This window comes from Pongo pygmaeus, chromosome 2 (genome assembly GCF_028885625.2).
Source record: "Pongo pygmaeus isolate AG05252 chromosome 2, NHGRI_mPonPyg2-v2.0_pri, whole genome shotgun sequence".
Taxonomy (NCBI): domain Eukaryota; kingdom Metazoa; phylum Chordata; class Mammalia; order Primates; family Hominidae; genus Pongo; species Pongo pygmaeus.
Genome location: NC_085930.1, coordinates 194,285,933 through 194,406,159, shown reverse-complemented (window position 1 = coordinate 194,406,159; position 120,227 = coordinate 194,285,933). Strand labels below are relative to the sequence as shown.

The window sequence follows — 120,227 nt, the reverse complement described above, 5'->3', positions numbered from 1 at the left end:
CATTCTCCTGCCTCAGCCTCCTGAGTAGCTGGGACTACAGGTGCCCACCACCACGCCCGGCTAATTTTTTGTATTTTTCAGTGGAGACGGGGTTTCACCATGTTAGCCAGGATGATCTCAATCTCCTGACGTGGTGATCCACCCGCCTGGGCCTCCCAAAGTGCTGGGATTACAGGCGTGAGCCACCGCACTGGGCCTAGATTGAGATTTTGAAACTAGAGGGTCTATGAATAGATTTTATGAGTCAATAACCCCTGAAATGTTATGATAAAGTTTGTGTATATGTATCTGAGTGCATTTCTTGGAAAAGATACCATATTTCACATCATATTCTAAAAAGTATCATGACCCGACAGGGCGCAGTGGCTCACGCCTGTAATCCCAGCTCTTTGGGAGGCCAAGGTGGGTGGATCATGAGGTCAGGAGATTGAGACCATTCTGGCTAAAACGGTGAAACCCCATCTCTACTAAAAATACACAAAATTAACCCGGTGTGGTAGCACGTGCCTGTAGTCCCAGCTACTTGGGAGGCTGAGGCAGGAGAATCACTTGAACCTGGGAGGCAGAGGTTGCAGTGAGCCGAGATCATGCCACTGTACTCCAGCCTGGGCAACAGAGTGAGACTCTGTCTCAAAAAAAATAAATAAATAAAATGTATCATGACCCAGTAAAGGTTAAGGACCAATAGAAAATGGGAAGAGCAGCCTGGCACAGTGGCTCATGCCTGTAATCCCAGCACTTTGGGAGGCCAAGGTGGGCAGATCACTTGGGGTCAGGAGTTTGAGACCATCCTGGCCAACATGGTGAAACCCCGTCTCTACTAAAAATACAAAAATTAGCTGGGCGTGGGGCGCATGCCTGTAGTCCCAGCTACTCGGGAGGCTGAGGCAGGAGAATCCCTTAAACCCAGGAGGCGGAGGTTGCAGTGAGCCAAGATCGTGCCACTACATTCCAGCCTGGGTGACAGAGAAAGACTCCATCTCAAGAAAAAAAAAAAAGAAAGAAAACAGGAAGGAGAAAATATGAGTTCATTCCTTCTTATTTTACATCAAATGAAGCCAAACTAATTCGAATTTGCTGGGTCCTACATATAATAGCAGTTAATATGATGAAATTTTCAGGATATCCTCTCCTGTCCTAAAATATACTTGCTTAAAAGGCTGATTTTGTTAATAATTTTAAAAGTTTAAAAAAACTCTGGATTTCGTTTTTAAAAATATGCTCTAATGATAATTGACTCTGATGGGAATTATATATTGGAAACACCCTTGAAGCTGTAAGACTCCCAGCTTGAAAGATGCTCTTAATGATACTACTTAAATCAGTAAAGCCACCATGCAGCTGCAGTTGCTCTCTATTTATTTACTTCCAGCAGGAACAGGTGTGCATGAGAGCGATAAAGTGAGGAATCCTAAATTCCCCTGATTAATGATGTTACAGAATTCTTTATGCAAATCACACTCTACTGCACTGTAGGAACCTAGAATTTCAAGGTCTTAGATTTGTCTTTAAAACAGATACCTAGAAATCAGAAATATTGCAGCCTCACTAGATTATCTGAACCCTTTTGGTAGCCATTGATAAGATTAAATCAAGTTCTCTGGACTATGTTTAAAAGCAGCTTTCTGCAAGAACAGAATAGTTCTTGACTATTCTTGGGACTGTCAGTACCATCTGCTTATCTTACCAGCTTATACGTATTTTGAGATTAACAGACAAGTTACACTGCTTCCAGGCAGGACAGCAGCATTGCACAACTCCAGCGGACACCATTCATTCTGTGTACCAAGGGGTTGTCATCCACATAGAAAAGATATGAATGACATCCCCAGGAATTGTATAATGCCTAGTTTTGTTTCCAGGACACTGTGTGGCAGTTTTAAGCCAAAAACTCTTCTGGTTATTGCTGTTATCTTTCTAAATAATAGTTGACAAAAGTGGCTGAGAAAACCTCTATTTAGACTGGATCATGAATGGGACCAAATCTGGGACAAAATGGGACAAAATGATTGCATTTTGTTTGTTCTTTTTAATATTTTTTTCCTAGCACCCTGAGAAAGAGGAATATGAGAGAGATGAACAGAACTTTAAACTCTTGTCCAAAGAATACCAGGGCATTTAATTTATTTTTTATTTTTTATAGAGACTGTGTTGCCCAGGCTAATCTCAGATTTCTGGGCTCAAGTGATCCTCCTGTCTCAGCCTCCCAAAGTGCTCGGATTACAGGAATGAGGCACTGCACCCGGTCTCCCTGCACGTTTCAATTGAAATATTTATTTGTTCTTTTTCACCCAAACTTAAAGTAGCCTGGCAGAATGAGTGCCTGAAAGCATCTCATAAGATGACATGAGCAGAGCTAATGCAGTCACTCGTGTGCACATTGTCACTGTACTTAGGGCTATTCCACATTCTCTAAGATGACACATAAACAGTTGCTAATTCTAGCCATAGTGTGATATCCCTAGGATGAGCTTAGGGCAAAACCTTCTCCAACCAGATCCTAAATGCACATGGATTTCCAAAGCTGGCCGAGGCCTAGAGTGTTGTTGATTTGTAAATTGACCGTTGGCTGTCCCCTAAAGTTTCTTTTCTTAGGTAGGGATAAACGTCCTAATTGTTAGCTAAGCATATAGTTGCCCAGAATACACAATGTATTTGTCGGCTTCTCTTATATGAAATTGTGGATATGTGACTAAGTTCTAGATGATGAGATGTCAGAGGGAGTGTCACATGGCAGCTTCTGGGAACTGGCCTTCACAGTAAGATGATGTGCACCCTTTGCCCATTTCATTTTTGTCTCTTCCTCCATCTTCCTGCCTGGAACACAGATGTGATGGCTGGAGTTGCAGCCACTAGACTAGACTATGAAGACAGAGGCCAGGCCCTGGAATGAAGAGAAAGAATGCAGAGCAGTAAAGAGCCTGGGTCCATAAGGAGCTCATGGAGCAGCATTGCCACCCTACCTCCGGCAGTCATTTATGTGAGAGAGCAATCAACTCGTATCGTGGAGAATTTCGTGTTATTTTTAAGCCTTTACACATAACTGACCCTAAAATCTGAATGAATGCAAGTGGGATCCAAGAATTAGTACGGTTTGGGGTTCTTTGTTTTTTTGTTTGTTTGTTTGTTTTTTCTCAGTGCTATAGGCAATTCTGATACTCAAGGAGTTTTATTTATTTATTTATTTATTTATTTTGGGACAGAGTTTCACTCTGGTCACCCAGGCTGGAGTATAATGGCGTGATCTCGGTTCACTGCAACCTTTGCCTCCTGGGTTCAAGCAATTCTCCTGCCTCAGCCTCCCAAGCAGCTGGGATTACAGGCATGTGCCACCACACCCAGCTAATTTTTCTGTTTTTAGTAGAGATGGGGTTTCACCATGTTGGCCAGGCTGGTCTCAAACTCCTGACCTCAGGTGATCCACCTGCCTCAGCCTCCCAAAGTGCTGGGATTGCAGGCATGAGCCACCAGGCTCGGCCACGCAGGTACTTTTAAGAATCTAGTCTCATTAGACAAAAATTTTTTTTTAAATGTTTTTTCCAGTCTGATGTGTTTTTCAACTTGATGTTGAATTACTCAGAAATTTTTATATATTTCACATATAATTGTGGGCAGATGGAGATGCCCACTAAGAACCTGAGAATAGGGCTTTAAATAAACATTTAGTAGGAAATAGTCTCACAGGCCTACTTGAACCTCAGCTTGACTATTACTTAATTAGAAATAAAAAACATTCATAAAGAAAATATATTAACAGAAGGAGAAGTGATCAACAATAGCATAAGGGAAAAGAAGAAAAATTGGAAAAGCAGCATCTCTCAGCACTGACTAAAAGTACTAAATCTGCGGTGCATAAACTTTCTGCTCACTAGATCAGAGATCTCCAAAATGGGGTTCCTCTACCCAAAAGAGTATGAAAAATGATCCACAGAGGTGCAGGCAGAAAATACTAGAACTACCATTGCTACTTATTTTTGCCTACAAAATAAGAACTTAATCTTGATTAATATTTTGTGTGCTGATGTACACTGTTGCCCTCAACAAGCTACATCTCAGACAGCTATGAGGTGTCCTGAGCAAAGCAGGCAACATCCAAAATGCAGAGGCTGACAGAGGTATCCTCCCACTTTCATTTGCTTTCAGCGTATTGAGAAATATTGTAGATTCTATGTAATGGGATAAGTGGATAGTCAGACTAAATTATTTAATTTCACTAAACTAACCCTCACAAAAAATTCCTTGAAGGGAAGCCCTCTTTAAAAATTTACTTATGAATGGATAAAGAAAATGGGGTACACGTACACAATGGAGTATTGTTCAGCCGTAAAAAAGAATAAACCCTGTTATTTGTAGCAACATGGATGGCACTGGAAGATGTTATGCTGAGTGAAATAAGCCAGGAACAGAAAGCTAAATACCACATGTTCTCACTCATATGGGGAAGCTAAAAAAAGCAGCAGATCTCATAGAAGTGAGAAAAGTAGAACAGAGGATACTAGAGGCTGGGAAGGGTAAGGGGAAAGGAGGGATAGGGAGAGATCTGTTAAAGGATACAAAATTACACCTAGATTGGAGGAATAAGTTCTAGTGTTCTATACCGCTGTAGGATTATATAGTTCACAATAATACGTTATACAGTTTCCAATAGCTGGAAGGAGAATATTGAATGTTCTAGACTCAGAGAAATGCTAAATGTTTGAACTGATGGATATGCTAATTAGCCTGATCTGAACAGTATACAGTGTATGTATCAAAACATTGCCATAAGCCCCATGAATATGTATAGCTATTATTTGTTAATTAAAAAATAAAATTATATAAAAAAAGGATTCCTTCAAAGAAAGCACAATTGAAGATAAAACAAAGCAAGCAAAGATGAGCAACGAGAAAATGGCAGAGCTGGTAGTTCTGGTGTCAGCTTTTAGTCAGCTGCATTACAGGTAGAATGAGTTAGTCAAACCTCGCAAGAAGTTGGCCAAAAAAAAATGGAAATTATCAAGAAGATTATTAGAAATTTTGATCTATGGCCGGGTGTGGTGGCTCATGCCTGTAATCCCAGCACTTTGGGAGGCTGAAGCAGGTGGATCACCCGAGATCAGGAGTTCAAGACCAGCCTGACCAACATGGTGAAACCCCGTCTCAACTAAAAATACAAAAATTAACTGGCGTGGTGGCACATGCCTGTAATCCCAGCTACTCGGGAGGCTGAGGAAGGAGAATCACTTGAACCCAGGAGGCAGAAGTTACAGTGAGCTGAGATCGTGCCACTGCACTCCAGCCTGGGCAACAAGAGCAAAACTCCGTCTCAAAAATAATAAATAAATTTTTTAAAAAAGAAATGTTTATGTACCTGCCATAAATAGTGAAGTTTGCCCTAAAAGTATACTGTCTGATATTAGCTAATAATAATATGAAACATCACATATTAGTAAGATGTTTTAATATATTATTTAATCAATATCTAATCATTTATAAATTTCTTTTTTGTGTTGTATAATGTACACGTATATCAATATAATAGGAAAAGTATATGATTTGTAGGTCAATAAGCATTCTGCATATTAGATATATATACTAAAATTTTCTGTGATGTGCTACCCAGATCCTCTTTCAGGAATGAAAGATTAATTATCCCAGCTTCCAGAAGTGTTGCCAGAAGATGGCCTTCTTTAGGGACTGCCTTGCTCAAGGTCACACCTTCTTCCAAAGGTAATTTTCTCCGTGTAGGAGTCCCCTTACCCCAGCCCTGCAGGGCTGACATAGTCTAGAGCTCCTGGTGGGTCACGTTGATTGGAATGAGGTCTTCCTTCATCCTGCAATGCTCCTCAACTTCTTCCTCTGCTCATTCCTGCTTCTCTCTCCTCTCTTTCAATGGTGTTAATTCTGAGATCACTCCCTAAACATTTTGGGGTTTTTTGTTTATTTGTTTATTTATTTATAATTTCAACTTTGATTTTAGATCAGGGGTACACATGCAGGTTTGTTACATGGGAATATTGTGTGATGCCAAGGTTTGGGTTATAACTGATAATTTTGCACATGAATCTCAATCTCAGAGTCTGCTTCCCAGGAAACCTAACCTAAAGCAGTGAAGGTGCATGATTAAAAATGCTTGGCAGGCCGGACGCGGTGGCTCATGCCTGTAATCCCAGCACTTTGGGAGGCTGAGGCGGGTGGATCAACCGAGGTCAGGAGTTTGAGACCAGCCTGGCAAACATGGCAAAACCCTGTCTCTACTAAAAATACAAAACATTAGCTAGGCATGGTGGTGTGCACCTGTAATGCCAACTACTCGGGAGGCTGAGGCAGGAGAATTGCTTGAACCAGAGAGGCGGAGGTTGCCGTGAAACAAGACCGAGCTGCTGCCCTCTAGCCTGGGCCGCTGAATGAGACTCCATCTCAAAAAAAAATTTTTTAAAATGCTTAGCAATCGTCACTTACAAGCCATCAACTCTTCAGTATTTGTTTAATAGACTTCTTTTGATCTCACACGCCATCAGTTTTTATAAATATTCTATGTGTGCTAGAATTTTCATTCTCTATCTCATGAATATGGAATTCTACTATTAGATCAAGCTTGTTAATTATGTTACTCTAGTTTTCTATACAGCCTTGCCTATGTTTTATCTGTAATCTTACCTCCTTCTGATGAGCCGTGTCAATTACCCATGCCAGGGTGGTTACAAAGAGCCAGAAGTGACTGGGGGGCAGTCATAGCTTAAGGGATTCTTACTGTATCTCTGGTGGAAGTATTTCCCCTCTAGGAACCAGGACTTCTAGATACACAGTGTTAGTTGCTCATATGGGAAATAAAATTCCCCAAGGGGGCCACTTCTACTTCCACTATTTGGTGTCTATAACCCTGTGTTCTATCTATTGGGAACATAGTACCATATGTGATTATTGATTTAGAGTATGAACTGTATCCTGGAGAATGATACCCCATTTCACAGGGCATCATTTCAAAACTGGCACCTCAACAGTACCTGCAAAGATATATCCCATTGCTCTAATAGGAAGGCTAGCGGCTTCTATGTAGTACAATATGTGATTGGACTAGAGGATCCTATAGTCGTCCATCCACTTCTATACCTCTTCTGTTCTTTTGTTCCAAAGTATGTCCTTTTCCCTGATGCAATATTATGTGAGGTCTCGTACCACTGATTCAGATTCTAAGTCCTTGGAGAATGGTGCTGAAACCCTGTAGTCAGAAAAGAAAAACCCATATCTGGAATATACGTCAATTCCAGTCAAGATGGATCACTGATCCTCCCAGAGTAGAAGAGTTCTGATGTAGTCGACTTACCACCAAGTGGTTGATTGGTATCCTTGAGTACCAGCCCCCGGGGTGCAGCATTTACTAGTCTCTGGCTAGTAAATTGTACATTCAGCAACTAGATCAGCCTTGGTGAGTGGGAGCCCCTTCTGTTGGGTTCATGCATGGCCTCCATCCCTACAACCATGCCTACTCTGTTCATGGGTCAGTCATGCTAGTGCTAAGGTGGGCAGTGATCGTGACTAGCTGATGTCAGCTAGCCTGGCTGCTCTGTCTACTTGGTTGCTTAATTCAGCTTCTGTGGTAGGTGTTCTCTGGAGGTCATTAATGTGTGATACACTGCTTTTCATATTTCACACCCACTCCCACCGGTCATCCATCTCTAAGTTCCCTAGTTCTCACTGTCCCCTGACTTCCAATATTCCTCCTTCTAGGACTTGACCAACCATCCAAGCTGTTTACCATTGCCCACATATCCTCACCTCAAGCTACTTCTCTGAGACTTTGGATCTCTTCCTCAACCACCTGCCATAGCAGTTTCAATGGTTAACCTAGCAGTGTATTAACAACGTCTCCTAGAGTGCCTAGGCGTTGAATCTTGTGTCTTGAAGAGTATTTCCATGTGGATAAACTCTACCTACCAAAGTTTATGTTCTGCCACTCACTTGATCTAGCACCCTCAGGTCTAGTCCCACACATGCTCTCCTGGCTTCTGCTGATAGGTGCTGGCTACGTCCTACAGCACCTTAAGGGTATGATCCCTTTTCTCCCCTAGTGATCTCAACACCTCCCTGGATGGGTTATTTCGTGACTTAACTCTAATTAATTGTTCTAGGGGCATTTTCTGAGCTGGGCATGTGTTGTCTTATAGGACAGAAACTTCTTATCTTCAAGCAAGTGAGGAGCACTAGTGTTTAGCAGGGAAAGGCAGGTCACTTCCGCAGGCCCAGAGCATTTAGGGGAATCTCAGAATTTGAGATTTTCAGATTCATTGACCTGATGTCCCCATCCCAAGTCACAGGGTCCCACTTCTTCCTAATCAAAGCCCTAACCTTATCATAGCGGACTTTCCATGAAAATTCGGCCTTTTGCAGAACTCCACTTTCCTTATAATTAAGTCCCAGGCCTGATAGTCTGCTTTTTCTCCCCTGTGACTACAGGAGATGAGCTTCTTCATATGCTGCCAGGGAAGTCCTGTGATGTTCACAGTTCATCTTACATTGGTAATTAATCACCTTCACATCTTTTATTATATTTCTCCAGTGCAGCAATAGCCTCCAGCAACCACCATCTGACTCCATATAATCACAATTTCCAATAAGCCTCTCAAATGCCTGAGATATTGCTTTCATTACTTCCTACCGATACCCCATCACAACTTCTGCATGGGTAAAAGTTTTAACTTTTGCAGCCACAGCACGCCAGGTGGTATCAGTACTCCACTTACTACGAGGGATGATGTCCTCATTGCCAGGTGGCTCGTTGATGATCCAGTTCCAAAATTCCATTTTAGCGGTTTGCCTCCTAGGACCTCTTCTATTAAAATTGCCATAGAATGGGAAGGAGACCGAAGCAGAGATTTCCATGCAGGTCTACTGGTGGATGCTCTTGGCAACAACAGCTGTAAGGGAGTGAAGGAAACAGGATTGAGCAGAAGGAGGGGTTGATACAGATGTAACAGGGGCTTCAGTGGACCCATGGAGAGGTCAGGGGCTTGGATAATCCTTCAGAGATCCTAAATTAAGGCAAGGGGGATGGACCTTTGTACCCCAACCTTGACTTGCTTTTGGCTGTGGGTTGCCCCTAGGGAGGAAGGCATAGCCTTGGACATACCATCAGCCAAGATCAGTATCCTGGGATCAGTTCAGGTCCTTACGGCCAGTACTTGCAGCAGCTGGGGGAATCTGGTCGGCGCAGCACAGTATCAAACACAGAGCTCTGCCTTGTAGACCTTCATTATTGCTCTAATCACTCTCATTATACTTTTAGCTCCTGTTTTTGTAATTTGCTCAAGAAACTTGCAACTCCCAGCATCCCTCCTCACCTGGACACTCATCCCTGTGTGGCCGTGGACTCTTTTCATCGTATGGCATCTAATCTGATGTCTGATCTTCCTCAACTCTCCAAATCCTTCTCCTGAGTCCTCTCAAACTCAACATTTGCATCAGCATGTCCTCTAGTCTCAAATGTGTATTGAACACTTCTGTATCTCCTTGGGGTCTTCAAGAGGGTCTCTAATAAATGACCGCATCAGCCAGCTTTTGAATACATTGAAAAATAAAACAAAAAGTAACTATGGAGGCCAAAATAGCACCTTTGTTAGAGATAGAGGACAGGCAGGAGGATGTGGTTTGATGTAGATTAACCCCATGGACTTGATAACACTGCCCTGGAGAATTAGACGGCTCGCCCTGCATTGTCACCGCAGCAGGGGGCCACACGTATGTTCTCACATTTTCTGAAACCCTCAGTTATGTGGTTTTAAATGATTCCTTATGGCATGTGAGTTGAGGCCCTAACAAGTGAGGTATAATCAGGAAAAAGAGGGAGATAGAACTCCCAAGAACAGTTAATCGATAATTGAATGTAACGAGTGTCAAGTGCCAAATGAATGATGTAGAATGTTAATACTGGAATTCAGAGAAGAATGTAGTCACTAAAAAATCTATGCTCCTTAACCTTAAGGAGGCCATGCTACCACATTTCTTTAGACCATTCATTCCCCCATTCTTCTAGATGATTCTTTCATACCTCCTATTCTTCCAGATTCTGTCACCTCCTTCTCCATCCTCCTTCTCAGCTGATGTCCTTGCTTCTTTCACTGAGAAAATAGAAGCAATCAGGAGAGTTTCCTCAAGTGCCCACCAACACATCTACCCACCTCCCTGCATCTGTGCTCACATATTCTGCCTTCCCTCTTGTTTCTGTAAATAAACTATCTGCCCATCTATTAAAAATCAGCTCCTCCACTATATTCTAGATACCATCTCCCTTCACCTACTCAAATACCTTGTCCCAGCAATTCTCTCCCCTTTCTTCTGCTTCATCAACTTCCCTCTCTCTACAGCTTCTTTCTAATCAGTACGTAAAGTTGTGCTTTCTTCCATCTTAAATAAAATCTTGTTTAAAAATCCTTTTTCTATTAAAAAAAATTTGATCCCATTTCCCCTTCCAGCTACCAGCTTGCTTCTTCTTCACAGCAAAACTTCTCTACTGATTTTTCTCATTGTTTCCTATCATTTCTTCTCATTCTTCCTTAAACCTACTCCAGTCAGGTTTTGATCCCCACCACTCTACCAATACTGCCTTTGTCAAGTCCACCAGTGACACTTTTTTTTTTTTTTAGACTGAGTCTCGCTCTGTCACCCAGGCTGGAGTGCAGTGGCACAATCTTGGCTCACTGCAACCTCCACCTCCTGGGTTCAAGCAGTTCTCTGCCTCAGCCTCCCAAGTAGCTGGGATTACAGGAACTCACCACCATGCCCAGCTAATTTTTAGTAGAGACAGGGTTTTACCATCTTGGCCAGGCTTATCTTGAGCTCCTAACCTCGTGATCCACCCGCCTCGGCCTCCCAAAGTGCTGGGATTACAGGGGTGAGCCACCACGCCCGGCCAACCAGTGACACTTTTATTGCTGAATCCAGTGATCAATTCCTGGTTTTCATCTCACTTAACTCATCGATCATTCCCTCTTCCTTACAAAGCTTGCTTTTCCTGATTCCAGGACTTCACCAGCCTCTTTATTTCTTCCACCTCATTGGTCTCCTGCTCAGTTTCCATTACTGGTTGTCTATTTCCCCCACCTCTAAATGGTGGAGAGCCCAGGGCCCAGGCCTTGAATCTCTTCTTTTCATGCTCCATACCTGCTGCCTCAGTGATCTCATTTAGTTTTATGGTTTTCAATATCAACCGTACACAGAGAACTCCTGAATTCGTACCTTCAGCCTAGACCTCTCCCTTGTTTGTCTGTCTATTTGACATTCATGTTAGGGTGTCTAGTGGATGTCCAAGACTTAACATGTTCAAATTGAGCTCCTGATATTCTCCATCCCCCTTCCAGTCCTCCCCCAAAACAGACTTCTGTAAATCTGCCCCATTCTCTGTAAATGATAGCTCCATTCTGCCATTTGCTCAGGACATACACCTTAGTGTCATCCTCAGCTCTTCTCTTTATCTCACTCTCCGCATCTAATCCATCAGTAAATCTTGGTGGCTCTACCAGCAAATATATTCAGAATACAACTATTTATCACTGCCTCCTCTGCTATCACTGGGTCCAACCTATTATTGCCTCTCCTCTGAGGCAATGGTGTCTTAACTGGACTCCCTGCTTCAGCCCTTGTTTTACTATGACCATATCAACACAACAGCCAGAATAGCTCTTGTATTCAAAATACTCCGTGGTTTTCTATCTTATTTAGAGTAAAAACCAGCCTTTACAATGCTACAAGACCCTACATGATCTAACCCCATTACTTTCCTGACCTCACCTTCTCAATGTTTGGCTCATTCTCTGTCCCAGCCAACGTGGCTTCCTTGGTATTTTCTGAACATGCCAAGCAAACTCCCACCCCAGGGCCTTTGCACCTCCTATTCTATGTGAAACTCACTTCCCTCAGCTGTTGCACAGATTTCTGCCTCACTTCTTTCCTTCTGCTTTGAAGTCACCTTCTTAGAAGGGCTTTCTCTGATGATTCCATATCAACAGCAACCATTCCCTTCCCCAATATTCCCTGTCTCCTTGATCTTGCATTTTCTTCATAGCACAGTTACTGTCTGACGACAGTTTCTATGCTTCCCCCTCTAAAATATCAACTCCTCACAGGCAGTCATTTTTGGTGTTTTGTTTGTTGTTGTGTCTGGAACCTAGACCGGTGCCTGGACATCGGAGATGCTCAATATATTTGTTGAAGAAATAAAAATCTTAGTTTATATCTTGTCTTAGACTAGCCATTTTAAAAGATCACACCTTGTGTTCTGCGTGCTGGAGATTAGCCCAGGCTATGTTAGAACACTGAAGGAAGACCGTAGAAAAACTGCTCATCCATCATCTGTCTCAAAACTACCTGGCACAGCTTAACATAAGAAAGGTAAAAGCCAAATTTCCATCGGTAACCTTTCGCCTTGTCTATCCACCCCTAATTATAGAACAAATGATCCAAAAAAAGTTTGCTTTTTTGTGACTTACATAAAAAAAAAATCTCATAGTCCCAGCTACTCAGGAGGCTGAGGCAGGAGAATTGCGTGAACCCAGGAGGTGGAGGTTGCCATGAGCCAAGATCATGCCTCTGCACTCCAGCCTGGACTCTGTCTCAAAAAAAAAAAAAAAAATTAAAAGAATTAAAAATCAAATTACATTTCATTGTACAATTTACAAATCCACTTTTTCGAGACAATAACATTACATAACAAAGAATATAAAACTCAAGAATATTTGTTATTAGAATGTATGAGTATTTGAAATATGAACTGTTACAGAAAACGTCTTGGCAATACCACTAAATTGTCAGTTACCCAACTGGTCCTCAGAAATGTCTCATAATGTAGACTCTACGTTGGAAAATAAAACAAACTTAATGAAGCGCAATTGATAATCACTTCCAAGAACTGAAAGTATGGAGTGTGGGTTTTGTCTTGGTGTTTTGTTTTGTGTTTTTGCTGCACTGCCCACCAGATGGTGCTGTTGAGAAGTTTTCTTAAAAATTCTGAGTTCGGGGTCAACTATTAACTAAGTAATAGAATATAATTTCTATGTTCAATAGCGGTTCTCTGATATTGTTTTTATTACCTTAGACAAAATGTTCTGTAGGCTCCTGGAACTTGTGCATGGGTGGGATGTGGGTCAGTTTCATAAATAATAGGCAATGTGAGTAGGTGGAAATTGGAGATAGAATTTCAGCTGTTGCAGGATTTGAAATTAGTAGATTTTCAGTGATCATTATGTACTTGGCTTCCCAAAGTTAAAATATTATGTAAGATGTACATAATTTTTTGTAGCTCTTGTTCAACCTACAAGAGTGAGCATAATAATACCACTTCAATTTTAAAAATCCAATTGCTTATTCTTACACGGTTCCTGAAAAGCTAGCTTTATTAATTCTTTAAAATATGGGCAAGAATTTTAAAAATAATAATTTAACGGTTGGATTTCTGGCTCTTTCTACACAGATATTTTGCCTATTAGTAAATTCAGGGATTTTTTGAGTGTTTGCTATATACCGTATATCACCATAATAATAGTATGAGCCATTCATACAGTATAGCAGTTAGTCTACCTGGCCATTTCCTAAGAGCCACTAACATTAATGAGAAAATCAGTGAATATAGGTAGTCAGATTTTACCTGATTTGCTACTGTTTTGGAGCTTTCATGGAAATTTGAGAGTCAATGACCTCTTTTATCCTCTGTGCAAATGGAACCTTGCCGTGAAATAGCCATTACACCTGCTTTTTCAGATTAAATTCCAGCTTCTTTACCTTTTACATGTTGACTCTATTTTCCATCTTTTAATCATTATTGTTACCAGAATTGGGACGAGAAAAGGAAGGCACCATTTACATCATCATTTGCCTAATCATGTACATTTATTTACATAAGTTATAAATCTATCTGAGAGAATGAGAAGCAGACCCGGGGGAGCGAAGAGCCTGGGTTGGGGGTTGGGACTTCCCAAAGGTCCTTCAGGGAGAGGGAATCTGAGATGTTAGCTTTCAGGGAGTCAGAAGAGCGTGGACAGCAGACATCTGGGCTTGAGGGCGCTGGGGCCCGCCTGTGGGGAAACACAGGCCACGAGATTGTCTCTGGGGAGAGCAAGAGAAGAAAGCGAAGCAGGCGGCCTAAGCAACACTCAATGTACTGCTTTCTCCTTTTCTCTCCAGCTGATGTTCCCACTTCCCAGGGCCTCCGCGGGGACGTGGGGATGCAGGGGATCAGCAGCTGTTCTGCTGGGCTGCTGGCAGGGGAGTGGCTCTAGCACAGACACCCCTTTCTTCTTCCTCGGAGGGAGCAGGAAGTTGCTGAGGGAAGCCTTGTTTCTGAGCCTCTCCATCCCCCAGTTATCAGAGGGAAGGCTCTGTGTAGCAGTCTGTCTCCTGTTCCTGGGCAGGGCTGGGCCAGAGGACAATACCGAGATAAATAACCCCAGCATACTAGGGCCCTCTTTTACCGCTTGTGGAGTTAGGCAACCTGGCAGTGCTAGCCAGATTCCAAGGCTAGAGGCTGGCTTAAGCGGAAGGGGCAATTTGGGGAGTGGTCTCGCTCTGATGCCCCAGAGTCATTTGTTTTTCTCCCTCTAGTTAGTAGAATAGATAGAGCCATAATTACCAAATGTGTAAAACCACACCATTTTTGGGTTAAAGAGAGAGAGACGAGAGAAAGAGGCAGACACAAAATGCATCTTTAATATACCTTAAAATATGTATATATGCATAATAATAATTGTCTTTTTTTCTTTGTTTTTTTTTTTCTAAAATCAGAACATGCAGCACACTGTCTCTGTCCACTCATCAAGTTTGTCATCTGTGGATCACTGTCTTTATCATTAAAAAAATGTATACCACCCCTAATATTGCAGAGCGCCATTCTAAATATTCTGCTTGTATTAACTCATTTAATTCTCACAATACCCCTATGCAGTAGGCATTCCAGTATTATTATCACCATTTTACAGACGAGGAAACTGAAGCACAGAAAGATTACTTTCCCAAGGACACACAGAGATAAACCCAAGTTTTTTGTTTGTTTGTTTTTTGTTTTGTTTTGAGACGGAGTCTTGCTCTGTTACCAGGCTGGAGTGCAGTGGCGCAATCTCGGCTCACTGCAACCTCCGCCTCCTGGGTTAAAGCGATTCTCCTGCCTCAGCCTCCTGAGTAGCTGGGACTATAGGTGTGCGCCACCATGCCCAGCTAATTTTTGTATTTTTAGAGATGGGGGTTTCACCATGTTGGCCAGGGTGGTCTCAATCTCTTGACCTCGTGATCTGCCTGCCTCGGCCTCCCAAAGTGCTGGGATTACAGGCATGCACCACTGTACCCAGTTGTTTATTTGTTTTTTTTTTTTTCTGTAAGTTCTGGGATACATGTACAGAACATGCAGGTTTGTTACATAGGTATACATGGGCCATGGTGGTTTGCTGCACCTATCAACCCATCTCTAGGTGATAAACTCAAGATTTTAACCTGGGCAATCTGGCTCTAGAGTCTATGCTCCTAACTATTATGCTATGCAATTTGTACTTATTTATAAATCACACACATATGCTACTATAATAACATTAATATATACCTCATGAAACACAAACATACACGGACATTTTAAAAGGCAATGTTAAAAATAAATATAAATATAATTAATTTCTGATATTTTATTCCTTGACTCCAATAGATTGTCTTGTAATCCCCCATTTTAGAGACCACTGTTTGAGAGTTTGGAGCCCTGTGGAAAGAGCCTGACAACGGCAGGCTCAGGGAACATGAGCTGAACCACTTCACCATTAATACAGTGAGCTTCTGATACTTTCCAGCACCATGCTTCCTTTTTAACACAAACAAGTTTTGCAGATGCTCGTATAAGAGTTGTACCTTTAGGCCGGGTGCGGTGACTCACGCCTGAAATCCCAGCACTTTGGGAGGCCGAGGCGGGCAGATCACCTGAGGTCAGGAGTTTGTGAGCAGCCTGGCCAACATGGTGAAACCCCGTCTCTACTAAAAATACAAGAATTAGCTCGGGATGGTGGTGTGCACCTGTAATCCCAGCTACTTGGGAGGCTGAGGCAGGAGAATCACTTGAACCCGGGTAGTGGAGGTTACAGTGAGCCAAGATCGTGCCATTGCACTCCACCCTGGGCAGCAAGAGCAAGATTCCGTCTCAAAAAAAAAAAAAAAAAAAAAAAGGGTTGTACCTTTTGTATCTGTTGATTGAGAAAAGACACTATAATTGAAGCTATTGAGTAACACGTGCTTTTAAATGACTTGATTAATTACAGCAGCACTACATAATGTAAAAAGTGGCCCACACATATGCAAGTCACATTAATTTTTCAGTCTACATAGAATACTCAGTATATATATGGATTTGCTTGCTTCTTCTGGGCCCCCAGCATGCATAACCTTTGTAGATGCTGGAATTTGTTAGTGTGGTGGAAAGATTTTGAGTTCACAAGCCAGTCAGAAATGAGTTTGAATTCTAGTCTCACATATGCGACCTGAAATAAACAACGAATTTTTTCCCTACCTGAGTTTCCTTGTTTGTAAAAGGAGGATAATACATCCTTGCTTGTTGTAAGCACAGCTATATATAAAAAGTCTCGGATACATATTGACACAACAAATGGTAGCCATTATTCTCAGAAGCAGATTTACTCTGAAGCTAGCAAAGCTTACAGCACTTGGCAGGTGCTCTTTCCAAGACTTCAGGAAGGCCCTGGCAATTTTGTGATTTGTAATCTCGTACTCTTTTCCTTAAAGAGAGCCCCTAAAATTATATACCTTTCAGGTTCTCATTCGATCTGCCGAATTACTGCTGTGCTATCCTTCCACTTAAAGGGAATATCTGAGAAATGAGGTACTATAATGACAGGTAAAGTGCCCCGCCCTTCTGATTAGAGCCAATGATGGGAGTACATGTGAATTGCTGAGGCAGGTTCAGAGCCAGTTCCCAGAAAAAGGGTTTAAACAGCTACCCTCCAAGGAGAAGTGAAAGTGATCACACTAAGTATTCAGCCTCATGGGGGTGGGGGTGTGGAGAGAGGGGCACTGAGAAGGAGCTGGGATGCTTCCTGACTCCCCTAGGCTCTGCGTAGCAACCACGTCAGTAGGGGTGCGCTTCCCATCCGCCCTAGTCAGCCTCAGAATTAAAATCTCTTAGTTGGGTTCTGAATAATGTCCTAAATTGGTGGTTCTCAACTCTGGCTGCACAGAAGAACAATCTGGAGAGTTCTGAAAAAATACAACCCCGTAGATTCTGACTGACTTGGCCCTGGGAACTGGTATTTTTATGCACTCCCCAGGAAGTGTCAATGTACAGTCAGGTTGGAGAACCACTGCCCAAACTAGTACGTGCAGTTTCAGTAGGACAGACAGTGGAGTCAAAGCTAGCCCCCAGCAGTGGGAGAGACAGCAGCAAATGGCACAAATCTTTCTTAGGACTCCTGTGGGGCAGGCACTGTGCTTGGAACAAAGATGCCTAAGAGCTCTGACTGTCGCTGGCACACAAGGAATTTACAGTCTAATCAAGGTGTACCGGCTGCCATGATTCTTACAAGAGGGACTCTGAGCTCAGCTAGGATGTGTCAAGGAAGGCTTCCTGGAGTGACTTGAGTCATACAGGATAAAGTAATTATCCAGATGAAGAAAGGAAAAGTGGGGTTTACGGATATGAATTATGATGTTGCATTGGGTGTATTGACTGGGCTGGGGCTGTGGGAATGACATGAAATTCCAGAATCGTAGAACGAAAAAACAGTGAGGCAATGGACATTCATCAGCTAAGGTAAAGGAGTAAAGAGACGCTGGACCACTGGGCAAGCTAACGGGGCAGCTGGACTGAATGGAAATGTGCCAGAGGAGCAGCCCTGGGAGCAGAGGGTGATGGCACACTTCTTGGGTGACCAGTGAGAACCACAAGTCCATCCAGCCCACATGAAGCGCCTCTGCATCCCAAGCTGGAGAAGGAGGGGTCGGTCACAGGGCTCTGGACAGACCTAGCCAAAGAGGATGATAGAATGGGAAGGGGGACCACTTTCACTGGCATTGATTGCCTTTGGGGTCACATGAAAGGTCCATGAACTTTCCTTCTCAGGCACAGCTCTGGAAGGGCTGTTTGACAAATAGTGAGATTTCAGGCCATCCTGAAACTTAGCCCATCTCCACTGGCCTGGCACCGCTCTTTCCAAAACTGCTTCATTTAGGAGCTCAACAATTTGTGTTTACTCTCAATCATATGTTTTGTTTATAAGTTTTTTCTTCTTTTTTTTAACGTTTTGAACATCCATCTTGTCTATGATACTGCATGCTTCCATAATCAGAAATTTGTTTCCCTTCTTCCTCTGGGAACATGTTTTCCTGTTTGTGTTTCTAGAGCATTTAACCAGTTGGTTCTAGTTTATATTTAACACTCTGACTCATGATAATAACTGTTTACTGTGTTCCTGGCATTATGCTAAGTGCTTTATATACAATATCTGAGTTATTCTGCAAAATTACCCTCAAGATACGTATTATGGGTCCCATTTTACCACTAAGGAAAGGGAGACAGAAATTTTAAGGAACTTGCCAAAGACTATTTGATTCCAAAATACTGTTCTTAATTGCGCGCTCTCTCTCTCTCTCTCTATCTATATATATACACACATACACATATTTGTATAAATATATATGTAAATGCTTCTTTATACCAATAGCATTTTGTCATGATTCTTTTCCATACTGTACTCCTTCTGTTTTGTCATATATTAAGCTCTTAGCATTTGAATTAATGTGTTAAATCTCTATTTATTTCAGATTCAGTAACTTATTCTATTTTTAATTTAATGCTCCATTGCTTTTATAATGATCACTTTGTAACATATATTAAAATTTAGTACAGCCAAAAATATACAATAGCATGAATCAATAATCATTACATCCTCTAAAATATTCTTTGGCATTCTTCTTGTTATTATCCAGCTGAATTGCCCTCTTATTTTGTTAGATACTTGAAGTTGCCCTGCTGAGGCTTTAATTGGTAAATCTAAATGTTAACCTAGGAAATACTATTTTATTTACTTTGCTAATCAGATATGGAACTTGATTTATTAACAACGTCGTCTGTAATTTCTCTGAAAAAGCCTTACTGTAAGTTAAATCAACCCCATGTGTTTAATCTGTTTTGGTTGTACTAGCAATAATAAAATTTATTTTTTGTATTTCCTTATTAGATATCAGTTTAATATTGGCATATATACATAAAACAGTATACGTACATACAATATATAATAGATACACACACATACACACATGTACGTGCATACAAATGTTTTAGAGGTATTAGGGTTAGTCCTGCAACTGAACTCATTACTTTCAATAATTTTCAGTTGATTTCCTTAGATTTCTAGGTTTGTAGTCATGTCATCTGCAAAACAGATTATTCCTTCTCTGGGAGTAAAGGATATATTGTCATATAACCAAAATGGGCTTAAACAAGGCAGACCAGGCAAGCTGCCTTTTTGGTGCATTACTGAAGTAAATCCCACAGGACAAAAAACAAGCCCGAAATTACTAACACCTGATTTTTTAGAATTTCATCAAGAAGAGACTGAGAATTACAGCAAATACCTTATTAAAATCTCTTTGGATGGTCAGGTGCGGTGGCTCACACCTGTAATCCTAGCACTTTGGGAGGCCGAGGCGGGTGGATCACTTGAGGTCAGGAGTTTGAGACCACCCTGGCCAACATGGCGAAACCCCATCTCTACTAAAAATACGAAATTAGCCAGGCGTAGTGGTGAGTGCCTGTAATCCCAGCTACTCAGAAGCCTGAGGCAGGAGAATCACTTGCACTCCAGAGGCAGAGGTTGCAGTGAGCCAAGATCACGCCACTGTACTCCAGCCTGGGCAACAGAGCAAGACTCCATCTCAAACAAAAAAAATCTCTTTGGATAATTATTACATGTATACATATATTTGTTTTTCCTGTCAATGTGATATGTTATGTTATCCTTTCTTCTGTGTACCAGTTTTGTGTCTTTAGAATAAAGTATAATGTACTCCAAATAAACCTTGCTGTAAGTTAAATCAACTTGTGTTTAATAATTTTTCTCTTTTTCTACCAAGTTGAAATCTTAATATTAATGTTCATAAATAAGATTTGATTTCAGTTTCCTATTCAGATTTTGAAATGAATCATTTTCTCTTCACAAAACGAGCTGGGTAACATACCACACATGAGCACTCACATACATTTAAAGTTTGTGTAACAGGAACTTTTTTTGTTCTTTGAAAGTTTACAAAATTTTTGTAAACCCATAAGGACCAGGCATCTTTTGGGGTGTAATTTCTTGTATTTCTTTTCTGGTTATTTCATCTGTCACAGTGCTTTTTATTTTTATCAGCAAGTACACATTTGGGTATCAAAATTTACTTATATATACATATATAGAAATAATATTCTTTTAAATGCCAAGTCTACTTTGTGTTATTCACATCTTATTAACATGTATTCTTTCTTCTTGTTTTGACGGAGACAATAGTCTTTTGTAGAAAAATTACTTTTTACTGTTTCAATATACTAGTCTGGTCTTGTTCCTCATTTTATTTACGTATAATCTTGTTTTATTTTTCCTACTTTAGACTAACCACTTTTATCCCACTAAATATTTTAAGTGGAATTTTAGTTCATCATGTTTACCATTTTTTAAAATTAATAATAGTATTGGCCAGGCACGGTGGCTCACGCCTGTAATCCCAGCACTTTGGGAGGCCAAGGCAGGCAGATCACGAGGTCAGGAGATCAAGACCATCCTGGCCAACATGGTGAAATCCCGTCTCTACTAAGAATACAAAAATTAGCTGGGTGTGGTGGCAGATGTCTGTAATCCCAGTTACTCGGGGGCGCTGAGGCAGGAGAATCGCTTGAACCAGGGAGCTGGAGGCTGCAGAGAGCTGAGATCTCACCACTGCATTCCAGCCTGGCGACAGAGCAAGACTCCGTCTCAAAAACATAATAATAATAAAATAAATAATTTTTTAAAAAAGTATTTAGGATGATCTTTTAACACAATAAGTATACAATAATGCAATCGTTAAAGGCATGGGTGCCAGGGTCAGGCTGCTTGGGTTCAAATCCCAACTTCAGGCCTTAATAGCCATGCTGCCTTGGACAAGTTCCTTAACCTCTCTGTGCCTCCAGCATCCTCATGTGTGAAGTAGGGGTAGTTACCAGGATCTGCCTCATACATTATTTTTATAAAAATTATGTGAGATAAAGTGAGCTTTTAACATAGTAATTGGCACATAGTAGGCTGTTAACAAATGTTAGTGTATTAGTTGTCATTGGTATTATTATTAATTAGAAAATATGAATTATCTGTAGGAGGACTCAGAAGAAAGGGGCATTTCTAGTGAGCAGCAGGATGAAAGAGAAGGCTTGGCTTTGGTGGTTGGTCTCTGAGTGAGGGGCGCAAAAGGGTCTGTGATCCCCGAGCTGATACTGTGGGTTTACACCTGCAAAAGCATGGAAACTGCTTACAAAGACCAGCTCTTGGTCAACTATATAACAAGCGGTGTTCCAGGTAATTGTAGCTTCTGCTGTTTCTGCTGTTCTCTTCACCTCTACCTTGTCCCTTACTAGCCTCTCAACTCCATCGCCAGTCACCCTTTCCCCCCATTTCAAACCCAAATGAATTTCCACTAAGGTAATACACGATTCATAAGAAAGCACTTCTATTTTATTTGAATTTAGCATTTGATGCAGTTTTAAGACAAATTTAACTTTCATGCAAATTTTTGTGGCATAGTAAAATGAAATGTTAGATTGTAGTTTTGTTTTATTTTGTTTTGGAAGATGGTTGATTGGGTAGGGGTCTTTCTAGAGTATCCACATATGTATCTTCTTACCCATCAACCTAGTCCTATCTCAATATCAAAACCAGAAAGTTTGCAGGCCAGGCATGGTGGCTCATACCTGTAATCCCAGCACTTTGGGAGGCCGAGGCAGGAGGACTGCTTGAGTCTGGGAGTTTGAAACTAGCCTGGGCAACATAGTGAGACCCTGTCTCCACAAAAGAATTAGAAAATTAACTGGGTGTGGTAGCTCTCGCCTGTGGTCCCAGCTGCTCGGGGAGGCTGAGGTGGGAGGATCGCTTGAGTCCAGGAGGTTGAGGCTACAGTGAGCTGTGATCGTGTCACTGCACTCAGCCTCGGCAACAGAGTGAGACCCTGTCTCCCCCAAAAAACAAAACAGAAAAAAACCAGTTCGAATTTTTGCCATGGGTCAAGGAAGGTAAGGAAGTTCAAAAGAGTGGAGTGGAAAGGAGTCTCTAAATGAATAACTGTACAAAAAAGGTAGGAGTGGTATGAGAAAATAAAATTTTAGACACTCTTCCTGGCCATGCGTACCTCAGGTCCCAGTCCTTACTACCTCCTTAGTGAGGAAGAAGTTTCTGGGTCGGGTGCGGTGGCTCACCCCGTAATCCCAGCACTTTGGGAGGCCGAGGAGGGCGGATCATGAGGTCAGGAGTTCAAGACCAGCCTGGCCAACATGGTGAAACCCCATCTCTACTAAAAATACAAAAAATTAGCTGTTCATGGTGACAGCTACCTGTAATGTCAGCTACTCGGGAGGCTGAGGCAGGAGAATTGCTTGAACCTGGGAGGCGAAGGTTGCAGTGAGCTGAGATTGCACCATTTCACTCCAGGGTGGGGACAGCAAGACTCTGTCTTGAGGAAAAATAAATAAATAAATAAATAAATAAGAAGTTTCTAATCCGAATGGTTAGAGCCCAACACATCGACTGGGCTACGTGGCAGATGGTATTTTCCAAAAACATCTCCTCTCTCACGCTGTTCTTATGATGTGATGCTAACACGTCTCTGTTGTGAGGTGGGGTCTCCCTCCAAACCTAGGCTGACTTTAGTAACTGCCTCAACGAATCCAATGTAGTCATGCTGCCTGACTTTTTTTTTTTTCAAGAGGGAGTTTCACTCTTGTTGCCCAGGCTGGAGTGCAATGGCGAGATCTCGGCTCACTGCAACTTCTGCCTCCCGAGTTCAAGCGAGTCTGCCTCCTGAGTAGCTGGGATTACAGGCATGCGCCGCCACATCTGGCTAATTTTTTGTATTTTTAGTAGAGACAGGGTTTCTCCATGTTCATCAGGCTGGTCTCGAGCTCCTGATCTCAGGTGATCCGCCCGCCTCGGCCTCCCAAAGTGCTGGGATTAGAGGCATGAGCAACCGCGCCCAGCCTGTCATGCTGCCTGACTTTTGATGCTCGGTCCTAAAAGTCAATATGACTTCCACTTGGCTGTCTCTCAGGACCCTTTCTGTATTCTGAGGAAGCCACACAGAGGGCCCATGTGTTAGTGTGCTAAGCAACAGTGAAACACCAGACGTGGGAGTGACTGCTTCCTCAGGCAGGTCCAGTTCCCAGCCTCTGAGTCTTCCAGCTGAGACTCCAGACATGGTGGGGCAGAGAAAAGCCATCTTTGCTCTGCCTTATGTGAATTCCTAACCCACAGAAACTGCAAGAGATAATAAATGATTATTGTTGTAAGCCATTGAGTTTTAGAGTGATTTGTTATGCAGTGCTAGGGAAATAACACATTTACCAAAAGATGCATTTACTAAAGGGTGTGAACCTATATGCTTCCCTTTTATGGATTTGGTTTTTGTTTTTGAGACAGGATCTTGCTCTGTCACCCAGGCTGAGTGCAGCAGCGTTTTGCGATCACAGCTCGCTGCAGCCTTGACCTCCTGGGCTGAAGTGATCCTCCCACCTCAGCCTCCTGAGTAGCTGGGGCCACCAGCATGCACCTCCACATCTGGCTGTTTAAAAATTTTTTTTTGTAGAGATGGGGTCTCACTATGTTGCCCAGGCTGGTCTCAAACTCTTGGACTCAAGCAATACTCCAGCCTCAGCCTCCCAAAGTGCTGGGGTTACAGCCATGACCTACTGCGCTTGGCCCTATATGCTTCTTTCTTGTGCTTCCTATATCATTTCTAGGTGGATCAGGCCTAGCTCATTTCTTTTCTCTTCTACTTTCCCCCTAACACGCATTTACGTGAGCAAATAAGCCAAGGCCTGCTATGCAATCCTGGCCACACAGTTCCCCTGTTTCTTAGACCTCCTCCTCTTTGCATATGGTCACAGAGCAGGAAGATCCTGAGAGGTAGGAGGCCCCTACCTCTCTCACCAGCGAGCTCTACATTGGGGTATGGGTGCTCGGACCTTCTTAATAAAGAAGTACCTGTTTCTTCCAGGTGTGGTGGCTCACGCCTGTAATCCCAGCATTTTGGGAGGCCAAGGTGGGCAGATCACCTGAAGTGAGGAGTTCGAGACCAGGCTGGCCAACATGGTGAGACCCCCGTCTCTACTAAAAATACAAAAAAAAAAAAAAAAGTTAGCTGGGCGTGGTGGCGCATGCCTGTAATCCCAGCTACTTGGGAGGTTAAGGCAGGAGAATCACTTGAACCCGGGAGGCAGAGGTTGCATTGAGCCAAGATTGTGCCACTTCACTCCAGCCTGGGTGACAGAGTGAGACTCCGTCCCCACCAAAAAAAAAAAAAAAAAGTACCTGTTTCACAGTCTACGATCATTTATTATGCTTAGCTTCCTGGGAGTCTAATGGGAAGGGGAGAGGGGTGTGGCAAGCAGGGCTAGGGTGTTGCTGGGTCCTTGCCTATAATAGCACAGGCTCAAAATATCACCCTAATGACCAACAATGGGCAGGGAGTGAAAAGGAGTCATCAAGATTTAAAATGTGTAGAAGCATCAGCCAATTTCTCTTCATACCACTAAGGGAGAAAGCAGAGCAGTGTGGCTTTGGAATCACTAAATATGGACTCTTTCATTCTCCACCAGGAATAGATTGTGGGACAAGTGGTTTTATGACCTTGAGCAGGTAAGCTTATCACCTTTCTGTAATTCCACTTTCCTGAATAATAAAAGGGACATTTTACTTAACCAGTCGTGTTACTCTACGAATCCACAAATCTCCCTGTCAGTTTCACAGCTATTTACACCTTGAGCTTCAGGAAGGAACATACGCATTTGGATACCCACGGGAGATGTGAGGAGGGTGGGGAGTCCCCAGCCCTGTGCCTCCTGGAAATCATAACAGCTGTCACTGGGGCTCAGCTCTCTCCCTCCAGGAAGCGGAGATGAAACTCTCCCTGACAGCAGCTCCCTGGGGAAAGCCAGCTGCAAGGGAGGGAGAAGAAGCCTTGGTTCCACCCTCATTTCACCCCAGGTGAACTAGCTTTGTTCTGAACTAGGGTAACAATAGTGCACCCAAATCCTACACAGGTATACACCCAGGCTGAGTAGGTGTGAGTAGCAGAGAAAGAGAGTAAGCCTTATCCTTGTGCTTTGAAGCCAGGGCAGGAAAGGGGTTCATTTTCCAGATAGCTGTGTAAAGAACCTAGTACCACTGACATCATTGACATTATGGTTGAAGCTAATTACTTTGATGGTCCTTTGTACCTGAATATCAGGAAAAGGGAGAGGGACTTTTGGAGGAAGCTTCTGGTTTTGTACTGGTTACATGTCATCTTCCTGCAACAATTTCAAACTGACATTTAAAATAAGGCCGGATGCGGTGGCTCACACCTCTAGTCCCAGCACTTTGGGAGGTCGAGGTGGGCGGATCACCTGAGGTCAGGAGTTCAAGACCAGCCTGGCCAATATGGTGAAACCCCATCTCTACTAAAATTACAAAAAAATTAGCCAGGCATGGTGACTCTTGCCTGTAATCCCAGCTACTCAGGAGGCTGAGGCAGGAGAATCGCTTGAACCTGGGAAGCTGAAGTCAAGATTGTGCCACTGCACTTCAGCCTGGGCAACAGAGCAAGACTCCATCACAATATAAATAATTAAATAAATAAATGTATCATATTTCTTTTCTTTTTTTCTTTTTCTTTTTTTGAGATGGAGTTTCACTCTTGTTGCCTAGGCTGGAGTGCAATGACGCGATCTCAGCTTACTGCAACCTCTGCCTCCCAGGTTCAAACTATTCTCCTGCCTCAGCCTCCTGAGTAGCTGGGATTACAGGTATGTGCCTCAGTTTCCCGAGTAGCTGGGATTACAGGCATGCACTACCACGCCTGGCTAATTTTGTATTTTTAGCAGAGACAGGGTTTCTCCATGTTGGTCAGGCTGGTCTCGAACTCCCGACCTCAGGTGATCTGCCCGCCTTGGCCTCCCAAAGTGCTGGAATTACAGGCGTGAGCCACCGCGCCCAGCCCAAGAGTATCATATTTCTGATATGCCGTACCACTCCCAGCCTCCTAGCCTCCACTGGACACACACATATGCACTATCTGAGGCATGTCAATCATAGGGCCTCCTTGCCCAGTCCCTTCTATTGGAAATTGTCCTCTCATAGCTCGTGCTAAAGGAGCAGTTTAGGTGGCCTTTATTTGCATCACATGATGTGCCTTCTCTTCCTTCGCTGTGGATGACTGCTAAGATCGTGGTTGAAACAAATTCTAACTCTTGGGAATTTAATCTGGGAGGGAAGAGGAAAATGCAAGTCATATCAAGGCTGAATTAGAAAAGATTTATAATGGAAAAGAATAAGATGGATTTGGGATTAGAGGAAGTCAAAGTAGAAGGAAACAGACTGATATTATGTGTAAATAGAAGCTACAAAGTAGACAAAAGACAAAATAGGAAGAATAGAGGTGTTGGTGATATGGGATACCTACACGTGGGTAACAGCAAAATCACATATTCTGGAGCATACCAGTGAAGCCGCATTAACTTCTGCTGCTGCCAGTTCAGGCTGCCTTGGATTCAGCCCCACTTCCTGGAGTCCTGGATGTACTGTGACTTCTGTTCTTGGAGTCTCCTATTGCACCATGTGCCTCCTGACATTAAACTTCTCATCACTTAAAGTACCCACAACCAAAAGACAGATCCACATACCCCTCGTGCACACTGAGTTCTGAGAGTTCCAGCACAGCTGTTCCAGGACGACTCTTCTCTTTGAACAGAACGACGAGGACATTCGCTGTGTGCTGGAGTCTCACCTCCTTCAGTGGAGATGATGGCCATTATGACATCACTATCAGAATGTCAGCTACCACTTCTCAAGCACCTCTTTGGTGCAAGGAACTGTACTTGATATTTAACAAGCAGTATCTCATTTAATCACCACAACCTTCCTAAAACTGGTATTATTAGTCTCTTACACAGCCAAAGAAATGCTGGCTCAGAGAGCATAATTAACTCGTCCAGGGATACCAGTTAGCACATGGCAGAGGCAAGATAAGAACTCAGCACTGTCTGCTTCCAAAGCTCTTGTCCTTTTCATTCTGCTGTGGCACTTCCCTAAGGAGTGCCCCTCAAGCCAGCTTCTCTTGAAACTGAAATGAGCGTCGCAGACAGCAGATTTTCACACATGTGTGGCTTTGGTACCTCTAAGGAAGGCAGGCACTCTGCAATTGAGCAGGGTCCTTGCAGCTCCTGAATACAGGACTCTTCACCCAGGACTCTTCACTCCTTGATGTTATTTTCTTGGCACAGAGGCTTTGGAGTTTGCGGCCTCTGTGAGCGAAGCAACCTGAATGTATAAGGGCAACTTCTTACGCAGTCTCTTCTTTCAGACTGCTTTGAACTGTGTGTTGACTATTTGCATATGCTTCGTATGAGTGACTCGCAGCCACTATGATCTCCACACATCCCAAATTCAACATTTTTTTCTTTCCCTCCAAATATGTTCCTCCGTCCTTGTTCCCTAGCTGATGACTGGCATTGTCCTTGAAACTCCTCCCCTCCCCAGAAACAATCCCAAGCCTTACTGATTTTACCTTCCCAGGATGTCTACCATTCCTCTCCCCTCCTTCCTACCCCCATTATTCAACCCTCTTCGTCTCCCTCTTGGACTAGCAGTTGCCTTATCTCTGGTCTTGTTCCATTCAATGTATCCTCCTGGGTCTTTCCCGAGTCAGCATTCAAAATGCCCATTTGATCCCGTCACTCTGGGCTCAGCATTCCTCAGTGGGTCCTGTATTCGTTATTTATTGTGGCAGAACAAATTGCTCCACAACTTAACAAGTTAAAACAAGAAATATTTATGATCTTACAATTTCTGTGGGTCAGGAATATAGGTGCAGCGGCGCTGGCCAGGTCTCTTACAAGGCTGCAGTCGAGGTGTTGGCCAGGACTGTGGTTTCATCTCAGGCTCTACTGGAAGGATTTGCTTCTAAGCTCACTCACATGGTTGTTGTCAGGGTTTGGCTCCTCACTGGCTGTTGACCAGAGATGTCAGGTCCTTGCCATGTGGGCCTTTCCCTAGGGCCACCCACAACATGGCTCCTGGCTTTCCCTAGAGTGAAGTCCCTGAGAAAGAGGGAGACCAACACAACAGAAGTCACTTTCTCTGTCAACTAATTTTGGAAACAACTCCCATCACTACTTTTAGGATTGTTAAGTCCAGTCCATACTCCAGGGGAGACAATTAACACAAGGAAGTAGCAGGAGCCGTCTTAGAGGTTGCCCATCACAACTTCCCACTTCCTGGAGCAGTGGTTTTGCTCTGGTGTTGTGGGGATTACAAACAAACGGGGTTCCAGCCTTACCCCAGCAACATGCAACAGCCTCAGCTGGAGCAGCTGGACTTTACAGGTGTTTCATTTATGATTTCTGATGAGTTTTTTAATTGAACAAAGTGCGCCCAGCTGAAAGATATACAAAAACTATGGGTTTAGAGGACTCAGTCTAAACTCTACCAGGCTTTGGCTTTTCATGATCTGGCCCCTGCCTACCAGTTCCGCCTCTTGTTTGACTGCTCCCACATGACTTTCAGGCAAGACAGATCCACACAGCAGCCTTTGCCTTTCTTGCCTTTCTTTCATTATACCCCACCCCAGCTTGTCTGCGTCACCAGTGCCGACACATCCTTCCTAGGAAATGTTTTTAAATGGCTCCAGGCAGACACGTTTCTCCCTCATTCTCCTATAGTGCTTTGTTTAAACCCCTTAATCAAAACAGTTACCTTTTATATTCCTATGGTTGGTTTATGTCTTACCTCGAAATTTTCTCTAGCATCCAGCCGAGGGCCTGGCACATAGAAGACACTCACTAGCTATTTGTGGAGTGGATGAATGAGCCCAGCATTGTGAGCAAGATGCTCTCTGAGTGCACGGGGCCCTGGGTGTGCTTGGAGGGCTGACTGCAGCCTCGCATCTTCACAGTTTGCACATGGAACCTCAGCTGCCTCATTTATAATCCATGAGTCAGTCATTGTATTCCAGATTGTTCTCCACTGTCATTTCAGCCTCTAGCTGCTTCCTAAAATGAGATAAAGCTGAACTATTTTAATTGCTAATCATCAAGAGAAAATATTTTTAAAAAAATGAAAACGGTAGAATGTGTATGTTATCCTACCATTAAAAAGAGCAAGAGTGTTCTTGTTTCAAAATGATGAGAGATCCATTGCTTCCCGAAGTAGGTGCGGACTGTCAAAGTGTAAAATATGGGTTGTGTTGTGTGGAGCACAAAATCGACCTGATCCTACACCTACTACTGTCACATCGCATCACTCAAGAGAAGCTCTCTGCTTATTGGTCCCGATGAGCACGAACACTGAGAGCGTTTACCGAAGCCCACCAGCGGCCAGATCGTTGGGAGGTTAAAGACTGGCCTTTTTGCCTTCCCTTTCTATGTTCAAAACCTACTCTGGAGGTTCATTTTTCCACTAAACATTTTCATAGATAAAAATACTTCTCCAGTTGATAAAACAAATTGGTACAAAACTGCTGCGTTCCTTTCAAAGAGCAGCTGAGGGAGACAATGGCAAATTTTAAAAATTCATATTAAGGTGATCCACAATCCATCACTTAAAAAATACAAGAAATGCAATTTTGGACTGGCTTAGCGTTGTGTGGCTTTCTATTTTGCCTTTGATGGTGGCACAATGATATGTTTTGTGAGAAAGCTGGCCTTCGTGACGCAATATCAAAAGGTTAGAGGGGGAACCATGAATATTTCTCCACTATGGGTCTGTCATTCATGCAATGTATAAAATACTGCTTTGGCCAGGTGTGGTGGCTCATGCCTGTAATCCCAGCACTTTGGGAGGCCAAGGTGGTGGAGCACAAGGTCAAGAATTTGAGACCAGCCTGGCCAAAACAGAGAAACCCCGTCTCTACTAAAAATACAAAAATTAGACAGACATGGTGGCGGGCGCCTGTAATCCCAGCTACTCAGGAGGCTGAGGCAGGAGAATCGTTTGAACCCAGGAGGCAGATGTTGCAGTGAGCCAATATCGTGCCACTGCTCTCCAGCCTGGGCAACAGAGCGAGACTCCGTCTCAAAAAATTAAATAAATAAATAAATAAATAAATAAATAAATAAATAAATAAAATACCGCTTTGAATTTGTGGTTATTTCAGCCTGGGTGACCTATAGAAGTAAGATATTCAGTAAGATTACAAGCCAGTTTAAGTTAGGCTTCTTTTTAATTTCAAAGACTTCAAAGGAATCTCCTCATGCTTAGGGTCTAAGGTTTGCAAGACAGGAATTTGAAAAACAAATTCCATCCTATTTGTGAATTTTCAGTCATAAATCTTTCAAGGCGTCCATTCAAAACTATTGAGTATCGTCTGTGCACCCCTGCCTCCCTACTTGAGGCACGAAGTGGTAGGTGCAGAGTCCTGAAGTATGGAGGAGAAAGTGAATTAAGAAAAGGCTTCAAGAAGCATTTGAGCCAGAACTTTCAGGAAAGCCAGGATTCCACATGTAAAAGGGGGTGGCCGGGTAATTCAAGGCAAAAAGAACAGGATGAGAGAAGGCATCGAGGCAGGCAGCAGAGGATATTACATATCCAGAAACAAGACAATAATTCAGGGAGGTTCCAGATACGGAGGCGTAGGGAAGAAGAGATGGGGAAGTTGGGAGTGCTTCGTATATCCTACAAAGGACCTTCATTTTTTCAAGTAGGCAATGAGACGCATCAAAGGATTTTAAGCCCAGGCATAATGTGATCAGATTTATATTTTAGGGAGATCTCTTCTCAGCCTCATGAAGGAAGGATTAGAGCAAGGAGAGTCTGTGGACATGGAGGCATTTGAAGGTGCTGGGAAGAGATGGACTCATATTTATTGAGCATCTGCAATCCGCTAGACAGGGTTTGGCTCTTCAAATATGTTATTGTATTTAATGTTCACAGCAAGTGTATGACGTAGGAATTACAATTCTCATAAGAGATGAGGCTAAATAACTTGCCCCAAATCACCCAACTAGAAGGTGGTCGACCTAAGCTTTGATTCCACTCTGTCTGATTCCAAAGCTGCTGCTCTTTTCTTTTCATTTGAGGGGATGATGAGGGTCTGAATTCTGCCGTCAGCAACACTGAAGAGGCATCCTCCCTCCCAACAGAAGACTCTTAATTTAGTTTCACCTCATTTGGAAGCTTCTCCATCCACTTCATCATTCTAATTGCTTTAATATGACAAATTGACCAATTACTAGCAGGTTATTTATAACCATGGTGGAATTAGTTGCTTAGTTCAATCAAGCAACCAAAAAGTAACTGAATTATAATGACTCGATTTATCAAACTGTTCCAGATGGTTGGTGTGCCCATATATAACTCATATTAGCGTTAGACCAATATATGCAACAGAATAGTAGGGGAATATTTGACTATTCACAAATGACAGCTGAACCAAAATAATTCTAATCCCAGCTCTAGAGCCAAGTGGACAAGTATTAACTTTGAACACTAAAAGATGTTCTAGAGAAAGTGCTGGGCTCTTTTTTGTTGATAGAGAAACTGAAGCCTAGAAAGCATGAGGGATTTGCCAAGGTCTCCAAGCCAGAAAATGACGGAGCTTAGACTTGAACTATTTGTATTGTTCTGATGCCATTTTCCTATCATGCTTGCTGCACCATGACATGGAGTCACTTAGCCTCTTGAATCCTCAATTATTTTGTCTACAAGATGAAAGGATTGGTGGATGTATCAGTTAACTTTTGCTGTGTAAGAAACCACCCAGAACCCAGCAGCCTAAAATAATGGCCATTTTATGGAGCTTATGATTCTGTGGTTGATCATGGTGGTTGTCCTGGTCTGGACTGGCTCAGCAGATCTCTGCTGGACTCTCATGCTTCTGTGACCAGCTGGTGGGTCTACATGATCTGCCATAGCCCCATTCATAGTTCTAGTGGTTGACAGACCATTGGCTGGGGATCAGCTGCTCGCCAACTGGAGCACCTCATTCTCCTTCACAAAGCATTTTATCCTTCAGCAGGCTTGCTCAGACTTGTACACGTGGTGGTCTCACGGTTCCAACACAGAAGGAAAGGGCGAATCCCAATGAGAATGCTCTTTGCAAATCTTTACCATTCTCGCTACTCTTTCATTGGCTAAAGCAAGTCACATGGTGTAGCAGGCAGCTTCTGAAATGGCTCTCAGTGATTCCTGCCTTCTGGCACTCCTGCCCTCATATAATCAATCTTCTCCCCTTGCATGGAGCTGGACCTAGCAACTTGCTTCTAATGAGTAGAATATGACAAACTTGATGGAATATCACTCCTGAGAGTAGGTTATAAAGGATTGTGGTGCTCTCTCTGACTCTTCTTAAAGACATACTTGTTCTGATAAAGCAAGCTGCCACGTGTGAACTCTCCTATGGAGAGGTCCATGGAAATCCAAACAACCGGTGAAAAACAACAGTTCCCTAAGGAACTGAATCTTGCTAACATACAGTGACTCAGTGAGCTTGGAAGCAGACCCTTCCCTGGTTGAACCTTTAGATGGGAAAGCAGCCTTGGCCCATGTTTTCATTGCAGCTTTGTGAGAGACTTAGAAGCCGAGGACCTACTGAAGCTACATCTGGGTTCCTGACTCACAGAAACTGTGTATTCTTTTAATTTGGGAGTGATTTGTTACAGAGCAATAGATAACTAATACATACAGCTAAGCTCAGAGTCAGTGTGGGAGGTGACTATCCAAGGGTACAGTTATAAGAACAGTAATTATATGAATTATTTATACATACTTGCAAACAATTTACCAAAGATGAATCTTTTCCAGCCCTTTAGAACCTGAGATGAAATTATTTTCACTATTTCAACAATTATTTATTCTCTGCGCTAAATATTGAAATCAAGATGGAAATGTTCCTGTCCTCAAAGAGCGTAGTTTGTGTCGGAGAAGGGACATAGGGAAAGACATCAATTGAAGAATTCCTTCTTTAATTTTTGTTTACAATTGGGATAAGTGACCTGAATGGACAGCATGTATAGCTCAGTCTGGACTAGTCAGAGAAAATGGCACTTCAGCTGAAGAGGTAGATGGAGGATGAAGAGCCAGGGACAGGGGAAAATTCCAGGCAGAGGGATTAGTATTCTTTATTTTATTATTATTTTTTTGAGACGGAGCTTTACTCTGTCATCCAGGCAGTGCAGTGGTGCAATCTCAGCTCACTGCAACCTCTGCCTCCCAGGTTCAAGTGGTTCTCCTGCTTCAGCCTCCTGAGTAGCTGGGATTACAGGTGCGCGCTACCACGCCCAGGTAATTTTTGTATTTTTAGTAGAGATGGGTTTTCGCCATATTGGCTGGTCTTGAAATGCTGACCTCAGGTGATCTGCCCGCCTTGGTCTCCCAAAGTGTTGGGATTACAGGCATGAACCACCATGCCCGGCAGGGAGTAGCATTCCTTTTTTTTTTTTTTTTGAGATGGAGTCTCGCTCCGTGGCCCAGGGTGGAGTGCAGCAGTGCGATCTCGACTCACTGCAACCTCCACCTCCCGGGTTTAAGTGATTCTCCTGCCTCAGCCTCCTGAGTAGCTAGGATTACAGGCGTGTGCCACCATGCCCGGCTAATTTTTGTATTTTTAGTAGAGATGGGGTTTCACCATGTTGGCCAGGCTGGTCTCGATCTCCTGACCTCAGGTGATCCATCCACCTTGGCCTTCCAAAGTGTTGGGATTACAGGCATGAGCCACTGCCCCTGGCCAGGAGTAGCATTCTTAAAGGGGAGCTGGAGAGGTGGTCAGCAGCTATGGGACAAGTTCATATTTATGATCAAATTGTATGCTATTATGCAATAATTATGGTTAGAGTTTTTAAAATTTCCTTTAGAGATATACACCAAAACATTTATGGATGAAACAATTTGATGTTTGAGATTTGCTTAAAAATGATCCAGTGGACAGGTTGGGGGCCTGGATTGGGTGGCGCTGTAGATGAAACAAGATTTTCTAAATGAGTTCATAATCGTTGAAACTGGGTGATGGGTACATGGGTACATGGGGGGTTATCTTCATCTCTCTCTGTTTGTATATTTGGGAAAGTTTCATAATAAAAAATTTAAAAATCATATCCCAACAACACATCCTGAAAGCTGTGTGTATACATTTGAGAGGTCACAGCAATTACCTCCTCCTGCTCTACACCAGACAGTAGAAATCAATAACATCTTTAGGGCAAGGGGATGGAATGAGTTTCATGGTACACAAAATGTAAAGGCTTCTCAACTTCAAATCATGTGTCTAACCTAAAATAAGGTGTTTGGATAATTTATCTTGCCTCCTAGCTAAAGTGCTATATTGCATTCTTTCTGATGCTCATTTTTTACTAGCTGAGATGGTATATTTCATATATTTCATATATTGTGGAATCTTACCACGTGGTTCACCCTGGGGTAAAAGTCAGGGGAAGGATCCCATACAAGTATCAGTTACTGAAATACAGAGAGGATGCTGTCATAATGCCTTCTATGATAGGGGCAGTATTAGAGTGAGTTATAGGTTGGAGAAAGAGAAAAATAGGGTAGAACAGACGGAAAGTCCCCTTTGTTTGAAAAATTGTTGGTTGGCTTGCTGCAGTAATAATGGAGTATGGATTTCTTTGATTAAGATTTCTCTGCCTTTTACTTACGTTATTCTGAGGTAGGTCAGACTGTGAAGTTAACAGCAGGGGTGCATAGATTTTATGTCAGAGATGTATTCCTTTAGGATTTTTTGAGGCGGGGAGCAGTTGGGGTGGAAGCTGATGAGATGATTCTTCATGTTTGCAACAGTTTCAATGTTAGGTTAATGGGGGAATTAGAGTTTCTGATTTTGATTCAGACCTTTCTGGAAAATACTTTTGCTGCCAAATTGAGTCTCTCCCCAATCCCTAATAAATGAAGATTTCACCAGAGTCAGATATATGCAAATTACATTTCCCTTCTCAAGCCAAGGTTAAATAAAAGGGAAAATTATGAAAGATTGCTTCTGGCAGCAAGGATTTTCAGCGCTTGAGGATGAATTTGGTTATTTCAAAACCATGACGAGTCTCTTCTCAGTGCAAAGCAGGAAAGGCATAAAGGAGAAAGTGGACCTGGGCATAAACATGTTCCCACACAGTGTTTGTGCTGAAAGCCTTGTTCCTTGAACAAGCATTCTTCTGTGCTGTGAAAAACGTTTGGCAAATAAGGAGGGGGTGTCCCCTCCTTTTCTGTGTTCAAGGCTGGGTTCTGGCCTTGTTGTAGAGAAACACTAATTCCCAGCATTGCACCCTGGGAGCAAATGGTTTGTTTCCTCTTCACTGAATCCAGCCTGGGGTCGGTTCTCAGCAGCAGAGCCTGGCATGGAAAATCTATTTGGAGCAACTTGTCCCCAGGGGGGAGGAGTGCAAGCCGACTGTGTGGGGAAGCCGCAGCCACCACAGGGTCAGTCACACCTGCTGGCCAGAGCAGGCGCTAACACACAAAGGCAGAGTCCTCCGCATACATGAGCCCCGTTTGTGTGCCCACCCACCCCTATGTACCACACACACCCGATTTGATCCATATATACCATGCGCACACTCGACATGCCAGATACACGCACTGCACTGCCACACATATACCATACACACACCAAATACTCTATATTACTAAGCATACCCACCCCCACACCACGTGCACAAGCACATGCACGCCCAACTACACACATATACATATTCTGCACACCACACACACTCAACTACACACACACCACCCACACTCCACCTCAGTTATAACATTCATTTCACATACACACGTATACACACACCTCACCAGTCACTTGCATCACGCATACCACCCACCATGTACCATGAACACAGCTAACCACACACAACCACACACGCATACCCACCACACATACTCCAAATAATCATACACACGCATGCAACACACACATCCCATGCACACCAAACTACACATACGCAGACACACACACACATCAGTGCACCCAGCTTGGTTGCTTTCCCGCTCAACGGAGCCGGGGGTGGGAGGAGAAGGGGGAGGGGCTGCAGGCCTGGGGTTTGGGGCGAGGCGGGCAGGGGTTGGCGGTGCTGGCCCCTGACGCGCCCTGTGGCCGCGCTGTGGCGGGAGGCCGGCCCTGGGTTGGGGGAGTGCGCGCGTGTGCACGAGCGTGTGCGCGCCTCCCAGGGGCTCCATGCCCAGACACGGGGAGGTGTGTACGAGGGAGCTGTGAGACGCCTGTGGGGAGAGGCTGTGTGTGTGAGATTCTCGCTACGCGATGCACCCGGCCCGGGCCACTAGGAGGTTCGGGTGGGCGTGGGCCAGGTGTGCGCAGCCCTCCGTGGAGCGTGTGGACGCGTGTGTTAGTTCTCGGTGGCCAGTGTCACTCGGGGGGAAGTGCATATGTAGGCTGGCGTGCATGTGAGTACAAAGCGGCCGAGGAGTGTGTGTTCACCACGGCCCTCCGTCGGGGTCTTTCTCTGAGGAAGGAGTGAGTTTGTGAAGAGGACCTCGCTGTGACCGGCGGGGACGCCGACGGCCACGCTCCCCGGCGGGGTGTGTGTGAGGAGGCCGGGCTCGCTGAGAAACGTCGCGCGGGGCCGACCGGCGCGCGCCTGTGCGCGTGCGTGTGCGCGTGGGGCGCGGCGCGCGCCGCGGCGGAGGGAGGGAGGCTGCAGGCCCGGCCCCGGTCGCAGCGCCCGGGGCGGCTCCTCCTCGAGCCTGGGACCGTCGCGCTCCCGCCGCCGCCTCGTGCTGGCGTGACTCCCGGCCCGTGCCGCGCCCTCCCGCGTCCGCAGCCGGCTCGGCTTCCTGCCCACCCAGACGTCGCTTCTCCCGGGCTCCCGGTGTCGGCTCCGCGCGGAGGGAGAGGAAATGAGTGCGGCGGCATCGGCGGCGTCGGAGCGGGGTTGGAAGAGCGAGAAACTAGATGAGGCTCAGGCCTTGGCGCGGAGTTGCGCCGCCCGCAGACCCGACTTCCAGCCGTGCGACGGGCTGTCCATCTGTGCCACGCACAGCCATGGCAAGTGCTTCAAGCTGCACTGGTGCTGTCACCTAGGATGGTGTCACTGTAAGTCGAGCCGCGTCTTCCCGCTTTCCGCCGCGGTCCGGGGGACGCCCGCCGGGCCGTCCGGGGTCGCTGCCGGGACTCTGCGGCCGCGGGGCTCCGGCCTCTGCCGGGGCTGCTCTGCCGCAGGCTGGGGCCGCCGTGGGCTCCGGGCCCGCCGGAGCTTTCCTCGCGCCGGACGGCTCGGGTTGGCGCTGCCTTGGCGACGAGATGAAATCCCGTGGGGCGCCTCGCTTTCTTTAGCTACTTCTGCAAAAGGGAGCTCCCTGTCCCGGGGAAGCGGGAATCTGTTTTTTTTTTTGTTTTTTTTTTTTTTTTTTTTTTTTCTTTTTTTGATCAAAGCTTCCAGGCAGTGTTTTGAGAAATGGGAGCGAACCAGCAGAGTTGGTGACAGCCGTTGGGGATGCCTTTTTTCAAGGCTGCTGGTTAAAGATGCTCCTCTTTTTCTTTCTCACTTTTGTCTTCCTGGGCTGCTATTTAAAAGAAGGAGCCCTTGGATATCCAATTGTTACCCCTTGATTGTACACAAATTGAGAAAAAGCGCTAATGTGGGAGGAATTGCTTCCAAGAAGTTAATATTAACAGTTTGGAAGGTCGAGCTCCTTAAATACCCAGATGTAGAATTTAAAGCCAAATAAATGAGACTTATAAAATTACAAAATAAAATGAGTGAAAGTAAGCTTAATAGTCTTAAACCGATTTATAAAAGCTAGAACCAAATGGTCTAAACCCTTTCTCTGTGTTTAGCCTCCTGCCTGTGATTTTTAAATAGAGTAAACTTAAGTAGCCATTTAATTAGAATTTCACAATTTGATTAGCTAACAGTATTTGGACTATATCCGATGAATCATTCCTTTTAAGAAATATATTCTAAAGTTAGTTTCCACATACATTTATAATAAAGGGTTTTGGAGTGCTTATTTAGGACATTTTCCAAGTGATCTTAAGTTAAAATGAATTTTTTCTTTGTTGAGAAAAAATAGCTGACAACCAGGAATGCAGTACATAACAAATCCTTATTTACATTAATCGAACATAAATGAATATTTTAAATCGAATTTATGAATTCAAGGATAGAGGATCATTTTCTTTACAAATTCCAGGCACATAGAACAGTATTGATTTTTGGTGTTCCATTTGCTTATGGGCCAGTTTCTTCCTATTTCTCATTATTCCTATTGTGCTCAGATCTGTTCCCTTTTGTTAATATAAAGCATTGCTTCACGGTGGGACAGAGTGCCGAGTTGGAAGTAGCAACTCTAGGAAGCCTGGGATGCTGAAGTGCACAAGTAGAATCTGGACTTTCATTCATTTCGTGGGAAAGTATAGAATCGTTGTGTAAAATGTGAGGAATATTCAAGATAGTCCAGGTTACTGTCTGTCTTATTTTGATAGTGTCTTCTCTAAGTACACCGTTACTGATGGGAACCTTGCAGTCTTCTCAGACAGCTTCTCCCTTCATTAGCCTTGACTGCTTCCTTATATGGAGCAGAAATCAGTTACTTTCTAACTTCTTTCTTCTGCTCCTATTTCTGCCTTATGAAATCATATAGAACAATCGAATCCTTTTTTAGATCATGGCTGTTTCAACTCTTCATATATACATTGCTGAAGATACATATGAATGTCTTGCACATATGGACTGTCTTCTCTCTGTATCCCTGGCCATTCTCACAATGTCTTTCCTGAAATAGGTTTAACAATAATGTTCATTGAATGACTGAATGAAGCTAGTGATCATCTTTCTCTTAAGACATTGCTTTGTCCTATTTATACATTTCCAGTCCCTTCTGCCTTTCCTTTTATGGAATAGTATTCAGGCTTCTAAGCATCTTGGTGGTTCTCTTCTGAACATGTGCCAAGGTGGTTTTGATCCTTTGAAGACTGTGGCCCCTAGAAAGGTAGACAATATTCCAGTTGTGGTCTGATCAGTCTAGAGTTGAACAAGACCACTACCTCCCATGTTCGAGATACTGCTACTGCTGCAGCTAGCATCACATTAGCTTTTTTGGTATCTTCATCACCTACTGAGCTTGCTGCTGTCAGATTGAACTAAGCTTGCCATCAAAGCCATTGAGCTGTTTTTTTTTTTTTTTAAACATATGTGACAAGCCACTGTTTGCCCATCTCACAGTTATATATATATTTTTGGACACAGGTACTGATCCCTTAGATATCTTTTCGTATTAAATTTCATTTCATTAGAATTAGCCTAATTTTTTTTGTGTGTGTTTTTAGATCCTGGCTCTTTCTTAATATATTTATAAGATGTTTCTCCTAGGTTCATGTCATCCACATACTGGATACCAACAGTAGTACAGTACATCTTCATTAAAGTTCCTGATAAAATTGTTGAACAAGAGAAAGCCACAGATAGAGTCCTGAAGCTTGCCGGTAGAACCGCCCTTCAGGTTGATAGCAATTCATTAATGAGCACTTGTTAGTTATGATTGTTCAAACAATTACCTGGCCACCTAGTTGCACTGTTATCCATCTTATATTTATCTTGTATATGGATGTAATGAAAACCTGGTCAAATACCTTATTGAAATCCTACCAACACACTGTTTTTACTGCCTCTTTTTGATCTGTGACCTATCTGTACATACACTCTTTTTTTTAAAAAAAAAAACCAAGAAATTAGATTAATCTGGTAAAACTCAGGTTGATTCCACAAATGGTTACCATTTTCTTTTCTAAATGGTTAGAAACTGTTTTAAAATAAATAATCTGAATTTAGAAAAGGATTGACGTCAAGTATACTGGACTGTAGTTGGCAGTTGTTTCTGTTTTTTAAAAAATCAGGACTACAGTTATTTGTTCTTTTCCAGTCTTTGGCAGTCCTCCGGTTCTCCACACTTCCTCCACTGGCAGCAGCTCAGTGATCCTGTTCACTAAAAGCTTGACTTCATTTAAAGCAGCTAGGTGCTCTGTTACAATCTCCTCAGTTATCCTGGGAATTAATTCTCTCTACCCTTTTTAGCCCAAAATAAGCAGAGTTAACATGTTTGAGAAGTTCTCCTTTCTTTTTTGGTATTCATGGAGTTTACAGTATCAGTCCTAAGCAGAATTCCTTTAATTCTGTTGAACATATATTGAACACCTTCTCTTTATGAGACATCATTTTGGAAACTCAGAATACAAATATGAATACAGCTGGACCACAATGGACCCCATATGGACCATTATGGACCCTATATGCAGAGTCTAAGGACACAATCATACTGTATTTCCGGTTTTTTTTTTTTTTTGGAGACAGAGTTTTGCTCTTGTTGCCCAGGCTGGAGTGTAGTGACGTGATCTCTGCTCACTGCAACCTCCACCTCCCAGGTTCAAGCGATTCTCCTGCCTCAGCCTCCCAAGTAGCTGGAATTACAGGCATGCACCACCATGCCTGGCTAATTTTGTATTTTTAGTAGAGACGGGGTTTCACCATGTTGACCAGGCTGGTCTCGAACTCCTGACCTCAGGTGATCCGCTTGCCTTGGCTTCCCAAACTGCTGGGGTTACAGGCATGAGCCACCATGCCCAGCCCATACTGTATTTACTTTTGTAATTCTTTTAAAATCACATATGATAGGAATGAGAAAACTATCAGTTTGTTTGCCAAAACTGAGAATACTAAAATGAGAGGATTATCCTGATGCTTGAGAAAGGTAGATTCAAAACAAGGAAGTTCAGTTTTATGTGGTTGATTTTAATCTTGTGAAATATATAGACTTATAAAATAGAAAAAGCTTAAAAATATGTACAGGTCCATAAAAGACATAAAGCACATATACATTCACAGATTCAGTGCTCGATGCATTATTAAAGGAAATGACTAGTATATTTGGGTAATGGCGCATTTTTGAGGATGTTGCCTGGGAGGAAAGCATCATATGTTCTGTTGGTATCACTGTCAAAAATAGATTATTAAGCTGAATAAACCATGAATCTGAATGTGTAACTTAATTTTTCCCAGTAAGGAGTGATATTGGCTTGAATTAACGAGTGAAGGTTTTCAAGAGGCGTTTTGAGAGAGAAAGAAATATGTGGCTTCGCTAGAGAAGAGGGATGGGAAAGAAATCATATGTAGGTATTGTAAAGTAGACTTTTGTGGCTACTTAGAATACTTAGAAAGAAAAAGAAATTAGATTGGTGGAGGTGGAGATAAGAGTGTATTTGAGAGATATTTGAGGTGAAATCTATAGGGTTGATTAAATTTGGTCGGGAAGGGAGGGGAAGATTATTAAGGTTAACTTCTAGAATTCTGCTTTATGCAGCTGTGGATGGTAGTGCCATTCATTAACAACAAAATACTGGGTAACTAGGATTGGGAGGAAGGTCATGAATCTAGTTTTGGATCTGTAGGGTTTAAGCTGCCTTTGTCCTCCCATGGTGATGTCAGTAGGCAATTAGATATAGGGATGTAGAACTCAGAGGAGAGGTCTGGGCTAGAAATAATATGGAAGTAATTTACTTACTTATAGGTTGCAGTTGTAGCTGTGATGAAGCATGAGCACCAAGTGAGAGACTAGCATGAGAAGTAAAGAAAACCATTAAGCTTTCCCTTTACAACACCAGAGTGTTTTCTTTTAGGACATCAGAGTCTGGGTACAAGAGGATAAGCTGGCAGAGGAGTCTAAGAAGAGATGGCTAGAGAAGAAAAATCTGGAAAATATGGTATTGCAGAAGTCAGGGGAAATTAGTGTTTCAAGAAAGAGTATGAAGATGAAACCAGTTTTCAGCAAGCTAATTATTAGATATTGGTAAAATACACAAATAGTGATTTTCATTATTACGGAGAAGAGGGTGAAAGGTTTAGTCTTGCAACAGTGACTTCAGGAATATACTTAATTGAAGCATTAGTCAAAGCTGTTGGAGGCTCTTCAAGGCAAAAAAGAACAGAGCGTTAGGAGCTAAGAATTAGGACACAGATAATTGTTAGTATTTACTGAGTGATTACTTTGTACCAGAATAAGCTTATTATGCTGAGCACTTAATAGCCAATTATGTAATTATGTCCATTTCACAGTTGAGGAAAAAGGCTTAGAGCTTTTCCACGGGCACATAGTAAGGAGTAGAGCCTGGATTCGGATCTAGCTCTGTTCGATTCTACACGCGGACTCAACCATCATTGCACTGTAGAGCAATTTAAAATTAGTGAGCAGAACCAACAGAGGTCAGTTCCATTAAAGCCAATGATGGGGAAAGTTTTTAAGAAATGAGTGGCAAGTTGTATTAATTGCAGTAGTTAAATCCGGAAGAATGAGAACTGTAAACAGGTCACTGTATACGATAGGAAGTGACATTCAAGTTAAGAGTTAAGGAAGAGAAAGTGATTAGAAGGTGACAGGTGGGGCTGAGTGGGTGGATGTGGTATGATGTAGGTGCTACCAGCCAAACTCAGAGTTGGCTTAAGAAAATCACATAAGCTCAATTTTCTGTAGAAGAAATCTTAAAAGATTCTGTTTCAGGTTGAAAGCAGGAAGAGTGGGACTTGATGTAGTCTAATAGGTGGTATTAGCATATCTAAAGAAAGACTGTCACAGCAAAGGTAGATGGGCAGCATAGAAATAGAGACAAATGGGAGTTGGAGAGGGCAGAATTTGGGAGTGCTTTTCAAGACTGTTCAGAGAAGATGTTATGCTGCCTAGAGAGTTTAATATCTCTGGTCCTTATGGCTGCGCTATCCCAGCAAATGTTTGGTTATACATTTGGCTTCCTGTTTATAGATTTTCTGTAGGGAGAGAAGGAGTTGATTAGAGGGTTCAGCTCTCAGGACCTTGGGGCAAATATACTTCTTTTCGTTAGTAAATTAGCATTGTGATTTTGTGTTATTCTATTTGTTCTGTTTTTGTGCTTCTATACAACTCTAGGAAAACTCAAAAAATCAGATTCTGACTTCCACGGGAAAATGCCACCTGGTTTTCCTAAAGGACTTCTGATTCATATCAATAACAATAGCTACAAAAAACGTGTTTAAGAAGTATACATATGTAACTTACCTGCACATTGTGCACATATACCATAAAACCTAAAGTATAATAATAATAATAATAATTTAAAAAAAAGAAGTTTGATAAATGAAAACTAGCAACAACAACAAAAAATAAGGAATGGTAGTTTGGTTGGAAAGGTCAACTAAAGTTTTTTTCTAAGAATGAGGGTTCTGCCGGGCGTGGTGGCTCACGCCTGTAATCCCAGCACTTTGGGAGGCTGAGGTGGGTGGATCACCTGAGGTCAGGAGTTTGAGACCAGCCTGACCAACATGGAGAAACCCCGTCTCTACTAAAAATACAAAAACTAGCTGGGTGTGGTGGCGCATTCCTGTAATCCCAGCTCCTCGGGAGGCTGAGGCAGGAGAATCGCTTGAACTCGGGAGGCGGAGGTTGCAGTGAGCCAAGATCGCGCCATTGCACTCCAGCCTGGGCAACAAGAGCGAAACTCCCTCTCAAAAGAAAAGAATGAGAGTTCTAACTTTGTCTAGTGGTTGAAGGAAGAGGATACAGATTTTAAGAGGAGAGGTGTGAGGTGAAGTTCTGAGTGAGTTTCCTCAAAGCTCTTCCAGAGATAGAGAACACTGATAGGTTCTTCCAGAGACAGAGAAAGCTGATAGGTTCTTCCAGAGATAGAGAAAGCTGATAGGTTCTTCCAGAGATAGAGAAAGCAGATAGGGTCTTCCAGAGATAGAGAATGCTGATAGGTTCTTCCAGAGATAGAGAACGCTGATAGGTGTCTTTCTATGTAGCTGGTGCTTCAATGATGGATGCATGTAAACTTCAGCAATAACAAATAACACACATCATGGCTATGTGCAGGCACATAACTTTTTGTAATCTTTTTGCATGTGTTTGCTCATTTAAACGTCACAACAATCTTGGGAAATAGGTACTGTTACTATCCTCATTTTTAAGATTAGGAAATTTGCCCAAGGTCACGTGTAGTACCCCTAGCTGCCTGTGGCAAATGTATATCAAAATCTTACAAACCAGCTGGCAACCAGGGCTGTCGGTTTCTTGGTTCCACTGAAGGTATAGTGAGGATGATTTCAGCTGTTTTAAATTCCTTTTGGAACTAGCATGTTGAGAATGCTTTCTGAGTTTAAGAGAAGGGCAATTATATGCAGTAGGAATATTTTTGGAATGGTTGTGAACTCTATAAAACCATGCTTTAAAAAACATTTAATAATGTATTTGAAGAAAATAAAATTAAAAAGAGGCAAAAAAGACTAGGCAGTTTTTATTATTTGTATGATACGAAGCTTCAGTCATGTCATATCCTCAACTAATCTCTGACTGGCACAAGCCGTTTTTAGATTTGTATACATACCATTAATTATTACTGGCTTCCAAGCCTGTTGAACTTAGAGATTTAAACCACATGGCTTTTGAGGGCCTTTCTATAATTTCCCACATTACAAAATCCTCACTTCATCCAAATTTGTTCTTTCATGTTATAGATCTCATTAATTACAGGAAAGAATGTTTCTAGGGAAATTGTGTTATTAATTCCAAATCAGTATAGGAACACAGGCCTTCGGCAACCAGAAGTTGTCTAGTAGAAGATTTGTTTTCTTAAAAAATAGGGAATCGTATATACATAGAATGTGGAAGGCAGAGTATAGTCCAGCAAAGAGCCCCTGTATTTGAACTGTGAGTCTTATTGTTTGCAGGGTGACTTTGGGTAGATTACTGAACCTCCTGTTGCTTCACTGTACTCTTCTGAAAAATAGGAATAACAATTCTATTTCATCCAAGCACCATGGTGGGTGCCTATAGTCCCAGTTACTCGGGACCACTTTGGCCCAGGAGCAACATCGCAAGACCCCCATCTCTTAAAGAAATCCTACCTCACAGAATTGTTGTGAAGATTAAATGACATATTGTGGCTGGGCATGGTGGCTCATGCCTGTAATCCCAGCACTTTGGGAGGCCAAGGCAGGCGGATCACCTGAGGTCAGGAGTTCAAGACCAGCCTGGCCAACATGGCAAAACCCAGTCTTTACTGAAAATACAAAAATTAGTCGGGCATGGTGGTACATGCCTGTAATCCCAGCTACTTGGGAGGCTGAGGTACAAGAATTGCTTGAACCTGGGAGGTGGAGGTTGCAGTGAGTCAAGATTGTGCCATTGCACTCCAGCCTGGGTGGCAGATTGAGACTGTGTCTCAAAAATAAATAAATTAAGCAATATATTGCAAGCAAAGTACTTAGTGCAAGTATTCAGTAAAGGGAAGGATCAGCCCCTCCTCCAAAAAAAGCAAAAAGCAGTGGAAATACTAGGTAATGTAGATGTCCTGATGGCAGGCACTGGAGTCAGACTTCGTGTTTGAATGTGCTGTGCCTACTTAATAGTTACATGGTTTGGGGAAGTTACTTAACCTGTCTTTCAGTTTTCATGTTGTTAATATGGGGATAATAGTACCAGCTTCTTGGTGTTGTGATTGTCAAAGTCAGCAATTGTTTTCCCCCTTCCTCAAATGTCCTGGTTAATCTGGAATCTACCCTGTGACTGTACTGATTTGTTCAATTAAACACTGAAAAACAACGAAGAATAAAAATACATGTTTTGAATATTACACTTAGAATTTTTTTTATTCTCATTGTGGAAAGTTCTATTTTGTAATAGTTCCCATGTGATGAGTGTGTGTGTGTGTGTGTGTGTGTTTTACCATTGAATCTTATATTTTACTCTAATTCTCACTCCCCAGCTTCATCCTGTTTTCCTCCATTGTTAAGCAATGGACAGCTCTGGTTAATCAAATATACCAAATAATAGAGAGCTATCATATATATCAAACATGGGTTAACAAGTTTCAAAGGATTCAAATATTATAGAGCTCATCCTATGTTAAAGTGAAACTGAACATATTCAACTTTGGTGCTTTAGAAGTCTCATCACTGTGTACTGAAAAAATGGCAAGAGTGCTAGTTAATAGAGGAGTCCTGGTTGCTAGAATGCTGGGCCAGTAAACTTAATTGCAGTCTTTCCAAGTTATTTTACTCAAATTCACAGGATTTTTCCTTTGCTTTTCTCTTATTCTTCAATTTTCTGATATTTTAAGAGTATTTTGTAAGCATACTGCCAAAAATGTGTAATATCTGGAGTGCCAACAATGTATAATACAAACACCTCCCCAGCTGTATGTACAGTGCCTTCCCAAGTAGGACAAATTCTTTAACCTCTCTAGTGCTTGTTTGTCCATTTAAAACTGGGTGTTTTGGTGTAATACAGATGTACTTCTGTATATCTCTATCTCATTTTAATAGGTGTTTAGTGAAATAAAAGCACAGAATATAACAATTTGGTATTTCATGGAAAATTTTATCTGTTGGACTCATTTGCTTTATCTTTCCCTTTTTCTGACTACACACTCTCTTCCTCTGTCTCACTTTTCCCCCCAATACATTTAGAAGAAAGTTGCAGACATCATGACACTTCCTACCAAAATATATCAGTATGCCAAAAAAAGAGAAATATATCAGTATGCCTGTCTCAAGAATGAGGACATTTTTCTATGTAACCACAGTACTATACTCACACCTAAGATAATTAACAGTAATTCAGTCTACTATAGTTTTCTTAATTGTAAAGAAAATGACTTTATAAAAAATCCAGGGTTCAATCAAGATTCATATATCGCATTTCATTGTTAGGTAACTTTAGCCGCTTTTAATCACTCTAAACCAATCACACTTTTTTTTGATGACTTGAATTTTTTGAAGAGTCCAAGTTAACTGGAGAATGTCCTATATTCTGAATTTGCCTAATTGTTTCATCATGATTAGATTTAGATTAAACATTTTTGTCACGTTATTACATGAGTGATATCGTGCCCTTCTCACAGCATCACATGAGAAAACACATCATGTGTCTTGTTCTGCCAAGGCTAAGGTGGTAACTGCCACATCTTTCCATTATAAAGATGCCTTTTGCTTTTTTTCCCTTTGGTTTTTAATAAGTAATCTGTGGGGTGATACTTCGATGCTGAGTGAATAGTCTGTTCCCTAACAAACTTTAACCCAGTGATTTTAGTATTGGTGAAGATCCTTGCATGCATCACTTACTACGTTGGTGGTTGCAAAACAGTGATGTTCAAATTCTGTCATTCCTTCTACCATTTGATGACATCTTTTATAATGAAGAGGTTCTCTAACTGTACCCCATCTTTCTCATGTTGCTATAGACAAATTGATTCTTTGCTTTTGAGCAGGGGTTCGCTGTGTCACCCAGGCTGGAGTGCAGTGCAACCTTCCCAGGGTCAAGCAGTCCTTCCACCTCAGCCTCCAAGTAGCTGGGGCCACAGAAGCATGCCACCATGCCTGGCTCATTTTTTTATTTTTGTAGAGAGGGGGGTTTCACTGTGTTGTCCAGGCTGATCTCAAACTTGTGAGCTCAAGCGATGCCCACCTTGGCCTTTCCCAAAGTGCTGGGATTACAGGCATGAGCCACTGTGCCCAGCCAAATTGATTCTTTTTTTTTTCAGGGTGTTACAATCAAGTATTATAATTATTTTTGATGTTCAAATTGTCTTTAAATTTGGCCAGTGAGAATGCCTGCAAGCCGGCTTCTATGTCTTTTTAATATATCTCAACATTTATTTGAGCATTTCCCAGTTTTCTGGCACGAGATGTCCCAGGCTTACCTAATAATTTCCCTGCCCCAGATCAGAAATCATTTTTCTAAGGAAACCGAGTTCCTTTTCGTGAGAAATGGTATGGAAACCATTATCTGGGTTTTGAGTCTGCTTATTTTTATTAAGAGATTATTGCATTTAGGACTTTTCAGTGGACAAATTTAGGAAGTCTGTGTGTGTGTGTGTGTGTGTGTGTGTATGTGTTTCCTTTGTATTTCCCCACTGCATACTTGTACCTCCCTTGTCAGCAAAACCCTGGTTTCTAATATATCATAATACTCACTAACCCATTCTTCATTTCTATAATTTTATTCCAAGAATGTTATATAAGTGAAAACATAGAGTACGTAACCTTTTGTGATTGGCTTTTTTCATTCAGCATAACTCTCTGGAGATCCATCCAGTTTGTTGGATATATCAGTAGTTTGTTCCTTTTTATTGCTGAGTAGTATTCCATGGTATACATGTACCACAGTTTAACTTTTCACCTATTGAAGGACATCTATTTTCAGTTTTTAGTTATTATAAATAAATCTACTGTAAACATTTGTGTACAGTTTTCTACTTGAACATAGTCTTCATTTCTCTGGTATAAATGTTTAAGAGTGCAAGTGCTAGGCTGTATGGTAGTTACATGTTTCTTTTTTTTTTTTAAGAAACTGCCAAACTGTTTTCCAGAGGGTCTATTCCATTTTACATTCCCACTAGCAATGTATGACTGGCCTAGCTTCTTCACCACATGCTCACCAGCATTTGGTGGTGTCACTGTCTTTATTTTAGGCATTCTGGTAGCTTTTGTCTTAGTGAATTCAGGCAGCTATAACAAAGTACCAGAGACTGGGCGGCTTATAAACAACAGAAGTTTGTTTCTCGCAGTTCTAGATGCTGGAAGACTGAGATAAGGGTGCCAGCATCATTGGGTTCTGCCAAGGGTTGTCTTCTGGGTTCTAGATTGCTGATTTCTCATCATATCCTCGCTTGGTGGAGAAGGGGATAGAGCACTTTCTGGGGTCTTTTTCTTTTCTTTTTTTTTTTTTTTGGAGACAAGAGTCTTGCTCTGTCGCCCAGGCTGGAGTGCAGTGGCACGATCTCGGGTCACTGCAGCCTCTGCCTCCTGGGTTCAAGCGATTCTCCTGCCTCAGCCTCCCAAGTAGCTGGGATTACAGGTGCGGGTCACCATGCCTGGTTAATTTTTGTATTTTTCTTTTTTTTTTTTTTCGTAGAGACAGGGTTTCACCATGATGGCCAGGCTGGTCTCAAACTCCTGGACTCAAGTGATCCATCCGCCTGGGCTTCCCAAAGTGCTGGGATTCCAGGCGTGAGCCACCGCCCGGCCCTGGCGTCTTTTTTATAAGGGCCTTAATCCCATTCATGAGGGCTCTACCCTCAAGACCTATTATTACTTCCCAAAGGCCCCAGTTCCTAAGACCCTCACATTGAGGATTAGGATTTCAACCTATGAATTTTGGGGGACAAACATGCAGCCCACAACAGGTGTGTATTGATGACTGATTTTGGTTTTAATTTGCATTCACCTAATGGCTAATGTTCATGTGCTTATTTGCCATTTATATATCCTCTTTAGTGAAATGTCTGTTCATGTTTTTTATCCTTTTCTAATTGGATTTTTTAAACTGAGTTTTGAGAGTTCTTTATTATAGATACTAGACTTTTGTCTAGTGGTTTGCAGATATTTTCTCTGTAGTTTATCTTTTCATCCTCTTAGCAGAGGCTTCCTCCATCTTTATTTATATTCCAAAAAACCGCATGATTAGTTTATAGTTGACCCTTGAACAACATGGGTTTGAACTGCATGAGTCCACTTATGATTGGGTTTTACAACCAAATGTGGATTGGAAATACAGTATTCCCAGGGTATGAAACCCATGAATACTGAGGGCCAACTGTGGGACTTGAATATATTCAAGTGGGGGCTCTGGACCAGTCTAATGTGTATATTGAGGGATGACTATGTGTAATTTGGTGAGTTAACAGAGTCTTTTGAGATACAAAATTTTAAATTTTGATGGAGTCCAGTTTATCAATTTTTCCTTTTATGGATTGTGCTTTTTGATGCTTTTAAGAACTCTTTGCCAAGCTTGAGATTTCAAATATTTTTTTTTCTAAAATTTTTATAGTTTTAAGTTTCATATTTAATTCCATGATCCATTATGAGTAATTTTTTTATAAGGTGTGGCTTAGATCACAATTCACTTCTTTGCCTGTGGATGTCCAGTTGCTCCAGCACCATTTGTTGAAAGATTATCATTCCACCATTGAGTTGCTGTTGTACCCTTGTTAAAAATCATATTGTGTGGGTCTATTTCTGGGTTTTCTGTTTTGTCCCTCTGGTCTTCATGTCTCTTCTTCTGCCAGTACCATACAATCTTGCCTACTACTATAGCTGTATAAGAAGTCTTTAAGTTGGGTAGACTGATTTTTTTTTTTTTTTTTTTTGAGACAGTCTTGCTCCGTCACCCAGCCTGGAGTGCAGTGGTACGATCTCGGCTGACTGCAACTTCTGCCTCCTGGGTTCAAGCAATTCTCCTGTCTCAGCCTCTTGAGTAGCTGGGATTACAGGCATGCACCACCACACACCTGGCTCATTTTTGTGTTTTTAGTAGAGACGGGGTTTCACCGTGTTGGCCAGGCTGGTCTCGAATTCCTGACCTCTGGTGATCTGCCCACCTTGGCCTCCCAAAGTGCTGGGGTTACAGGTGTGAGCCACCAAGCCTGGCTGGGTAGACTAGTTTTTTCCCACTTTTTCTCTCGTCGTCGTCGTCTTCTTTCTTGCCCCTTCTTCCTCTTCTCCTTCTCCCCCCTCTCCCCTCCTCTTCCTTTCTGCTCCTCCTTCCTCCTCCTCTTTCCTCCTCTTCCTTCCTCCTCCTCCTTTTTCCTCCCCCTCCCCCTCCTCCTCCATCTCCCTCTCCTTTTTTGAGACAGGGTCTCACTATCGCCCAGGCTGGAGTGCGGTGGTGTGATCATAGGTCACTGCAGCCTCTACCTCCTGGGCTCAAATGATCCTCCTGCCTCAGCCACTCAAGTAGCTGGAACTACAGGCGTATGCCACCATGTCCAGCTAATTAAAAAACTTTTTTTGTAGACACACGATCTCACTATTTTGCCCAGGCTGGTCTCAAACTTCTGGGCTCAAGCAGTCCTCCCACCTTGGCCTCTCAGAGTGTTGGGATTACAGGTGTGAGCCACTGTGCCCAGCCAAATCTTTCACCTTTAAGTATAATGTTAGCAGTAGACTTTTTTGTAGATGTTCTTTATCAAGTTGAGGAAGTTCCTCCTCTATTCCTATTTTCTGAGAGGTTTTTAAAAAAATCTTGAATGGGTATTAAGTTTTGTCAGATGCTTTTTTAAAATTGATTGATAGGATCATGTAATTTTTCCTCATTAACCTGTTCATGTGGTAGATGATTATATTGATTTATTTTCAAGTATTGAACCAGCCTTGCATCCATGGAATAAACCCTACTTGATTAAGGTGTAATTATTTTAGTATATTGTTGAATTCTATTGGCTAATGGTTTGTTAAATATTTTTATGTCTTTATTTATGATAGGTATTGGTCATAGTTTTTTTCTTTTTCTTTTTTTTTTTTTTTTTTTTTACTGTCTGTCTGTCTGGTTTTGGTGTCTGGTAATAGTAACTTCATACAATGAATTAGAAAGTTTTTCCCCTTCTATTTTCTTGATGAAAATGTGCAGAACTGATATTAAATTTTCTTTAAACATTTGGTAGAATGCTCCAGTAAAACCATCTGGGCCTGGAGGTTTCTTTTTTGTTGTTGTTGTTTTTGAGTTTAAAAATTACTAATTCAATTTTCTTGTTATTATAGGGCTATTCAAATTATTATCAAGGAATGAGTGTAGATCATTGGCATTTTTTCAGGAATTGGTTCATTTCATATTGAATTGTCAAATTTATGCTTGTAGAGTTGTTAATAGTAGTTCCTTATTATACTTTTGTTGTCTCCATGGTATGTAATGACATCCTCTGCTTCATTCCTGATACTGGTAATTTGTGTCGTTTGTCTTTATTCTTTGTCTGTCTTGTTAGAGGTTTGTTAGCTTCATTGACCTTTTAAAAGAGGCAGCTCTTTGTTTCGTTGATTTTCTTTCTGTCAGTTTTTCTGTTTAATGTGTCTTTGATTTCTGCTCTTATCTTTATTATGCTCTTCTTTCTGCTCACTTTGGGTTTATTTTGTGCTTCTTTTTCTAGCTTCTTGATGGTGGGAGCTTAGATTACTGATTTGAGGCTTTTATTCTTTCTAATATATGCATTTGTTACTGTGAAAATTCCTTTCAGCACTGCTTTAGTTGTGTATCATAAATTTTTATGTGTTTTATTTTAATTTTCTTTCAGTTCTGTGTAACTTTTGATTTCCCTCGAAACTTCCTTTCTGACCATAGATTATCTCAAGTGTTTGGAGATTTTTCTAACTTTTTATTAATTGGTTTCTCGCTTGATTCTACTTTGTATGATTTTAATTCTTTTGAAATTGTTGAAGTTTGTTTTATGGCCCAGGATATGGGCCAAGTGCCATGGACACCTGCAAAGAATGGATATGCTGCTGTTGTTGGATGAAGTGCTCTATAAATGTCTTTTAGATCCTGTTTATTGATTTTGTTGTTGAGTTCTTCTATATCCTTGCTTATTTTCTGCCTATATGTTCTGTCAATTGTTGAAAGACGGTGTATTAGTTCGTTTTCACGCAGCCGATAAAGACATATCTGAGACTGGGCAATTTACAAAAGAAAGAGGTTTAATTGGATGTACAGTTCCACGTGGCTGGGAAGCCTCACAATCATGGCAGAAGGCAAGGAGCCGCAAGTCACATCTTACGTGGATGGCGGTGGACAATGAGAGGAGCGCTTGTGCAGGGAAACTCCCCTTTTTATAACCATCGGATGTTGTGAGACTTATTCACTACCACGAGAACAGCACGGGAAAGACATTCAATTACCTTCCACCAGGTCTCTCCTACAAAACGTGAGAATTCAAGATGAGATTTAGGTGGGGACACAACCAAACCATATCAGAGGGGTTCACGTAAATTGTGGGTTCACCTTTTTAAGTCTGTTTACCCACAGATATTTGTAGTTTTTTTTTTTTGTTGTTGTTGTTGTTGTTTTTGAGACAATCTTGCTCTGTCGCCCAGGCTGGAGTGCAGTGGCGCAATCTCAGCGCACTGCAACCTCCACCTCCTGGGTTCAGGCGATTCTCCTGCCTCCCTCCTGAGTAGCCAGGATTACAGGCGTGTACCACCATACCTGGCTAATTTTTGTGGTTTTTTTTTTTTTTTTTTGAGACAGAGTCTTCACACTGTCACCCAGGCTAGAGTGCTGTGGCGCGATCTCAGCTCACTGCAAACTCCGCCTCCTGGGTTCACGCCATTCTCCTGCCTCAACCTCCCAAGTAGCTGGGACTACGGGCGCCCGCCACCACTGTGGGCCCGGCTAATTTTTTGTATTTTTAGTAGAGACAGGGTTTCACCGTGTTAGCCAGGATGGTCTCGATCTCCTGACCTTGTGATCCACCTGCCTCGGCTTCCCAGAGTGCTGGGATTGAGGCGTGAGCCACCGCGCCTGGCCTAATTTTTGTATTTTTAGTAGAGACGGGGTTTCTCCATTTTGGCCAGCCTGGTCTCCAACTCCTGACCTCAGGTGATCCACCTGCCTCGGCTTCTCAAAGTGCTGAGATTACAGGCGTGAGCCACCATGCCTGGCCAGATTATTTGTAGTTGTTTTGTCTGATGCATACACATTTAGGATTGCTGATATCTTGTTACACTGACCCTTTTTTCATTATCTGATGTCCCTCTCTGTATCTGGTAATTTTCTTTTCTCTGAAGTTGACTTTAGTTGATATTAATATAGCCATAACTCCTTTCTTTTGGTTAATGTTCCCATGATGTATCTTTTCCTTCCTTTTATTTTCAACCTCACTATACTGTTAAATTTGTAGTAAGTTTCTTGTACACAACATATTTTTGTCCTGCATTGCAAGCCATTCTGCCAATCTCTTTTAATTAATGTTTTTAGACCATTTATATTTTATGTGATTATTGATGAGTTATAGATTGTCTGCCATTTTATATTTTATTTTTTTTTTTCTCGTTTTTTATTTTTCTTTTCTTTTTCCTGCCTTCGTGTGATTTATTTGAACATTTTTTTGAATTCCAGTTTGATTTATCTCTGATATTTTTGAATGTCTTCTTTGTGTATCTTTTTAAAAATTCAATTTAATTTTTTATTGACACAATATTTGTATATATTTATGGGATACATGTGATATTTTGTTACATGCATAGACTGTGATCAAGTCAGGGCATTTTGGGTATTCATCACTTTGAGTATTTATCATTTCTATATGTTGGGAGCATTTCAAGTTCTCTGTTTTAATTATTTTGAAATGTGCAATACATTGTTGTTAACTATAGTTACCCTACTCTGCTATCGAACATCAGAAATTATCCCTTCTATCTAATGTATGTTTGTACCCGTTAACCAACTTCTATTCATCCCCTCCCCACATCTTTTCCAGCCTCTGGCTAATTTTTGTATTATTATTTTTTAGTAGAGATGGGGTTTCATCATGTTGACAGGCTGGTCTTGAACTCCTGGCCTCAGGTGTTCTGCCTGCCTCAGCCTCCCAAAGTGCTGGGATTACTGGCATGAGCCACTGCGCCCAGCCAGCTTCTTTATTCTTCTTGTCTTTGCCGAGATTGTTTCTTTTCTGAGGCTTTCTGCAGTTTCATTTGCTTGAAGTGTGTTTGCAGTTGCTCACTGAAGCATTTTTTTTTCATGGTTGCTTTAAATTTGTTGTCAAATCATTCTAACATCTCTGTATCTCAGTATTGGCATCTGTTGATTGTTATTTTTCATTTAGTTTGAGTTCTCCCTGGTTTGTTGTTATGACAAATGATTTTCAATTAAAATCTGAACATTTTTCCATTATATGAAGAGACTCTGAATCTTAATTAAATAAGATCCTTCTGTTTTTACTGGCTTTTTTGGGATACCATTCTGGCAGGGGAAGGGGCTGCGCCCTTATTATTGCCAGATGGAGCTAGAAGTCCAGATTCCACACTCGTCCTCCACGGACACCCTGGAGATGAGGCTTCTTGGCATCTCTGGGTGGGAGTGGGAGTTTTTGCTCTCCCTTAGGCCTCCACTGATACCGCCATGGGGGGCCTCAGTACCACTGAGTCCTGATTTCTGCAAGGCCTCTGACACTTCCTGGCTGGAGTATCGAGGTACCTTTTTAGAGCCTTTCAACGATGGAAGTTCATCTTTTGCCCCAGATGTCAGCCTTTACTGGCATGGATTGGGGTAAAGTACACATTTTTTTTCCTCTGATGTTTGGCTGGAGTAGAGCAGTTATTCTCTAAAAGTTTTTTTTTGTCATTTTAGGTTGCTCCTTCCCTGGTCCATTGGCTAGAGAAAGCAGGCATTTTTTAGGGCTTCTTTTGTCTGCTGCCATTTATGTTTCCTGATTGACAGCTTTTTTAGCCCCAAGTCTGGCAAATAGGAGGAGAAAAAGATACACAAGAAAATACCAGGGAACTCACTACCATGTGGTTGCTTGGGCCCCAAGGTCCCTAGTTGGTCAGGCTTCTTCTCCCCACCTTTCAGTCTTTTTCTGTTTGTTTTGTATGTAATGTCTAAGGTATTTAGTTATACTTAGTGGGGAGGAATAGGGAAAAGTATCTATTCCATTTTCCTGGAAATATTAGTCTCCATCTTTTTTATTTGACTTTAATTTTTGAGTAGGTAAAAGTTTTCATGGTTCAGAAGTCAAACTATTTGGTGTTACTGTCACCAGAATAAAAAGTCAACTTATGTAAAGAAGAATACTAAAAAAGTTTCATTTGTATCCCAATATCTTCTACTGCATTGGAATACATCTCCTCTAAATATATATATATATGATGTATTTTTTTTTCTTTTTCTTTTTGAGACAGTCTCACTATATCACCCAGGCTGGAGTGCAGTGGCACAGTCATAGCTCACTGCAGCCTTGAACTCCTGGGCTCAAGCCATCCTCCCACCTCAGCCTGCTGAGTAGCTGGGACTACAGGCATGCACCACCAAGCCCAGCTAATTTTTCTGTTTTTTTGTATGGATGGGATTTCACCATGTTGCCCAGAATGGTCTTGAACTCCTGAGCTCAAGCGATCCGCCCACCTCAGCCTCCCAAAGTGCTAGGATTACAGGTGGCTTCTTTCTCATTACTTTATGCTTGCATGCTACTTTGCTGCATATATGTGTAATAGATGTGTTTTGTTTTTGTTTTTGTTTTGAGACAAGTCTCACTCTGTCACCCAGGCTGGAGTGCAGTAGTGTGATCTGGGCTCACTGCATGCAACCTCCACCCCCGGGGTTCAAGGGATTCTCCTGTCTCAGCCTCCCAAGTAGCTATGATTCAGGTGTGCACCATGCCTGGCTAATTCTTTTGTATTTTTGGTAGAGACAGGGTTTTGCTGTGATGGCCAGGCTGGTCTCAAACTCCTGACCTCAGGTGAACCGCCTGCCTCGGCCTCCCAAAGTGCTGGGATTATAGGCATGAGCCACCATGCCTGGCCTGTGTAATAGGTTTTTAAACCAATTTCTTATTGCTGAGCATTTTGTTTGTTTTTCATATTTTACTTGTACAAATAATGTTGCATTGAGTAACTTGTGCATCTGTTGTCAAAATCTATTTGTGGAGGTACATCTTTAAAGTCCTAGACTTTATTTGCTGGACCAAATAATAAATACATCTGTAGTTTTGTTAGATATTGCCAAATTCTGTTTCATATGGGTTGTACCATTTGCCCTCCCACCAGCAGCATGTAAGAATGCCTGTTTTCTCATAGCTTCACCAACAGAGTGCATTGTCAAGCTTTTGAGTTTTTGCCAATGATTATAAGTGAGAAATGGTATCTCAGTGGTTTTAATTTACATTTCTCATATTATGAATGAAGTTGAGCATATTTTTGTTTTTAACTGTTCTTTAAAGATATGACAGTATAATAGACTTCCAGTGTATTGAAGATCATACCACCATCTTCTGTATTTCTTTGTTGCTGTGAAGAAGTCAGCTGTCAGTTGTCATTCCTTTGAAAGACACCTGTCTCTTTTGCCATTCCTTTGAAAGTTATCTGTCTCTTTTTTCTCTAGCTGCCTTTAAGATAGTATCTTTGTTTTTAGTGTTCTACATTTCTCCGTGTGTCTGTATTGGAATTCTTTTTATGTATCCTGTTTAGAATTCATTTAGCTTCTTCAATCTGTGGATTGATGGATTGATGTCCTTCATCAATTTTAGAAAATACCTGACCACCTGCTCTTCAAATACTGTCCTTTCCCCATTCTCATTGTCCTCTTCTTCTGGAATTTTGATTAGATATGTATTATACGTTTTCACTTTGTCATTCATTTTTTAACCTTTATTTTATATTGTCTGTTTCATATTGAATCTCTTTGTCACTCTATACTGCCTTCTGGAGAATTTCTTCGGATATGCTTTCCACTTTGTTCACATATCTGAATCAAACTAAAGTGGAAGGCATATCTGAAGAAATCGTCCAGAAGGCAATATTTAATGCATTGAGTTTTTAATCTTTTTTTTAGTATTTTACAGATCTTCTATTTGATTCTTTTCAAATAGTCATTTTGAAAAAGACTTCCTCATTTTTAATAGTTACTTGTTTTTAGTCATATCTTCACTTTCTTTTATTTCTGTGAACACAAGAAACATACTTGTTTTATGTTCTGTTTCTGATAGTTCCAGTATTTGAATCTCTGCAGATCTGATTCTACTGGATTTTACTAAGTGCCTTGCTCATTTGTATGTTTTGCAATTTTTAACTGTGAGCTCCAGTTTATCCCATGGAATGTTATCCCATGGAATTCCTTCAGATCGGATTTGCTTTTGCTTTTTCCAGATGCCTAGGGACACTATTACTACAGGATTTGCTTTAGACTAAACAAATAGCTTGACATATCTGGACCAGCCTGGAAGTCTGAAGTTTGGCTGGAATCTGTGGAAGGACAGCTTTTGCTTGTGAATTACAATTTTTCCTCCTCTCTTTCCTCTTGTGTCCTGAGTTTAAGCTGTGTAAAACCCCTGTAGGAGTTGGTTTATTTGTAATTTACTCTTATACTGATGTTAACTTTTTGGAGAGTTTCTTTTTACAATATCTGTAGTAAGCCTTAAGTTTTATTTCGTGAACCCTGAGCTTCTAAAAGGTTACAGAAACCAAAAAGCCAAAGTTTACCTATCCCAGCAAATATCCTTAAAGTAAACATTACGCTCAATTTTCCACTTGCTTCTCTGAATTTCTACCTTTACTTGGGTTTCTGCCTGAATATTCCTTATTTTTGTCAGTTCATCAATGTAGTGAGGAATATTAAATTTTTTTTCTAGCGTTTTTCAGTTGCAGAAGGATTATTCAGGTTGCCTGGTAGACCATTTGGTCAGAAAAAAGCCTGTTTCAAAAATCCTGCTATGTTGTATGTCCCTTTTTTAAAAGTTGCTTCAAAGCTTGTTTTGAACAACATGGAATATAAATACATGTACATACGAATTCAGTATAATAAGAGGCAATAAATATATTAATGCTTTGTTTAACCAGATATCAGACTTTAGGAAAACTCTATTATAACAAGATATTATCACTTGGTTACTTTTTGTTGAGTGATAAGCACCTCCATTCAAAACACTGCGGAAATGATCACCTAGTCATAGACCTTTGATGGTTAACGTACAGGTTAAATTACAACAGCTTCTGTAAAATTAGTTTGATTTGGCTAAGGTGGATATTCATTTAATTGTTTACTATTTTTAGACTGCACTATTTAAGAATTACATTTTAAAGCCGTGATGAATACCACTTCACACCAACTGGAATGGCAGTAATCACAAAGAAAGATAACAAGTGTTGGTGAGGACGCGGACAGATTAGAACCCTCATGCGTTGTTGGGGGGAATATAAAATGCTGTAACCACGTTGGAAAACAGTTTGGCAGTTACTCAAAATGTGAAACATAGAGTTACCTTATGACTTAGCAGTTCTACTCCTAGATGACCCAAAATAAATGAAACATATGTCCATAAAAAAATTTGTATACAAATGTTTATAGCAGCATTAATCATAATAGCCAAAAAGTGGAAAGAACCCAAAAGTCCATTAATTGATGAGTGGATAAACAAGGTATGGAAAATACACAGATGGACTATTATTTGGCAATGCAAAGGAATAGAATGAAATACGGATACATTCAGTAACATGGATGGACCTTGAAAACATGTTGAAGGAAAGAAGCCAGACACAGAAAGTAACATATTGTATGATTTCACTTATATGAAGTGGCCAGAATAAGCAAATCTGTAGAGACAGAAAGTAGATGAGGGGTTGCAGTGGACCAGGGAAGGGGAAAATAGGGAGTGACTGCTGTGGGCAAGAGGTTTCTTTTTGGGGCAGTGATAAAGTTATGGAATTAGATGGTAGTGGTGTTTGTACAACTTTGTGAATATACTAAACCCACTGAGTATATACTTTTGAAGGATAAATTTTATGGTATGTGGGTCATACTAATAAAAATCGTATGAAGAATACTTTTTAGCCCAGGCTGGGGAGCAGTGGTGTGATCTCGGCTCACTGCAAGCTCCGCCTCCTGGGTTCATGCCATTCTCCCGCCTCAGCCTCCCGAGTAGCTGGGACTACAAGTGCCTGCCACCACACCTGGCTAATTTTGTTTTTGTATTTTTAGTAGAGACGGGGTTTCACCGTGTTAGCCAGGATGGTCTCGAACTCCTGACCTTGTGATCTGCCCGCCTCGGCCTCCCAAAGTGCTGGGATTACAGGCATGAGCCCCTGTGCCCAGCCAGTATATTTATTTTTAGCCCAAACTTTAGTAAAATACTTTTATAGGATGAATTTGTGATATAATTGACAAAACATGAAATAATTTTCTAGGAAGAAAAGGAAACAGGAAAAACAGAAATAAGTAATACTGTTTAACCTTAATTTAAAGGATTATATTATAAGAGGTACACTGGAACAGAAGCCTGGTTGTTATTTTAGTTGCTTATTTTGAGAATATCTCTAAGCCAAAATGTCAGTGATTGTTTATCTTTGATTATTTAACCATAGTGAAAATATTACTTATGCTTTAGTCTGTTTATTGTAATATAGGCTTTATTTTTTGGATGTTGTGTTACAATCTGCTCTTAGTTCAAAATGGTATGAATAAGCATGTTATAATTTTCTTGTTTGAATATAAATATTTTGGTAATGGGACACGTTTAACATTGCCTTCTATTATTAAAAAGTCAAGAAACAACAGATGTTGGTGAGGCTGTGGAGAAAAGGGAATGCTTCTACACTGTTAGTGGGAATGTAAATTAGTTCAGTCACTGTGGAAAGCAGCTTGGAGATTTCTCAGGGAACTAAAAATAGTACTACCATTTGACCCAGCAGTCCCACTATTGGGTATATACCCAAAGGAAAAAAGACATATGCGCTCGTATGATCACCACAGCACTATTCACGATAGCAAAGACATGGAATCAACCTACGTGTGCCCATCAGTGGTGGAGTGAATAAGGAAAATGTGGTACATACCCACATGGAATTCTGTGCAGCCGTAAAAAAGAACAAAATTATGTTTTCTTCAGCAACTTGCATGTAGCTGGAGGCCATTATCCTAAGTGAATGAATGCAAAAACTAGAAAACCGAATAGCACATGTTCTCACTTATAAGTGGGAGCTAAACAATGCGAACACATGGACATGAACATGGGAACAACAGACACTGTGGACTTCTAGAGGGCAGACGGAGGGGGGCCAGGATTGAAAAACTACGTGTTGGGTACTATGCTCACTACCTGGGTGCAATATACCCATGTTACCATCCTGCACATATAGACCCTGTATCTAAAATAAAAGCTGTAATTTTAAAAAGTCATGGCTAATGTATTTAATAGTATTTGTCTTTGACTCACAGAAAAAAATAATTTAAAATTTATGTGCATAGAAACTTTTAAAGAGAAATAGATAATTGAATTTTTAAAATTATGATCAACATGCTGGGCACTCAAGGAATATTTGTTATTAATGATTAAACTCAGATATTAATCACTTCATTAAATCCATACATCCATGGTGTGATAGAAATTACCTCTAAGTTCTCTAGAACTTAGGAAAGAAAACACCTTGAGATCATCTGTTTCACAGTTTTTCAAATTATTCTAAGACAGAATTTCATAGAAGTGCGTTTGATAGAAGGAAATTCACAGTGAAAGTGACCTGTGCTGGGTCCCCCACTCTACTTCAATGAGGCGTCTGTTTATCTGTTTTACATAAAATGAGGAAACTGAAGAAATCATCAACATTATCATAAAACAAAAGTTATGTTTTTCTGGACTAAGTAGCCTTCAAGGTTAATCAGACACAGATCCATTTATTTTCAGAAAAGGAGTTAGAAAACTCAAAAACTTCTCTGATTTCATTAGTGTTTTTTTTTGTTTGTTTGTTTGTTTTTTCTGAAATAGTCTCACTCTGTAGCCCAGGCCGGAATGCAGTGGTGCGATCTCGGCTCACTGCAACCTCTGCTTCTGGGGTTCAGGCGATTCTCCTGCCTCAGCCTCCCGAGTAGTTGGGATTACAGGCGTGTGCCACCATGCCCGGCTAATTTTTATATTTTAAGTAGAGACGGTGTTTCACCATGTTGGCCAGACTGGCCTCGAACTCCTGACCTCAGGTGATCCACCCACCTCGCCTCCCAAAGTGCTGGGATTACAGGCATGAGCCACCACACCTGGCCGATTTTCAGTTTTTACCTGGTGGTTTTGTTATGTTATAAAAGCACTCACTAAAGTCTTCAGGGCTGACACCATCCTTAAAGAATCTATGCTGTAGCAGTGAGGACCATTGTCAGGTTTCAAGCAGCAGTTAACTGTCTAAAAATCAGCATTATTTGTCATATTAAATTAATGTTGCCCATTTGATGATTATTGGCTTTGCTGCTTGTGTATTTAATTTGAAAATTAGTTTCTGCTTTGCAGTTGTATAAGAACTATAAGCATAAGAAGTTTATGCTTAACTTTGTTTTAGTGAATCCACACTAATGAAAAAAATTGAAGCTGATCTTGAGGGGAAAATCTCCTGGGCTAAATCATCCTGTAACCTTAACTCATAAAAGTTGTTTTTCAACATCTCAATTTTTTAAAGCTGTTGTATCTACTCTAGATTGTTCACATGTTGATTATACGGATTTGCTCTTTTTGAGGGAGTCGGTTTACTCGGACATTAAAAAAACAAATAGTGGCCGGTCGTGGTGGCTCACGCCTGTAATCCCAGCACTTTGAGAGGCTGAGGCGGATGGATCACCTGAGGTCAGGAGTTTGAGACCAGCCTAGCCAACATGGGGAAACCTCATCTCTAATAAAAATGCAAAAATTAGCTGGGCGTGGTGGCATGTGCCTGTAATCCCAGCTACTTAGGAGGCTGAGGCAGGAGAATCGCTTGAACCCCAGAAGTGGAGGTTGCAGTGAACTGAGATCGTGCCTCTGCACTCCATCCTGGGCGACAAGAATGAGACTCCATCTCAAAAAATAATAATAATCTAAAAAAAGAATGAATGTCTAGGTCTTAGTTCCTTTCTTCAAGCTAATCTGTACCATATATCTTCTCAGGGAGTTAGAAATTAGACTTTTTCTTAAAAGTTGAGATAAAATTATAAAAAGTTTACAGTTCTGCAACAACATTTAGTTTTTCAGTAACACCTTATTTATCTCATTTTTAGGCCCAGTCTTTAAACTGATTAATATCTTCCCAGCTGTTAGCTTATTTTAGTTCTGTCAAAATGAATTAGTTTTTTTTACTTTTACTTTTTCATTCTATGGTTCTAGATAGACAGCCCAAAATGATATTCAGGCATATAAAAGGGACCTCTTACAGGAGGCAGTGGAAGGACATTTTCAGATTTTCCTGGATATGAGATAAGGGAATTGGGGAATATCAATAGAAAAGATGGAAAACAGATTAACTGGAGATCTTTGCTGAGACAGTAAAGTGGATTTTTAAAAAGCTATAGAATCTCCTTTGGGGATTTGAATGTGAAGATTTTGAATAATATTTTTATCGTGTGATTATCATTGCAGTAAGGGAATGGACAAGTGATTTCTTGCATGTTTAAAATTTGTCAGTGGGCTGTACCTTCTCTCCAGGGCTTGTTTTGTGGCCATACAACTGTGTGATTGGAGAGGTCCCACTCTTAGAAGGGCCATGTGCTCTGTAAGTTTTGAACAAGGGGCCAGCATTTTCGTTTTGCACTAGGACCCAGCAATGATGGGGTCAGTCCTATTTTTTCCCATGATTGTTTCACTTAAAGCAAAGAAACCCATGTCCTTAATGTAAATGAAGATAATATCTATTTCTTGGGTTGTTTATGATAAGATTAATTAAAACGTGGAAGTCGGAAGTCCATTTTGAGTCTCCTCAGTATGCATTGTAACTTTCTGTTTTTTATATTATTTCTCATGTATTTCTTCCTGGCTGCTTGTATCTAGAGGCACCCAGGGAAGTTATTTGGGACTCTGTACTGACAGTAATGATGCTGTTCTATATCTGTTTTGTCATATATCCCTGAATTTCACTTGTCTGAGAAGACAGATCCTTCAGTCTGTGACTGACATTCTTTTCTATCATCTTGCAACAACTTCTCTAGGCTATTTTACCTAGGAAATAGACCTAGAGCTTTCAGCTGTCATAAGTTGTTAGCTATACAAAGACATTGGCAGCTTGAACTTCGACACTATATCATTTGATACTTGTTAAATTCAAGAGACCAATTAAGTTAAAGAGCAGGCTTGAAATTATGTATAAAAAACTGCTTAGAAAAGTTGAACATTATAGAATTGTTAGTGATTTATCATTTTTACCTTCATTTTTTCATTGACATCCTGTTGTACTTGCCATGATCCTTTTCTTTTTTAAAAAGTCAGGCTTATTAAGTATAACTTACATACAGTACACTTCACACATTTTTATTTGTACAGTTCTGTGCATCTTAACAAACATATATAATTGTGTAACTATCATATCATCAAAGTGTAGAATATTCCTATCATCCAAGAAATTTCCTTCAACTTTATAGTCAGTCCTGTATTCCCATCTCACCCCCATCCCTGGTAACTGCTAACCTGTTTTTATGCCCTATAGTTTTGTGTTTTTCAGAATGTTTTATACATGGAATCATACAATATGCAACCTTTTTATTATGCTTTTTATAATATTCCAGGATGTTATATAAATGGAATCGTGTAGCATGTAGCTTTGTCCACTTAACATAAGGATCTCGAGATTCATCCATGCTGTCAAGTGTATCAGTAGTTGATTATTTTCTTTTGCAGTTTAGCATTCCATTGGATGTACCACAATTTGTTTAACATTCATCAGCTGGTGGATATTTGGATTGTTTCTATTTTGCCTGTTAAGAATATTTGCATGCATTTTTTTGTGAGAATGTATGTCTTCATTTCTCTTGAGTAAATGCCTAGGAATGGGACTACTAGATCACATAGGTTTATGTTTAATTTTCTAAAAAACTACCAAACGGTTTTTTTTTTTTTTGGAGATGGAGTTTCACTCTTGTTGCCCAGGCTGGAGTGCAATGGCATGGTGTCAGCTCACCGCAACTCTGCCTTACGGGTTCAAGCAATTCTCCTGCCTCAAGCCTCCCAAGTTGCTGGGATTACAGGCATGTGCCATCACACCCAGCTAATTTTGTATTTTTAGTAGAGACAGGTTTTCTCCATGTTGGTCAAGCTTGTCTCGAACTCCCGACCTCAGGTGATCCACCCACCTCAGCCTCCCAAAGTGCTGGGATTGCAGGCATGAGCCACTGCGCGTGGCCAAACTGTTTTTCAAAGTGGTGGTTTTATTTTGCATTCCCACCAACAATGAATGAATATACCGTTTTGCTCTACATCCTTGCCAGCACTCGACGATGTCAGCTCTTAAAAAAAAGTATCAATTTAAATATGTGTGTTATAGTATTTCATTGTAGTTTTAATGGGACTAATCTAACATAATGATGTTGGACATCTTTTCATGTGCTGGTTTGCCATCTGTATAATCTTTGGTGAAATATCTGTTCAAATTGTTTGCTCACTTTTTAAAAAAAACTTTTTAATTTTTTTTTAACTCTTTGTGTATACTGGATATCAGACCTTTGTCAGACGTATGTTTGCAAATATTTTCTCCCAGTCTGTGGATTTTCATTTTCTTATGCTGTCTAGTGAGGAGTTTTACATTGTAATGATGCTCAATTTAACATTTTTTTTAATGGTTTATGCTTTTCATGTTCTATTTAAGAATGATTTGCCTCATCCAAGGTCACAAAGATTTTCTCCTATAGGTTCTTCTCGAAATTTTATAGTGTAAGTTTCATGTTTAAGTCTCTGACTCCTTCATTTCTAGGACTCCTTTATTTACAGAATTTTGTTATTTACAAATTTGTGTCTATCCTTTCACCAATGCCACATTGTTGTAATTACCATAGCTGTATTGTAAGTCTTGAAATCAGGCAGTGCGAGTCTTCCAACTTACTGTTCATTTTCAAAATTGTTTTAGCCATTGTAATTCCTTTGTCTCTCCATATGCATTTTAGAATCAGCTTCTTGATTTGGACTGCACTTGCATTGGATTTGTGTATCAATTTGGAAAGGTTTGCTTTTTCTTCATGTACAGTCATTCCTTGGTACCTATGGGGGATTGATTTCAGGATCCCCCCGTGGATACCAAAATCTGTGGATGCTCAAGTTCCTTATATAAAAGGATGTAGTATTTGCTTGTAACCTGTGTACATTCTCTTGTATACTTTAAATCTCTGGATTATTTATAATACCTAATACAATGTAAATGCTGTGGAAACAGTTGTTATATTTTATTGTTTAGAGAATAACGACAAGAAAAACGTCTATACATGTTCAGTAAAGACAAAACTATCGAGTTTTTCCCTGGATATTTTCAATTTACAGTTGTTGAATCAGGAGCCTGTCATAATTCTGACAGACAAAATTCCAAACAGTGTAATCCTGAATGTTGAAATTCTGAAAGATCAAAATCCTGAAAATATAATTCTGGAAAAAATAATTTAAAATTCTTCAAAGGACATTTGTTTACATTTAGAAGTGGGATTTATTTGAGAAACATATAAAAACATGACAGAATACTTCATAGGCCAGTTTACACAATAAAATAAGCAGTAATATGTATTTTTTGTAATCATAAATATTCAGGTATAGTAACAACAGTCACATATGTATAACGATTATGAGCAGACAAACCATATTCATAAAGAAATAGGTCATAAAGATGGGGACCATGGTGCATCCCTATAATCCCAGCTGCTTGGGAGGCTGAGGGGGGAGGATCGCTTGAGCCTAGAAGTTCAAGTCCAGTCTTGACAATGTAGTGAGACCTCATCTCTTTAAAACAAAAAGGAAAGAAAAATATATCAAAGAGTGAAATGTATAAAGGCACTATAGTTGGTAATTGTGTGTACCCAGCTTTGTAACTATAGTCACCCAAAATACCATGATGTTCAATCTAAGCATTTTGATGAGATATATCAAAAACCACGATGGGTCACCACTACGTATGTCCTCGTTCAAAGAGCCGAGATCTCAAGAAATTTATCTTTCACAAATACAAATGTAAAAAAAGGACTTTTTTTATTTGTTAAGTTTCAGCATTTTTATACTTACACACAGAGTCAACATTGTGATAATGCAGTTTCGCAGAGTCAATTTTTTTTTTTTTTTTTGAGATGGAGTCTCGGTCTGTCACCCAGGCTGGAGTGCAGTGGTGTGACCTCGGCTCACTGCAACCTCCGTCTCCCAGGTTCAAGCGATTCTCCTGCCTTAGCCTCCTAAGTAGCTGGGACTACAGGTGTGTGCCACCATGCCTAATTTTTGTATTTCTTTTCTTTTTCTTTTTCTTTTTTTTTTTTTTTTTTTTTTAGTAGAGATGAGATTTCACCATGTTGGCCAGGCTGGTCTTGAACTCCTGGCCTCAGATGATCCACCTGCATCGGCTTCCCAAAGTACTGGGATTACAGGCATGAGCCACTGCACCTGGCCCATGGAGTCAATTTTTTGATGTCCAAGGAGCCGAAGAAAAGCCTGTCTCAGCTCTCAGAGACCAATTTGCCTTTTGTATTTGTTCTCTCCTGGCCTTCAGCCAGTTGGATGATGCTTGCCAACATTGAGGTCAGATCTTCCTACCTAGTCTACTCAGACTCACACACTAACCTCTTCTGGGAACACCCTCATAGACACACCTAAAATAATGCTTTACCAGGTTTCTAGGTATTGCTTAATCCAATCAAGTTGACCCCTAGTGTGAAGTCCACAAGCCCATCTGTCATCACCTTGGCACCCATATGCGTCTCCTTAAACCATACTTAATTTCCAAATAAAGACAATAACAAGGTAACGCTTCCACTTTCTGTGATGCAACTATTCTCAGATGGGGATTTACAGGATTTTAGACACTCGGGGCTTTCGACTTTAGGGATTTTGATCTTTTAGGATTTCAACATTTGGGATTATGGCATTTGGGATTGTCTTTTGAGATTGTGATCCAAACCCGGTTGAATCCACAGGTGCAGAACCCACGGATATGGAGGGCCAATGGTATTCTGAGACTCTATTGTTAGGTTTATACGTACTTAGGCTTATATATGTTCTTGGTCAGTTGATCCTTTACCATTATGTAATGTCTTCCTTTATCCTTGGTAATATTACTGGTTCTGGAATCATCTACTTTGATATTGATATAGTCACTCTAGCTTTCTTCTGATTAATGTTTGCATAGTATATTTCCTTTATTCTCTTGTTTTTTTTTTTTTGAGACGGAGTCTCACTCTGTCACCCAGGCTGGAGGGCAGTGGCACTATCTCGGTTCACTGCAAGCTCCACCTCCCGGGTTCACGCCATTCTCCTGCCTCAGCTTCCCTACTAACTGGGACTACAGGCACCCACCACCATGCCTGGCTAATTTTTTGTATTTTTAGTAGAGACGGGGTTTCACCGTGTTAGCCAGGATGGTCTTGATCTCCTGACCTCGTGATCTGCCTGCCTTGGCCTCCCAAAGCGCTGAGATTACAGGCGTGAGCCACCACGCCCGGCCATGCTCTTGCTTTTAACCAATTTATTTTTTTATTTTCAAAGAGAGTTTCTTGTAGATAGCCTATCATTGGGCCTTGCTTTTTTATACAGTCTGACATCATGGCTTTCTTTGATTGTCCTGTCTGACCTAGCCTTACTACTTCTCCAACTTCACATGTCTCATTACACTCTCTCTCCTCCACTCTTCTCCCATCAGATTAACCTTAATTCAGTTCGTAGAACTAGTGAAATTCTTTCTTGCTCAAGACCATTGTTCTTGCTATTGTCTCTGTGTTGAGTGTTCTCATACCCCGTGGCATCTGCCATCCTCCCCTTTCAGCCTCTCATGCTATAATAAATAGTCCTCTTGTCATGTCTCTTCTTAAACATTACCTCTTCACAGAAACCTTTCCTGGCTATGCTATCTAGAGTAGGCTCTCCCTGTTCTTTCTAACAGAATCATTCTCCTTTTTTTTTTTTTTTTAATTTCCATAGATTTTGGGGAACAGGTGGTAATTTGGTAATTTGTGAGATTTTGGTGAACCTGTCAGCTGAGCAGTATACACTGAATCCAGTTTGTAGTCTTTTATCCTACATCCCCTTCCCACCCTTTCCCCTCAAGTCCCCAGTGTCCATTGTATCATTCTTATGCCTTTGCATCCTCATAGCTTGGCTCCACTTATGAGTGAGAACGTATGATGTTTGGTTTTCCATTCCTGAGTTACTTTACTTAGAATAATAGTCTTCAGTCCTATCCAGGTTGCTGTGAATGCCATTACTTCATTCCTTTTTATGCTGACTAGTATTCCATCGTATACATATATACCACATTTTCTTTATCCACTTGTTGATTGATGGGCATTTGGGCTGGTTCCATATTTTTGTGATTGTGAATGGTGCTGCTATAAACATGTGTGTTCAAGTATATTTTTTGTACAATGACTTCTTTTCCTCTGGGTAGATACCCAGTAGTGGGATTGCTGGATCAAATGATAGTTCTACTTTTAGTTCTTTAAAGAATCTCCATACTGTTTTCCATAGTGGTTGTACTAGTTTACATTCCCACCAGCAGTGTAGAAGTGTTCCCTTTTGACCGCATCCATGCCAACATCTTTTTTTTTTTAGTTTTTGATTATAATCATTCATGCCAGAGTGAGGTGGTATTGCATTGTGGTTTTGATTTGCATTTCCCTGATCATTAGTGAGGTTGAACATTTTTCCGTGTTTGTTGCCCATTTGTATATCTGCTTTTGAGAATTGTCTATTCATGTCCTTAGCCCACTTTTTGATGGGATGGTTTTTTTCCTTGCTAATTTGTTTGAATTCCTTGTAGATTCTGAGTATTAGTTCTTTGTTGGGTGTATAGATTGTGAAGATTTCCTCAACTCTGTGGGTTGTCTGTTTACTCTGCTTATTTTCATCTTTCTTTATTTGCTCTACATATCTATTTGTTTATTATACTGTCTACTTTCCCCTCCTAGAATGCCAGCTTTATGAAGGTAAAGGAATCTTGTCCGTCTTGTTCTTTATTGAATGGCTAGCATTCAGTAGTACAGTGTCTGGCAGATAGTACATATTTATTGAATGACCAAATGAATAATTTTCAAAATTTGCTTCTTTCTAGGACTTACATAGTCTTACATGTTTGTGTATTTTCACCGTTAGACAGAAATGTATTTATACTTGCGAAGTTACCCGTTACCCATTAGCAGTCATATACATATCTTAAGTGATTTGTAGTGCTGTTATTATTATATGACCAAGTATATGATCTTTGTAAGATACTTTTTTTCTTTTTCTTTTTCTTTTTTTTCTTTTTTTTGAGACAGAGTCTAGCTCTGTTGCCCAGGCTGGAGTGCAGTGTCACGATCTCTGCTCACTGCAACCTCTACCTCCCAGGTTCAAGCGATCCTCCTGCCTCAGCCTCTGGAGTAGCTGGAACTACAGACATGCACCACCACACCCAGCTAATTTTTGTATTTTTAGTAGAGATGGGGTTTCACTATGTTGGCCTGGATGGTCTCGATCTCTTGACCTTATGATCCTCCCACCTTGTCCTCCCAAAGTGCTGGGATTACAGGCATGAGTCACCACACCCAGCCCTTTTTCATTTTTTTAAAAGCTCCCCAGATTCCCTAAGATGCAGATAAAATGAGGAACCATTAAACTGAAAATAGATTAGTCATGTACTTTTCTGAAAAATTCAGATTAACTGAAAGACCAACATAAACTTTATTATTTAGACATGCCTTTTCAGTTCATTTTCACATTTACATATGTGATGAGATATAGTATACTACTTAAATTTGACATTAGGTGACTAACTTTAAGCTCTGTTAAAATGACTATTTTTAGTAGAGATGGGGTTTCACAGTGTTGGCCAGGATGGTCTTGATCTCCTCACTTCGTGATCTGCCCACGTCAGCCTCCCAAACTGCCGGGATTACAGGTGTGAACCACCACGCCCGGCTTCTCTTAGCACAAATTTCAAGTGCCGTATATAACATATTATTATTAACTATAGTCACCATGCTGTACTTTAAGTCCCCAGAACATACTCATCTTAAAACTGCAAGTTTGTACCCTTTATTGGTCATTAATTTGTTCTTGAAAACTTGGTATGTTCTTGGTTTAGGAGAGGCTACCTCATAGTACTAAAATGTGGGCAAATGTGTAGTCATTTGTGAGCTGTGATGGAAGCAAACAAATAACATAAGCTTCCACCCTGATATTGTTTTAATTATGCCCACTAAAGACTCATTGGAAAAACATTTAAATGTTTCAAAACTCTGAAGGGATAGATCATGTATTAAGAAAATGGAAATTGCCTTAGCAACCAACTCCTCTCTTTCAATATGGGAATCCAGGAGAAATTTACAGACATCATTACCATCGTCTGTAAAGGGACAAAGTAATTTGCAGCGGGAGTTTTTAAGTTTAAGTGTCTTTTCAGTAGTAGAGTAACATGGTAGAGTGGTTCTTGAGATCATATTATTTTAAAATGATTTAACTTGCTTAGAGTACAATATTCAACTTTTCTGTTTTCCTAGAAGTCATACATGAATCTAAATTGTTTTAAAATTTTTATTTAGTGTTCTGATACTTGTTTTAAATTTTACCCTGGAAGCATGACAAGGAAAATAGTAGTTTAAAAAAAGTATGCAATTTTTTTTAGGTTATTGTCTTTTCTGAAAAAATTTTAACGTAATTTAAATGTTAGGGCTTTATGTCAAGTTTTATCTTTATAATGTTTTCACTATCAAGTAGTGAGGCTGTGTTACAAAGTCCAATATGTGCATATTCATATGTGTTCAGGCATTTACTGAGTACCCCGTCTGTATTAAGCACTGTGCTACCAACAAGGTATATAAAGATGAAAGACACAGCCCTTGTCATTAAGGAGCCCATAGTCTAGCGGAAGAGACAGATAAGTAAAGTAAAAACTATAGTCAAGTATATGTGCTATATAAAAATATATCCAGGATGGTATGTCAGCACAGAAGCGGAGTATCTAAGACTTAGGGCATCAGGAAGACTTCTAGAACGAAGGATGCCTGAGCTTAAAGGAAAACAGGAATTGGCTAAAGAAGGAAAGAAGCATCATGTCCCATCTCCAGTAAGACTTGCAGATATGAAGGAACATTCATTTATTCATTTATTCAACAAATATTTGTTGAGCATCTATTATATGCCAGACATATACAATATAATACTGCCTTGGGGACATATTAGAACATAAAACCAGACACACTTCCTGCCTTTTTAGGCAGATGAAGAGAATAATACAATAATCACAAAAAATTGTAAAAACTATAGTTGTGATAAATGCAGTGAAGGAGAAGTGCAGGGCGCTGTGAGAATGTGTAATAGAGTGGGGATTGGGGCAGTATTCCCTGAGGAAGTAACACTAAACCTGACAACTGAAGGATGGGTCCATAAACAAAGATTATACAAAATTGTACTGATTTCACTTTTACTGTTAGAAAATGTAGGTTCTTGGGTATCTTTCAAGATCTTCAATGAGTTCAGTCTGGCTAGAATGTAGCGCACGTGTGGGAGAAGGAAAAGACAAGCTGGAGAAGTAGGCAGGAACAAGATCATGGAAGGCCTTGTATACCTTTCTAGGAAAATTGCCTTTTATCTTGAAGGTGATCGATATTGTGAACCATTTGAGGATTTGAAGCCAAGCTGGGAGAAACATTATCAGATTTGTGTTTTAGAAGGATCTTCTTGAGAAAGGTTACTGTGGAAGGCAAGGCTGTATCTACTTGTTTCTTTGCTAAGTAATACATGATAGGTTCTGTGTTTTTAAATTTTAATACCATATTTTCGTTCCTTCAGTTCTGCCATATCAGTGGCTTTTCTCTCTCTCTCTCTCTCTCTCTCTTTCTGTGTGTGTATGTGTGTGGTACACAAATGGTGAGAACCAGGGTTTTTACCCTAAGTGATAGGCACAGCTTCTAAAGATTTCTCACAGATCTTACAATAACTGAATTGGAGGAAATATATTTTACATATTTTAAAGTGATATGGCACTTACCCAGAAATAAATAATACTGACTGATGTTTTCAGTAGGAAAAAACAATTGGGAAATTCCTAGATTGTGCTATTTGCATTTTTATTGACAAGGTTGCTGATTTTAAAAGTAAGATAGAGGTTCTGTTTAAATAAATAATTGGTAATAAACGTTGATTTTCCATAAATGTGGTTTCTCATTTGAAAATGTAGAGGGTCAGGCCGGGCACGGTGGCTCACGCCTATAATCCCAGCACTTTGGGAGGCTGAGACGGGCGGATCATGAGGTCCAGAGATCGACACCATCCTGGCTAACATGGTGAAACCCCATCTCTACTAAAAAATACAAAAAAAAATAGCTGGGCGTGGTGATGGGCGCCTATAGTCCCAGCTATTTGGGAGGCTGAGGCAGGAGAATGGCATGAACCTGGGAGGCGGAGCTTGCAGTGAGCCGAGATTGCGCCACTGCACTCCAGCCTGGGCGACAGAGCGAGACTCCGTCTCAAAAAAAAAAAAAAAAAAAAAAATGTAGAGGGTTAGACTAGCTGACCTCTAAAGATCTTTCTATCATAGTCTATGATTCTGTGTTTGCTTTTCAGCAGGTCATTTTTCAATAGATACATACCTTTGCTTTCCTGTACTGATGCAACAAATTAAGGCAGTGGTTCTCAACAGTGGATAATTTTGCCACCCAGGGGACATTTGGCAATGCCTGGAAACATTTTTGGTTGTCACAACTGGAGAGTTGCCTACTCATGTCTAGTGAGTAAGAGGTCAGGGAGGCTGATAAACATCCTAGAATGTAGAGGATAGCTCTTCACAAGAATTATCCAGCCTAAAATGTAAATAATAACAGAAACCCTGAATTAAGGCAAGATTGATAAGACTACCTTTGGTTAATATATAGTCCTTGAGTAGATATGACATTCTGTCTGTACTACAATATTTGTTTTTTCGTTCACTCGTTCGTTCTAAACATTGCCAAATGACATTAAACACGTTGTCTTCGTATTCCATGTGCCATTATGTAATATAGAGTAGGTCTTGTTGAGATCCCTGAGGGGTACCAATAAATAGCATTCTTCCTTTGCTGAGTTGTGGGCCAGATGAGAAATAAAATAAGAATATTCATCTGCGAGCCCAAGTATTACCCGCTGTCTACTAAACGCTGAATTAGAGGATGTAGCTTATATTTACTAGCATATGGGCTTCCAAATTCTGCACCTCAGAATGAAAAGACTTATCCACCTAGGCATAGCAGCACTGGACTGGGACAAGCTCCGTTGCAGAGACCGTCTGCAAGGGACTGAATGTTTGGTCCCCCACCTTCCAAATTCATATATTGAAATCCTAATCCCCAATGTGATAGTTTTAGGAGAGGTGAGACCTTTGGGAGGTAATAGCTCACGAGGGTGGAGTCCTCATGAATGGGATTAGTGCCCTTATGAAAGTGACTCCAGAGATCTCTTTAGCCCTCTTTCTGCCATGTGAGGTCACAATGAGAAGTCAATGATCTGCAGTCCAGAAGATGGCCCTCACCAGCATCCAACCATGCCAGCAACCTGATCTTATAAACAATAGATCTCTTTTGTTTATAAGCCATACAGGCTATGGGGCTTTGTTATAGCAGCCTAAAGTGATTAAGACACTGTCTTTAGAGAACTAGGTCAGAACTTGCATTACCTTTGGTTGGCTCACTCCCAAGAGGTAAAAGGAGGGTGCTGAGCCAAGCATATGTGGTTTTGTTTTTTTCCAAATTTGCCAGCCAAGAAGCTATTCTGTCTGTCCTTGACCATAGGGAGGAAAGGCATAGAGAGGGGCCAAGAGTTTTATGGCACTTGAGCTCCCTTCATATGGAAGGATACATCAGGGAAGGAGAGGCAGCCTTCTCCATAATGGGTCCCAATTAATGCTGACAGATTATGATGTAGAATCTACATACACTATGAATGTCTGTAAAGTCTACAGGGGGAATATCAGTTTATTTTTTTTTCTGGGTTTGTGTACGTTTATTGTGTCTAATCTATCCATCAGTTAACCAGTAGCCAAATGACTACAGCCAAAACAGGGGAAAATTAATTAGAATTTTAGATTATAAAAGGGACCTTAAAGATTATTTAGTACATTGGCTGTCAGTCTTGGTTGTACATTGGAGTCACTTGAGAAGCTTTAAAAAAAAAAAATATGCCAGAGTACCATCCCAGACCGTGTAAAATAAAATCTTAGGTGGGAGGAAGTAGGACCTGAGCATTTATTATTTTGTAAAAATCCCCTTAGAGGATTCTACTGCACACCCAAGATTGAGAATCACTGATCTAGTCTAACCTTCTCATTTTATAAAAAATTAATCCCAGAGAGTTTGAGTGAATTGCCTGAGGCTGTAATTAGTGAAAGTTAGAGTAAGAATCTGGCCTTCTGCCTCAGAGTTTAGGGCTTCTTATTGAAAACAAAGTGAGTTCCCCCTTTTTTTTTTTCATAATTTTAGTTCAACAAAAGAATTGCAAAAGCAATAGTCTTATGTCTGGAGATCTGGATTTTAACCTGATTCTGGTGTTAGCTTACTAAGTCATTCGGCCTCATTTTCCTTCTTTTTAAAATTAAAGAATTAGACTAGATCATTTCCAAGGTTTTTTCAGTCAGTAAAACTCTATGCTTCTATGGTTTCAAATATAAAGAATGAGTTTTATTGCTCCTTAGGGTTAATTGTTGTTTTAATTTTTAGTAAGAATCCACTATCTAGCACGAATGATGATAGGTGCTTTCATTTACATTAATTCCTTTTAATGGAAACATTGTAGGATAGGTTTCTGATGGGGAATCTTTAATCATTAAAATCAAGATTCTACTGCTATTTAAATTATAACAAATTATAATGCCTTGAGCTGGGCTTCTTAGTTTCATTAATTTACTGAAGATGTGGATTCTAAAAACATATTTACATGATAGAGACTATCTGGAAAAATGCTGTTAATTGTTGGATATTTCCAAGTGTGGATATGTTCACATATCTGAATAATTACTTGACTCCTTTTAATTTAATCAGAATATTTCTGAATATATAAATATTACAAAACAAAGTTACCATTTATGGTATTTCAGTTATTTTTGTGTTCATTTGGTTATTTTCTTTTTTTGGGGGGTGGGGGGTGGAGTTTTGCTCTTGTTGCCCAGACTGGAGTGCAATGGCGTGATCTCGGCTCACCACAACCTGTATCTCCTGGGTTCAAGCGATTCTCCTGCCTCAGCCTCCCGAGTAGCTGGGATTACAGGCATGTGACACCATGGCCAGCTAATTTTGTATTTTTAGTAGAGACAGGGTTTCTCCATGTTGGTCAGGCTGTTCTCAAACTCCCGACCTCAGGTGATCCACCCGCCTCGGCCTCCCAAAGTGCTGGGTTTACAGGCGTGAGCCACCACGCCTGGCCCATTTGGTTATTTTCTTATAGCAATCAACTTAGAAAGTATTCTTTGACATTTAAGTTGTTAATTTAAATTGTTACAGCTTCTGACTCTAAGGACAGGGCCTATTATATTCCAGGTACTAAGCCATGTACCTCCCCCTTCCCTGTTCCACATAGCTCTGTCTCTGGCACTTAAGAAGTACATAATAAATTTTGGTTGGCTTATTTACTATTTTATATTCTGGTATTAATAGCCCACTGTGTCTTTTTTTCATATATATCACAACTGGAATTTTACTTTTGGCACTATCTAGCAATTAGTTATAATAGAAGCCCTAAGACTAATGAATAGGGTTATTTCAAGAAATGCTTTTACTAGTGTTAGTTATTTATAGGTCCTTCTATGCTTGTTCATTATTTTATGACTGGATAAGTTTTCCTGACTTTTTCTTCCTGAATAAACCTCAGGTGAGGCAGGAATCCAGACACTGTTACTTTCAGCCATGTTTGAAGAAAAGGAAAATGCTCTTTAAGCAGTCTTGTTTCCTTCAGCCTCTATTCTTAGAATTCTATCCAGAAAAGGTATGGCACAGTTAGTTCAAGTCTCATTTGTTTCATTTTACATTGCCATTAACTTTCTTTTTTCTTTTTTTTTTGTATTTTTTAGTAGAGACGGGGTTTCACCATGTTAGCCAAGTCTTGGTCTCCTGACCTCATGATCTGCCCGCCTCGGCCTCCCAAAGTGCTGGGATTACAGGCTTGAGCCACCGTGCCCAGCCCTACATTGCCATTAACTTTCTACATATTGTAGATCTTTTTTTTAGTATAGATAAAAACTTCTATTTGAAGGCAAACATTAGATGGTCCTACTTTATTTTCGTTGCAAATCTCTATGGGATTTATGTGCATGTCAAATGGCAATTATTATTTTGGAATAAAAATGTTAAAAATTGAACTCATGTTCAGTGACTCAATTTTGAAATAATGTCATGGGAATTTTCACTGAACTTGCATTATTGGTTATTATTTATTGTATACTGAGAGTTTGGTGGCATGTAATATTCAAAAAAAGAAAATATTAATTAGTTTAGACATGCAAAGTCCAGGGATATAGTGAAAAATACATTAGGTGAAAGTTCAAAATAGAGGTTACCTCTTACTGTGATAGGGTAGGGGGAGGGAGGAGAATTAAATTGGGTATGAATATGCAGAGACTTCAACTATATTGATAGTTTTTTAACTGGATGGTGGGTACATGGAGTACATAGAGTACAAAAATAACTTATATACCTTTGTGTGAGAAAGATATTTCATAATTTTTTAATGTTAAAAGTAAATGAATATAGGTTGTGCAAGCAGCATAAGTGTAATTTTTAGCCTGTCAAGGAATGCTGATATGATTTGTTGAAAAACTTTGCTTAAATAAATTTTCTAGTGAAATTTGAAAATCGTGGAATACTTGGCAATAGAAGCAGAGTGTTTCAAGTCTAAATGGATGGGAGAAAGCAAAACTAGTGAAATTATGCTTGCTGGGGAATAGGAAAATGAGAACCAGGTGGCAAATGACCAGTCACTCAACCAGTTTCTTGTTACAGTCAGAATATAGTCAGAAAATGGGCCATGAGTGACTTCTATTTATTTTTTTTGATACGGAATCTCGCTCTATAGCTCAGGCTGGAATGCAGTGGCTCGATCTTGGCTCACTGTACACTCCGCCTCCCAGATTCAAGTGATTCTCCTGCCTCAGCTTCCCAAGTAGCTGAGATTATAGGCGCCCACCACACCTGGCTTATTTTTTTGTATTTTTAGTAGAGACAGGATTTCACCATGTTGGCCAGGCTGATCTTGAACTCCTGACCTCCGGTGTTCCACCTGCCTCAGCCTCCCAAAGTGCTGGCATTATAGGCATGAGCCACCACGCCTGGCCCAACCCCATGATTTCTGTTTGGTGTTTTAAAAGTATTTTCTATCTCTTTGTTTAAATGCTTACTTTGTTTATGCATTGTTCTCTTGACTTCAGTTAGCATCTCTGTTCAGTTATTTTGAATTCTTTGTCAGGCAATAATATAATTACATTTCATTAGGGTCAGTTTCTGGTATTTATCTTGTTCCTTTAAAACATCATTGCCTGATTCTGTTTCCTTTACTCTTTGTGTTGATGTCTACATATTAGATAAAAGAGAACCCTCTCCTAGTCCTTACTGACTGGACTTGTAACTCCACCAGTGTGGCCGGAGATTCTGGGGTCCTCTATCAACTCTTCCAAATTGTTTTTCAAAATAGTTTTCCTAAGCAGCTGTATACCATTTTACATCCCCACTATCAGAGTTCCAGTTCTCCACAGTCTTGCCAGCCGTTTTTATTGTCTTTTTTATTAAAGTCATCCTAATGGGGGTGAAATGGTAGCTCACTGTGGTTTTGTTTTGCATTTATCTAATGGCTAATGATGTGTTGAGCATTTTTTCATTTGCTTGTTGACCATCTTTAAAGACATATCTATTCAAATCCTTTTGATCATTTTAAAATTAGATTGTCTTCTTATTGAATTCTAAGAGTTCTTTATATATTCTGATATAAATCTTTTGACATATATATTACTGGCAAATATTTTCTCTCTTTCTGTGGGTTTTGTTTTTTTCATTTTCTTGATGGTATCTTTTGAAGCACAAAGATTTTTTATTTTGATGAAATCGAATTTACTTTTTCTTTCATTGCTTATGCTTTAACAAAACATTCTTTAATTCAAGATCATAAAGATTTATTCCTATGTTTTCTTCTAAGAGTTTATAGTTTTAGCTCTTATGTTTAGTTCCATGATGCATTGTGAGTTGCTTTTTGTACTTAGTGTAAAATAGGGTCTAATTTTCTTTCTTTTGCATGTGTGCCAGGACCAGCTTGGTCGGGGAGACCCTAACCCAGCGGCGCTAGAGGAATTAAAGACACACACACAGAATTATAGAGGTGTGAAGTGGGAAATCAGGGGTCTCACAGCCTGCAGAGCTGAGAGCCCGAACAGAGATTTACCCACATATTTATTAACAGCAAGCCAATCATTAGCATTGTTTCTATAGACATTAACTTAACTAAAAGTATCCCTTATGGGAAATGAATGGATGGGCCGAATGAAAGGAATAGATTAGGCTAGTTAACTGCAGCAGGAGCATGTCCTTAAGGCACAGATCGCTCATGCTATTGTTTGTGGCTTAAGAATGGCTTTAAGCGGTTTTCCGCCCTGGGTGGGCCAGGTGTTCCTTGCCCTCGTTCTGGTAAACCCACAGCCTTCCAGCGTGGGTGTTATGGCCATCATGAACATGTGACAGTGCTGCAGAGATTTTGTTTATGGCCAGTTTTGGGGCCAGTTTATGGCCAGATTTTGGGGGGGCCTGCTCCCAACATGTCCCCCTTCTTTGATTTGCAAATCGATAAAAGCAGGGGCAGCTTTGTCATGGTGAGCTACTTCTTGCAGGAGTCAGGATCCACATCTGCAGACTATACAAAGACAACACAGATTAAAAGCACAATTGTCATTGAAATCACAGAGCTTCCAAGTGTTTTTATCCATTTTAATAGATTACTAGCTGCTAATTTGTCTGTAACTCCTTCAAGCACTCCAGTTCCTGGCATTAAGGTCAGGTGTGCCTGGGATACTTTAAATATTTGTTCTTTAATTTTGCAGTATCCAAAGACAAGTTTATAGAGTGTCCTTCTAGATGCTTTTTTATTCTTTCCCAAATTTTGATCTTACTAAGAGCTATTAATAGTTTCCACAAATCCTTGTGTTTAGCTCCTACAGCGGGCCATATGACATGAGGTTGAGGTGCCACCATACTGCCATGGTTCCAGATAATAGGAACTCTTGTCATACTTTTTATCATTTCTGCCATCTGACCATTTTGTTCAGACCAGCTGAACATAGTGTGGCCATGGCACACAGACTGAGAGGTGCAATTTAAGCTAAACATCTCCTTAGGGGACCAATCAATGATGGTTCCATAGGAATTGTTGTGCAGCACCTCTGTCTGTTCTGCAGTGCAATCTTCCTAAACAAGTATGTTCATTATTTCTGGCCAGGCTCAATTTTGTTTACAAATGGGTTTTTGAGGGTGGTGTGCCTCAATTATAGGAGCAGATTTATTATGGTAAATACTGAGATCAGAAAGCATGTGTAACTGTGTCATAGAGTGATTACATCTAGGCATTATTGCCAGCCAAGATTGATAAATATGCCCAATAAGTATAATTATTCTCTGTGTCAGCCCTTGTTGAAGGAATACTCATGGCAGTGGTGATAACCACTATCATAGCTACCATTAAATTACTCATTGTGACTGGCTGTCCCGCTTTCCTCAGGTTTTCTTCTGCCATCTGTGACAGCTTCTTGATCTGTCCCCAGATGAGTGGCTGTGTTCGATGGGTGTTGCTTGTGACAGTTGGGGTCCTCCTCAGCATCAGCCTCGACATGGCTGCAAACCAGGGGTCCTTGGGATCCTCCCAGAATCTCTTCCTCAGCATCTGGCTCATGATAAGGTTTCAGGTGTCTTGATGGTATCCAAATCGGCTGTTGATTTTGACCTGGAGAAACACAAGCATAACCTCTACCCCAAGTTATTATTTTACCTATTTCCTAACTTTTTGTTATCGGATCTCTCCACCAAACCAATTGTTTTGCTTCTGTCTTTGCAGCTGGTTTCTGTAGTTGCTGTTCAGCTGCTGATAACATCTGGCATTTGGGCAGGCTCAAAAAATTTAAAGTTAATAATGCTAGATTCAGTTGCATCTATGGGGTTCCATATTCTGTCTCCTCCTTTCTGCTTTTGCAACTGCTATTTTAGGGAGAGATTCATTCTTTCCACTATGGCTTGTCCTTGAGAATTGTATGGGATACCAGTAATGTGTTTAATATTCCACATAGAGAAAAATGTAGCTAGAGCTTGGCTAGTATAGCCTGGGGCATTATCTGTTTTAATAGAAGCTGGAATGCCTATCACCACAAAACACTGCAAAAGATGATGTTTAACACAGGCAGAAGACTCTCCTGTTTGGCATGTAGCCTAGACAAAGTGAGAAAAGGTGTCCACACATACATGTACATAAGCTAGTCTCCCAAACAAGGGAACATGTGTGACATCCATTTGCTAAAGAGAGTTAGGTTCCAATCCTTGAGGATTAATTTCTTTAAAAGTTGAGGAATGTACCATTTGGCAAGTTGGGCATTGCTGGATAATAGCTTTAGCTTTTTTCCAGGTAATGCTGTATCTGCATTTGAGATCAGAGGCATTAACATGGGTTAAATTGTGAAAGTGTCTAGCATTATATATTGCATTAGCAACTAGGCGATTGGCCATTTGATTCCCTTCAGTCAAAGGTCCTGGAAGAGGTGTATGAGCCCTAATGTGAGTGATGTAAAAAGGGTGCATTCTACTTCTAACTGCTGTTTGTAACTGGGTAAAGTCATCAGTTGTTCATCTGTATGAAATTGTAACTGAGCATTTTCAATTAACTGTGTGGCATGAACCACATATGAAGAATCAGAAATCACATTAATAGGCATATCAAAAGCAGTCAATACCTCAATTACAGCTATAAGCTCCGCTTTTTGATCTGAAGTATAGGACGTCTGGAAAACTTTACTTTTTGAGCCAGAATAAGAAGTTTTACCATTACTAGACCTATCTGTAAAAACATTTTCAGCACCTTCAATTAGTTTAAATTTAATTATTTTAGGGAGAATCTAATTAGTTAATTTCAAAAACTGAAACAGTTTCGTTTTAGGAAAATGATTATTGAGAATACCTACAAAGTCAGCTAAATGGGTTTGCCAAGTAAGACTATTTATAAAAGCTTGCTGTATTTGTGCCTTCATGAGAGGGACAATAATTTTTCTAGGATCATATCTATGTAATTTAACAATCTGAGTTCTCCCAATCCCTATCATAGTAGCGATTTGACCTAAATAAGGAGTTAGAGTCTGTGAATTAGTATGTGGAAGAAAAAGCCACTCTTACTAAGTCCTGTTCTTGGACAATAACACCAGTAGGTGAATGCTGAGTTGAAAAAATCAGCAAATCTAGAGTCTATGACTATTAAAGGCCAATTTTTTGGAATTATAGCAGGAGAAGGCAATCCTGGCTGTAATGCTCACATAGGTTGTGTAACTGAATTGATGGCTCTTAAGTCAGTTAACATTCTCCATTTACTTGATTTTTTCTTAGTTAGGAAAACTGGAGAATTCCAAGGGGAAAATGTTGGAGCTATGTGCCCGTTTTCTAGTTGTTCAGTAACTAATTTCTCTAAAGCCCCCAGTTTCTCTTTACTTAGTGGCCATTGTTCTATCCAAACTGGCTTATCTGTTAACCATTTTAAAGGTATACGTTCTGGAGGCTTAACAATGGCCGCCATCAAAAATTATTTCCTAATCTTTGGCGGGAACTTTGTTTTTCCACTTGAAGTGGTTCTTTCAAACCTTGCAAATTTTTTTCTAGTCCCATACCAGGGACATACCCCATTTCATGCATCATATGTTGACTTTGAGGGCTATATAATTGTTCTGGAATTAGAACTTGTGCTCCCCATTGTTGTAATAAATCTCTCCCCCATAGATTTATAGGTACAGAAGTTATAATTGGTTGAATAGTCCCAGGTTGTCCATCGGGCCCTTCACAATGCAAGATAGAACTACTTTGATATACTTTCAGGGGCTTTACCAACTCCAATTATGTTAAATTGAGTGGTTTGAATTGGCCACGCGGACGGCCAGTGCCATAGAGAAATGATTGAAATGTCTGCTCCTGTATCTACCAAACCTTTAAATTTCTTTCCCTGAATAGTTATTTCACAGGAAGGATGTTTATCAGTAATTTGATTTACCCAATAAGCTGCTTTGCCTTGTTTATTTGTGCTTCCAAATCCTCCTGTTCGTTTAATTTCACTTTTCCCCATTCCCACATACGGCACAATCAGGAGCTGTGCTATGTGCTCTCCTGGTTCTGCTTTCCAGGGAACAGAAGTAGATATAACAATTTGAATTTCCTCATTGTAATCTGAATCAATGGCTCCTGTATGTATTTGTACCCCTTTTAAACCTAAACTAGACCTTCTTAAAAGTAATCCTATTGTCCCCGCTGGCAAGGGTCCACAGACTCCTGTTGGAACTTTTTGCGGGGGTTCCCAGGCAGAAGTCTCACAGCTTTTGTGCAGCATAGATCTACTGCAGCACTACCGGCTGTGGCGGGGGACAGACATTGTATGGGGGTGAGGGAATGGCCTGAGCTGGAAATGCCCTGGTTTAGAACGGGGCCTGGGACAGGCCCCTCATGGTGTTTCCCAAAATCAGGTTCCCTTCTTTATCAAACTTAGAGTGACACTGATTAGCCCAGTGTTTTCCCTTTTTACATTTTGGACATATTTCAGGCTCAGCAGTTTTCTTTTTTTCCCTCAACTGGCGGCCTGACTCGCTGATTTTTTCCACGTTCTTTTTTTAGTATGACCATGATTCCCACAGTTAAAACAAGCTCCAGGAAATGGAGTATTTCCTTTGTCTACTCTCAGTCCTGCCATTGCCTGTGCTAGCAGAGTAGCTTTATGCAGATTACTTCCAATACCGTCACAGGCCTTGATGTAATCAACTAAATGTGCTTTCCTGAATTTAAAAGGAAAAGGCTCAAATGTAGCTATAGCATTTCCCTGTTGATCAGGGGGGTGTATTCTAACAGGGAACTGCCAAGCCTCTAAATCACTGTCTCGTCTAGCTTGCTGAATTCCTGCCTGAATAAAACTAAGAGCGGTTGCTCGAGGCGCTGCTCGAACAGTCACTGGGGCAACTACTTTTCGCCCAGTGTCCTCTGGAAAAGAAAGATATGGAGGGTCTTTTTCTTCAAAATAACAATGAGGGTGTGCAGAAGGATAGGGATGAACCTCTCCTTCCTTTGCCACTTTAGCTGGTAAATAAACATGCTCTGTAACCTCTTCTGTTACTTCGCTATACTCTCCTTCCTCCTTATCATCAGTGTGAAAAAGTTCCAAGGTGGAACAAACCACACCCCACACTTGTACCATTGTTACCCTGACACTTCCAAGCTCCGCTTCTTACTTGCCATAGGGATTGCTTTAAGAGTACTCTGGTGTCCTCCAGCTAGTTCCACATTCTCCAACCATTGCTCCGGCAACCCTTCAACCTGGATTCCAGCCCCCACGATGGACGCCACTTGCCGAGACCAGCTCGGTCAAGGAGACCCTAACCCAGCGGCACTAGAGGAATTAAAGACACACACACAGAAATATAGAGGTGTGAAGTGGGAAATCAGGGGTCTCACAGCCTGCAGAGCTGAGAGCCCCAAACAGAGATTTACCCACATATTTATTAACAGCAAGCCAGCCATTAGCATTGTTTCTATAGATATTAACTTAACTAAAAGTATCCCTTATGGGAAATGAAGGGATGGGCCAAATGAAAGGAATAGGTTAGGCTAGTTAACTGCAGCAGGAGCATGTCGTTAAGGCACAGATCGCTCATGCTATTGTTTGTGGCTTAAGAACGCCTTTAAGCAGTTTTTTGCCCTGGGCGGGCCAGGTGTTCCTTGCCCTCATTCCCGTAAACCCACAACCTTCCAGCGTGGGTGTTATGGCCATCATGAACATGTGACAGTGCTGCAGAGATTTTATGGCCAGTTTTGGGGCCACTTTATGGCCAGATTTTGGGGGGCCTGCTCCCAACACATGTGGATATCCAGTTATCACAACATCTACTTAACCTATTGAACATATAGAATACAGTTGTAGTCATTGTTTTAGTATATTTGCCAATTTTAACATTTGTGTCAGTTCTGGGTAGATTTTAATTGATACTTTCTACATTATTAGTTGTATTTTCTCCTTATTTGATATGTCTAGTAATCTTTAATTGGTTGTCAGCATTGTGTATTTTACCTTGTTGGTTGCTGGATATTTATTTTTTAAGTTCAGGAGTACGTGTGCAGGTTTGTTATAAAGGTAAATTTATGCCATAGGAGTTTGTTGTACAAATTATTTCATCACCCAGGTATTAAACCTAGTACCTATTAGTTATTTTTCGTGATCCTCTCCCTCTTCCTACCCTCCACCTTCTGGTGTGCAGAGTGTGTTGTTCCCCTCTATGTGTCCATGTGTTCTCATCATTTCACTTCCAGTAAGAACATGACGTATTTGGTTTTCTGTTTCTGCATTAGTTTGCTAAGGATAATGGCCTCCAGCTCCATCCATCTCTCTGCAAAGGACATGATCTCATTCTTTTTTATGGCTGCATAGTATTCCATGGTGTATGTGTACCACTTTTTCTTTATCCAGTCTATCATTGATGGGCATTTGGGTTGATTCTATGTTGTTGCTACTGTGAACAGTGCTGCAATGAACATATGCATGCATGTGTCTTTATGATAGAATGATTTTATATTCCTTTGGGTATTTACCTAGTAATGGGATTGCTGGGTCAAATGGCAGTTCTGTTTTTAGGTCTTTGAGGAATTGCCACACAGTTTTCCACAATGATTGAACTAATCTACACTCCCACCAACAGCGTATAAGCATTCCTTTTTCTCTGCAACCTCTCCAACACCTGTTATTCTTTGACTTTTTAATAATAGCCATTCTGACTGGTGTTGAAACAGGTCAGGGTTACTGGTCTTGTTGTCTTAAGGTGTTATCCAAGCTCATCATCTCACAACCAAGAGAATTAAGGAGCATGGACACAAAGGATGAGGCTGGAGGGAATGTTTAATAAGCAAAAGAAGAAAGCTCTTCACAGCGGAGGGGGGAGCCAGAGTGGATTGCCGTTTTACAGTTGAATTCAAAAGCTTTTATAGGAAACTCCTCTCATCTCTGTAGCTGTTTGAGTAACTTCTCTTATCTGAAAAGCTGTCTGCGTAACTCCCCCTTATCTGTGTAGTTGTGCGTATGTCTCTAGGCATGCAGAAAGCACTGTTTCTCTTGTTTGTATAACTGTGGGTTTCTTTTAGGTAAGTCCCCCTCCTCCCTGTGCAGGTTCCCACATAGCCCACCATGTATATGCCTGAAAGGGACAGGAACCTTTTTCCTGGGAGCCCACTAATCACACAAAGAACAAAAGGCTTCTGTGTTGGATCTTACCTGCTTATCTGTGCAGGTACAGCCTGAGTTTTCCCCAGGCTGCTCTATTTTTGCCTGTAGCCGTGATTTTTCAGGCAGGCTGCTTCTCCGAGGACCAGTCTTAACTGTTTACCTAACTGACTTTTCCTTTTCTTCTCCCTCAGTGTGAGATGGTATCTCATTGTGGTTTTGATTTGCATTTCTCTAATGATCAGTGATGTTGAGCTTTTTTTCATATGCTTGTTGGCTGCATGTATGACTTCTTTTGAAAAGTGTCTGTTCATGTTTTTTGCCCACTTTTTAATGTTTTTTTTTCTTGTAAATTTAAGTTTCTTCTCGATGATGGATATTAGACCTTTGTCAGATGTATAGTTTGCAAAAATTTTCTCCCATTCTGTAGGTGGTCTGTTTACTCTGTTGATAGTTTCTTTTGCTGTGTAGAAGCTTTTTAATTAATCCCATTTGTCTATTTTTGCTTTTGTTGCAATTGCTTTTGGTGTCTTTGTCATGAAATCTTTGCCCGTTCCTATGTCCAGAATGGTATTGCCTAGGTTGTCTTCCAGGGTTTGTTTGAGACAGAGCCTCACTCTGTGGCCCAGGCTGGTGTGCAGTGGCGTGATCTCTGTTCACTGCAACCTCCACCTCCCAGATTCAAATGATTCTTCTGCCTCAGCCTCCTGAGTAGCTGGGATTACAGGCATGTGCCACCACGCCTGGCTAATTTTTGTATTTTTAGTAGAGATGGGGTTTCACCATGTTGGCCAGGCTGGTCTCGAACCCCTGACCTCAGGTGATCCACTCACCTCGGCCTCCCAAAGTGTTGGGATTACAGGCATGAGCCACTGCCGTGCCTGGCCATCTTCCAGGGTTTTTAGTTTTGGGTTTTACATTTAAGTCTTTTATCTATCTTGAGTTAATTTTTGTATATGGTGTAAAGAAGGGGTTTATTTTCAATCTTCTGCATATGGGTAGCCAGTTATCTAAGCATCATTTATTGAATAAGGATTCCTTTCCCCATTGCTTGTTTTTATCAACTTTGTAGAAGATTAGATAGTTGCAGGTGTGTGGCCTTATTTTGGGGCTCTATTCTGTTTCATTGGTCTGTGTGTCTGTTTTTGTACCGGTGTCTTGCTGTTTTGGTTACTGTAACCCTGTAGTAGAGTTTGAAATCAGGTAGCATGATGCCTCCAGCTTTGTTCATTTTGCTTAGCATTGCCTTGTCTATTCAGGCTCGTTTTTGGTTCCAGTGCATTTTAAAATAGATTTTCTAGTTCTGTGAAGAATGTCATTTGTAGTTTGATAGTAATAGCATTGAATCTATAAATTGCTTTGGGCAGTATGGCCATTTTAATGAAATTGATTCTTTCTGACAACAAGCATGGAATGTTTTTCCATTTGTTTGTGTCATCACTGATTTCTTTGAGCAGCATTTTGTAGTTCTCCTTGGAGAGATCTTTCATCTCCCTGGTTAGCTATATTCCTGTTTTTTTGTGTCAATTGTGAATGAGATTGTGTTTCTGACTTGGCTGTTGGCCTGTTGTTGGTATATAGGAATGCTAGTCATTTTTGTACGTTGATTTTGTATCGTGAGACTTTGCTGAAGTTGTTTATTAGCTGAAGGAGCTTTTGGGCCGAGACTATGGGGTTTTCTAGATATAGGATCATGTTGTCTGCAAACAGGGTTAGTTTGATTTCCCCTCTTCCTATATGGATGCTCTTTCTTTCTTTATCTTGCCTGATTGATCTGGCCTGGACTTTCAATGCTATGTTGAATAGGAGTGGTAAGAGAGGGCATCCTTGTCTTGTGCCAGTTTTCAAGAAGAATGTTTCCCCTTTTGCCCATTCAGTATGATGATGGCTGTGGGTTTGTCATAGATGGTTCTTATTATTTTGAGGTACGTTCCTTCAATACCTAGTTAATTGAGAGTTTTTAACATGAACGGATGTTGAACTTTATTGAAAGCCTTTTTCTGCATTGATATGGTTTGGCTGTGTCCCCACCCAAATCTCATGTTGAATTGTAATCCCCATGTTGGAGATGGGGCTTGGTGGGAGGTGACTGGATCATTGGGCTGGTTTCTAATGGTTTAGCACCATCCCCCTAGTGCTGTCTCATTGACAGAGTTCTCATGAGGTCTGGCTGTTTGAAGGTGTGTAGCACCTCCTCCATCACTTTATTTCCTGCCAGCCATGTGAAAATGTGCCTGCTTCCTGTTCACCTTCCACCATGATTGTAAGTTTCCTGAGACCTCCCCAGAAGCAGACACCTATACAGTCCACAAAACCCTAAGCCAATTAAACCTGTTTTCTCTGTAAATTACCCAGTCTCAGGTAGTTCTCTATAGTAGTGCAAGAATGGATAAATGCATGCATCTATTGAGATAATTGTGTGGTTTTTGTCTTTAGTTCTGTTTATGTGATGAATCATATTTTTTTATTTATGTGTATATGTTGATCCAACCTTGCATTCCAGGGACAAAGCCTGCTTGATCGTGGTAGATAAGCATTTTGATGTCCTGTTGGATTTGGTTTGCGAGTATTTTGTTGAGGATTTTTGCACTGATGTTCATCAAGGATATTGGCCTGTAGTTTTCTTTTTTTGTTGTGTCTCTGCCAGGTTTTGGTATCAAGATGATGCTGGTCTCATAGAATAAGTTAGGGATGAGTCCTTCTTCCTTAATTTATTGGAATAGTTTCAGTAGGAATGGTACCAGTTCATCTTTATATATCTGGTAGAATTTGCCTGTGAATCCTTCTGGTCCTGGGCTCTTTTTACCTGGGCTCTTTATTACTGATTAAATTTCAGAGCTTGTTACTGGTCTATTCAGCAATTCCATTTCTTCCTGGCTTAGCCTGAGGAGGATGTATGTGTCCAGGAATTTATCCATTTTTTCCAGGTTTTCTAGTTTATGTGCATAGAGGTGTTCATAATATTCTCTGATGGTTATTTGTATTTCTGTGGGTTCATTTGTAATATACCCTTTATCATTTCTAACTTGTTTATTTGGATCTGCTCTCTTCTTTATTAGTCTAGGTAGTGATCTATTTTGTTAATTTTTTTTCAAAAAACCAACTCCTGGACTCATTGAACTTATGGTTTTTCATGTCTAAAGCTGTTTTAGTTCAGCTCTGATTTTGGTTATTTCTTGTCTTCTGCTAGCTTTGGGGTTGGCTTGCTCTTGGTTTTCTAGTTCGTTTAGTTGTGATGTTAGGTTGTTAAATTGAGATCTTAAGTTTTTGATATGGGTATTTAGTGCTATAAATTTCCCTCTTAACACTGTCTTAGCTGTGTCCCAGGGATTCTGGTATGTTGTATCTTTATTTTCATTGGTTTCAAGAATTTCTTTTTCTGCCTAAATTTCATTATTTACCCAAAATTCACTCAGGAGCAGGTTATTCAATTTCCACATAATTGTATGGTTTTGACAAAATTTCTTAGTCTTGATTTCCAGTTTGATTGCACTATGGTCTGAGAGTGTGGTTGTTTTCAGTTATTTTGCATTTGCTGAGGTGTGTTTTATGTCCGATTATGTGATTGATTTTAGAATATGTGCCATGTGGCAATGAGAAAACTGTATATTCTGTTTTGGGGTGGAGAGGTAATGTAGATGTCTATCAGGTCCATTTGATCCACTACTGAGTTCAGGTCCTGAGTATCTTTGTTAATTTTTTGCCTCAATGATCTAATACTGTCAGTGGGGTGTTGAAGTATTTCACTATTTTTGTGTGGAAGTCTCAGTCTCTTTAGGTCTCTAAGAACTTGCTTTGTGAATCTGGGTGCTCCTCTGTTGGGTGCATATACATTTAAGATAGTTACGTCTTCTTGCTGAATTGAATCCTTTACCATTATGTAATGCCTTTTAAATCTTTTTGTTGGTTGAAAGTGCGTTTTGTGTGAAATTAGGGTTGCATCCCCTGCTTTTTTCTGTTTTCCGTTTGCTTGGTAGATTTTTCTCCATGCCTTTATTTTGAGCCTGTAGGTGTCATTGCATGTGAGATGGGTCTCTTGAAGACAGCATAATAATGGGTCTTGGTTCTTACCCAGCTTGCTACTCTGTGCCCTTTAATTAGGGCATGTAGCCTGTTTACATTCAAGGTATTGACATGTGTGGATCTGATCTTGCTATCATGCTGTTAACTGGTTATTTTACAGACTTGTTTATATGGTTACTTTATAGTGTCACTGGTCTGTGTCCTTCATTGTGTTTTTGTAGTGGCTGGTAATGGTCTTTCCATATTTACTGCTTCCTTCAGGAGCTCTTCTAAGGCAGATCTGGTGGTAATGAATTCTCTCAGCATTTGCTTGTCTGAAAAGGATCTTATTTTTCCTTCACTTATGAAGCTTAGTTTCCCTGGATATGAAATTCTGTGTTGGAATTTTTCTTTAAGAATGTTAAATATTGGCCCCCAGTCTCTTCTGGCTTGTAGAGTTTCTGCTGAGAAGTACACAGTTAATCTGATGGACTTCCCTTTGTAAGTGACCTGACCTTTCTTTCTAGCTGCCTTTAACATTTTTTCAACTTTGGGGAATCTGCTAATTATGTGTGTTGGGGATGATCCTCTTGTGAAGTACCTTACTGGGGGGTTCTCTGTATTTCCTGAATTTGAATATTGGCCTCTATAGCTAAGTTGGGGAAGTTCTCCCAGATGATATCCTGAATTGTTTTCCACGTTGCTTATACTCTCCCCATGTCTTAAAATTAAAATTGGTCATATTGGATTATAGTGCTATGGCTATATCTTACCACTGCAGGTAAAATGAGTTCCACTATATTAGTGTTTTCCAGAGAAACAGAGATGGATGGATATTGGTTGATCATAAGGAATTGGCTCATGTGATTATAGAGACTGGTAAGTCCAAATCTGCAGTGTGGGCCAGCAGACAGGCTGGAGACCCTGGAGAGCTGACAGTGTGGATGATGCCCACGGGAAATCACTGGAGATTTTTCTCTCACTTGGGAAGCTGGTATTTCTGTTCTATTCAGGCCTTCAACTGTTTGGATGGGGCCCACCCACATTATGAAGGGCAGTTGGCTTACTCAGACTTCACTGATTTAAATGTTAATCTCATTCAAAGCACCCTCAAAGTTGACATATAAAATTAACCGTCACATCTACCACACAGTAAAATGAGTAGTTTTGAAATTCTCAGACAGTATGATATATGAATACGTTTTTTTCTCTGTGGATTCATAAAAATATCAACTGTAAAGGGAGATGCTTTCTGCCTTCATCACATTTTGTAATCCTTTGAGATTTTATGGGAAAACTATAGATTTTCTGAGTTATTAGCATTAATCAATAGACTCTAGGACCTACTTGTTTGAAATGTGCCCTGCTTGTATTCCAGACCGAAGTAATGAAATCCTAATTAATGTCTTTGAAACCATCCATGAGATCTCATCTGGCATTTTAGGCTCATAGTCTGTAAAGGATTCACAGAAATCCTATTTGGTTTTTATTAGCAACGTTAAATATATTCCCCAATTGGGAATTAGTAGCATTTTAATACATAGCATTTATTATCTATTAATATAGGTTAAGAACAGCTGGGGACCTCTTTGAGCCAGCCATCTGCATAGATAATTCCCAGGATAGTTTTAGCCTAGGCATATCCAGAACAGCTGTACCTGGACAGGCTTCATCCTTGCTGTGGGGCTGGCATCTCTGGCAGTGTTTTTTTAGCCACAGCCTTTCCCCTACAGGCTTATGGCTTTGTCTCTCTGCAAGGGTCATATTTGTGCTGGTGGTACCTTTTATCCATTATATTGTCAAGTGATAATCTTAAAAACCCCATCATGCATGGAAATCTTATTTGGTCTTGAAAACCTACATTGTCATATTACCTAATCTCATTGATATTATCAGGCTAAAACCATAAAGTTATCTGCTGTAAGTTTCTACACACATAACGTGGACAAACAGGTATAAAGCTCCACAGCACCCAACCCAGTGCCGAATGTCTTAGGTTTTATATACTGCTCCAGTTTTGTCTAGAACTTCACATGTAAATCAGCATTTCTTTTCTCACATGGTTGTTTCTGCCTTCTGTGTTCCACATGCTTATAGGCAGGGGTGCTTCCTCCCTGTCTCTTTTCTCTTCAAGGGCTTATTCCAGGTTGCTGGGAAAAGAGCTGTATTATCCTTGGCCAACCATGATGCTCTGCTCTCATTCATAAGGCTACTGAATGTTACTGTCACCTAGCTGCTAAAGTTTTTCACTCTGGAATTAAGATTAACATGTGTTCATCAGTTATGAAGACTGGATTCACAGTTCTTTTCCTAAGCTTGTTCTTTCAGGAAAAGCACTTTTAATTCAGTAGTTTTATATGCCTTTCCTTTGGGAGAGAATAATCAAGGATATTCAGTAAGCTCTCTTGGCTTCACTTAGTTATTTTTTATATTATTGAGATAGAATATTCAAGTAACAAAGACAATGTTCTTTAAAAAATAGGTTTTAGTATACATTCTTCTAAAGTCTTCCTCCATTAATATTAAACTTGTTAAATTAATCAATATGTCCAGTTATAAACATCTAAAGAATTAGTAGCATTTTAATATATGACATTTATTATCTATTAGTATAGGTTCCAAATATATAAACTACTTCTTAATGCTATTTTCTCAGTAGACAATCAAAATTACTTCTGTAAGAAATCCCATACCTTGGTCATTGAATCAATTTAAGACCAAACGGGATGGAAAGCACACAGTAAATCGGGAGGAAGTTTAATATAGAGTATTATTAAACTCTGAGAAATTAAGGAAATTCTATGCAGTCCCCCAGGGCCTTGGGAGAATACCCAAGGAAAGACAAAGTTGGAAGGAGGTCCTTTCACCAAGGCTGGGGTTCAGCCCAAAGGACAGCAGAGAAACGTGCTGCTTCCCCACGTTGTACTGGTCTGCAGTTGCTTGGCAAGCAGGAAGCGGCCCTCTGCAGTGCTGGTGGGCACAGGCAATCAGCAACTAATGGCGTGGCTGTGTAGAGGGAGCAGAAGCTTAGTGTGGGCAGGAGGTCTTCAGAATATTAGTTGCCTTGTGGAGAGGGCATGGGAAGCTTATCACTAGGCCAAGCCAAGACTGTAAGTGAGCCAAGGAACCACATGTTCTGGGTGCATGGCTGGAGCAGACCTCCCGCAGACCCCTCACACTCGCAGCAGCCAGCAGCGGCAGAGCGCCTTCCTCCTGCAGAGTCCTCCGCACCCTCCACCAAGAAAGTGTCGTTACGTTCACTGTAAAGCAATTCTGTGCATTACGGCAGAGCATATATGGAAGGGAAAATTTGGAGCTGAGTGGCAGTGAATTGACAGCTAGCACATTCATAGTTTTATTGTATTCTGGACCCCTTTTTTCTCTTTACTATTTAATGCTTACTGTGGAATGACTCCCTTTATAGATTTTACAACCCAACTATTGTAAGGAAGAGGTGGTTCAGGAACAAAGCTTCAAGTTGAATTTTGGTACCATCGTCTTAGTTTTCTTGTCCCCATTCAGGAGTAGTTAGACAGACAATGAAGTAGACACACTAGTTACCTGTAAATATTAAACTCATTACTTCCCCTAATGCTTTGGATTTCCTCAGTGGCACCAATTTTGAAATTGGCTGGTTTAACTACAGTTTCAGGAGAAATGAGAGGTAATTATTAAAGAAAAAACATAAGTATATTTTCTTTGATTGTATTGGGAACTATAATTCATGTATATGTTAATAATAGCTCATTGATATTTTGAATGTGTTTGTTACGGTTATTAAAAAATGAAGTTTTGGCCAGGCGTGGTGGCTCACGCCTGTAATCCCAGCACTTTGGGAGGCTGAGGTGGGAGGATCATGAGGTCAGGAGAGTGAGACCATCCTGCCCAACATGGTGAAACCCCCTCTCTACTAAAATGCAAAAAATTAGCCAAGAGTGGTGGCACACACCTGTAGTCCCAGCTATTCAAGAGGCTGAGGTAGGGGAATTGCTTGAACCCAGGAGGTGGAGGTTGCAGTGAGCCGAGATCATGCCACTACACTCCAGCCTGGTGACAGAGCAAGACTCTGTCTCAAAAAAAAAAAAAAAAAAAAAGGTTTCAGAACAGCTCCTGGCGGGGAGGAGCCAAGATGGCCGAATAGGAACAGCTCCGGTCTACAGCTCCCAGCGCGAGCAACGCAGAAGACGGGTGATTTCTGCATTTCCATCTGAGGTACCGTGTTCATCTCACTAGGGAGTGCCAGACAGTGGGCGCAGGTCAGTGGGTGAGCGCACTGTGCGCCAGCCGAAGCAGGGGCGAGGCATTGCCTCACTCGGGAAGCGCAAGGGGTCAGGGAGTTCCCCTTCCAGGGGTGACAGACGGCACCTGGAAAATTGGGCCACTCCCACCCGAATACTGTGCTTTTCCGACGGGCTTAGGAAACGGTGCCCCAGGAGAGTATAGCCCGCACCTGGCTCAGAGGGTCCTACGCCCACGGAGTCTCGCTGATTGCTAGCACAGCAGTCTGAGATCAAACAGCAAGTCGGCAGCGAGGCTGGGGGAGGGGCGCCCGCCATTGCCCAGGCTCGCTTAGGTAAACAAAGCAGCCTGGAAGCTTGAACTGGGTGGAGCCCACCACAGCTCAAGGAGGCCTGCCTGCCTCTGTAGGCTTCACCTCTGGGGGCAGGACACAGACAAACAAAAAGACAGCAGTAACCTCTGCAGACTTAAATGTCCCTGTCTGACAGCTGTGAGGAGAGCAGTGGTTCTCCCAGCACGCAGCTGGAGATCTGAGAACGGGCTGACTGCCTCCTCAAGTGGGTCCCTGACCCCTGACCCCCGAGCAGCCTAACTGGGAGGCACCCCCCAGCAGGGGCAGACTGACACCTCACACGGCCGGCCAGGTACTCCAACAGACCTGCAGCTGAGGGTTCTGTCTGTTAGAAGGAAAACTAACAGAAAGGACATCCACACCAAAAACCCATCTGTACATCACCATCATCAAAGACCAAAAGTAGATAAAACCACAAAGATGGGGAAAAAACAGAGCAGGAAACCTGGAAACTCTAAAAACCAGAGTACCTCTCCTCCTCCAAAGGAACGCAGTTCCTCACCAGCAACGGAACAAAGCTGGACGGAGAATGACTTTGATGAGCTGAGAGAAGAAGGCTTCAGACGATCAAATTACTCCGAGCTACGGGAGGATATTCAAACCAAAGGCAAAGAAGTTGAAAACTTTGAAAAAAATTTAGAAGAATGTATAACTAGAATAACCAATACAGAGAAGTGTTTAAAGGAGCTCATGGAGCTGAAAACCAAGGCTCGAGAACTACGTGAAGAATGCAGAAGCCTCAGGAGCCGATGCGATCAAATGGAAGAAAGGGTATCAGCCCTGGAAGATGAAATGAATGAAATGAAGCGAGAAGGGAAGTTTAGAGAAAAAAGAATAAAAAGAAACGAGCAAAGCCTCCAAGAAATGTGGGACTATGTGAAAAGACCAAATCTACGTCTGATTGGTGTACCTGAAAGTGACGGGGAGAATGGAAACAAGTTGGAAAACACTCTGCAGGATATTATCCAGGAGAACTTCCCCAATCTAGCAAGGCAGGCCAACATTCAGATTCAGGAAATACAGAGAACGCCACAAAGATACTCCTCGAGAAGAGCAACTCCAAGACACATAATTGTCAGATTCACCAAAGTTGAAATGAAGGAAAAAATGTTAAGGGCAGCCAGAGAGAAAGGTCGGGTTACCATCAAAGGGAAGCCCATCAGACTAACAGCGGATCTCTCGGCAGAAACCCTACAAGCCAGAAGAGAGTGGGGGCCAATATTCAACATTCTTAAAGAAAAGAATTTTCAACCCAGAATTTCATATCCTGCCAAACTAAGCTTCATAAGTGAAGGAGAAATAAAATACTTTACAGACAAGCAAATGCTGAGAGATTTTGTCACCACCAGGCCTGCCCTAAAAGAGCTCCTGAAGGAAGCGCTAAACATGGAAAGGCAAAACCGGTACCAGCCACTGCAAAATCATACTGAAATGTAAAGAACATCGAGACTAGGAAGAGACTGCATCAACTAACGAGCAAAATATCCAGCTAACATCATAATGACAGGATCAAATTCACACATAACAATATTAACTTTAAATGTAAATGGACTAAATGCTCCAATTAAAAGACACAGACTGGCAAACTGGATAAAGACTCAAGACCCATCAGTGTGCTGTATTCAGGAAACCCATCTCACGTGCAGAGACACACATAGGCTCAAAATAAAAGGATGGAGGAAGATCTACCAAGCAAATGGAAAACAAAAAAAGGCAGGGGTTGCAATCCTAGTCTCTGATAAAACAGACTTTAAACCAACAAAGATCAAAAGAGACAAAGAAGGCCATTACATAATGGTAAAGGGATTAATTCAACAAGAAGAGCTAACTATCCTAAATATATATGCACCCAATACAGGAGCACCCAGATTCATAAAGCAAGTCCTGAGTGACCTACAAAGAGACTTAGACTCCCACACATTAATAATGGGAGACTTTAACACCCCACTATCAACATTAGACAGATCAACGAGACAGAAAGTCAACAAGGATACCCAGGAATTGAACTCAGCTCTGCACCAAGCGGACCTAATAGACATCTACAGAACTCTCCACCCCAAATCAACAGAATATACATTTTTTTCAGCACCACACCACACCTATTCCAAAATTGACCATATACTTGGAAGTAAAGCTCTCCTCAATAAATGTAAAAGAACAGAAATTGTAACAAACTGTCTCTCAGATCACAGTGCAATCAAGCTAGAACTCAGGATTAAGAATCTCACTCAAAACCGCTCAACTACGTGGAAACTGAACAACCTGCTCCTGAATGACTACTGGGTACATAACGAAATGAAGGCAGAAATAAAGATGTTCTTTGAAACCAACGAGAACCAAGACACAACATACCAGAATCTCTGGGATGCATTCAAAGCAGTGTGTAGAGGGAAATTTATAGCACTAAATGCCCACAAGAGAAAGCAGGAAAGATCCAAAATTGACACCCTAACATCACAATTAAAAGAACTAGAAAAGCAAGAGCAAACACATTCAAAAGCTAGCAGAAGGCAAGAAATAACTAAAATCAGAGCAGAACTGAAGGAAATAGAGACACAAAAAACCCTTCAAAAAATAAATGAATCCAGGAGCTGGTTTTTTGAAAGGATCAACAAAATTGATAGACCGCTAGCAAGATTAATAAAGAAAAAAAAGAGAGAAGAATCAAATAGATGCAATAAAAAATGATAAAGGGGATATCACCACCGATCCCACAGAAATACAAACTACCATCAGAGAATATTACAAACACCTCTATGCAAATAAACTAGAAAATCTAGAAGAAATGGATAAATTCCTCGACACATACACCCTCCCAAGACTAAACCAGGAAGAAGTTGAATCCCTGAATAGACCAATAACAGGAGCTGAAATTGTGGCAATAATCAATAGCTTACCAACCAAAAAAAGTCCAGGTCCAGATGGATTCACAGCCGAATTCTACCAGAGGTACAAGGAGGAGCTGGTACCATTCCTTCTGAAACTATTCCAATCAATAGAAAAAGAGGGAATCCTCCCTAACTCATTTTATGAGGCCAGCATCAGCCTGATACCAAAGCCTGGCAGAGACACAACAAAAAAAGAGAATTTTAGACCAATATCCTTGATGAACATTGATGCAAAAATCCTCAATAAAATACTGGCAAACAGAATCCAGCAGCACATCAAAAAGCTTATCCACCATGATCAAGTGGGCTTCATCCCTGGGATGCAAGGCTGGTTCAATATACGCAAATCAATAAATGTAATCCAGCATATAAACAGAACGAAAGACAAAAACCACATGATTATCTCAATAGACGCAGAAAAGGCCTTTGACAAAATTCAACAACACTTCATGCTAAAAACTCTCAATAAATTAGGAATTGATGGGACGTATCTCAAAATAATAAGAGCTATTTATGACAAACCCACAGCCAATATCATACTGAATGGGCAAAAACTGGAAGCATTCCCTTTGAAAACTGGCACAAGACAGGGATGCCCTCTCTCACCACTTCTATTCAACATAGTGTTGGAAGTTCTGGCCAGGGCAATTAGGCAGGAGAAGGAAATCAAGGGTATTCAATTAGGAAAAGAGGAAGTCAAATTGTCCCTGTTTGCAGATGACATGATAGTATATCTAGAAAACCCCATTGTCTCAGCCCAAAATCTCCTTAAGCTGATAAGCAACTTCAGCAAAGTCTCAGGATACAAAATCAATGTGCAAAAATCACAAGCATTCTTATACATCAATAACAGACAAACAGAGAGCCAAATCATGAGTGAACTCCCATTCACAATTGCTTCAAAGAGAATAAAATACCTAGGAATCCAACTTACAAGGGATGTGAAAGACCTCTTCAAGGAGAACTACAAACCACTGCTCAAGGAAATAAAAGAGGATACAAACAAATGGAAGAACATTCCATGCTCATGGGTAGGAAGAATCAATATCATGAAAATGGCCATCCTTCCCAAGGTAATTTACAGATTCAATGCCATCCCCATCAAGCTACCAATGACTTTCTTCACAGAATTGGAAAAAACTACTTTAAAGTTCATATGGAACCAAAAAAGAGCCCGCATCGCCAAGTCAATCCTAAGCCAAAAGAACAAAGCTGGAGGCATCACACTACCTGACTTCAAACTATACTACAAGGCTACAGTAACCAAAACAGCATGGTACTGGTACCAAAACAGAGATATAGATCAATGGAACAGAACAGAGCCGTCAGAAATAATGCCACATATCTACAAGTATCTGATCTTTGACAAACCTGACAAAAACAAGAAATGGGGAAAGGATTCCCTATTTAATAAATGGTGCTGGGAAAACTGGCTAGCCATATGTAGAAAGCTGAAACTGGATCCCTTCCTTACACCCTATACAAAAATCAATTCAAGATGGATTAAAGACTTAAATGTTAGACCTAAAACCATAAAAACCCTAGAAGAAAACCTAGGCATTACCATTCAGGACATAGGCATGGGCAAGGACTTCATGTCTAAAACACCAAAAGCAATGGCAACAAAAGCCAAAATTGACAAATGGGATCTAATTAAACTCAAGAGCTTCTGCACAGCAAAAGAAACTACCATCAGAGTGAACAGGCAACCTACAAAATGGGAGAAAATTTTCGCAACCTACTCATCTGACAAAGGGCTAATATCCAGAATCTACAATGAACTCCAACAAATTTACAAGAAAAAAACAAACAACCCCATCAAAAAGTGGGCGAAGGACATGAACAGACACTTCTCAAAAGAAGACATTTATGCAGCCAAAAAACACATGAAAAAATGCTCACCGTCACTGGCCATCAGAGAAATGCAAATCAAAACCACAATGAGATACCATCTCACACCAGTTAGAATGGCAATCATTAAAAAGTCAGGAAACAACAGGTGCTGGAGAGGATGTGGAGAAATAGGAACACTTTTACACTGTTGGTGGGACTGTAAACTAGTTCAACCCTTGTGGAAGTCAGTGTGGCGATTCCTCAGGGATCTAGAAGTAGAAATTCCATTCGACCCAGCCATTCCATTACTGGGTATATACCCAAAGGACTATAAATCATGCTGCTATAAAGACACATGCACACGTATGTTTATTGCCGCATTATTCACAATAGCAAAGACTTGGAACCAACCCAAATGTCCAACAATGATAGACTGGATTAAGAAAATGTGGCACATATACACCATGGAATACTATGCAGCCATAAAAAATGATGAGTTCACGTCCTTTGTAGGGACATGGATGAAATTGGAAATCATCATTCTCAGTAAACTATCGCAAGAACAAAAAACCAAACACCGCATATTCTCACTCATAGGTGGGAATTGAACAATGAGAACACATGGACACAGGAAGGGGAACATCACACTCTGGGGACTGTTGTGGGGTGGGGGGAGGGGGGAGGGATAGCATTGGGAGATATACCTAATGCTAGATGACGGGTTGGTGGGTGCAGCGCACCAGCATGGCACATGTATACATATGTAACTTACCTGCACATTGCGCACATGTACCATAAAACCTAAAGTATAATAATAATAATAATAATAATAAAAAGAAAAAAAAAAAAAAAAAAAAAAAAGGTTTCAGAATGCTATATTGGCTTGTTTTATATTGAAAATGAGGTTCTTGAATAATATACAGACACATTCCCCTACAAAAGTTTTAACTAAGTTAATCTTTTAAAAAATCAGTAAACATGTTGAGTCTCTCTGAGTTCCTGTGCTAAGCACAGATGCTTCAAGATCTTATTTTTCTTAAATCAGGTTGACTTGTTAGCACCCTTTTCTGGCAATTTTCTGAACTTTTTCATCCCCTTATCAATAAATAAATGTGACAGATGTCTTTTACTGGTTCCCTTAGGTTAGTCTGTTAGCAATATCTGTCCATTGACTTAATGGCTGCTAATAACTTGTTTGGTGTCTGTAGAACTCTACAGCTGTGTGCTAGAGCAATGGCAGAAAACTACACGAGAATCATCATGTTCCAGGCTCTACTTTGCTGCCCCTCCCCCGATAGGGATTTCATTGTTCTCAAAATGGATTTTTTCAGACTGCAATTTTAGAAATCTGTTGTTCAGTCTAGTAACTCAACCCACGCACTAGTGATTTTTGCAGAGAAGGACAGGAGGCTGAGATGGTCTCATAAAATGTCCATAAGGTCAAGCCTTGTTATTAAAATATCAAAGATAATAATGGTAATGAAAATGAAAGACATTAAGAACCATCTTTAGATTTGAAAAGCAGTGGTACCCATGCAGTTTTTCTCATCTTGTAACAACAGTAGCTTCTGCAGTCAGCCACTCCCCTATTTATGCCTCTTTCCCCACATCACACTTCTCTGCACTGTTTTCCTACACTGCAGAGTGCAGACACTTAATACAGACTGGCTGAGTGTGTGTGTGCCCTGTCAGCAGCCGTCCTTTTTCTGAGCATATGGTTTTCATGCTTCATCTTACCTCCAGTGACCTCTCCTTGTGAGAAGGCTCCCTCAGCTCTCTTTTCTAACCAATAACCGTATTCGGCTAGCTCTGCAGAATAGCTCCAGGTGGATAAGTATGACTTTCCAACTTACACGGAAACAGGCAGACATATTCGCTATATGAAACCCTTATTTGCCCACCTAATAGGAACTGGAAGCCTAGGAGACTTTTTTTTTTTTTTTTTAAATCTACCAGAAGTTTCTAAACTCTCTGGCCCTAGAAGGAGCCTCTCTCAACTGGTATTAGCTGTGTCTACAGGTTCAAGGGCTCCATCGTGCTGGTTTATTCAGCAGAATAGCTCTTACTGTATCCCATCTCCATTGGCAAGGGAAAGGTTTTGCTCTTACCACATTATAGTGGGCTCTTCATATCCACCGACTCTGCATCCGTGGATTCAACCAATCATGAATTAAAAATACCTGGGAAAAGAACTAAGAAATAACAATACAACAATAAAAAATACAAATAGGCTGGGTGCAGCGGCTCATGCCTGTAATCACAGCACTTTGGGAGGACAAGGTGGGCAGATCACTTGAGGTCAGGATTTTGAGACCAGCCTGGCCAACCTGGTGAAACTCAGTCTCTATAAAAATATAAAAACTAGCCAGATGTTGTGGCTCATGCCTGTAATCCCAGCTACTCGGGAGGCTGAGGTGGGAGAATCCCTTGAACCCAGGAGGCGGAGGTTGCAGTGAGCCCAGATCATGCCATTGCACTCCAGCCTGGGTAACAAAGTGACTCCATCTCAAAAAAAAACAAAACAAAACAAAAACAACCCAGGGTATAACTCATTACAAACCATTTACTTTGTATTAGGTACTATAATCTAGAGAGGATTTAAAATATACAGAAGGATGTGCATAGGTTATATGCAAAATACTATGCCATTTATAAGAGACTTGAGTATCTGGATTTTGATTTCTGTGCGAGTGGGGTGGTCCTTAAACCAATCCCCTGAGGATCCTGAGGGATGACTGTATCTAGGGGGATGACTGTATCTAGGTAAAGAGACTGGTCTCAGGTCATAGGAGAGCTCCATTCAGGCCGGTCACCTCATCATCCCTCAGGCATCCCATACATCCCCCCTACCCCCCTCTATTATTGTTGCACAAGGCATATCACTTTACTTTCTTTTGTTCAGGTCCTAGCTCTTTTTAAATTTACATTCCATGTTTTCTGTGGAGCCTTTTCTAGCCCTTCCAGCCCTCGCTTTTCTCTAACTTCTACACCATGTATCATCTATACCCACAGCTTAATACTTATATTTCCTCTTGTGGTGTCCATGGATGTTTATGTGACCCAAACTGGATTGTAAGGGGGATGCATTCTACACTTCTCTTTCCCCTTAGTTGTTCACTGGTGGTTGCTTGTTAAAATACACAAGAATTTGTTGCATATCTCTGTCCCTTAAACCAGATTTGGCTTCAGGTAGGACTAAATGTGGTTAAAAAGTATAGAGCCTTCATTATCTCTGATTTTCAGGTTGGCTGTTGTGAATTTGTAAGTATGGCAAACAGCTTCTCTATTTTAGGTTTATGGCACTTACAGAAATGTTATTTTTAAGGCTTGTCTCAGGGTTAAGCTGCCCATACTTGAGGGTGTCAGAGTGTGGCCTGGAGCAGTGTAGCTTATGGAAGTCTGCTGGTAAAGGGCTCCTGCCCTGTACAGGTTGTTTTGGTGGTACTTTGTTCCACCACCTCCATTCTCTTTTACTTGACTGAAATCCAGATATCAGCATGATACTGGGAGGGGGTTGGTGGCTTGATTGCTGAAGTCAGTTTAGTGCTTTGGGAAATCTGAAACACTGCAGATCCCAGGCATTTCAGATAAGGGATACTCAACCGGCACTATACATTGTCCCTTTTTTTTTTTTTTTTTTTGAGATGGAGTCTCACTTTGTCGCCAGGCTGGAGTAGTGCAGTAGCACGATCTTGGCTCACTGCAACCTCCACCTTATGGGTTCAAGGGATTATCCTGTCTCAGCGGATTACAGGCGTGCGCCACCGCAACCAGCTAATTTTTGTATTTTTAGTAGAGACGGGGTTTCACCATGTTGGCCAGGATGGTCTCGATCTCCTGACCCGCCCACCTAGGCCTCCCAACGTGCTGGGATTACAGGCGTGAGCCACCATGCCTGGCCCCAAATATATAATTTCTAATCACTGACTTTCTTATCACTTTTTGCCTATCACTTTTATTGGTTTTAATCATTTATATCTTTTCATGTGAGATTTGAAGTATGCATACTCTCCTAGAGTGTAAGCTCCATGAGGACAGGGTTGTCTGTTTTGCCTGCTGTTTTTACCCCATGAACCTAGCTCAGTGCCTGGCACATAATTGAGGCTCAATAAATATTAGTTTGAAAAACAGAGTGAAAGCAGACTCTAGGGTTTGGGGGTAGGTGAGGTAGGGTGGCAGAGATCTGGACAGAGAGAAGTTTATGGAAGCAACTGAAACAGGAAGCTGGGTACCAGAAACTCAGGAATAGAAGGGCCCTGGGCTTGGCAAGGATGGCCAAATGCAGCCGAGAAAAGCTCTAGAGTGGCTTGGAGACACCTCCAGGCAGCCCTTGCCTTCTGTAAGCAGCAAGAATAACAGAATGTTTACAGTGTGCCAGATACTGAGTTACTACTTTGAAAGCATTTTCATGTTTAACCATTCAGCCACCTTCTGAGGTAGATATCATTAATCACTTCTACAAGAGGAAACTGAAAATATGAGAAACAATTCCAAAAATGTCAAACAGGCCAGGCACAGTGGGTCATGCCTGTAACCCCAGCACTTTGGGAGGCCAAGGCCGGTGGATCACCTGAGGTCAGGAGTTCAAGACCAGCCTGGCTAACATAGTGAAACCCTATCTCTACTAAAAATACAAAAAAAAAAAAAAAAAGCTGGGTGTGGTGGCAGGCGCCTGTAATCCCAGCTACTTGAGAGGCTGAGGCAGGAGAATTGCTTGAACCCAGGAGGCAGAAGTTGCAGTGAGCCAAGATCGCACCACTGTACTCCAACCTGGACAACAGAGCAAGACTCTGCCTCAAAAAAAAAAAAAAAAAAAAAAAAAAAAGTCGTCTTTAAGCTCTAAGTAGCAGAGCTGGGATTCATATCCAGGTGTGTCTGACTCTACAGTCTTTGTCCTAACCCTCCCTGGGCTCTGCCACCTTCACAAGATGTGTCTCCTCCTCTTCTAAGCCATGTGACTTAGAACCTCACGCTTGAAAATCTGTAGCGGCCTCTTAACTCCCATCTCTTCTCTTTCCAGTCCATCAGCACACATTTACCAGACCACATTCTCTACATCCCTCCTTTTGTCATTACTTGCTTCCTCAGTCATTTGTAGCCATTCACCATTGCTACCCAAATCTGAACCCCTTGGCTTAGCATTCCAAGCCCCATCCAGCCTCAGTCTTCCTCAGAAACTTTATCCTCCTTTGCCCTTTTGATCGACTGTCTAACCCCAAATGCCAAGCTGATACATTGGAGCCATTCTGCTTGTTACAATACCAGTCTCTGTCTTTTAATACCCATATAAAATCCTTCAATGAAACTTGGAATCCTGCTCCACTGCCTGGTGAACACCCTTGCATATATGCCTATAGTCTTATTCAACTCTTGTTTTACTTATCTTCTATATTTATCTGAAAGCTCCTGGAAGCATGACTACATACTCTACTTCATTTTATTTCCCCACAGCATCTGACTTAGTGGCATAAACATGGTAGATATGCAATAAGGATTTGCTGAGTAAATAAGCCATGCGTCTGGTGGTCTGTCTCACTAGATTTGCTTTACAATATGTTCCGCCACACTAAAGAAGTTATACATGCAATTTTAAAATGAAGAAACTAGGATCTTGCATATATTTCTGATTGAGAATTTCAACTTGTTGGGAAATATGCAAACTTTAGTGTCCTCACAGCTCAAAGTACAAAAATATTGGTGTATTGACTGCCAGTGGGGCAGAATGAAGGGCCAGGCCACAAAAAATATTGGTTATAATAAATACTAAGTTCATTTGCTTTTGGTTTGTGATATGCTATTCAGTGAAAAATGCACCTTCCAGAAATTTCTAAATTAGAATATTTAACATTACTTTCAAAATAATGAATGCCCTTGGGAATAAACATAATTGTTATTCAAAATATAAAGTCAAAGAACTGAACTGTGCATGCAGTTTACCTTAAGCCACTCATTTTTTTCAGTAGATTTACCTTTCTAATTATATTTTGCTCGCACAAATATTTAAATTACTTTGCATTCCCTGGGAGCAGTATACTTGTGTCAAGAAGGACACACATTTAACAACCATAAAACTATCTGCAAAAGCAAAAAGCTCATTTTCCCCCCAAAGGATCTTTTTTAAGAATTAAAGCGTACAACTGATCAAATAGTTGAGCAAGGTACACACAGTAGCTTAGCAGGGCTTATACATTTATTTTATTTTCTATATTTGTTTGGGTTTTTCTTTTTCATTCCCTTTGTGCTCTACAACCAAGAGAAAGAAACATCTTCAAGGAACTATATCTGTTATGTAATTATACAGTGCTGCAAATTGCAATGTTAGCTAAGTTAAGGGCAGAGAATGACAGGGTAACTAACAGAGCATGATCTAAACCTTATTAAGTAATGGGTATCTTCCTAAAGAAATAACACAGGGTGTCTCAAGGCCCGAGTCTAAGAATTGACTGCTATCTTGTTATAAGAGTTTGAGAATGTAATAACTCGTTTCTTTTTTCAACCAAAGAGCTAGGATGAGAATATAAATCTTTAAAAGAGCTAGGATGAGAATATAAATCTTTAAAAGAGCTAGGATGAGAATATAAATCTTTAGTGTTTCATTGAGGCATTGTGGAAAGGCATATTATTGCCAAACACCAAAGAAGGAAAACATCATAAATATTATGAATCAAAACTTTAATCGTGGAAGTTACTTGTGGTTTGATTGGCCTTTGAAAAACAGCTGACAGTATTGATTCATGTACCTCCACCCTCAAAAGATTTTATTTTTCTGGTCACAGTTGGTTTTTGTGTTAGTCATGTTGTATGATCACTTTCATTATTCAGAAAGTGATTTCAGCTCCCTTTAAAAAGACTAAAGATAAATTAGTGGGTTTGTGATATTTTTATATTATTTTTAAAATGGGTACTGGATACTATAATAAGGTATTGTCTTCACTTTCCTATGGATGAGCTCTGAGAGTGATTTGAATGAGTCATTAGCAAACTAAGATTCCACTTCACAGGAGTATTTTGACAACAAGCTGAAAAATGTGTGTAAGTTCTTAAAAGGAACTAGGGCTCCTTGGAGAAATGGCTGATTCCCAGACTGGCGCAGGAAAAATACAAATAAACGAGTAATATCTTCTAGTGCCAGAAAGTAAAGAAGTCTTCAGTCAAGGATGGGAATAGTTGAAAGGACACAGGTCCCAAGAGCTAAATCTGGAACAATATAAGTAAAAAAATGAATGATAGTAACAGGTAGCAATACACAGAATAAATATCTGTGAGTCCGTGCTTATATAAATAATTGAATAAATAAATAAATAATAAATAAATGAGGGAGAAGGAACAGCTTTTGGTGCTTACTTATGTCAACCAAGAAAAAAAACAAAAAAGTATCTCCAAATATGTTGAATTTATTTGGGAATTATAACGCAAGTTGGCCTCAGTTTATCAGTGGAGATGCCGTTACTGGGCAGGTGTTCTTTCGAGGGCATCTTATCTGAATTGCTGCAGTCCTAAAGAAAGAATCTCTTAGAGTTATTTTAGAAAGTCCTTGAGACAAGTCTTTATCTCAGACAGAGCACAAACCTTCCCCTCTTCAGGCTCTGCTGGCTTTAGTTTGTTTGGGTCTGACAAGATGTGATTTCATCCCAGTATCTTCAATTTCACACAGAGAATTCCAATTAATAAATGTAGAAGGAATGATGCAAATAGAAAATCTGAAGAATCATGGTGTGTGGTTTAAAAAAATCAGTTTGGCAAACACCACAGTAATATTTGTTGCAGACAAGAGCCACCTATCCATACTAAAATTGGTGAAAGTATGGTGAGAAACAGGATATTTGCACAGTCCTAAAATATCTTACAAAGAGAAAAATAGTAACTTTACAATGGAGAAACCTAGACAGGCACCACAAAGTTAATAAACATCACCTGTAATGAAATGTATCAACAGCATGTACCTCCTGATACAATACACCAAAAAGGGTATGTCATCACATTTATGGTGATTATTTCCCTGTTTAGATTATACATTTTGAAAAAAAATCATAGATTTATATAAAATTTTAAGAAATACAGAACTCTCATGTGCCCTTTGCCTAGTTCCCCCCAATGGCAATTAAGTTGCAAAACAGTAGTACAGTATCACAACCAAGGTGTTGACATGAACACAGGCAAGATACAGAACATTTCCATCACTGTAAAGATCCCTCAGTCTTACTCTTATGTAGCCACACCCCTTTTTAAGAAAATTGGGTTGCTTTCTCATTATGGAGTGGCAAGAATTCTTTAAATATTCCAGATCATATGGGCTTTTTCCCTGTAGTCTGTTAATACAGTGAATTATACTAATTTAAAAGTATAGCCGGGCACAGTGGCTCACCCCTGTAATCCCAGCACTTTGGGAGGCTGAGGTGGGTGGATCACCTGAGGTCGGGAGTTTGAGACCAGCCTGACTAACATGAAGAAACCCCGTCCCTACTAAAATACAAAATTAGCCGGGCATGGTGGTGCATGCCTGTAATCCCAGCTACTCGGGAGGCTGAGGCAGGAGAATCGCATGAACCCAGGAGGCGGAGGTTGTGGTGAGCCGAGATCGTGCTGTTGCCCTCCAGCCTGGGCAGCAGAGCATCTCCAAAAAAAAAAAAAAAAAAAAAGTATAAAACTATTTAAAATATATAATAATAAAGTCAAAGAACTGAACTATGCATGCAGTTTACCTCGGGCCACTCATTTTCTTGGTAAATTTTGGTAAAATATACATAATTACCATCTTAACCATTTTTAAGTGTACAGTTCAGTGGTGTTAAGTCCATTTATATTGTGCAACCATCACTACCATCCATCTCCACATCTCTTTTTCATCTTGTAAAACTCAAACTCTACCCATTAAACAACTCACCATCCCCCTGTATGCCCAGTCCCTGGCAAACACCACTCTGCTTTCGGTTTCTATGAGTTGACTACTTTAGATACATCAAACAAGTGGAATCAGAGTATTTGTCTTACTGTGACGGGCTTATTTCCCTTAGCATAGTGTCCTCAAGTTCATCTAGATTGGGTCAGGATTTCCTTCCTTTTAAAGGCTAATAATATTTTACGTGTATATGACCTCTTGTTTATCTGTTCATCCATCATGGACACTTGTGTTGCTTCCAGCTTTTGGATGTTGCGAACGATGCTGCTGTGAACATGGATATTCAAATATCCCTGAGATTCTGCTTTCCATTCTTTTGGCTATGTACCCAGAAGTGGAATTGCTGGATCAAACTGATCCTCCTTTTGCTCTCTCTTTTTCTCTAAGCCCTCACTCTGAGTATCTTTTCCTTTTAGAGCTTTAGGTTTTAAAAGTTCTCATCCATTTATTCTTTAACACAGTAAACCCTTAATTAAGATTGTTCAGGGAATATAGCGGTTATTGAATTTCTTGGCTAAATTGCCAGAAACCCGTTTCAATCTTTGCTGTTGAAGAAGTGTGTGCATTTTATTCTCGTAGTAAACATAATTGAATCTCTCTGATAATTCAGGATCTTGCAGTGCCTCAGAGCTATGTGAACATGGATTCTCGGCCTAGGATACCCCAGGGATATAAGTTATCAAAGATTGGAGCAAAGCACTAACCCTTCACAGCCCTACAAAACTAAATCTTTGAGTTTAATTATTTCTGTGTTTATAAACAATATAGTATTATGTAATGATTGATATTTCAAAGGTGGTTACTAAAGGTTGTTTTTTATGTGGCCATCTTTACTATTTTCCTCCTCTCTTTCTTTGCGTTCCCATATCACCAGATAATAGGCTCTCACCCTCGCTCTGAGTAAACACATTTAATAGACGTACCTTGTAGAAAGAAGTGGAATCTGGTTCACATGTTCCTCACCCAGCTGCATTTCTCTTTTACTACATGTCCTGGTCAGTTTGGGCTGCTATAATAAAATACCATAGACTGGGTGGCTTAAACAACAAACGTGTATTTCTCACAGTCTAGAAGCTGAGAATTCTAAGAGTGAGGCAGAGTCAGTGTCTGATGAGGATGCTTATCCTGGTTTGCAGATGCTGTATCCTCACATAGAGGAGAGAGAAGGGGATCTGGTCTCTTCCTCTTCTCATAGGGCACTAAACCAATGATTAGAGCCTCCACCTTCTAAACCTAAGTACTCCTCAAAGGCCTCACCCCCAAATACCATCCCATTGGGGATTAGGGTTTCAACATGAATTTCGTGGGGATACAAACATTCAGTCCACAGCACTACACTTCAAGAAAGAAAAACAGCTTTGGATGAGAGGGGACCAGAGAAAGAGTAGAAGAACCAAGAGGAAAGAAAGCAAATTATGAAGAAGCATAAAGGAGGGGAAGGAAAAAGAGATGGAGTGAGGGAAGTCCCAAAGCCAGGCTTCACCTTTTCCCTCTATCTTTGGACAAATAAAGCCTTGTTCCCCCTGGATCTGAGGATGGTTCTGGAAGGCATGAATCAACTACGAGGATCCTCCTATGGCTGTGACAAGTGGATAACTAAACCACAGGTTACTTAGGGCAGGATGAACCTAATCAGCATATACAACAAGCACATCTTGACTGCCTGCCTTCCACAGCCTCCTGAGCTCAGTAACTACCAGCCAAGAATGGAAAAGACGAAACCTTCATTCCACGTTTTATTTACCACTCTGTGGACAGAAGAGTAGTTCCCCAGGTTCTCTAAGTCCGTTCTCTATCCTGTGCCCAAACATACATTGCTCTAATCCTGGGGCTGGAGGATCTGGAGGGAGGTGTAAAGGTCAGCCTTCTTTAGCCCTTCAGCCAATAGTGTCCACAGTGCTTAGGGGCACAGGTCCTACCATACCACCTCTTAGATCTGACCTGATTTTAACTCTGCCTGACAAGTAGTAATTACCTTTTAAAAAGCTGGAGAAATGAAGACGCCTGGTATATTTTAAACATAGTTCCCCCAGGCAGGTGTGACTGGGTTCTTGTCAGTGCGTTTTTATCAGACCATGGGGTTTGCATGAGGTATGTCCAGGCTTGGAAGCACCCTGGGAACCCAGAGGCTTAACGACTTTAAATGTACTTTTTTCATATGGTACCCCAGGATGAAAATGAAGGTCTTTTTAGAGTAATTTGGTTTATAAAGAAATTGTGGTACCTGAGTGGCTTTTTTGTACAGGAGTCAAAAACAAAAATATAAGCAGGCTTGATTGATCTTAAGAGATTACTGATGTTGTATGATTTGTGGCCTCTTTACTACTTCATTTCTAATCTGAAATTGCTACTCTCCTGTGGCATCATTAACATTATAAAACCTAAGCTAGTTTTCCTTACAAATGTGATTCCTGTCCTAGGATTTCCAGTCTGACAAAGAAATAAACAGGAGCAAGTGCCATACACGAGTGATTCACCTGCAAAAAGATGCTCATGAAGATACCGTAAATCACTGGTTCCCAACCAGGGTGATTTCACCTGTCAGGGAATTTGTCTCATTTGGGGAGGAGCTGCTACTGGCATCTAGTGGGGAGAGGCCGAGGATGCTGCTAAACACCCTACACTGCCTAGGATAGCACCGCTCCCCACCACAATGAAGAATTATCTGGTCCAAAATGCAGGTGGTGCTAAGGTTAAAAGTCCTGTCAACAATGTGCAGAAGATACAACATGAACCGATAAATTGGCTAATTAGGAAAAATTCAAAATGATGCCCACAATTGTGGCTACTTGTCTCTGGGATTTTTAGGCCCCCCCATCCCTGCTCTAGCTTTTTGTTTTGAAACCACTTTAGACTTACAGACGGGATATTTTCAACCCTATTTCCTTAGCATGTGGGAGGCTTTGCTAGATGTTGAATGAAAAATGGGATGAGGAAAGGGACACATTAGGACCAAATCCATTTAGGTTTTACTTCCATGTCAACTATGTGGGAAACAGTTGAGGGCTCAGAGCAGAGAGGAGGGCTTGGAGATAAGCTTGTGGGCTTCCTAGAAACATCCAGCAGGGTGTCCTCTGCATCCGTCTGTGCGTTTGCCCTTTGCTTCTGCTTAGCTTAGGTTGCTTAGGGCCAGTGGAATTGGTGTCGGGGAGGGGTGTGGGGAGACACCTCCTGATTAGGCCACTGATGAGCTTTGGTCCTCAGAGAAATCATTTCCCACCCTAAACCTTACCCCAGTCATTGAGGGTGGCCGGGACAATCCAGTGGGCCACTACCTATTAAATAAATATATAGGTGTATGTATATTATAATTAGAACAGACACCTGGAAAGTGAAAATCTCCCATAATTCTGATAAACTTATACACATTTAAAAACTAGAAGAATATATACATTAACACAAACATATTATTAGAGATAAACATGGAATTACAATTTTACAATACATTATACTGTTTTACAACTTGTATTTTTTTGAGACAGGGTCTCACTCTGTTGCCCAGGCTGGAGTGCAGTAGCACAATCTCGGCTCACTGCAACCTCCGCTTCCTGGGATCAAGGGATTCTCGTGCCTCAGCCTCCCGAGTAACTGGGATTACAGGCGTGTGCCACCATGCCCAGCTAAGTTTTGTGTTTTTAGTAGAGACAGGGTTTTGCCACGTTGGCCAGGCTAGTCTGGAACTCCTGACCTAAAGTGATCTGCACATTACAGGCGTGAACCACTGTGCCCAGCTGTACAACTTGTATTTTTTACCATGCTATATTGTGGACCTTTTTTGTTCTAGTATAATGAGTAAATTACTTAAAGTTGTCTGTAAAATAAGGATTATAGTATCTATCCACCTACTTCAGAGATATCAGAAAGACACAAATATAAATTGAGATTTAGAAAGTAGATTGAGTCTTTTAGATGAAAATTATTATATACCATGCTGACTTTTTAATTGACTATACCAGTGTTGAATGATTTTATTACTAGTTTCTTTTGAGGTATTATACTGAAATATTTTTTAAAGACATTGAGTCCTCAGAAACCATTATGGCTGTGTTAATATAGTTTGTGTAATACTCATAGATTTCAAGTGTCTTTTTGTGTCTTCACAGGCAAATACATGTATCAGCCTATGACCCCTGTGGAACAGCTTCCAAGCACTGAGATTCCTGCCAGGCCTCGGGAACCCACAAACACCATTCAGATCTCAGTCTCTCTCACTGAACACTTTCTGAAATTTGCATCTGTCTTCCAGCCTCCCCTTCCCCCTGACTCACCAAGGTACTGTATGATTTCAGACCTCTTTATTGACAACTATCAGGTTAAATGTATTAATGGGAAGATGTGTTATGTGCAGAAGCAGCCGGCGCCACATTCCCACAGAATGAGCCCTGAGGAGGTCTCTGCACACGATGCCTTAATTTCAAAAGAGAGCAATACACCAAAAATAGATCACTGCTCTTCTCCCTCAAGTTCTGAGGACTCTGGGATCAATGCAATCGGGGCTCACTATGTGGAATCGTGTGACGAGGACACAGAAGAAGGAGCAGAACTGAGTTCAGAGGAAGATTACAGTCCAGAGAGCAGCTGGGAACCGGATGAGTGCAACCTTCTCTCCCCCTCGCAGTCTGATCTGGAAGTGATTGAAACGATAGAAACGACCGTGTGAGAGTCCAGACAGGAAGCCGCACCCTCGGACCCACGCCGAGCTTTTGTACCTTTGTCTGGTGGATCCTTTTTTCCAACGCTGTTGATATTTTCTACCCACCCCGCCCCGCTCCAACCAACAACCGTAGCAGTTCAGTGGTATGCTGATTAGCTTCTCTCCGTCTTACAACTAAGACATTCTTTTTATTATAAACGGTTTTCTTTTGTATCTCGACTTACTTTCTATGTAGCATCTGGTGTCATGAATTGTGACTCAGCCTTAATTTCACTGGGAGATTTGAAGGCGGTGAAGTGATGGTCGCAGAGAATCTTGGATCAGATTGAGGAGGTACCGAAAGGGAAGGAGCCAGTGTTTTCTCAGTAGCCAGTCCTTCACAGAGAGACCTTGCCATTCCGTTTGGCATGTTCACAGGCACTCCCGTCCTGTCCTGCTTGTCCTATGCAAGCAGCACTCCCTACTGCGTGTGCACCGGTAGATGCTGTTTCTTCCCTTCCCCTTCTCCCCACACCTGCACTGGGTCTGGATCAGAGCTGCCTCGGCTTACTTCTGGGAGGTCACTGGAGGCCAGCTCAGCCCACGGTTTGTGGCCAGTGTCTGTACAAGGCTCCATGACTGGGGCTGAGCTAAACATTCATTCACATGAGAAGAGATGACCTCATCCGTCTCATGCTCAATACAGCTATAGCTGAGCACCTGTCCCCTGCAGGGTGCTGTGGGGACACAGCATGAATAAGACCTGATTCCCACCCCAAAGGGGCCCACAGTCCTATAGATGACACATTCAACTCATGACACCCAGAAAGCTCTGGGAACCCAGGGGAATGATGAGATTTACTTGGCTGGGGCCAGCTGGGGAAGGTGTTTCAGCATTTGAGCTGGCCTCTTGGTGGGTTCCCAAACATTTCTCTGCTTTTAATTGTTCTTCAAGTCTGGGAAAAACTCTTAGGAAGTTATATAGGTATCACATTTAGGAGGCAGCCACATCTGACATCTTAAGGAAAAAAAAAATAGTGTTAGTTAGCATGGAAATGCTAAAGACAGAGCCCTTTAGGGATTAGGACTGAATCTAATAGGTTTGCTTAATTCTGCTTCATTTGGTTGTATGAAGCATTAGTATGGCTTAAGTGAGGAATGGATTAGAATACAGTATGATGCATGGATTTTGATGCAGGTGCAAAAGCAGTTGAAATAGTTTGCTGCTAAGTCAGGAGAAAATATTCAGTGTAATAGTCATTCACTTTCCCACACTGACTGGCTATTGTATGTGTTCTCTCCCCTTACATGCAGAAAATAGTGACTAATTCTTTCTTATTTAGCTCTCTTCAGAATTCTCCTTTTACTCTCCATTTATACCAGGTATTCTTGTGAGTCAGTTAACTGCTACTTCTCCAAACCTTCTATCCATGAGGCATAGTTTCAAATCCTGGAAATTTTAAGTATGGCCTAATGAGAACATCAGAGTTGGAGACAGAACAATACTTCTATCCTAACTATCCAGAAGTGCTCTCAGGCCATTGTGCTGAGATGCCCTTGTGCCCTGGCACCATTATGGTACATCTCTATGTCACATTAATTTTTTTTTTTTTTGAGATGGAGTTTCCCTCTTGTTGCCCACGCTGGAGTGCAGTGGCATGATCTTGGCTCTCTACAACCTCTGCCTCCTGGGGTCAAGCGATTCTCCTGCCTCAGCCTCCTGATGGGACTACAGGCACGTGCCACCACACCTGGCTAATTTTTTGTATTTTTAGTAGAGATGGGCTTTCACCATGTTAGCCAGGATCGTCTCGATCTGACCTTGTGATCAACCCACGTCGGCCTCCCCAAGTGCTGGGATTACAGGCGTGAGCCACCACGCCCGGCCGGATTTGTGAGAAAAAGTTGTGTTCTTCCCTGAAGCCTCCATTTGGCATCATTCACAAACTACCCAAGGAAGAATCTGCTTTACCAGTTGTATGTATAATTTAAATCATTTACTAGATAGAACTTTTTTTTAGGTTTAGGTGGCCAAGACATCTATACGGTTTAGAAGGCAGAGTATGCATTTTCCTTTGCAAACAGTGTGAGTTAAAACTTTCTATGCTAAATGAGAATGCAGCATAAAGTCTCCACTTACTGAAATTTAAAGATTCAACAGACAAACCAAGAAGGGGGTCAGAAGAGCTCTAGGAACAGGCCCAGGAGAGGGCAGGTGGAGGCAGGTATGAGCATGAGGAGCATCCCCCTGCCCAGGGCGTGGTCCAGGTGGCACAGGGACATCTGATGAGCCCTGTCCGAGGTTCTTGGTGCCTCCCTTGCATGAGTGGCTCACTGAAGGCAGGTGTGGAAGCCAAATGCCTGCAAGCCGTGTGTCAGGCCACAGCAGTGCCGTCATGCGTCACGCACTCAGGTTTGTAACAGCAACACTAGGGCCGTGTCTAGATTTACCCTGTGGGTGAGGCTGTTCTCCAGATGGGTGTATAAAGGGGCTTTCTCCTCTATACCATTTCTGTCAATGTTCTGTACAGGCCCACATTCCAACCCACTAAACCAATGGAGTCAACCAGATTTCTAAAGCCATGGATATACGTGGTCACGGGGCCACATTTCTGCAGCTGGCTCAGTGGCAGGCTTGGGCCCTCTCTCAGTACCATCTAGGACTTCTGTCTAGGTTCCTGTTTTTTTAGACTCCTGAACTGCCATTCTGATTAGACACAATTTTAATGGAATTTTTGGATTTGATAATAGTTGATAATCACCTTATATATTTGCATAATCTCTTTATAATTAAAAACTCACTAAGCTTCACTTACTACTATCTACTATATAGAATTAGAGACATTCCATTGGATTCTAAGTATCAGACACTCCTGGATCTCAAAATGACCTTTTCTAAATAAGCACAAGATTTATTTTTGTCCTAGCACTGTTGATAACACTCTGAAATATGTTATTGAACTGGAATTGTTTCTTTATGCTTGCATTCCAAAACCAACTGAAACAGATTGTAGTTTCACTTTAAATTCTAGGCCTGTTCTATATTATATGAAGGAATTCTCTGTAATGCTGATATTATGTTGCTAATTTGTATACTTATAGGCACTTTAGAAAATGTTTAGACTGCAACATGCACTATAACATTGAACACAGTCATGTGAAGTAGCCTGTGGTTAACACTTGCACACTGACAGATAGGAAAGCTTTATACTTTGGACCCAGTAATATGCTCATTGGAGCAAGGGTTGGGCTGTGTGGATGGATAAACTGCTTTCTTGGGTTTACATGGAAACCTGGTACCACTCCTACTTTTGGAAAGTTGGTATAAAAGCTATTAGGTAGAAGCTTAATTCCACTAAATGTAGAATTTAGTTTTCTTCTCTAACCAAGATTTTAGAAGTTTCAAGTTTCAAATATGCTTATAACTTTTCCAAGAAATGATTATTACAATGCTTTTGTGGTTACAACTGTTTGGTATATTAAAAAGTAAGGGTTTACTATCACATCTAGGTCTTTTTTACTATGTAATTTTTAAGATATGAAATAAGAATCTGAGGACAGCCCCAAAGAACAGTTGCTTTCCTGGGAGGGGAAGACTTGTAATTCAAGGTCATACAAAACAAAATAAAACAAAAACAAAAGCACCAAGAGCAGAACAAAACAACGTAGTTGCTTTTCTGAAATACTTTTTGGATTTGATTCTATCTTGGGAGTGGTGGCCTTTTTTTTTTTTTTTTTGAGACAGAGTCTTGCTCCTTCGCCCAGGCTGAAGTGCAGCGGCACGATCTCGACTCACTGCAGGCTCTGCCTCCCAGGTTCACGCCATTCTCCTGCCTCAGCCTCCCGAGTAGCTGGGACTATAGGCGCCCGCCACCATCATGCCCGGCTAATTTTTTGTATTTTTAGTAGAGACGGGGTTTCACCGTGTTAGCCAGGATGGTCTCGATCTCCTGACCTCGTGATCCGCCTGCCTCGGCCTCCCAAAGTGCTGGGATTACAGGCGTGAGCCACCACGCCCGGCCGGCTTTACTTCTAATCCTCCATTTCTTGGTCTATTTGAACCATCACAAGTATTTTGGGACCAATAACAAACCCCCTTTATGCTAACTTAATTCTTGACTTGGGTAATAGGGTGCACCTGGATAATTTATAAAGCTGTCCATAGATCTAAGTTTAGTGGTACAGATACTACTGGGCAGGAGAAAAAGCACAAGTTAAAATATTTCTACAGTCAGCTCTTAATTATTCCCACACCTTGTTTGCAAAATTTTATTGTCACGTTCTGGCTTTTTTACATGAGGAAAACAAAGTTTTAACAGTTTTCTCTTCTGTCCCCTTCTCCAGAGGAGGTGTGAACCAGAACTGAGGAGGCCAGTTATATTTTAGGCTTTTCAGTAGTACGATTTTGTCCTCTCCCATTGAGGAGGAGGGAAGAAGGGAGAAGCCAGTGGGAGTTCCACACACGTGATCAGTGCTGTAAGTTCCCTGATGTCAGTATCTCTCACATCAACACAGAAAAAGGGCACTTCTCAACATTAATTTTGGAATTATTCACCATTTAAAAATTGTCACTGCTCTTTTTCATTACTGTAGGTAACTGAGAGTTAGCTGTGCTAGGAAAAGGCCATGTTTCAGTTAGTGCTATGAATTCTTTTTTCGATTAAGGTTGAAGCAGTGTTCTCTTAGTAGCCGGAACACTTCTCAAAGCGACTTATCACTAGCGGCTTTAATATTGAGCTTCTATATCGTTGTGTCCACCTCACTTTTAAGGCTGTTCATACCTGGCAATATTCACTTACTGTGCTATTTTTAAAAACTATTTTAAAGTTTTAAGCACAATGTTGACTCTTCTGTAATTTCCTAAAATTATGTTGTTTTCCTACAGACAGCTCAACTTTCCTTGATATGTAACACTTTAGGAAAATACTGCCTTGTAAAATAAACGTGATTTTTTTTTCTTTTATACCAGAACAAATCTGCTGTTTTGGAGTGTAGAGTAATGCCTCCCACCCAACCCCAAAACCAAAACTCACGTTTGCAAAGTGTGAAACATTTATATATCAGGTATTTCCTACGTGCTAGGAAATAGCATATGGCCATTACCCCATTAAACCTTTACAAGACCTCATGAGGTGCAGATAAATTGTACTGTCCGCAGTATCTACTCATAGTCACCACTCATGATAACTCCCAGAACTCTGGCTACATTGGGTTTATAGCAAATAAAACTTGATACCCCCCCCCCCATCACCAAATAGCATTTATTTCACACACAGTTACAGCCTTTCTATTCGTCTTACACGTGCCATGTAGGGCAGTGTTGGCTGCAGTTCTAACTGAAGATGGGGCATCGAGGAGGCTGCTGCCCTGCAGAGCCTGGGGGGTTACTGCTTGGTCACCAAGGTTCGGGGGCCAGACCTCAGCGCGGCAAGTCCATACTCAGAAAAGAACAGCTTCAGGGGTTGGAGTCTATTGAACAACCTTCCTAGGAACTACTAAATAAAGTCATTATCAGTAATAAAATCCTTGTTAATATTAATTATAGTTCAATAGCTACCTTAAGCTTTCTATGCATAATCTCCACAGCAACCCTTTGAAGGAGATGACAGCAGCCCCATTTCACAGATCAGGAAAAGAGCTCAAGAAGTCCACATCTTTGCCCAGTGTGGCACAGCTCGTACATGAGTGGCAGTCAGGATTTGAACCCGGTCACTTTGGCTCTAGAGTCCACACTCTTGGCCCATTGTCTGCATTGCTGCATCCCCCTAACCCAGCAGACACCTTCCCACAGACTAGTGCCTCATCTACCTCAGTGCACCTGGTCCCTACACAGTGGAGGAGAAACACTGACAGGCTTCCCTCTTTGTCCCCTTCTCTGTCCTCCATACAGTGCCCGCCACCCTGCACCCCATACCATGTATCTGCAAATTATCTCTACGCTCTGATGAGGCCATTGCTTCTTCCATGTTTAATCACCTCTTGACTAGCATTCAAGACTAGCTCTGCCTTTCCTAAAGCTAACTGATCTTTTAAAGTGATTCCTGCAGACAGCGCATCTCATCTGTGTGTGCACTCTACTGTTTTAACTCTCTACCCAATTGTATTGCCAAATCCTAGAAGGCATCTCATTGTAGCCTCTTACAAATGCTGACTGCACACACTTTTATTCTGCAATAAACTTTAATTTAGCATCTCGTCCTCATTACAGTTCCATCACTGGGAATTGGTAATGCCCTTAACCCTTACTGTCCCACCCCAGTTCTGTGCTGAATGAAGGGAGTAAGAAGGATCTCGGGACTCAGCCTCCCTGCGGTAGGGTTCAGGGAGGGGCAGTTAGAGGTGGGATGGAATTCTTCAGGAATCAGGGAGATACGGGAAATTGATGGAAATAAAGTAAAAAGGCAAAAGCAAATGTGCCAAGATTAATAGTGTTTTTGTTTTAAATTTCCTACTTTTCTAAAATGAAGATACATTACTTTTACAATTAGAAACAACCCAGTAAGTTATTTTGACGATGTCAAGTCCTAGGACAGTGAGTACACATGGAGCCCGATTTTGCTGGATCTGTGCATGGAAGTGAGTTGAGGCCGTGGCCATACCTGCTCATGCACCTGCTGGAAGAGACTAGCGGCTGGGCTGGGAGTGTGCGTCCTGAAACTAATGGGCCTCCACGGAGGAGTGACCCCTTTCGTGGCTGGAGAGTTCATGGGCCAGGTGGGTTGGAGAAAGGGGTGAAGCTTCATTTCTTCCTGTCTTCCCCAGTCCCCAGCCTGAAGTTGTGTGTGACTCGAGATAGGAGATGAGAAAGCTTGGGATCCGGGGGGACCATCCTGGCCCTGTATGACACCTAGCTGGTCACCTGTTGTCAAACCCCAGTGATTTCTCCCAGGACAAAGATGATGACAAAATATACAGGATCAGCAGAACACCACAATGTCTGAACAGGGACCTGCAGTTTACAAAGCATTTTCCCAGATGGCAGCTTATCTGCTTGACGCATCAACTCTGTGTGGTGGACAGGGCAAGGATATTGGCGAGTTTCTTGCGAAGCAGCCAAGCAGTAACTCTAAAGGTCACACGGCAGGAAGTGGCAAGGTCAGAGCCCCAGAATTCTGATTCCAAAGCCAGCCTTGCTGCTCTACCACTTGTTGAGCCGCTGCAATGAAACCCTGTCCTGCTTTGCAGCCCATTTTCTCTTTGCCCCACAGCTGAAGCCACGAGGGCATCCCTTGCCTCGAGGGAACTACAACTCAGCCCCCAGGTATCGCCCGAGGTTGCCCTTGGTGCCACATCACTCTGTGCGCCAGCCTGGCTTGACCTGGATCTGAGTCTGATCTGGAGAACAGGCGT

General features: G+C 41.1%; 1 protein-coding gene across 1 annotated transcript; it reads left to right on the top strand.

Moving 5' to 3' along the window:
* The first annotated feature begins 36,366 nt into the window (after window positions 1–36,366).
* Window positions 36,367–119,256, top strand: C2H3orf70 (chromosome 2 C3orf70 homolog). The gene is made up of 2 exons (XM_054481042.2): window positions 36,367–37,257; window positions 112,348–119,256. Exons 1-2 carry the CDS (start codon window positions 37,062–37,064, stop codon window positions 112,902–112,904), a joined length of 753 nt encoding a protein of 250 aa, XP_054337017.1. The 5' UTR covers window positions 36,367–37,061; the 3' UTR covers window positions 112,905–119,256.
* Window positions 119,257–120,227: the final 971 nt, after the last annotated feature.

Excerpts from the sequence above, each read along its gene's own strand:
- C2H3orf70 (XM_054481042.2), top strand. The coding sequence starts at position 37,062 with ATGAGTGCGGCGGCATCGGCGGCGTCGGAGCGGGGTTGGAAGAGCGAG. Across the intron at positions 37,258-112,347 it reads TCACCTAGGATGGTGTCACT|GCAAATACATGTATCAGCCT; the intron begins GTAAGTCGAGCC and ends GTGTCTTCACAG.